The following is a 144179-nucleotide window of genomic DNA, read 5'->3' as shown; positions in this document are numbered from 1 at the left end:
AACTCTGCGTTTTTCTAAATGAGTTTGAAAAATAGTTCATCATATTCTATTTTTCATTTCACAATGAAATAAACCTATGAAAAAAGTGGCTAAATTACCCCTAAACTTGTATGCCCTATTTTTATTTTATATGGTGACAGGACAAATCTTAAAAATAAAGGACTGACCAGTTGTTTGCAATAACTGAAACAGCATTTAGCATACAACACATAACACCCTGAAAATTGTCACATTAGTGTACCATGTCTGCTATTTTCATTTCAACATTTCAAACTAGCATCACAGTCCCTTCACCTCACAAGCTTGTCAATATAATTCCCTCATCTTGTCCCGTTTCTTACATTTATCTTTGTGATTGCTTGACTGGTTGTCAGAAGGTAGGTGGTGTCATCAGATTTATTTTTATATATTTCCTATATCACAGAAATTAAAGCATCTTGTGATGCATTAGTGGCATTGTTTTGCATACTACAGCAATAAATTATATGTTAAATTGAAGGCAATGCACCATGACTTAAGGTAGTTTGTGACATAAGTAAATGCTAGACATTTCATTGAGATTTTGAAATTACAATCATCTGTCCAAGATTTTTAGCTTCTTAAGTTATCTATTTGCTTAAATTTTACTGAAAAAAGTCAGTGGGATTTTCTCTAAGAAGGATTAAGTTCTCGTGACAGAATCCCTGATGACATGCTTTCTAAACCAATGACAGCATTCAGGGAACCCATCAAAATCTACGTTTGAATTCCTCAAATGCATATGGATGATTATCAGCTGTGCTAGCTGAAATGCTTAGGGCTATAACATTAACCTTAAGGGCCAGTTTATAATTCACACTCAGACTACGTACGCATCATGGCTGCCACATGTTCCCAGCATTCGTTTGACACATCCTCTGAGCACATCCTCAGAAATTACAAGCAAAAAATCAGGGGGTGCAGTGTATTCAAGTAGGAACGTGATGGCAGAATCTTTGTTTATTATTAACGTGTGATAGCCAAGTCACTTTGGAGATCCTACAGGATCAATGTGTGTACTTCGATGTGGTGAAGCAAATAAAATTTAAATGCTGACATACAAATATATTCTTGGTGATTCTCTTCATCTATTTCTTGTATAAACAATACAAGCATTACATATTCCCCATAGTAATGATGCAATACATTTTAAAGGTCTTACATACCATGTTTTGTGCCATCTTTTTTTTGGCACCTTCATACCAGCATCAGAATGTATTTGAGGCATGGGGGGAAATAACGAAGTAGACCTTCTTTCTTCTTCACTTTGTCACTAAAGTGGAAATTTGGACTTCAAGCTCATAGTTCATTTTGTCATAAAAGTAGAATGTCATATATGACATTTTAAAACTGACCCCCTTGTTAATTGCTAAGTGCTACGTGCTTCTGGGATGCTTCTGCTGCACTGATAGCAGTGGCAGAAAGATTGCCACACAGAACACATTAAATTTATGATATTCCACCTCTCTGTACATTTACTGTAGAATCCTTAGATTTATACTTGATATCGTTTTAATGTTGAAATGCGATAAATGTATGTATGTTACATTTTACAGATAAATTAACTTAATTTAAATAATAAATGCTGTTAATAATTAACATGTGTGGGGGCAACACAGTGGCGGAGCAGTAGCACCGCTGCCCTGCAGTCGGGAGTCACATCCCTGGTGTTCACTGCCTGGAGATTGCATGTTTTCCTGTTGGGTTTCCACAGTGTTCTCCAGTTTCCTTCCAAGGATACGCAGGTTTGGGGATTTGGTGATGCTAAAATGATGCTAGTGTATGTGGGTGCTTGTATTCTCCTTGCAATGACCTGATGCCCCATCCAGAGATTATTTGTACTTCATGCCTGATGCTTGCTGTAATTGCACGTCCCTGGATTGATGGATGGATTAATCCATCCATTTCAGAGATATTGTGTCAAGGTGTCCTGGGAGTTTAATGGATGTTTCTGGCAATTCACAACACAGCAAAGCTGAACGTTGTTTTTTCACTGTGATGATATCTCACACTGAAATTCAGTGGAATCCTCCAGATTTACGTATAGTATGCGCACAAGTATAAATATTACACTGCTTGCATAGCAGTAGCATCCGCAGGTGTACATGCTCCGTCGCACGAGGTATAAACCTAGCCTAACATGACGATCTTCCATAATCATGTCCTCCACTTGTTACCACAATTCCTATGAAGGTGCCTCCAAAGGACATCCTGTGTGGGAATCATTTTCAATTGATTCCAAGCCTTATTAAAATTGCTTGGCTCAAAGCTGTGCATTATTACCATACACCCATACACTGCATTCAACCACTCATGAATTTCCTTTGGATTTTTCCTTTCTTTTTTAAAGAATTTAACGACAGAATGACACTCCCAATCTGTCATTTGATATGAAATGACCTTAAATTGCACATGTGGCAAGCCAAGACATGTCCTGATCTCCCGTGACAGGTTCAGATTTCTAACAAATATATGATACTTGGGCAGACATATTATTGAACATCACTCATAATCTTCTGCCTGAAAATGCACCTTTTTTGTCACCCACTTTAAAATCGACCAGACCAAGAAAGCATGATTACATTGGCTGTAACTCAATAAATTCAAAGCTCAAGAGGCATTTAATCCACATGATCAGATTGTTGCACATACATTTTTGGAGGAGTTGGAGAGAATACAAATACAAACAGAAAATTTCACAACAGCCCAACAGCCAGACACCACAAAAGATTTAAATCAAACTGGTGCAGCACAACCATATTAAACAAATATGCAACATTATGAAATTATATATGGAAAAACATTTATACAATATATGAGGGTTTACTATGAAATTAATGAGACTGATTGGAGACATCCAAAGAAAAGTTTCCAAAAACGTTTCTGGGGTGGATCAACCAATGCATAATGTAATATTTTTTAAATTCACTTTAATATCTCATTAACATGACAGACCTTGTATAACAGACAAAACATGTAACGATCACAGTAAAATTGATCAGTAGTGCAGATGCTTACATAATGGAGTCTTAGTGACTTGTCATTTAGATTACTGCATGGGATTTAACATTTTAAAGGCATAAGGGAAGGAACTGTTTGCCAGTCTGGTGGTACAGCAGAATACTAAATTATTGTTTGCTGGACACCACTAGAAATTTCAAACAGGGTGTGAGATGAAGAAATGTGCTTTCTTTGGGAACATCTTGTCATAAATAGGTATGAATGGCACTGTGGCAGCTATTGATAAACTATGATGCACCTCATGCAGGGCCTTGTGTTTTTCTACATACAGCGCAGTTACCATTCCAGACTATGAAACAGCTACTTAGTATGCTCTCCAACTTGCATCTACAGTGAGAATCTTGAAAAACAAATTGACTTTCTTCATGCATCTCAAAAAACTGAATCCAATATTGACCCTTAACACAAGAATTGGTGATTAGCCAAGAAAGATAAACACTCACGTGGTCCTGAAGAACTTAGTTACTAGAGAATGATGTGATGTAATATGTAAATACTAATGTTTAATACCAACAACTTTGAACATACACATGAGCTCCAGCCTCCAAGTTACACTTGAGTTACAACCAGTAAGACTAATCTGGCTATGAAATGTAATTACATTTGTTAATTTGGAAATTGACAAGTATATCTGATTTTTCATTCAAAAAGAGTATTTTGTTCCTCGTTTAAAACCAGTAATGGATGGATCTAGCAGTTAGATTGGGTGGGTGATGATTTTAATATTTGCAAGTACCACTACCCAGTAGTTTCACAATTGTAAATTACAATTGCACTGGAATGGCAGCTGTCTTAAAGAAGGTCCTTACTGTGAATGTGTGAATGTTACAGAAGATGATTGTCACATGAATATGACCATGTTCTGAATGTGCCATGTGGACTTGCAACTTTAAGAATTCAGCTGGCCGTTTATTTGACTGATTACAAGCAAGGACAGTTTATCTAAGTTTATTTAAGTTTATCTGGCAGGAGACATGTTAATTGCAAAGGTGAATTGATGGTCTGTTATTGCCTGAATACATGTACTGTGATGTAGTACTGATTTGTTACTGAACTAGTCTTCTACTTTCATTTTTTAACTTGTTGTTTGTAGCTCCAATGCATTGTTTGAGTTTGCTTATGCTCTAAGTGCCTATTGTTGCCAGATTTAAATGTTCTATTATGGGATTTGTGCAGGCAATTAACATTTTTAATTCCTAGTTTTGAGTTAGGCAGCAGGCTGACTTCACTGGAGGTTATAGCATTTTCAACACTGGTCTATCCAATTACACCCAAACAAACACAGAACTAAGTCCAATGACATACAGTTTTATAAATGGTCTACATTTTAGTCAGTATACCAAACAATAATATTCTTGTGTTGACTGTTCCTGGGTATCTGAAGACTTGTTTGAAAAGCAAGTGAACCTATAGGAATTGAATCCTGCTAATGCATAATATTCAAATCAGTTATCAAAAAGAAAGAAAAAAAAACATTCTAGTTACAGATTCACTGTACACAAAATGCTTGAAGGACAAGAAGCATTCACACTGCTGCCCCAGTATTGTTATATTATTTAATCTCTCACAATTAAATTCCTTTTATTTGGTCCAGTTCATATGTGTAATATAGATAGAAACACATACTAGACAATCATTGGATTTACATCTATAGAACAAGACAAACATTCATTAAGATAACTCCTTTTTTCCATAGAACAGAGAAGCTCTTGTTCATAACCAATGGCTCTCACAGAGAAGCTCTTGTTCGTAGCCAATGGCTCTCCTAAGAATACTAAATATTTATAATCTATACTAATAAAAGGCAAAGCCCTCACTGACTGACTGACTGACTCACTCACCCACTGACTGACTCATCATTAATTCTCCAACTTCCCGTGTAGGTAGAAGGCTGAAATTTGGCAGGCTCATTCCTTACAGCTTACTTACAAAGGTTAGGCAGGTTTCATTTCAAAATTCTACGTGTAATGGTCATAACTGGAACTTACTTATGTACATATATACGGCCATAGCCTGCAGCTCGGTCACCGTGTGAGGTAGAGTTGCGTCCCTCATCGTCACGCCTCCCACGTAATTGAGTGCCTGCCCATATAAGGTGGTCCGTCAGGAGCAATCCAATAGACATGCTACTGCTAAATATTCGCGGGTGAAGGACTGTGCTTGTGCAAACGAATATGAGATGGTCAGGTAAAGCCGTGGACATTGCAAGATCGCACAAGAGAGCGGCTCACGTGAACTGACTGTGAACGCAGTACGTAGAGAACAAGGAAGAGCTCCAAAGAGCGCTGAACAAAAAATGCATTACACAATTGAGAAGGCAGCAAAAGAATATGAAGCGAGATACGCATAAAAGCATATTCATAAGTGCAGCTACTGCGGAAACAAAGCACGGTGTAAACTGTAAGTTTAAATTAAGTTTATAGACATGCTGCCGCTGGCATTAGTCATGCCTACGACAAATACGATATTGACGAGATATAAGACGCGGGGTATAAACGAGACTTTGGATCACTTTGTAACGGAGTTAAAATTGCTGTAACAGAGTTAAACTTGAGGGGTGAAGGACTGTGCTTATGCAAATGAGTAGGAAAGCAAGGTGTAAAGCTTAACTTTAAATTAAGTTCATAGACACGCTGCCACTGGCGTTTGTCATGCCTAAGACAAATACAATATTCGCGAGATACAAGTGAAGGACTGTGCTTATTCAAACGAATAGAAAGCAAATGTTACATTATTTTTAAAATGTTTCCTTTTCTTTTTCATAATTTCTTTAACACACTTCTTCTCCGCTGCGAAGCGTGGGTTTTTTGCTAGTGTGCTATAAACTTGAAGGATGAATCAAGTAAGGAACAGCAAAGGCACAAAAAGCATAAAACATTGGGAAGCCTAATACATTCCTAGTAACTGATGTGTATCACTGAAACATAGTTTTGTTTGTTAATATGTATGAGCCACTGCAGCCCAGATATGAGTGTTCTTGCAGTTGACATGTTAAGCAATTGACAAGAAGTTGAGCCCAGCCTTGTAATAAAGGTAGATTTAATTAAGTGCAAATACTTCTTTCTGCTTGCATGAAATTCACATTATGCTTGAATCCTATTTAAGCCCATATTCAAACATTTTCATAATGACAGAATGGACTATACCATTAACATTGGAAACATGGCCACATGAGAAAACCATGCAGTATGTACTTCGATTATAGACATGCTGTTAATCATCTTAAGGTAAACGGTGACAATAATGTGAGGTTTATCCAAGGTCAAAGTTGGCAAATCTGCTTTTACCCTTAGTAAATATGAACCAGATTTTTGTATTATCAGTATCTTACTGTGAAAATGGGAGTTTATAACCTATCAAGTGTAAAATAATAAATTAATCTTCACTGTTTAAACATGGATCTGACTAAGTGTAGCCAGCGCTCTGGTATTAAATTACTAACTCTGTGGATTAAGCACTCAGTTATGAATAGAGTTAAATTAGTGAAAATGTAAACAGGTTCAGCTAAACCCTCTTGAAACTTCATAAAGGGTGTCAAAAATGCAACAGATTTTTTTTTTTTTATAAGACATTTAGGTAAAAATGCTCAAACACAAATATTATTATAAGTGTAATTGTCAAAGGGAATCTCTCTAAACCAGGGGTTCTCAATGTCAGTCCTGGGCACCCACTGTGGTTTCAGGTTATTGTTCCAACCAGATTCATAACCAGTGACAACACCTGATAACACTGATCTCAATTAATTAGCTGTTTTTTATTTTTCTCTTGTCTTATTCTACATTAAGAAAGCACTAAAGCATGTTTTACATTTATAAGATATTTAAAAATATTTCCATTTTTGCTAGATATTTAAATGCTTAACTACCCTGTTTTGATTTCATTATATTTTGCCCTTTCTTGGTGCAGTTTGCTCCCTTCATTGTATCTTAATGACAACCAGCAGAGCAGACAACCAGACAAACACTGAATCATGAAAGGCTTAAACTACTTCAGCATTAGAGCCACTAATTAGAAAATATTGAATTAATTAAATAATTAGAACACCCGGCAAAAAATAGAATGAAAATCAAGATGAAAATATTGTTAAAAAGAAAACAAATACATTTTTCCCATATAACTGCTTGGTACATTTTAATATATATATATACAGTAGACCCTTGACATACTGTACGACCAGCCTGACATGCGAACAAATTGACTTACAACAAAAATTTTTGTTTTGATTTACGACCAACAACTTGCGTTACGACCCGGATGCGGTCACGTGTATCCGCTCGCGTGATTGTAAACAAACAGCCGAGAGTGTTTGCAAGCGGCAGTCGGAGTCGAGATATGTGTATTTGTGGACGTATTTTTTCTCAGTGCAGTGAATTATAACATTTATTTGGATAATTACTATCAAAATGGCCCCAAAGAAGCTAAGTAAGAAAGAGAAGACAACGAAGGTAAAGAAAGCGATCACGATCAAAACAAAGAAGGAAATTGTGCGTAAATATGAGAGTGCCATTCGTGTGACCGATCTCGCTAGCATGTACAGCATGTTGAAATCCACCATCTCCACAATTGTACAACGAAAAGATTTCTATAAGGAAGCTAGTGTTGCTAAAGGTGTTACTCAAATTAGTAGGTCGCGATCAACAGTGTTAGACGAGGTAGAAAAGCTATTATTAGTGTGGATAAACGAAAGGCAGATGGCAGACGATAGCCTATCTGAGTCAATCATTTGTGAAAAAGCTAGGGCTATAAATGCAGATCTGTTAAAGGATCAGCCATCAACAAGTAATTGTGGTGAAACATTTCGTGCCAGTAAGGGGTGGTTTCACAATTTTAAAGCAAGAACTGGGATTCATAGCGTAGTTAGGCATGGTGAAGCAGCCAGTGCTGATAAAAGGGCTGCCGAAAATTACATGCGCCACTTTGAAATAATAACAAAGAGAAATGGCCTTTGCTCTCATCAAGTTTTTAACTGAGATGAAACTGGGCTTTTCTGGAAGAAAATGCCCAGGAGAACATACATTACCCAAGAAGAGCAGAAAATGCCCGGCCACAAGCCTATGAAGGATAGGCTAACCTTATTGTTATGTGCCAATGCAAGTGGTGACGTAAAGATAAAGCCTCTCTTGGTTTATCACTCTGAGACCCCTAGAGTGTTCAGAAAACATACAGTCATGAAGAATAGGCTAGGGGTCATGTGGAGATCTAACGCAAAAGCCTGGGTAACAAGAGTGCTGTTTCTTGAGTGGATCAGGGAGGTTTTCTGTCCTACTGTTAAGAAATATCTAGAGGACAAAGGCTTACCACTCATGGCTCTCCTAATCATGGACAATGCACCTGCTCACCCAAGAGACTTGGAAGAAGATTTGGCTGAAGAATTCCCATGGCTTACAGTAGATTTCCTCCCACCTAATACAACTCCTCTACTGCAAACTATGGACCAGCAGGTTATAGCTAACTTTAAGAGGCTATACACCAAGGAACTGTTCCAGAAGTGCTTCCAGATGGTCTCAGATACAGATTTGACTCTTACAGAGTTCTGGAAGAAACATTACAACATCCTTTTCTGTGTGGGGTTAATAGAGAAATCCTGGGCCAATGTCTCACTAAGGACACTAAGATCTGCCTGGAAGAAAGTGTGGCCTAAAATTATAGAGGAGAGAGACTTTGAAGGCTTTGTAGAGAAGCCTGAGCCTGCAACTGACCCTGTGGTTGATGACATTGTCATTATAGCTGAGTCCATAGGCTTGTAGGTTGACAGTGGTGATGTTGAGGAACTGGTGGAGGAACACTCAGAGGAATTGTCTACTGAGGAACTTCAGCACCTTCTGGCTGAGCAACAGTGAATGGCAGCTGAGGAGATTTCTGAAGAGGAGGGGGAGGATCAACAATCAGTGCAGCAAATGTCCTCTTCTGAAATAAAGTACTTTCGGAAAAAATGGACAGAGCTACAAACATTTGTAGAGAAGACCCACCCAGACAGAGAAAAAGCTAATCGTTGCATTAACTTGCTTAATGACAATGTCATGTCATACTACAGAACTGTGTTGAAGAAAAGACAGAAACAGACAACCTTAGACCAGTTTTTATTTCCGAAAAGGTTGAGACCTAGTGAGCCAGAAGCAGGTCCTAGTGGGTAACAGCCTCTCCCAAGGAGAGAAAGGACACCAGGGAGCCAGAGTCCTGATGTTCTTATGGAAGGGGACTCTCCTTCCAAACAATAACCACCTTCCATTTCATTCTCCTCCTCCTCCGTTCCTGCAAGCCAAAGATGTCAACTTAAATGGTGAGTGTAGAATGAAATTGTTGTTTCTGGTAGTCTAGGCAGTTTTTATAACTGTTTGATTAGTATGTTAGAAAAATTATTAGTGTTTTTGTTAAATTATGCACATTATACAACCCTTTTTTATGAAAAGTTTAAGTAAGTGTTGCTGTGGGAGGTTCAGAACGCATGGGTATTTACATTATTTCTTAAGGGAAAAATAGTCTTGACTTACAACCAACTTGAGTTACAACCAACCCTCGTGAACCAATTGTGTTTGTAAGTCAAGGGTCCACTGTATATATAATTTTCTAATTTTTACATTTTTCCCACAACATAGAATCTGGCAAATAACAGTTCACTTAATTAGCTCAGGAGTCCAATTAAAAATTGAAGCTGGTTGAACAAAAACCTGCAGCCACAGTGGACCCCAGGACCGATGTTGAGAACCCCTGCTCTAAAATAGTGGTTCCCAAACTGTGGTTGTAGAATTTTGTTCCAACCAACCTCTGCTTTAAATTGGATTCCTAGGCTAATTAAGTAAGGCAGTATTTCCCAGTTTGTGTTATGTGGTTAAAGTAGAAATGACAAAGACATGTTCGATCATTTTTTTTAATTAAAATATACTTAGCAGTTAAATTGGGATAATTCATATTTTTGATGCTGTTGTTTTTTTTACTTTTTATTAGTAATTTCATATTAATTCTGCTTTTCCAAGTGTTATGGTTATTTAATCCACTTTTTACTATTTAGTGGATCTGACACTGAAGTAGTTGCAGCCTTACATCATTCAATGTAGCTTGACCGGGTGTCTACTCTGCTTGTTTTTAATTGTTACTATGAGGATACAATGAATAGAGAAAACTACACAAAAAAAAAAAGTTTGAAAACTGAAAAACAACAAAATAGAGTTAAGAGTTTAAAGCTCAATCAATCAAATTTACTTATGAAGCACATTTAAAAACAACAGAAGTTGTACCAGAGTGCTGTACAAAGAAACATGTAATGCTACTATAAAACATCCAATTTTATAAAGCAGTTAAAACTATTTAATAGAGAAAAAAATTATTGACAATAAAAAATAATCTACACATTCAGAAAAGTACTATAAGTCCTTATATTCTTCTCAGTTTAAAAATGATAAGTCACAGTCTAATGAGTTTTGTGATTTACCACAGCTAGATACTCTTAGCGCTGTGGAACTGGACAAACGTGGCAAATGTTTATAATTATTAGATGCTATAAACTCACTTAAAAGTGGGAAAGCAACCGGCTCAGATGGTTCCCCAGTGAAGTTTTATAGAAAACTTCCAAATAAGTTAGCTCAACTATTATTACCAATGTTTATAGAGGCTAAAGTCAACAAAATTCTACCTCAAATCTTTCACCATGTATTAATTACCATCTTTCCTAGGAAAAATAAGGACTTATTGCAATGTGCATCATAGAGACCTGTCTCTTTTCTGAATAATGAAGTTAAGATACTCTCCAAAGTTATAGCCAGAAGGACTGAGAAAGTACTTCTTTCTATAATATCACAATACCAAACCGGATTTATTAAAGGCAGACAGTTAACTTTTAACCATCGATGCTTGTATTCACCTATTAAGTCTAATACTTCAGAGATCTTACTATCTTCAATTGCAGACATATCACTTGATATGGTTGAATGGGACTAGTTATTGACCACATTGCACAAATTTGGGTCGGCCCAAACATATGCACATGGATCAAACCCACTCTACACTAGTCCAGAAGCCTCAGTTTGTGTTAACATTATTTTAGACTACTTCAAAATAGAATGTGGTACTTGACAAGGGTGCCTTTTATAACTTGCTCTTTGCAATTGCCATTGAACAACTGGCTTACTACTTTGAAAATACTTCACACAAAGGAAATTCTCAGAGAGGGACTTGAGAAGGAAATATCACTATATGCAGATGATATGGTGCTGTATATATCTGACTCACAAAATTAAGTACCAGCAGTCCTAAAAGCATTAGCAAAATTTCAAAAGATATCTGAACTCAAAATCATTTTGAATAAAAGTGTGCTCTTTCCAGTGAATTCTCTAGCTCACAATGTCAGACTAGATACCTTCCCATTTATTTTAGCAGATCAGTAAATATCTAGGGGTAAATGTCACATTTTCTTATATTCTTATATTCTTTTCAACAATATTTTTCTGCCTGCAAGGAAAAAAGTAAGCAAGATGTGAAAAGATGATCTACCATCCATCTTACATTATCAGGGAGAATCAACATTGTTAAGATGACCAACCTTCCCAAACTGCTCTTCCTATTTCAAAGCATTCCCATATAGATTAACAAATCATTTTTTAAGACATTAGACTCAATCATAACTTTAGAAACATCCATGCATCCAAGGAGTGATTCTAGAATGACCTAAAGCAGAAGGGGACATAGAACTACCTAAATTTCAATTCTATTACTGGGCGGCAAATATACAAGCTATAAACATCTGGACACAAATCGATGAATATATACAAGCCTCTCTGCAATAGAAGAAAAATCTTTCAGTATTTCTTTGTACTCCCTCCTCTGTGCCCCAGTTAATACAAATTACCATTACTACACTAACCAATTGCCCTTCATTCTCTCAGAATATGAAACCAATGTAGAACGCCCTTTAAGACTGAGAAGCTTGTATCTGTTGCACCTCTACATGACAACCACCTATTTCCACATACTCAAACTTATACACTAATGTCTGGAAAATGCCCGGGATTAAAAGACTTAGAGACTTGTACATAGACAATGTCTTTGTATCCTCAGACAATTACGCTTCAGATTCAACCTCTCATCAACAGATTTCTTCCTCTACTTTTGAGATAGAAACTTTGCTAAATGGCACCCACCCAATGTTACTCACCTCTATTCCATGAGAAATGTTGTTCAGTCTTGAAAACCCAGACAGAATCTCTACAACTGAAAAAAATATATTTTAACGTACATTGTGGAAAGGATTTGTCCCTTAACACTAGAAATACCAAAGCCTATGAAAAAACTTGTATTTCCGGCCTACCTTAAATTCCTTCACATCTCTCCGTCAGCATCTTTTGTCTTATAAATGTGTCAATAAACACAAGCAGTCTGCTATAACACCACCAATCCCCCGCAACCATAACAAAAAGGGCAAGATCTCCCAGATCAACCCTTGATTATCTGGGAGGGAGCTACCTAGAGTTGTATAGAGTAAATAATTTCATGTGTGTTCTGTGTCTACAACAATCTACGTAAACACATCATTAAAACAGAAACGTTTTCATGTTTTAGTAATAAATACAACATGTAGATATGAACTGTATAATGTGTGAAGGCTGAAGTCCAAATATCAAATAAACACTTTCGAAAAAGGTAAAAGGGTAATACGATAGCTTCCGTGGTGCAGCGGTAAGAACTGCTGACTTATAATCAACAGGTCATGAGTTTGATACCAGCTCCCCCGCAAATTTACCGTTTTGATTGGTGAGCTGCTCTGATTGTTAACATTATATAATAAAAGCATGCATTTGATTTGTGTAGTACTTGTAAAGGTTAGCTTTTTTTTCAACTTTTATTCTTTCAGTCATGATCACGATAACACTGACGCTGTTAGATTTTATTTGAAACTGGGAATAACTGTAACTGTAGATGAGAGTGGTGTTTTGAGACAACAGAACTGGAAAATCTCTGATCTGTAGAGATAAAAAGCTAAACACTGGTGAATCTGCCTTATTTGAATCTCATTGTCACTTGATTTTTTTTTTATTCAGTTTTATTGAGTGTTCCTGCACATTCTGAATTAGTGTGCACCTTATGGTCCATGCTGTCAAATCTGCACTGACAAATAAAACAGACATAGGTATATGAGATATTTGGAATAATTCTTTTTATGACCTGTATAGTACATTTCAGAAAACATTGTGGCACTGATGCCCATCTTGCCTAGTCTCCACATTTTGGTGCATGATGGTGCTTCTTTTGTATGCCAGGACATGCAGGGGAAAGAATAGTATAGAGAGGTCAGTTCCGTGCTATATACAATTATTAGATTCAAATGTTAACAGTTCCCACACACCCATGGACCGTTCTTCCTACATTTACGACATGTGTACCTGTTGCAACGTACACACTTCTCTATATGCTGTGGTTCCTATTACATTAAAGGGTCACCTGACACTGACTGAGTTTGCCTTCCTGGGGGAAGCAGCAGTTTTAGAACAGAAGCTTGTTGATGTTGCATCCTATTTTTCCATCGCCTTTTATTGTAACAAGTGACAACGAAGTTCCCCTGCAAGCTGAGCGAAGAACACTATTCTTTTCTCAGTGGACCCATGCATGCCTTGTACAGTACATGTATGTTCATCGCCGCCAGGTCAAGCATGTTGTAGCACACAGCAACTGGCTACATGCGTGTTTCTGTTCGCACTTAATAAGCTCACGTCTTCTGCTTTATGATGTCAACGCATGCACCGGGGGGACAAAAAAAAAAAAAAGAGACAAATATATGTGACATTTTGAAGAAATCATTGTATGACCTAAATAGTACCAATCAGAAAACATCATCACACTAATGCAATATTACTTGAAAATGAACAGCATCAGATCGGGTGTAAATTTATGCTGATGATGTTAGTTAGGGTCAGATTAGAAGGAGAGGATGGACAGCGTGAACGTGCCAGAGAAAAAAACTGAAAAAAGCTAACTTTTACAAGTAACATAAAACATTCCCATTCTCAAGGTGCTTCACAGAGTCTTAGAAAAAAAAACAGCAAGCATTAAATAGAATAAAGGATAATAAACCACTTACATCTTAACACCAGCAAAACCAAGGAGCTGGTGGTGGATTTTAGGAGGCCCAGGCCCCTCATGGACCCTGTGATCATCAGAGGTGACTGTGTGCAGAGGGTGCAGACCTATAAATATCTGGGAGTGCAGCTGGATGACAAATTGGACTGGACTGCCAATACTGATGCTCTATGTAAGAAAGGTCAGAGCTGAGTATACTTTCTGAGAAGGTTGGCATCCTTCAACATTTGCAATAAGATGCTGCAGATGTTCTACCAGACGGTTGTGGCGAGTGCCCTCTTCTACGCGGTGGTGTGCTGGGGAGGCAGCATAAAGATGAAGGACGCCTCACGCCTGGACAAACTTGTTAAGAAGGCTCTATTGTAGGAGTAAAGTTGGACAGTTTAACATCTGTGGCAGAGCGACGGGCACTAAGCAAACTCCTGTCAATCATGAAGAATCCACTGCATCCACTGAACAGTGTCATTTCCAGGCAGAGGAGTAGCTTCAGTGACAGACTTTTGTCACTGTCCTGCTCCACTGACAGACTGAGGAGGTTGTTCCTCCCCCACACTATGCGACTCTTCAATTCCACCTGGGGGAGTAAATGCTGTAAATCTATCTATCTAAACCAGAGTTAAATACTAAATTCAATACTAAAGAAAAACCCAACAAATAACCTAAATTGTAATATAACAGACACACAAGTTATCTTGAGCACCTGGAGAGAGAGGTAAACTAAAAGAAAGGGCAGAATGTTAAGTTAAGTTAAAGTCTTCCTCAATAGATAAGTTTTAAGTTGTTTTTTTTTAAAGAACGAATGGAGTTAGCTGTTCTAATTAATTTGTCATTCCAAAGTCTGTAGTATGTTAAGTCAGCACTACTTGAAATTGGAAAAGATCAAACTCTCACTTACAGTTGTGCTTGAAAGTTTGTGAATTCTTTAGAATTAAAATATGACCTAAAAAATCATCAGATTTTCACTCAAGTCCTAAAAGTAAATAAAGAGAAACCGGTTAAACAAATGAGACAAAAATATTATACTTGGTCATTTATTTATTGAGGAAAATGATCAAATATTACATATTGGTGTGTGGCACAAGTATGTGAAACTCTAGAATTAGCAGTTAGTTTGAAGGTGAAATTAGAGTCAGGTGTTTTCAATCAAAGGGAATGACAATCAGGTGTGAGTGGGCACCCTATGTTATTTAAAGAGCAGGGATCTATCAAAGTCTGCTCTTCACAACACATATTTGTGGAAGTGTATCATGGCACAAACAAATGAGATTTCTGAGGACCACAGAAAAAGAGTTGTTGATGCTCATCAGGCTGAAAAAGGTTACAAAACCATCTCTAAAGAGTTTGGACTCCACCTAATCCACAGTCAGACATATTGTGTACAAATGGAGGAAATTCACACTAACACTGGTTAGCACGCTCTCTATGGTCCCTCTGTAGAAAGTGGTGAGGATCTTAGCAAGTCAGTCCTCACTACTTTCTACAGAGGGACCATAGAGAGCGTGCTAACCAGCAGCAGCTCTCTGTGGCAGGAGAGCTGCAGCGCTTCGGACTGGAAAGCACTGAGGAAAGTGGTAAGGGCTGCTAAGAGGATCATTGGAGCCCCACTGCCTAATGTACAAGACTTGGCAAAACAACGATGTCTGGCCAGAGCTGTGCAGATCTCCAGAGACCCCACTCATCCTGCCTCTGAACTCTTTTCCCTGATGCCCTCAGGCAGAAGGTACCACAGCCTGAAATGCAGAACCACCAGATTTAAAAACACTTTTTTTCCGACCGCCGTTCGTCTTTTAAATGAAGCACTTTAGCATTTTACTGAATGCACTTTAAATCAGGATTATGCACTTTTAATCAGAATTTTATGCACTTTTAATCAGAAATTTTTATGCACTTTTAATCAGAATTTTTCTGCACTTTTAATTAGAATGTAATTGATTTTAACCATGTGTTTTTATTTATGTCTTGTGCATCGTCTTTTCGTTCTGCAGCACATCCCAGATGTTCTGCTGAATGACAAATAAAATTGAATTGAATTGATTTCAAGACAATTGTTACCTTCCCCAGGAGTAATCGAGCAACAAAGATCACTCCAAGAGGAAGGCTTGCAGTAGTCGGTGAGGTCACAAAGGACCCCAGGGTAACTTCTAAGCAACTGAAGACCTTTCTCACATTGGCTAATGTTCATGTTCATGAGACCACCATCAGGAGAACACTGAACAACAATGGTGTGCATGGCAGGGTTGCAAGGAGAAAAAAAACATTGCTGCTCATCTGCAGTTTGCTAAAGATCACGTGAACAAACCAGAAGGCTATTGGAAGAATGTTTTGTGGATGGATGAGACCAAAATAGAACTTTTTGGTTTAAATGAAAATCGTTATGTTTGGAGAAAGGAAAACACTGCATTCCAGCATAAGAACCTTATCCCATCTGTGAAACATGGTGGTGGTAGTATCATGGTTTAGGCTTGTTTTACTGCATCTAGGCCGGGACGGCTTGCCTTCATTGATGGAACAATGTATTCTGAATTATATCAGAGAAATCTAAAGGAAAATGTCAGGACATCTGTCCATGAACTGAATCTCAGGAGAAGGTGGGTCATGCAGCAAGACAACGACCCTAAGCACACAAGTCGTTCTGCCAAAGAATGGTTAAAAAAGAATAAAGTTAATGTTTTTGAATGGCCAAGTCAAAGTTCTGACCTTAATCCAATCGAAATGTTGTGGAAGGACCTGAAGTGAGCAGTTAATGTGAGGAAACCCACCAACTGGAATGGGCTAAAATTCCTCTAAGCCGGTGTGCAGGAATGATCAAAAGTTACCAGAAACGTTTAGTTGCAGTTATTGCTGCAAAGGTGGGTCACACCAGATACTGAAAGCAAAGGTTCACATACTTTTGCCACTTACAAATATGTAATATTCAATCATTTTCCTTAATAAATAAATGACCAAGTATAATATTTTTGTCTCATTTGTTTAATTTGTTTCTCTTTATCTACTTTTAGGACTTGAGTGAAAATCTGATGATGTTTTAGGTCATATTTATGCAGAAATATAGAAAATTCTAAAGGGTTCACAAACTTTCAAGCACAACTGTAGAGGATCAGTTCTAATCAATAACATTTTACAATAAAGTTTCACTTCGCAGGGGAAAGGGTACTCTTTCTTTCTTGTTTCATTTTATACATTAACTTTGGATGCTGGCTGTCCTCTCTTTCTTTTGGGTGGGGGTTGAATTTTGCTTTGTTTGTTAGCATTTTTAAGTTTGACTTAATTGCATGATATGTTATCTGCTTTTAATTAAAACCAATCAATCAAATAAATAAATCAAACTATTTAATATCTATCCTCCCCCTCCCGACAACCTCACACCCCGTAGAAAGTGGAGGAGAAAAAGTGGGTTTTTAAACTGAGTCTTAAAAAACCTCAATCTAAGGAGAAGATCTGATATGGAGCAGTAAATTGTTCCAGAGTCCTGTCACCCTTAAACTTCAGCTGTGATCTAGAAACTGCTAGGAACTATGCTTTTCTGAAGGTTGAACCAAAGAACAAAAAAAAAGGACCAGCTGATTAAATGAGATCACTTATTACCAATCATTATCCCTGATTGTGAATCTGAATGGAACAAAAACCTGCAGCCACAGTGAGTCTCCAGGACTGAGTTTGGAAATCACTGATCTAAACTACTTAAAAAAAGGTACATCGGGCCTGAAAATCTTTTAATTTTGACAGACAAGTAATGGCATATCTAAATACAATTAGTATAAATCTCAACCTTCCTCTCTTCATTCAGAATTGCACAATAGGTACATAATATTAGAAATGTATAAATTATTTTAACATACAGTATATCCTCTCAGCATTTGAAGTCAAAATTATATACTGCCTGTTAATACTTTCAATTGTTTTTTATTCGTGTTCATTCCTGGATTGACATGTTGAAATTTTAAAATGTAATCACTAATTACTGCCAAGGCATATATAATGTATTAGTGACTGGGAGCCCGATTGAATCTGCAAATTCTATGTTTGTGAAATCCATACTTTCTCTGCAAAGAATTATTTGTTTTTTTAAGTCCTTGAAATGATTTTGTTATCATGGAACTGATTTGTGCTTAAAATAGACCTTTTCGGCTGATGTAATGAAGAGCTTCCTGTTTAAACGAGGCTGCGAGACGTGAACTCAGCTCTTCGGCGCACCTCATTTGATTTTTTTCCAGCAAACAAATTTTCAAAACAAACCATATTTTACAACTCTAATCAGAGTCGGAGTAATAATTATGTTGGCGTCATCATTTTAGATTTGAGATCGGCTAAAATTTAAACAATGACCGTTGTTAATACCCAGCCGTCATTACTCAGTTTGCCAATAGATGTCAGAAGGACGGATGCCAAAACAGAACTGCCCAAAGACAGTTTTCAACGTACCAAGCAAATAGCAATACGTTCTAAATTACTTACGGTTCCGGAGCTGTTGAAGGGTTTAAGTCAGTCAATTATGTTAGTCCTGGAAAGTACACCCCACCAAACCAATGTTCCAGAAGCAAACCAAATTTACTGTTATCTGCTCGAACCAACACTGACTTACTACACTCGGTCGTCCAGCGGCATCACTGAAGCATTCGAACATTCTTAGCCAATCATAAAATACTGTGTCTGCGTTTGCTATGTTGTAGCGGGGCTACATAGTAGTAATAGTGTTGTCCATGTTTGTACCACGTGCGTCTTGTTTCCATCGTCCTGTTTACTGTTTGTGTGTGTCAGTGAATGCTGTCCCCCTGATGGAAGAAGACCACGGCCCCAAACCAGGAAAACACCGGTTTTCAATCAATCACATTTGTTACAGGACTATAAAAACAATCAAGAGGGAATGAAGGAGAGAAGAGGAGAGAGAGAAGTAGACTTTCATTTCACGACCACGAACCACCTGTACCTGCTTTATTCCACATCGCACTTTTCCATCCAGTTTGTTTTTCATTCCGCCGGACTTACTCCAATACCCTCATCAAGAGAGACCCCGGGGTCGGATTTCATCCACCACGCACCGAGGATACACGGTGAGGCTGTTCCATTTTGTTCCGGGAAATACAAACACTCCATATATCAGTTAACCATTCATCTGCATTCAGGACAATTGTTACTCGGACTCAAGTTCACGACCGTTCATTTCCGTATCTCATTCATTGTTTTTTTACTTGTGTTGTTTGTTATATGTTATATGGGCAAGGGAGGGTTTGTTATATTCATATAGGTTGTTGTCACGGTGTTGCTTTGGTGGAGGGATATACATATATAATTTGCTTTGCTATTCTGTTTCATTTAATACAATTTATCAGTTTAAGTTTACATATCTGTTTTTCTTTTGTGCTTATTTACACCGTCGATTGTGGGGAAAAGTTTGATTTGTTAAAGGTACGGCTTGATTAGATGCAACCTCAGTAATTAATCCAGGCCACAGGTCTTGGAGGTGTAGCTGCCGGCTGGGTAAGGGGACAGCCGTTACATAAGTGGTGCCCTCTCTGAGGAATCTTTTAAAAAAAAACATCGCTGTCTGCCTTTTAACAAAAAGAAAGAAAGAAAAAATTTTTTTCCTCCGAATAACATCATGTCTGTAGTGCGTGCGAGCTGGACGACACCATTGCTTCGCTGCGGTGTGAGGAAGGAGTAGCTGGGGCTCGCCACGTCACGGTCAGAGCATGTTCATCGGTGCAAGAGGTGGTAGATTCTTTACAGTTGCTGTACCTTGAAAATCACCATGGACCTGAAGAGGATCGCCAGGAAGATGTTTCGCCTCCATGGGAAGATCTGGCGCAGCAACTTGCTCGTGTAAATGAGAGGGTCTGTGAGGTAGCCGAAAGCGCATTAGAACGCGAAGATGCCTTACGGACTCGCATCAGCAGCTCCCAGGAGGAGATGAAAGAATATGTTAATGAACAACTTAAACTCCTGGGATAAGAGATCATGCTGTGCCTCCAGAGGAGGGATCGACGCTGGCGAGAATCTCTTCAGGGGGAAGTCAGGAGGAGTCTCCAGACGTACCGTCAGTCACCTATCCACTTGACATCTCGGGGGTCGCAAGGCGCTATATACGTTAACCGTCCTCCCACCCCTGGGGTACACCTGGCCTTCCCCAAGCTGGGGGCTCAATATACTACAGATGATGTCCTCAACTTTGTAGAAGAAGGGGAGGCGTATTTGGCTGTCACTCCTTTGACAGTTGAAGATATTTTGGGAGTGATAGGGGCCTCCCTTTCTGGGCCAGTGCGCAGCTGGTGGCTGACCACGAACAAAAACATCATGGACTGGGGATCCTTTCGACAAGCTTTCCTCGCAGCTTTACTTCCTGAAGATTATGAGACCGAACTTGAAGACAAGCTGTGATCCATGGTGCAACTTCCAACACATTCCATCCGGGACTTTGCCTATGAATATAGGGCTTTGTGTTTAAAGTGGCGGCCAGCCATGTCCAAAGAAGAGGTGGTCCGCCACATCCTTAATGCCTGTAACCCGCGGCTAGCTGGGTGTCTCAGTGGGGTTGTGGGGTCGGTTGAAGATCTGGTTAGGGTTGGCTCGCAGGTGGAACGGGACTGGGGTAATTCCAAGTCGTACTGGAGTAAAATACAGTCCAGTGCGAAAGAAACCCAGTCCTTAAGACCCCAGTGAGTCAAACCTTGCCGGTCAGAGGCCGATCTCACGATTATGCAGGCCAGTGCATCCCTCCTGGTCGTCTCAGTGTCGCTGCGGGGGTGGCTGGTGGATGCAGTGGTGGACACCGGAAGCCATCATACACTCATCAGACATAGTATTTGGAGGAAGATTTGACGACCGTCAGATAAAATGACACGTGCTCCATCTATCCGATTCTTGTTGGTGGATGGGAGTGAACACAAGGCTTTGGGCAGAGTCCCCCTGAGGTACAGCGTACTGTCCACCACCTGGGAAATGGAGACCTACGTCCTGGATGACCGGCACCTGTCCGTCCCGTTACTCCTTGGGCTGGATTCTTTAACAGCAATGAAGATGACTATTCATCTCTGTCCCAGGGGGTATGCGGTGCCAGGGGAAGGGGTATGTGATTTTGTACATAAACCTAGGGAAGACTTAAGTCTGAAGCCAATTAACTTTTATGCAGCAGTGAGGAGGGAAAATCAAACCTCGGCAGCTGCCCCAGTGGAGGAACAACCCGAAGAGGTCAGGCTGGTACTGAAGAAGTGGTCGGGGGTATGGACAGAGAAATTAGGAGTTGCACGGGGGTTACCCACGTGATTCATACCTCCGATGAAGTCCCTGTGAGACACCGGGCATATCGGGTTTCTAGACAAAATGCTCGCAGAGGGAATAATTGAACCATCATTCTCCTCCTGGGCGTTCCCTGTAGTCCTAGTAAAGAAAATAGATGACACCTTTCGTTTCTGCGTGGACTACAGGGGTGTGAACGCAAAGACAAACCTGGACGCATATCCCATGCCCCTGGTTTCACGAAATACTCGAGTCACTGCATGGAGCAGCTGTTTTTAGTACATTGGACCTCCGCAGTGGCTATTGGCAGGTGCCGATGGATGCGGGGAGTAAAAAGAAGACGCCCGTAATCACCCCTTGTGGGTGTTCCAATTTAAAACCATGCGATTTGGCCTAAAGAACACTGGTGCCACTTTCCAACAGCTCATGGAACAAGTGCTGAGGGGGTTAATCGGGAAAATCTGCTTTGTGTACATTGATGATGTTATTATTTACTCCCCTTCAATTGAACAGCATCTCCAGGACTTGGATACCATCTTTCATTGTCTCCAGCAAGCACACCTCACCCTGAACACAAAAAAGTACACCTTCATTCAGCCCCAAATCCATTTCCTCTGGCATATCGTGTCTGCAGAGGGGGTCGCTGTAGACCCAGAAAAGATTTCGGCCATCCGAGACTACCCCACGCCCACAGACTTAAAATCTTTACAGCGTTTCTTGGGATTGGTGGTGTGGTACCATAAATACATCCCAATTAAGAAAAAAGGATGTCCCGTGGGAATGGAATAAAGAATGCCAGGACGCCATCGAGCAACTGAAAGAACATCTACAAAAGCCACCTGTCCTGGCCCAGCCTGATCCACGGCTCCCTTTTCAAGTACATATGGACACCAGCAACCTGGGGCTCAGGGCCGTGCTCATCCAAAAAAAGAACAAGGAAGAGCGTATCATTGCATATGCTTCGCACGGCGCCGAGCTCAATTACTCAACAGCAGAAAAGGAGTGCCTGGCGGTAGTGTGGGCCGTGGAAAAATGGAAACATTTTCTAGAAGGGGTTGATTTTGAAGTGTACACAGACCATCATGCTCTGACCTGGGTGTTTAATGACCCGAAGACATCTTCCTGACTGACCAGGTGGGTGCTGCGCCTCCAGAATTTCACCTTCAAGGTGACATACTGGAAGGGCTGTAGCAACATGGTGCCTGACGCTCTGTCTAGGGCATCAGAGTCCTCGGGGATGGTGCGCTTGGCAGAAGCAAAGAAGGTATTTCCATCACTACCTAGTACTCTCTATGATCTGGCCCAAGCACAAGCATCCAGCCCTTTTTGCCAAAATATTCGGAAGGAGCTGGATAACCAGCGCACTGACTGGGTACACTTTGTGGACCTCCAGGGAGTTCTTTATAGATCTGTTCCATCATCCTTGCGGGGCCTGCAACAACAACTTGTGGTCCCGGAGGCGCTCATCCCCAAGTTTTTGAACTTTTTTCACGACAGCCATTTAGCTGGTCATCTTGGCCGGACGAAAACCCTCCTGAAGATTCTGGGGGTGGCGTGGTGGCCATCGGTCTAGACAGATGTTTGCCGCCACGTGAAGAACTGCCACACGTGTCAACAGCTGAAGAACCCACCTGGTAAACCATCAGGGATGTTGCAATCGACTATCGCAGTTGGACCAGGAGAGACTTTGGGGGTCGATCTGATGGGGCCATTCCCGATGACCAGATCACGAAATACTGTTCTGATGGTGGTAGTGGATTTTTTCTCTAAGTGGGTGGAGCTATTTGCACTGACAGATGCCGTGCCAGCAAGGTGAGCTCCACCCTGAAGAATGAGATATTCACCCTCTGGTGTTCCCGAAGAACATCATCTCAGATGGGGGTCCCCAGTTCACGAGTTCAGTCCTTGATGATCTCTATACAGCCTGGGGAGTGAAGAAAAATCTTACTACAGCATACCATCCCCATGCCAAACTGACTGAACGAATGAAACGGACCCTGAAGCACATGATTGCCTCCTATGTCGGTGAACGCCATCAGGACTGGGACAAATGGCTCCCCGAGCTCCGGTTTGCCCTGAACACTGCGGTGCATAAGGCCACAGGTGAAACGCCTGCTTTGGTAGCACTAGGCAGGCAGCTGAAGGGCCCGTTCGACCAATTCGAACCATTACAACATTATGTTCTAACTACAGAGGCAGAGTCCCATTGCATGGTTCTAACTTGTAGTGAGTCGAACATCAGGACACGAACACCATACATATGGGGTATTGACGTGAACACCACACATACTTATAGTATCAAATTATATATAAAGATATTCTTTACTAAAAGTATAATGGGGATCACTTCTGGTTTTACCCACTATCAGCAGAAAACTACCCAACCCTACTTAGACATGCTTTTAGTGGATCTAAAAATATAATAAAAAAAAAATTACCATAGCCTACGAAAAAACTCGTAAATCCGTCCCACCTTTAAATCGCTTCTTAAAATCGTTCACAGCTCTCCACCAGCGTCTTTTGTCATCTAAATGTGCTGATAAAAATCAGGCTGCAAGCAGCCGGCTATTCCATCCCCCCACCGACTTAGAACGTGCACAAACTTCTCTCAGCTCATGACTTGATTGATTTTCTGGGAGTGAAGTGGAGTTTTAGAGTGGAAATAATAGATTGTTGTTTGGAACACACGCATTTCATGTCTGTTCCGTTTCTACAGTAATCTGTGTAAACACATTGTTAAAACAGAAACTTTTTTATATTCTAGTTGTAGATGACAAAATGTAGGCATAAACTATATAATGTATGAAGCCTGAAGTATCAAAGAAATACTTTCATAAAAGCTACAAATCTAACACAACAATTGTGCTTTTATTCAAAAATATAACTGCAGAAACAAAAAGCCGCCTTAACATGCGACATTGACAGCCATTTATTATGACTGCCTCTGTGGTGCAATAGAATCAGCTGCCGACTGGGAATTAAAAGGTTGTGAGTTCGATCCTGCACCACTCTGTTTTGAGAAGTAAACTGCTCTTAGTCTTACTATTTTAGAATAAAAAAATATATTTGATTTCAGTCTGTAACAGCCGGTGTAATTTATGATACTTGTAAAGGTAATCTTTGTTTTTTTTATTTTTTAGTCAGTTTTATTATATCAGCCGCGTTCACGAGCCCAAACACACCACACCCCCGCATCTGACACTGCTGTTTTCACATAGACGCGCTGTAACAGAGGTAAACTCAGCTCCCTTCTACATCGGAGCAAGAATGCACATACCATTGCTTGCATACTAAAGTGTCAGCAGGCACTTCACACACAGTTTTGAGCATGCCCTCTGCACACTACTTGTGACTTTAGGCTTTAGGAAGTAAGTAAATAAATAAAGGTAAATCGTGTCATTAAATGATTTCTTCAAAATGTCGAATGTTATTTATTTGGCACGGACATGCTCAAAAAATACATGTGTAATGCCACAAAAAGTGTATGCAGACATGTCCGTGCCAAATAAATAACATTCAACGTTTTAAAGAAATCATTTTATGACACAAAACGTCAAATGTTATTTATTTGGCAATGACAAATCTGCATACACTTTTTGTGGCATTACACATGTATTTTTTGAGCATGTCCGTGCCAAATAAATAACATTCGACATTTTGAAGAAATCATTTTATGACACGATTTACCTTTATTTATTTACTTCTTCCTAAAGCCTAAAGTCACAAGTAGTGTGTGTTCAAAAATACATGGGCCACGAAAAGTGCCTGCTGACACTTTAGTATGCAAGCAATGGTATGTGCTTCTGAGATGAGTTTATACAGCGCATCTATGTGAAAAGATGCGGGGGTGTGGTGTGTTTGGGCTTGTGAACGTGGCTGATATAATAAAACTGACTGAAAAATAACAAAAAAAAAACAAAGCTAACCTTTACATGTATCATAAATTACACCGGCTGTTACAGACTGAAAGCAAATGTATGTTTTTATTCTAAAATAGTAAGACTAATAGCAGTTTACTTCTCAAAACGGAGTGGTGCAGGATCAAACTCGCGACCTTTTGATTCCCAGTCAGCAGCTTATTCTATTGTGCTACGGAGGCAGTCGTAATAAATGGGTGTCAATGTCGCATGTTAAAGCAGCTTTTTGTTTCTGCAGTTATATTTTTGAATAAAAGCGCAATTGTTGTGTTAGATTTGTAGCTTTTGTGAAAGTATTTGTTTGATACTTAAGGCTTCATACATTATCTAGTTTATGCCTACATCTTGTCATCTACTAGTAGAATATAAAAACGTTTCTGTTTTAACAATGTGTTTACACAGATTACTGTAGAAACGGAACAGACATGAAATACGTGTGTTCCAAACAATGATCTATTATTTCCACTCTACAACTCCACTTCACTCCCAGAAAATTAATCAAGTCATGAGCTGAGAGAAGTTTGTGCACGTTCTAAGTCGGTGGGGGGATGGAATAGCCGGCTGCTTGCAGCCTGATTTTTATCAGCAAATTTAGATGACAAAAGACGCTGGTGAAGAGCTGTGAACGATTTTAAGAAGTGATTTAAGGTGGGACGGATTTACAAGTTTTTTCATAGGCTCTGGTAATTTTAGTGTTAATGCATGAATAAAGTGCTATATGTGTGATGAAAAAGAAAAAATACCTTTCATTTCCTATGTTATGCAGGATGGCAGAAAAAGCTCTTAGATTTGTGGTTACTTTTATATGAGTAATTGATGTTTACGGTTAACATAATAAGCAGATTAAGAGTACTGCAGTTAATGAGGCCACCACATTGCATGAGAGTCCAAGGCTTGAACGCCAGCCTGGGTACTGCCTGTAAAGAATCAGTACATTCTTCCTTTTTATGAAAAGATCTTTCTCCAAGTATTCTGTTTTTTCTTCACCATCCCATACAGTCAGATTAAGTGGCAACATATAATGAAGTGTGCACTGTTATGGATTATTGCCCTGTTCAGGGTTGGTTTCTGCCTTTTGACTGGGTCTGTTCCTATAACCGTTTTGGGTTGGTTTCTACCCTTAGCCTAGGTCTGTTCCTATATAACACTGACTTCCATGGACTAAGGATTGTTTCCATGCCAACAATCATGGCGCATGACTGAAATGTGTGTAGTTACCACAATCAATCATCTTGTAAATGCTTATAAAAAATTCCATTTTTTTTTTAAACTAGGAGAAACACTACACTTAGTACGAACTGGGGGGATGGAATAGTAGGCTGTTTGCTGCTTGTCTTGATCAGTATATTTACAAGACAAAAGATAGGTGCGAAGGGATTTAAGGTGGGCTGGATTTACGAGTTTTTCTGTAGGCTTTGGTAATTCTAGTGTTAACATTATGTTGCTACTTCTTCTATAGTGGAGATCGAGTCAGAAATTATGTTACAAACGATCAAGAGAGCACAAATACTCAGACATAACATATGACTGATTTTGAAATTATCTTTTATTATTGAAATTTTCTTTTATTTATTTCTATTGTTAAATAACAAGACATTAACCTTCATGAACTACAGTCAAAGTTAGGTCTGTGGTGTGACACGGAAACAGATAGTGAAGTACACTGTAACTGAAACTGCAATTCCAAAATGTCACTTTCAGACACTAAACTGCAGTTTAGCTAGCGACAGTGCAAATGCCACAATGTGCCCTCTAAGCCTTTGTAACAAATCATACTACTACCCAACACAATTTCTTTATTTATTTATTTTTTATCCTAGAGCTAATCTCAGTTTTAAAAGAAATGCCACATGCTTGCCAGCCTTCATTATTTAAACTTTACCATGAATATTAAGCATTAAACAGGATTTCAATCCTTACAATGCATTAACTGCTTTACAATAATTCTTTCTGATGTTTCATATTATAAACAAGCACATGGAATGAAAAAGTAGGACACTGTTTATCTAAAAATTGCAAATTACATCATTAATAATTTTTGCACAGTGATAATATCAGATAAATAAACATGAATAAATCATTAATATTGGTAAATAATTAATGCTTGATTACACAAGAGTAGTAATACATTTTGTGATTCATGAAAAGCACACAGATGTTTCCTATGTATTATTTAAAATATAATCCTCTATTAGGAATTCATGCAACTGAATATATTTTTCAATTCTCATATGAAAATGTATTGAAGAGATTTTGACCTGGTAGATTTCATTCAAATACTAGTTGTTAAATGCTATTAGCAGAACAAAAATATGGTGGGTGGCAGGGAGGTGTTTGCTCTTTGGAAAATATTGAGCATTAACAAGTGATCCTCACTGGGAATTCATGTCGAAACTAGCCCCCAGCTCAGAAATGTTGAAATACATGCCATAAGAGACATTTATGAATATAAGTTAAGGATGCAGGAAATCACTTAAACAGTTGCCCAAGAGTCCTAATCCAAGATTTGCAAATATTTCAAAATTACAGCCTCAATAAGAAAGCATCTGCAAACATTCATTCAATTGTTATCTCTAATTATTCTTTTTCAAAGAAAGGGATAAGTTTAAATATACTGGATGGTTCTTATGGAATTAAGAATCTCTTCACTGCTGAAAGCATTACTGCCGTTGGTTCTGGGATGAGGTACTGTCGTATTTTTGGAATTTGAATGAAGATATGTTTAAAATGTTTTACTATTCACATCATTACCTTTCCAGTAATATATTAATCTTAAATTTCTGTCTTAGTTGTTCAAATATTTTGCAATGTTTTAAATGTGCTGTTTAAAGACAGCACTTTGGTAGGTCTTATATTCTCTACGGATAAACTAAGCTTAACACTCGGTAAAAGACTTGCAGCATGCAGTAAGACTCTTTTTCTTAAATTACTATTTATAGCACATTAGTTAATTAAAACCTGGGAAATACAAAGAAATGATATAACTGCTGAATGAGAATATGTGTCAGCATGGCTCTCATGCTACTTGATATGAATGCCTGAAAATGTCTGTGTATTTTCTATTAGACTTTATGACAGTATACGTGCAATAGGTTTATCTCTGTGATCTAAGAATGCATTTAAATACAAGACATGCTTCAGCTCCCATGCTGCACACCTCACAATAGAGAAGCAAATTATATTTTTATGTTTGTAGTACTAGGGTGTTGTACCGTGTTAGCCATTATGAATGTTGTGAAAAGTCAAGCAAGATGACACCTTTTATTGGCTAACTAAAAAGACTACAATATGCAAGCTTTTGAGGCAACTCAGGCCCTTTCTTCAGGCTTACATCTTGCCAATAAAAGGTGTCATTTTGCTTGAGTTTTCACGGTTTTTATGTTGAACATGTAACTTTCAATAGTATTTTTAGCCCCAGCCTAGCCTAAATATATGTAAAAATTCAATACAAAATAATGTAACCTCTTTTTCTCCTGCTCCCATCTAGGGGTTGCCACATAATGTATCCACAATTTTAATAGAAAATGGTAACTTCACAGATACTCAACATAATTGAAATATTTTGTTATTTCATGCAGTGTGGATGGTCGTTGCCAAATAAGTGGTGTTTTGTTCAGTAGCAGTTTTGTTTGCAAATAAAATATCCTGCATCTCTAAATGTAAAAAATATTTAAAGTAAATGTAGTTTTTTAACTTTGTCTATGGTTAGCTCCCCCTCCTTGAACCGTCACCTTATCGTGGTGGAGGGGTTTGCGTGTCCCAATGATCCTAGGAGCTATGTTGTCCGGGGCTTTATGCCCCTGGTAGGGCCACCCAAGGCAAACTGGTCCTGGGTGAGGGATGAGACAAAGAGCGGTTCAATAAACCTCCAATGAAAATAAAACTGGACAACGCTTTCCCTTGCCCGACGCTGGTCACCGGGCCCCCTCTGGAGCCAGGCCTGGAGGTGGGGCTCGATGGCGCGCCTGGTGGCCGGGCCTGCACCCATGGGGCTCGGCCGGGCACAGCCCGAAGAGGTAACGTGGGTCCTCCTCCCCATGGGCTCACCACCTATGGGAGGGGCCAAGGAGGTTGGGTGCAATGTGAGTTGGGTGGTGGCGGGCGGGACCTTGGCGGTCTGATCCTCGGCTACAGAAACTGGCTCTTGGGACGTGGAATGTCACCTCTCTGAAGGGGAAGGAGCCTGAGCTAGTGCGCGAGGTCGAGAGGTTCCGGCTAGATATAGTTGGACTCACCTCGACGCACAGCTTGGACTCTGGAACCAATCTCTTTGAGAGGGGCTGGACTCTCTACCACTCTGGAGTTGCCCCCGGTGAGAGGCGCCGAGCAGGTGTGGGCATACTTATTGCCCCCACTGGAGCCTGTGCATTGGGGTTTACCCCGTGGACGAGAGGGTGGCCTCCCTCCGCCGGGTGGGGAAGGGTCCTGACTGTTGTTTGTGCGTATGCCAACAGCAGTTTGGAGTATCCACCCTTTTGGAGTCTCTGGAGGGGTTGCTAGAGGGCATACCTTCTGGGATTCCCTCGTTTTGCTGGGAGACTTCAATGCTCACGTGGGCAATGACAGTGAGACCTGGAAGGGCGTGATTGGGAGGAATGGCCCCCCCGATCTGAACCCGAGCGGTGTTTTGTTATTGGACTTCTGTGCTCTCCACGGATTGTCCATAACGAACACCATGTTCAAGCATAAGGGTGTTCATATGTGCACTTGGCACCAGGACACCCTAGGCCTCAGGTCGATGATCGACTTTGTGGTCGTCGTGGACTTGCGCCATATGTCTTGGACACTCGGGTGAAGAGAGGGGCGAGCTGTCAACTGATCACCACCTGGTGGTGAGTTGGCTTCGATGGTGGGGAAGATGCCGGTCAGACCTGGTAGGCCCAAACGTGTTGTGAGGGTCTGCTGGGAACGGCTGGCAGAGTCCCCTGTCAGAAGTAGCTTCAACTCCCACCTCCGCAGAACTTCAACCACGCCCCGAGGGAGGTGGGGACATTGAGTCCGAATGGGCCATGTTCCGTGCCTCTATTGTTGAGGCGGCTGACCGGAGCTGTGGCCGCAAGGTGGTCGGTGCCTGTCGTGGCGGCAATCCCGAACCCGTTGGTGGACACCGCGTGAGGGATGCCGTCAAGCTGAAGAAGGAGTCCTATAGGACTTTTTGTCCTGTGGGTCTCTGGAGGCAGCTGATAGGTACCGCAGGCCAAGCGAACGCGGCTTCGTTGTTGCTGAGGCAAAACTCGGGCATGGGAGGAGTTTGGAGAGGCCATGGAGAACGACTTTGGCTTCGAGGAGATTCTGGTCCACCGTCCGGCGTCTCAGGAGGGGAAGCAGTGCAGTGTCAACACCGTATATGGTGGGGATGGTGCGCTGCTGACCTCACTTCGACGTTGGGGTCGGTGGGAGGAGTACTTCAAGACCTCCTCAATCCCACTAACATGCCTTCCAATGAGGAAGCAGAGCCTGGGGACTCTGAGGTGGGCTCTCCCATCTCTGGGACTGAAGTCACCGATGTGGTCAAAAACTCCTTGGTGGCAGGGCCCGGGGTGGATGAGATACGCCGAGTTCCTTAAGGCTCTGGATGTTGTAGGACTGTCTTGGTTGACACGCCTCTGCAACATCGCATGGACATCGGGACAGTGCCTCTGGATTGGCAGACGGGGTGGTGGTCCCCTCTTTAAAAGGGGACCGGAGGGTGTGTTCCAACTATAGAGGGATCACACTCCTCAGCCTCCCTGGAAAAGTCTATTCGGGGTTCTGGAGAGGAGGGTCCGTCGGATAGTCGAACCTCGGATTCAGGAGGAACAGTGTGGTTTTCGTCCCTGGTCGCGAACAGTGGACCAGCTCTTCACCCTTAGCAGAGTCCTGGAGGGTGCATGGGAGTTTGCCCGACCGGTCTACATGTGTTTTGTGGACTTGGAAAAGGCATTCGACCGTGTCCCTCGGGAATCCTGTGGGGGTGCTCGGGAGTATGGGGTACCGGACCCCTGATAAGAGCTGTTCGGTCTCTGTACAACCGTGTCAGAGCTTGGTCCGCATTGCCGCAGTAAGTCGAGCCCGCTTCCAGTGAGAGTTGGACTCCGCCAGGGCTGCCCTTTGTCACCGATTCTGTTCATAACTTTTATGGACAGAATTTCTAGGCGCAGCCAGGGTGTTGAAGGGGTCCGGTTTGGTGGACTCAGGATTGGGTCACTGCTTTTTGCAGATGATGTTGTCCTGTTTGCTTCATCAGGCCGTGATCTTCAGCTCTCTCTGGATCGGTTCGCAGCTGAGTGTGAAGCGGCTGGGATGAGAATCAGCACCTCCAAATCCGAGCATGGTCCTCAGCTGGAAAAGGGTGGAGTGCCCTCTCAGGGTTGGGGGAGAGATCCTACCCCAAGTGGAGGAGTTCAAATATCTCGGGGTCTTGTTCACGAGTGAGGGAAGAATGGAGCGTGAGATCGACAGGCGGATCGGTGCGGCATCCGCAGTGATGCGGGCTCTGCATCGGTCTGTCGTGGTGAAAAGGAGCTGAGCCGTAAGGCAAAGCTCTCAATTTACCAGTCGATCTACCTTCCTACTCTCACCTATGGTCATGAGCTATGGGTAGTGACCGAAAGAACGAGATCGCGAATACAAGCGGCTGAAATGAGTTTCCTCCGCAGGGTGTCTGGGCTTTCCCTTAAAGATAGGGTGAGAAGCTCAGTCATCCGGGAGGGGCTCAGAGTAGAGCCGCTGCTCCTCCGCATCGAGAGGAGTCAGATGAGGTGGCTCGGGCATCTGATCAGGATGCCTCCTGGACGCCTCCCTGGTGAGGTGTTCCGGGCACGTCCAACCGGGAGGAGGCCCCGGGGAAGACCCAGGACACGCTGGAGGGACTATGTCTCCCGGCTGGCCTGGGAACGCATTGGGATTCTCCGGAAGAGCTGGAAGAAGTGGCCAGGGAGAGGGAAGTCTGGGCCTCTCTGCTTAAGCTGCTGCCCCCGCGACCCGACCTCGGATAAGCGGAAGAGAATGGATGGATGGATGGATGGATGGATATGGTTAGCTCCTGGCTAAAATCCAATTGTATCTGAATAAGATCAGGACTTGAACTACCCTACAATTCTATTAAGTGGGTTTTCAAAAAATGGTAGATGAGTGAACGTGCATATTTATTTTTATATAATGCACATGGCCATTACCAAGCTTGAAGTACTTTAGGTATTTATAAAAGTAATGCAAAATAATAAATACACACAGTGTACACATATCTGCAAATATTTGTCTGAATTTTAGTTTTGTTATTCAAATATAAATTAGGTTTCCTATTTTTACAGATAATAGATACCCATTACTACAATATTCCCACTGAAATTTGCATTATTTGTGGTGGGTTGGCACCCTGCCCAGGATTGGTTCCTGCCTTGTGCCCTGTGTTGGCTGGGATTGGCTCCAGCAGACTCCCGTGACCCTGTGTTCGGATTCAGCGGGTTGGAAAATGGATGGATGGATGGATTTGCATTATTGCTTTTGCTTTCTCTATTGTGTGTGTAATGTGCAGGAAATATAATCACTATTTTCTATGTCACTGTGATTTATGATTTAAATGTGCATAGCAGGATCAATATGTGATTTTTTGCTATATTCACATATTGTACTTACACTTTTGCCTAGCCTGCATTTATCAACATATATAAAAATATTTTAAATTGTATTAATTGTATGCGTTGAAAGACAAGGCACCTTTCAATTGTAAACATCCAAAGACAACTAAAAAATAAAACACAACACAAGGTTTTCCACAAAGTTTCAGACTGTTGGACATCTATTCTCTCAACCAAGCAACCTATTAGTAGCTCATGAGCCAGTTATGTAGCAGCACACTCAAAATGTGCCCATGTTCCTGTCGTACCTGAGATTTCTGTATGTTCTGTACTTTCTTGCAGCTATGTGTATGTGCAAAGTTACACCCATATGAAGGTTAGCTTAGGGCCTGCCGCTTGTTCTTATATCAGCATTTAACATCCATAGCTGCAGTGAAATTTGTCTTTTTTGTAGAGAAATTTAGCTTAATTTTTAAAGCTTTATTTAACTTATTCAGTCCATTATTAATCCTATGAGTTGTCTTTACTGTATTTAATTGATTCTGTTCAAAATCCCTAAAACATTTACATGTGCAGTGTCTTTCTTAAACTGCCAGACAAGAGTTGTAGAGAGTGCAGTTTGGCAAAATGCCATCTGAGCTATAGTCATTTTGGTTGTGATACTGCATTTTTGAAGATTTGATTACTTTTTTTTCCCATTACTTCATCTTCATTTCGTTGTTTATGCTCTTATTGCCCCTGCACTACCTCTTCGTGGTGACCAAAACTAAGAAGCAATACAATTATGAAACAAAAACAGTAACATCCATTTCCAAACACACATATGCTATTCAGTAATTTTAACAGGTCAGCAAATTAAATCCCCTCCTCCTCCTCCTTGCCTTTCTAAATACTTTTGTTTAAAATAGATATACTTGAGAAATATTCTAATGCAACCGATTATTTAAATGGCTACCCTCATAATCAAGTAACAAAAAAACTTGCTGCACATAGCTGTGAAGTACTTCACTTAAAATAAGAGTATTTGAGTAAAAAGAATATAAAGCAAATGTGTGAATTGCTGTATCAATTATGTTCAAGTGGTAACTCAGAAACTTGGTAACGTTATATAATCACATAAGGCAATTCATGTGCTGCATATAGAATACAGTATTTTCATGTAAAAATGTATAGGAGCATATCCAAATTTATCCTAAATCTTTATCTTTAAATTTATCTTTTATAATTTATTAGATTAAAAACTTAAATCTTTTGTTTTTTTAAAAATGCAATTAAAACCTGCATCACATTATTTGTAATAAAGTTTAACATTGAATTGATGTTTCTTAGGGACCAGACCTGTAAAAATAAAAAAAAATGATTTAATTTTACAGTTCTTAGTATTTTCTCATACAAACATGGAACAATGTTTTTACTTTCCATAAACATCAGTCTTTCTAATCCCTTAGTCTATTCTTTCCCTTAACTCACTTGAATAAAATGTGGTTTTGACAGACTTTCAAATCTTTTTGAAAAGAAGAAATTGAATCAACAGTTTGAACTGTAATGGAAAGCCATTTGAGATTGGGTAAAAGATGATATGAAAATCAACAATGACCTCACGGGGCTGACCAGTGGAGTCTGGCTGTATTCTGATGTAGAATTGGTAAAAAAAAGCCAATTTCAGTGGAAGAAAATCAAAAGTAGCTTAATCATAAAATAGTGTTTATTCTGTGTGAAGGCAAAACAACACTTCTGCCTAAAACCTTGCAGTCTGCAGAACATTGTATCCTCTGCAGAAGAGGATAAATGATAAGGAGGCACATCTGGCTGATTTGATGTCCTCATTGAAAGGCAATCGGTGAGCTTTCCTGGATATTCAGGAAAAATATTTAGCGGTTGCCTGATTTTTTTTTTTTTAATATATAAACAAAGGGTTGCTTCTGTGGTGGCAATTTACTCTTGCCATTTAATAAAATAACATTCCTAGTCCATTATTAAAGGCAATGGTGAAAATACTGACATCTGTCTTATACTAGCTTAGTTATTATAGAATGACCTGCTTAACACTAAGTGTTGTAAGAAGTTGGATTGGAGATTCCAATGTGACAGAAATCCAATATGGAAAGGAGAAGACTTACAACATCTATTTTTAGCCTATCTTAGAAAATCAAACTTCATCAGCCACTGATATAAATATCAATTCTATTTTAAATTAGTCAACAAAGTAACATGCTCTTTGATTTTTTACCAAATTAATCTTATTCTGGGTTAAACCTCAGATGTCAATGGATTTAATAATCACAAGTGTGGGGCCAAGCAAATAAGGCACTGGTAAGTTAGAAGCTTTTTAATTTGCTGGACGAGTTTTGATCCATGGCTGAGGTTAAACTCCAAACGCAAGCCAAACATGCATACTAGCCTCATGTTTTTTCACTTCAAACCTGCTGACTCAGGTGTACACTTTTGACTGTTAATTTGGCTAGTTAAATCAAGTTTATTTCCAAACATTATGGCAGAACTGAATGTTTTGTAGATTAGCATAATCATATCAATGTCAATTTAAATTTGCATTTAGAAGTTCTTAATTGCTACCTTTGACCACCTGCTTTATAATGCTAGTAATATCTAACTTTAAAAAATAAAAATGTTTGTTTACAATATTTAGTTTAACACTGTCCTTTTAATTATTTGATTAATTGATATTTAATTTTGACATTTTGATTTTCAACACATGTTACATTTACTCAGCATCAGCATCAAAGGGTGTGCCTGCACTTCCCAGCTGTCATGGAACTAATTTTAATTACAATTTGCCCCACTGCTGACTCTAACTGGTCTTTGCTACCCAATTAGTGACCATCTGGATGAGAACACTACAGTTTAATCAATACAAAATGGCAATCTATTTACACAGAGAGACTTTTCACTAGAAAGTGCAATACAACTAGCTAATGATGTACAAGGACCCAAGTCTGTTTCCAGCTAGTTGCAAATGAACAGGAGATCAGTTTGATCTTTATAATCTAATAATGTGTTGACTCAAAGGTCAAGTGTACTGCATGGCTTGCAGCACTATAATGAACTGAATACTGTATCATTCTTAATATACTACTAAACAGAATATGACACATGTATGAACGTATATTTGAAAGGAAAAAGGAAGAAGCTTTTGATTCAAAGAAAGTGCACACAGGGGTCTATATCAGCAATGAAATAAAATCAAGAATTGTTTCAGGTCAGGTTGAGCTTGCAGCTAATGTACATTTCATGCTTTAGACTATGACATATCTTCTTTAAAATACAGCCATTTTTGTTTTTCAATCTTACTAAATGAATGGCATGCAGATCAAATTCAATGGCGGAATAAACAACTTGTGAAACAATATCCATATGTCAATTATCTAGCCTGCTTAATCCAGTTCAGGGTTACAACAGCTAGAATCTTACCCAGAAACACTTAAAGGAAGGCAGGAAACATGGCAGGGAAACTAATCTATAACATTGTAAAAAGAGCAGAGCCATAATGTAAATGTAATTTAAAATTTGTCTTTACTCGGCTGATCCTTTTGTTAAAAAAAAGACAGTCTTTGTAGGTTTTGATGCATACAAGAGACAAAATGGATATTCTGACTTAAAAGATAACAGCAGCTGAAATCAGGTGACAATTGCCAAATTTCAAAAGATGATGCACAGCCCATGAAATTTATGCAAGAATTTATGTCAACAGGCAACAAAGGACTGATAGTTACATGCAACAGAAGTAACATGATGGAACATACATGTAAATATAAGGCATCATTTTTTTGATATACTGTGAATTATGGCCATGTTACACTCATCCTCAACAAAGATTTATGCATATGCACTTAATATAGTTCTCCTTTATTACTAGTTTTCAAAAAATCTGAGATTAATGCAGATTGAGCTAGCTCCTTATTTTAAATTTGTATGTAAAACTAATACACAAAAGGAAAATAAAAAGTGTTGACTTCATAAACATTGAAAAGCCCACTCATCTTGGATGATCAAAGCTGCAACTAATTTCTTAAAATAATTTGTAGTTTATGATCAACATTATTTTATATTGAATTGTAAGGGAACATTTTTGTTCTTTATAAAATATAAGCCTTTAGGCAAAACTTCTATATTTTTAATAAGCTAACTGCACTTAAAATATGCTACGTTAAAATTACTTCAGAATTACTTTATATTTTTAAAAAATATGTATGTTTAGATTTTTGAAAAATAGTGATAGTGTCTTTTTTATTTAAAGACATGAACCTCACTGTTATTTTCAGAAGAAGCATGCTAGCTTTTGTTTTTTCTTTCTACTTTTGTAGTGTGAATACCTTTTAATGTCTTTCAAAATATTATTTAAGGGCTAACACTACAACAGAAAGTCATTTTAGAAACAAAATAATGTCCGAAGTACACCAACAGCTTTAATGCTTTTCTTAGTATCAGTAATCGAATACATTGTTACAATTTGCATTACCCACATCTGGCATCTTTCCCTTGAACCTAGGACATTGATAGTTTTAAACTAAGAAGGGTAGGTGAAAAGTGCACAGTACTTTTTATTTTCAAAAACAAAGTGTCTAAATTAAATGTGCAGTTTCTTTCTAAACCATCAATTAAGTTAAAATAATTGCCAGGATCTGTCTCTTAAAACCAATACAATGTTAAATACTTCATTCCACAGTCTGACATCAACTCTGCTCACCATGTCAGGTCTACTCAGTAGAAGGAAATGTCTTCCGGCAAGCATAGACATCCCTCAATTCTGGCTGTTGTTCCAGCCACCATCCAATGGTTCCCTGCAATCCCTGCTCTTTTTAGCTGACATCATCCCTTAGCGGGAGCCCATTTAGACTAGTTGGTCACTCCAGCTCCTTGGGCACTCAGTAAGAGCTTCCCTACCCCATGGGTACTGTCGTTTTGTCATCTAGGGTCTGCTAACTGACCATTTGCCTCTACATTAACCGACCACATCAGCAATGATCCTGTATCTCATTCATTCTTCCTCTCAATTTACCTCCTGTCTTGCTTTCTTTCATTTAACTCAGATTTCTCTCTCGATCTATTGTGCACAGGATTCATTTATCCCCAAGCTCACAAATGCCATAATTACATACCCCAAAGCATTAATGATGACTGCACACATCTGCAAGAAAATGAGAACTCTGCTGTAAAGGTGCGGGTCGACTTCATGCTCACACTCTTGTCTGGGAGACTCTTGAACCCAACACCGTCGATAGTCATGACCAGGATGTGCTAAGTAGACGAAGACAAATACACCAAGCAAGGGGATGGTGATAAGTGCTAGAGTGCTTTTATTAAAGCAAATCAAAACAAAAGTCTAAAAAGAGCAGTGTTCCAAACGTTGTCGATAAATAATTAATCCCATAAAACATGAATTGGTGGAGGTTAAAATGATTAAAGAATCCATAAAAAAGAGGTTAAACCAACTGTTAGGAAACTGTCTTTAAAAACCATGAGCCCAGATGCAGTCCTTAAAAACATACATTTCTGTGACAAAACCCAACACAGGCTCTTGCAGCCAAAGAGGTGCCTAATCTGCACATCAGCTCACCTTCAGTGCTGCTCCTTGGCTCTCTGACTCCAGGCGGGGCACCCCATAGAGCCTCTTTACCACATGATTAGGAAACTGGGAATTTAGAAACTTGTAATCTGTGATGGCCAGAATGAACTCTGTCATGCTTGAACTGCTTGACTGATCAGAATTTGCAGCAAGAATTAATGGGCAAGAGCAGAAATTTACTCTGTCTAGAAAGAATTTTGTAAAAATATAGTACATATTGAAAACATGCATATATAACCATGTTACAAGAACATATTCATCAGTCAACAATGTTGATTTTAAGATATGTGGTTAGATAGATAGATGAATAGAACATTATTTGTCTCCAGTGAAAATTTTAGCTTCTTACAAAAGCTCTTTAAATAAATAGTTGTACATACACACTATAGTTTGATCTCACGTCAGAATTACTAAAGAGGAAGAAAAAGAAAGAAACCTTCTGACTTGTGAGTTACAATCCCAGTGGGGCGTTATGCAGGTGTACTGCTGTTGTTATAAGGGAGCCCCAGCAGCTTTTTCGACACACTTCTGCTAAGAAATTAGTTGGATGAAAGGGATCAGTTTTAGTCTTTCAGGGCATTGATGTCCAGAATTGGTTGTAATGGTACTTTGCTACTACCTCCAGAAGGTCCAAATTGCATCAAATAACTGAGCTTGCCCTTTTGATTAACTTGTTGATTAGACGGGCTTCTCTTGAAATTATGTTACCAGGACACCACAGTGTAGAAAATCATATTGGCCATAACAGAGTTAAATAAGTTTAAATTTGCCTCCTCAATGTTAAGAACATTTTCAAAGATCATGCTCAAACTTTAAGCACTTTTTTTTTTAAATTCATGAATCGTAATATTTTTGCGGGTATCTCAGTCTTCAACATTTTACTCGCATTCAAATTTGATTTACATAATAACTCACTGTGGTAATCCGCCTACCAGGCATTACCACTATAATGGAAAAAGTATTTTGAGTAGGGTAAAAACTTTTTAAAATAAACGTTAAAGCACCTACCAGTTTAAGTCATTAAGTGCAGGTTGCGCTTTTGAGGTCATTTTAACTTTGTCTTCTGCAGGCCTGTTGGAGGACGCTCCTCAGTTTAAAATTACAAATCACACAATTCAGACTTGACTAAAGTGCACATTGCTACCATTAATTTAAGGGTGTTTGCATACATTTCGGCTACACCATACAGAAATGACAACACTTTTTATACATGATCCCCACATGTCAGGGCACCATAATGCTTAGAACAATTGGGTTCACAGGTGTGTGATTACTCAGGTGTGTTTTATTGCTTCATTAATGCAGGCATAAGATACATACCTTTAAATGTATGTTATATGTTAGGTGTAATTATTTATCAATACACCATATTATGATAATGAATAAACAATTGCACTCACAGACCAGAATGGCACATTTATTATTGATTTAACTGTTGCTGTTGTTTGGCTTCCACTATAAAGATTTTGGGTGGTTCCCAAAGTCTCCAAAATTCACTTAATGCATTTCCATCTTGGTGTCTGTGATTTTTGTTCTGAAGCAGAGAAGTACATTTTTAAGGATTAGTTAATAATACAGAAATAAATTTCTTATTTTATGTACACCTGCTGCTTTCTAAGGCTTGGTAAGTCATGGCAATTAAAATATACTCATTGAAGGTAATGATGACAACAAATGGTGATAATTTACAACTATAGGTGAAGGATGGGAATTCCAGATTAGCAGTTTCAGTCTTGATCTTTTTAATTGTTAAATACATACTGTATATACTTTATGGTTTCCTTTAATATCGTGAAGTTACATCTGCTGAGTAATTTAACAGCTGTGATTTTGCCCAGTATGAGTAAAAAAGAGTGTTTGAATGTTTCCTGTGAAAGACTGGAGTTCATTTTAAACTGGGCCACTGTGCACCTCAGTTAAGAAATGGAATCACATTATCAGTATTTTTTTACAGGAATTGAAGGACGTAGATGCAATTAAAGCAGTTGCCTAAGAAGCAGTACAATTTGGGGATGATAGAAGTCTGAGAGCTCCAGGGTTGTTGCACTCTACTAAGTCAAGTAGCAGTTTTCTGAAATCCCTCACTTTAGTTAAAACATCTAAAATTATTTATTATCAAGTTTTGTTTTGTTTTGTTTTTTTAAATGAAGCTTGTTTACCTGAATGCAACTTCACAGCAAGCAGCATTGTGTGTCTCGGTGGTGTTGTATGGTGTTTGAAGTACAATGTTAGCCTTGAAATTTTGAAGATGAGAGATAATTCTTTATCTTTGCCTGAATTTTAAAGAAGTGACCTATTTTTTGCGTTACCCAATACTGAACAGTCTGGTAGCAGGTTTTTAATTTTTAAAAATACTTTTAGAATAATATTTTTTTTCTATTAACCTTCATTGCTGTTTTGTGATCTCTAAGCTTGTTTTCTTAAGTTTTCTGCAGAAAATGTAAATATTTAGACACCTTAATTTTAGTATCTTTCCAGAACACCAGTGTACTGTATGTCTTGTCATTTTGCTCTTTGAGTAAGAGGCCCTGACTAGAACTGAAAAACACTTTGGTTGTTCCAACAGCCAGTAATGGAATAATGTTGGGAATGAAATGTACAGATATCCTGAATAAAAAATGCAAAAATATATTACAGCTTTGTTTGACTGCAATTGGACAATGAACAATAGAATTTCTGTTCACCTTAATTTTTTAAAGCATGTTTCTTCCTTCAGATGTTAGATAAATACAACATGTTAAATAATAAATGAAGGCATTATGCATTGTTTTACATATGACCTAGACGGTTCACATTGACAAAAGGCAAGCAGAGAAGAGTGGCAGGCAGTAGTGCTGTATCAGTTATTAGCTTTCCAAGCAGCTGCACCTCATTTTCCTTAGGCTACATATTAATAAGTACAGTATGTACTGTCCCTGAGATTGATTGTATATTATGTTATACTGTAACTTCTCTAATGTAGATAAAGGATAGGCTATTGCAGAAAGAAGAAATCAAATATAATAACTGATATGAAATAAATCCAAGAAATATTCTACTTCCTTGAATATGCAGTTTACTTTTCAGAGCTGACATCATTCAGGAAATGTTTAAAATACTTTGTGAATTCACACTTTCTCTTAATTGCTGAGCTACTTTCATTTACTGCATGTAAACCAAAATCTCATTATCATTCTCACTTAATTTTCTTGTGTGACTTATGGAACATTCCTTTTCAAAGCTTATCAAGATCAGTTTTTTTTACATTTGGTGCCAAACTGAAGAGTTTCTACAGATACAACACAAAAGATAGATAGACTGATAATATGAACAAGAAAGTTTGCAGTGCATGAAATTGACAAATAAAGTGCAATCAACTGTAGTCCTTTTTTGGCAGCAAAACAGTCACACACATTCCTCCAAAAACATGACAAAAATATATTTCTTTCTTCTTTATATAAATGAGATATACTGACAGTAATTGCCTACGATAATTTTCTAAAGTAAAACACCTATGCATCAATCACATTACAATATTTTATTCAACTGGAACATGTACAAACATTTTAATTTTAATAAATGCCATGGAATGTAATACAAATATTAAAATGTACTATAATAATTTTACAATGCTTGAAAATGTTTTCCCCACTGGAAACCTGGTCTCTAACAGCAAAATTTTACAGTGCTTATTTTCAATGAAAATGAATAAAGGCCATAGAATCTTTTATCACCATTCAGGTAGCATTTCTTGCCTTACTTAATAAATACTGTGTATTAGTGCAGAACAAAACACAAAAAGTTATAGAAAAGTTAGTCATCAATAAAGGGAAGACTTAAAGCAATGTTATACTGTGCAGTGGATTTTTTTAAATGTTTTCCTGTTCAGCAGCCATACCACCTGCACCTCAGAACAGGTTCTCCATACGAACTATGCATAGTCGGCCCAGTACAGTACTTAGATGGGAAACCAGCTAGGAGAGGCTTGCGCTGCTGCTGGAAGAAGTGTTGGTGAGGCCTGGAGGGGGCGCTTAGCCTGTGGTCTGTGTGTGGATCCCAATGCATTGACAGGGACACTATGCAATATATATGGAGCTAAAACCTTGATCCTGACTATCTGTGGTCATTATAGACCCCTGGGGATCTTACAGAAAGACTATGAATTTATCCTGAAGTCCTAGATAAATTGCCCATCACGGCCTAGTCCATTCTAGCTCCCAAATCATCCCCTGACACTAATTGTCTCTCTCTCTCACCCCTTCACCACCTAATAGCGAATAAGTGATGAGTGTACTGGCACAATAATAGATGCCATCACACCATCCAAGTGGATGCTACACATTGGTGGTTGCTGAAATGGTATAGGAGTAGTGAGAAGTGCTATATAAATGCAAATAATAGCAATACTTATTATTACTATTGCTATTATTATCAGGGCAGAGTGGTGGCTCTGAGGCTAGGGATCTGTGCCTGCAATCAGAAGGTTGCCGGTTCTAATCCCGTAAATGCCAGAAGCAATTCCACTCCGTTAAGCCCTTGAGCAAGGCCCTTAATCCACAATTGCTACATCCTGGATGTGACATTACCCTTCATCCTGCCCTTCAATCAGGTCCTCCAACTTGCAGGGTAAATTCATGGGGTTGGTGGCTGGATTGGGACAGCAGCAACTGTAGAAAACCTTGCACTGTTCCACTCTATTTGAATTATTGTGGTGCTACCGGTGTCACCTGTTGCATAGGTGCGCTTTGGTCCTAATCTGGGATCCTGAGGTGGTTTCGCATGTGGTAGGTCTGTATGCTGTATGCTCCCAACCTGTCTCTCTCTCTGTTATTTCTATATACACAAGGCTTTAGATCTAGGACTGAAGATGTGTGTTTGCAGGAGAGTGATGTGTTTCTTACAGGGTTGGAGTTTCTTCATTGAATAAAAATTATTTTATGTATGAAATACTAGGAAAATTGGCTTTACTAATCAATCATATTAGAGCACAAGGCTAAACAATAAATGTGTTTACATAACAATGGATCCGGATTTAATGCTACCAGATCAATACGCTGTTTAAAATTAAACATCATAATAGTGAAAGAGTGGCTCACCTGAAAAAAGGTTGTGGAGGCAAGGGAAGCACAAAGGAAGCACAAGGTACAAGAGACCTCTGCGTAAGGGTGAAACTCATTTTGACAGTAGTAGTGGAACAGTTGCTACGGAGTATTAAACCCATATGGGCAATAGGATGGAGCCAAAGCAAGCTAGGTAGATAAAATGCTGCACATCTCCAAGCAAATGTAGAGCTTCACCTGACCAATAGCAAGGGAAACTGGATCCCTGGTTGTCCATTTTTAGGCGAGTCTAGAGAGTCCCATTTGTCAAGTGCATTGGATGGGGCATTAGGGGGCCATGCTATCCCTCCATGGAAATAAAGAAGCCAAGGTTAACTGCAAAATTAGAGGTTCAGTGACACAAAGAGCTGGTATGTGGGATTATAGCCTGGTGTCTCACTGACAAAAGTAGTGTAATTTCATGGACATAGCTCATTAAATTCTTTTGGGAAGCTGAGAAGATAATTTAGAATGAAGGCTCATTTAATGGGAGTACAAGACAACAACCAATGAAGGGATTATTTAGTTGTATGTTTTCAGATGTGCAAATGGGTGAGTTGACTGGAAAAAATGTTTAGGACCTGTATATTCATTCCTAGATAGAGACTGAGTTACATTTTTTTGCTCTAACAACACATGCTTCTTGCATATTTTACGTCCTCTTCCAATATACAGTATATAACAACATCTTTATGTACTTACTTACCCCCTTTAATTATTTTATTCTAGGTATGAGGGGTTGTGACATTAGTCTTCTTTTATCACTGTAATGTACAAATAAAATACAGTATATAACAGGGATGTGTCACAGTGAATCTCCAGGTAAAGGCTATTTGAAAGTAAAAGAAGGTGAGAGACATAAAGGCACAACACTTTGGCTTTAAACCTTCATCAAGTGTGTCAAAGAGGTAAGTTCTGAAGAGTCCTGGAAAAAATTTTCAAAGAATGTGTGGTGGGTCACAGCAATTTAAGTCCCATGGGGTATATATCATGGATAACAAGTTCGAAGAATTGATGTATAAACCACAACACAGTATGTCAAATGGGATGTCACCACATAAAGGTGACGAGTTAAGCATGCCAAAAGAAGAACATCTGCTATTTTACCAAAAAGTGGCGAAGAAGGTGTGCTTATAAACTGAAATCTAATGGAAGATATCATCTTCACAGACAGTTCCATAAAAAGAACAGCTCAAACCACTATATAATTAAATAAAAGATACACTATGCAAACTGTCCAAGTCTTTTACATTAAAGAATCTGAAAGACAACCATATCAGTATTCAGCCCATGCCTAGTGTTAATGTGCTTGATGTAGCCTATGAAACAGGACCACTCAGTAAAAATACCAAGATATGTGAGCAACCCAAAACCTAATGGAAAAATTCTTTGAAATTAAACAATCAAATAATGTAAAGGATAAAATAGACTATGCTGAACTATACAAAATAATAAGGAAGCAAATTAGAACCAATATTTAACATAATGATGCAAAATTAGTCTAAGGAAATCATTGAAAATAATTGCATCATTAAGAAACATATAAAACAAATTAGTAAAGTCAAAAAAGCACTCTGTCACTTAAGAAAGAAAGAAATCTCTGGGTTCAAAATCAATCTGGCAGAGAGTGCACTTTTCTAATCAACATGCCATATTATATTAAAGCACTTTCCATTATTTTATTTCAGAACAGTTTGAATATCTGGAAATTATATTCATGGGGATATTCAAAGATTTATTTAAATTTAACTGTTGCAAAGACAGGCTGTCAACTCTTCATGTCAGTTTAGCTGAGAGGATCAATATTGTGAAAATAAATATCCTTCCAAAGCTCTTATTTCTTTCCCATATGTACTGTATTAAAACATCCTCCTAGAAAAGCTACATTCAATTGTAATTTTGTTTACTTTCCAGAGAGACTCATTGTTCACAATATTATACTATAACCATAAATGCAGTTTCAATGTCTGATGGAGCTTCTCAATTTAAAGGATGCAGTGAACCATTTTTGGAAATTTTTGGGTGTGCAGTTTGTCTGAACATTTATTAAAATCCTGGCAGGATGCTTAGGCTATAGTCTCCATCATGTAAAGTGAGAAGTATATTTCAGTTCTTTAGGTTACACAGTTCAGCTGCATTGCATCTAAGTTTTGTTCTTTGTATGTTCTGTATACCTGGTTTTCTTTTCACAAGTAAACCCTGCCATCCCATCTATTCAGTACATATTTAGCAACCTTACTTAAAAGAATGTTATAAACAGTTGATATCACTTCTTAGAATTACCCATAATTTGATCTTGATCCAGTTAATTTTCAAGCCCAGTCTACTCAATTCCCTTTGTAGTTCTTATATTAATCTTTGTTTTTTTATGTTCTCTTATTTGTCCCTTCTAAGCACAACTTCCTGTGCAAATAAAATATTACTGATATTAATTCCTCTCTATTGCAAATACTCTTTTTGTATTTTTAATGACCACCATATCAAATTTTAGCAAAATTATATCACCCTTTCTTACATTTGTATTCTGGGTAGTGGGATTTGTGTTAATGAAGAGTTGGTCTCTTTTTTATACAGTAAATGATTTCATCTAGATCACTAGAAAGTCATGCCTCTCTGAAATCCATCAAAGCAAAACAAAATATACTTGTGCTGTACATTTTTTTTTATTATTACTCACATCGATAATAGGTAGATTTATATTATAATTCTTAAGGAACCCTACACATTCTTACAACAATCAGTTGCTTTGTTAGTCTGTTATAGCCTGCATCATAATTTGCCTATTTGTGTTCATAAACTTTTAGCATGGAAGTTATATTCTAAATTGATTTTTCCATTTTTGGGCACTAAGTATAATAAAATAATTTCAGCACTATATTGGGATTTTTTAAATTAATGTGCCCATTCAGTTTTAAGTTTCCATCTTCTTTTTTACAGTTTCACCTTATTTCTGGATTTCATGCCTGCTGTCTTCTGAAATGTAAAATGCTACATTTCTATTATATACTGAGAAAAGGAATGGCATTACAACATGAAAATGAACAATATATATTCAAATAGTGAACACTGATTTACCATTTTCATATTTTGCAATGACCAAACATAGCCTAGGTTCTTTTCCCTTCCCCCTCAAAAAATTTCAATACATAGAATTTCATATTAACATTAATTTAAAGTTGCATTATAATCATCATAATTATTATTATACAATATTACACTGTCAAAATATTACATAAACAATTTCCATAAAATAAAAGCTAACTGATGATCTACAGAGAGCGTGCCTAACCTGAAGTATAAACTGATGTGCTTTATATATACATTCAAGAGCATACATATATACTGTTTTGTGCATTCCTCATATTTACATATCCAAGTGATGTACTGTAAGTTGGTCAGCACTATGTCAAGAATGCCGTGAAGTCATGTTTTCTTACCAGACATTTAATTATTGGGTTTTAACTGCTGATGCCTTTCTGATCTGCTGTTTATTAGCTGTGTGAACTACCTTTTATTTTGGTGGACTATATTCTCCCCCAGGTCACTATCTGGTATACATATAACTCCACACATTTGGGATATGTATTCATTTTGCTAGCAATCTGCAGTATATAATACCATCAAGAAAAATACTTCATGTAACAGGAGTCAATGAGAGTCTATATACTGCAAGTAAATTTTTACTAACATAATACTGCTGAAATGTGGTTTACCTCATTATTTTACTATTTTTAGATTTGTAGAAACTGTTGTTTGACATTGAAAAATACATTTACTTATCAGTGTTATGAGATAGGTAATAGGTCTCTCATGTGACACTACCTGCATGTTCTGTGTTACTTAGTGCACAAGAGCCCCAGGAGTAAAGTGACAGGAAGGACTGCACAGCTGATGTATTAATGAATCTCCTTAAAATGAAACTTAACACATCACTAAACATTTGGTTAATGATACACTTATGAGTAAATATGAAGATTCTCTGACAATCATATTTCCTTTTTGCAACAGTGGGATTTAGCTGGGCTCATAATTAAATGTGAAGCTACGTATATGACGGTGTTAATTGAAGTATCAGGGGCATGAAATGTTATACCAAAAGATTTAAAGGTATTCTTTTCTGTGCTTACTTAATTTTAGTCAACAAACTCGATTTTTTTTCTTTTGAAATTCACAGATGCTCCTTGTGGTATAGCGGGTCCACAGCTCACCGAGCAAAGGCCATTCATTTTTAAATAAATAATCCCCGCTCTTGCGGCGACTTAGCGAGGGGGCATTGGGCCATGGCAAGCCACTGGGCGCTCGGGGGTGTTGGCGTTTCTCACCGAGTGCACAGGTGAGGAACTGCCCACATTCGTGATTGCTCCCGTGGCTAATGCTGCAGCTGTCATGGTCCCTCGTCATTTAAAAGAAGCGCGAGTCAGTCAGGAAGGGGGTTCGTTCGAACGAAAGGAGAGAGGACGGAGGCTATCGGGAGCAGGAGAGAGAGAGAGAGAGAGAGAGAGAGAGAGAGAGAGAGAGAGAGAGAGAGCGCACTGCGAACCGCGAACGAGCGCTCACGGGCAACTGTGAGGGCCTGGGGTGTTGGGCCTGCACCCAGGCGGTTGAGTTGGATGTCGCTCCCGCTGAGCGATCAGGTAGTGGGAGTGACCAAGGGAAGACGACTGGCCGCGGAGAGGCCATGGAAAGGCAGCGGAAGTCGGGAGACTTGGTGCTGGAATCCCCAACGTGGGCGACCTGGCCGTTGTGGGAAACCAAGTTCTCCGAGACTGGGCTGAGTGCCAGACCGAAGCCAGGGATCGGGAGGTCTCCAGTCTTGTGTGTGTGTGTAGAAGAGGGCAGCTGCAGAGAATGTCTTGCCTGCTGCTAAGCCCAAACGGGATAAGCAGGTGAGACGCTAGCAGAAACGCACCGGACTTGTTGTTTTAAGAACTGCTTCCTAAAGAAGATTTTAACCTCTGGTTTTTAAGGATTGTGTTTTTCTATTGGTTTTAACCTCCACCTTTTATTGGATTATTTATTGAAGAAAGAACTGCACTTTATATGGAACACTGTTTTGTTTTTGATTGTTTCTTTTAAATAAAAGCACTATGCACTTTTTTTTTAACCATCCCCTTGCTCGATTGTTTATTGCCTTCACTGACTAGCTCAATCGGTTTCATTATCGACGGTGTTGGGTTCAAGTGCTCCTGTATAGCAATGGGAGTGTGGAGCCAGAACCCACATCGTCACACTCCTCTTTTTAAATATCACAAATAAAATGTAATGGCTACATAAACTTAAAATGCATAATAAAACTGAGAACAGATATAATATTTTAGGTATGTCCAAATATAATGTTAAAGCATCTACTGTTGTTGTCAAGTCAGTCTGATGGTCTGTAAGTTTCTCTGTCTGTCTGATAAATTGATGTAACTTGGCTCCCAGTGGAAAGATTTTTTTGAAATTGGACATTTACTTTTCAAGGTAATATGTATTAAGTGACATGACTTTTATGAACAATGTTTATGAACGTAAAAGTAAAAAATGTAAGCTGTGTAGCTGTGTTAAAATGAACGAAAAAGGAAACACGCTTCCTAGCCATGGCTCGCATACAATGAACAAACCTGTACTCCGGATTTCTGTTATCCCCTATAAACAACGTCACAGCTGCACATTATGACAATTTAATATTTCTTTTAAACCATAATTTATTGGCAAAGCGCAAAATGATACTGTATGCTAACTATCAAAGTCAGATGCAACCAACAATTTTAGCTTGAGACTTAAACAAAGATTTTTAATGACCATTGGGAGCTTATTTGATAAATTAAATAATAAAATAATTTAATAAATTAAATTAGTCACACATCCTCCACAGCTAACAACAAACAGAACATAAATCAGTCTAATTTTTTCATTACTTTTGTTGATTTCTTCTGAGATGACTAGGAAGAATGCATCCAAATGCCCATTTACCCAGTACACAAGTTGCCAGAGATTTTTGGTCATTGTTTGAGGCAAATCCCAAAGAAATGCTACAGGAAATTTGGGCAATAAAGGCATGCAAACCCCTTTTTCTGGGGTTAGTTTGGCCAATCAAGGGACTATAAATGACAGAATAACAATAGCTCTGGTGTCTCATTTATAAAACTGTGTGGATTTGAGCTTGAAAATGTGCGTACACCAAAAAAAGGAAAATGTATATGCCAATAAATAAATCCAGTTAATATAACCTGGTATATACACATTTGTACACAATTTACCCTTGATCATCTTGTACAGTAGATGTGCGGACATGAACATGCTTCAAACTCCACTCGGTTGCCACCCTGAAACAACCACATACAAACAGACCATGCTAATCAACCTCATATATAATGAACAGATTTACCTGTAAGGTGAGTCAATGGCTACAACAGAGCAGAGAATAATAATAATAATAATTCTTCACATTTATATAGAGCTTTTCTCACTACTCAAAGCACTCTCCACACAGGAAGGACCTGGGAAGCAAACCCACAATCTCCTTACTGTAAAATAGCAGTACTACCACTGCTCCAAGTGAGGTGGCAAGGCAAAAAATAAAACTTTTAAGACTGCAAGGTAGAAGTTCTATCCCCTAAAGTAGAGGCATGCAAAGAACCGTTATTTAGTGGCCTAAGTGTGGTGCAAAAATGTTGAATGAAAACATGTTATCACTTCTGTGAATGCTATGATCACTACCCATCACACCATGCCTAAAATAAAAAAAGGAAAGGTCCGATCTCAGGTGAAAAAGCGGGTCGCTAATTTCCAGCAGAGTATAAGTGCAACAGGAGGAGGAAAAGGCATATCTGCACTCTTTGACTTTTATCTACGAATGGCATCTGTAATTAATAATCAGTCTCATTTTCATATCACAGATGACTAGTGCATTAATGTAACTGTTAATGGTTAACAAAAGCAGCATCATTCTCATTAGGTGACCTTATATGAGTGCAGTCCATGACGCCGATTACTATATCAAATTGTGTTTTTTTGTTGACCTGTACATCCACACCATACGTAAATTGAATGTAGCACCTTGTCAGTAGGTTTATGGCTTCCAGAACAGTGTGTATGATAGAGCTGAAGCTTGGCAACCAGTTCCCTCTGGTAGATGCCTGTTGCCAGAAAGCCAACCATTGTTGAACCTGTATAGTATGGTCATGCTGCATGTCATCTACTGGCGCATCTTCTGCCTTGGTAAAAACACAGTTTTATACAGCATTCAAATGAAAAAGAAACACAGTTTTGGAATGTCAAATGCGTGATCACCAGCTGCTGTACCCTGTAAAGCACTCATTGCCCTTTGATAAAAGTCTTTAAAGACAATTTACTCAACTATTGTTCTGTTCTCTCTCTGTCCTGTGCAAACTGCATCTGACCTTGTCCCAGGCTCTGCTATGCACCTCTGTCTGCAGCTGAATTCCCTCAGGGTCACCTACAAGTTTTTTTAAACTCAACAAAAGGAGCTAGAGAAATGGCGAACTCTGGTTTTGAATAAAGCTTTAGTGCTTTAGTACCAAAATAAAAAAATTCTTTGCGCAGACCTGTCCACTCTGTCTTTTGTGCCACCCTGTAACCCGGACAATATAAACAGGTGTAGCCTAATTTTGGGTCTGTATCATATGTCAATCATTATTATGCACAAAAAGAAATATTCCTGATGGTCCCAAAAATCTTGTTTTCTTCATATGTTACTATTTGCACGCTCTTCAAGTAGCACCAACCACACCATGTTGTGTCAAACAATTAGTATATGAATAAGTTTTGGGCATGATAATTAGAGCTTTCTGTATGCAGAATCACACTGGTGTTTTACTTAATGCAATTATTGACATCGAGTGATTCTTTTAGTTTAAAACCCTGAGAGATGACAACAAGCAGCCTATATAAACTGAGGAAATAACAAAAAAGTTTTTCAGTGCAAATACACAACACTGACCATCTTAAAAGGCAACTGCAAATCTACACATCATATTCATTACTTTTGAGGTTTAATATTTGTCAGGTCAAAGCATATTATAATAATGACTTGGTGATATGTATTGTTATGAATCATTTAGCTGGTTTGGCTGCATTTACCTACTTTATCAAGGGTGTTGCAATTTTCCACTTTCTCTGAAATGTTATTCATAAATGGACCAGAGTTGCCTTAAATATATGCAAGTTCTCCCATCAAGTTTCTTTTATAAATCCTGACTTTTTGTTTGGAAATTGCCTAAGTACTTTCAGGCCTCTTTATCTTCATAGTGTCACATGTAGATTTTACATCTTGTTGCTCCTTCGGCTGCTCCTGTTTGGGGTTGCCACAACGGATCATCTCTTTCCATCTCTTCCTGGCTTCTACATCTTGTTCTGTTACACCCATCACCTGCATACCATCGCTTAACACATCCATAAACCTTCTTTTAGGCCTTCCTCTTTTCCTCTTGCCTGGCAGCTTTATCCTTAACATCCTTTTCCCAATATAGCTAGCATCTCCAAACAAACGCAATCTCGCCTCTCTGACTTTGTCTTCCAACTGTCCAACCTGTGTTGACCGTCTAATGTACTCATTTCTAATCCTGTCCATCCTTGTCACACCCAATGCAAATCTTAGCATCTTTAACTCTGCTACCTCCATCTCTGTCTCCTGTTTTTTGGTCAGTGCCACTGTCTCCAACCCATATAATATAGCTGGTCTCACTACTGTCCTGTAGACCCTCCCTTTCACTCTTGCTGATACCCGTCTGTGACAAATTACTTCTGAAAACTCTTCTCCACCCATTCCACCCTGCCTGCACTCTCTTTTTCACCTCTCTTCCACAATCCTTGTTACTCTGTACTCTTGATCCCAAGTATTTAAACTCATCCACCTTCACCAACTCTACTCCCTGCATCCTCACTATACCACTAACCTCCCTCTCATTCACACACATGTATTCTGTCTTGATACTACTGACTTTCATTCCTCTACTCTCTAGAGCATATCTCCACCTCTCTTGGGTCTCCTCAACCTGCTCACTACTCTCGCTACAGATCACAATGTCATCAGCAAACATCAAAGTCCACCGGGACTCCTGTCTAATCTTGTTGGTCAACCTGTCTATCTCCATTCTAAATAAGAAAGGGCTCAGAGCTGATCTCTGGTGTAATCCCACCTCCATGTTGAATGCATCCATCACTCCTACTGCAGACCTCACCACTGTCACACTACCCTTGTACATATCCTATACAACTCTTACGCATTTCTTTGCCACTCCAGATTTCCTCATACAATATCACAACTCCTCTCAAGGCACCCTGTCATATGTTTCCTTCAGGTCCACAAAGGTCCAATGCAACTCCTTCTGGCCTTCTCTATACATCTCCATCAACACCCTCAGAGCAAACATCGTCTCTATTGTGCTCTTTCCTGGCATGAAATCATACTGCTACTCACTAATCATCACCTCCCTTTCCCATAACGTCATGCTGTAGCTCATCAATTTTACCCCCTGTAGTTACTACATCTCTTGCACATCCCCCTTATTCTTAAAAATTGGTACCAATACACTTCTTCTCCACTCTTCAGGTGTCCTCTCACTTTCCAAGATTCTATTAAACAATATGGTTATAAACTCCACTGCCATCTTGCTTAAACACCTTCTTGCTTCCACAGGTATGCAATCAGGACCAACGGCTTTTCCATTTTTCATCCTCTTCATTGCTGTCCTTACTTCCTCCTTGCTAATCCATTGCACTTCCTGATTCATTATCACCACCACATCATCAAACCTTCTCATTCTCTTCATTCATCAAAGTATTCTTTCCATCTGCTCATCACACCCTCCTCGCTTGTGAGTATGTTTCCATCTTTATCCTTTATCACCCTAACCTGCTGCACATCTTTCTCAGCTAGGTCCCTCTGTCTAGCCAATTAGTACAGATCCTTTTCTCCCTCCTTAGTGTTCAGCCTCTCATACAACTCATCATATGCTTTTTCTTTAGCCTTTGCCACCTCTCTCTTCACCTTACGCCTTATCTCCTTGTACTTTTGTCTACTTTTTGCGACTCTCTGACGATCCCACCTCTTCTTCTTCATCCTCTTCCTCTGTATACTCTTCTGTACTCCCCCATTCCACCACCAAGTTTCCTTTTCCTCCTTCTTCTTTCCAGATATCACGCCAAGCACCCTTCTTGCTGTCACCCATACTACTTCTGCTGTAGTTGCCCAGCTGTCTGGTAACTCTTCACTGCCACACAGTGCCTGTCTTACCTCCTTCCTCAACCTTTCAGTCTTCCTTTTTCAACTTCCACCATTTAATCCTTGGCTCTGCCTTTACTCTCCTACTCTTCTTGATCTTCAACTTCATCCTACAGACCACCATCCTATGCTGCCTAACCACATTTTCCCCTGCCTCCACTTTGCAGACTTCAAACTCCTTTAGATTGACTCTTCTGCATAGGATATAATTTACCTGTGTGCATTTTCTCCACTCTTGTATCTCACCCTATGTTCCTCCCTCTTCTTAAAATATGTTTTCACACATGTGCGAGTAGGGGGACGTTGTGTGGACCAAGTAAAGGTAATTCCCTGCCAGGCCCATAGAGTGCACTAAACTTTCTCCTGTTATCTCTTCAGACCAGCTGCGGGAAAACCTATCTGAACTAAGAACGTCACTTCCGGCTCCGGCACCCAGAAGAATGTCACTTCCGGTTCCGGTGCCAAGAAGAACGTCACTTCCGGTTCAGGCGCCCAGAAGAACGTCACTCCCGGTTCCGGCTCCAAGACTAATGCCAGGAGAACATCACTTCCGGTCACCCACATCACTTCCTGTATGACCACTTAAAACCACAATCTTTTACAACCTTGATCAGTTCTTTTTTGGACTCCGTACTATCATCATCTCAATTTGAACTTAAAGAATCCTTTGCAGCTAGGAATATTATACGGGTGGCTGCCCCAAACCTTTTTCTACATGTGTTGAGTCTCTTCATTTTACAGTGGCGTAGACGTTCTAATAGATGGCCAGCGCACCTCACATCTGATGCCACAGGGTCCTCACTTTGTGCTCAATAATGATCTATTATACCGCGTGGCAGAGCATGAGGGGCAGATGAGGTCGCTGTTGTTAGTACCACAGACTTACCGGAGACAGGTCTGTGAACTAGCACATACCCATCTGCTGGTAGCCCATTTGGGCTCTGAAAAAACACTTGAGAGAATTAAACTCCGATTTTTTTGGCCCGGGATTAACGAGGAGGTTCACTGCTTTTGCACTTCTTGTCCAGAATGTCAATTGAAACAAATTCCTAGGAGGGACCGTGCTCCTCTAGTTCCATTACCCTTAATAGATATCCCTTTTGAATGTATCGGGGTCGACCTGGTGGGACCCCTAGAGCCCTCAGCCAGAGGTCATAAATATATAATGGTCCTGGTAGATTATGCTACCCGGTTTCCAGAGGCTGTTCCGCTGCGCTCAGCTACCTCAAAAGCTATCACACGAGAATTAGTTGGGGTATTTGTGCATGTCGGAATACCTAAAGAAATCCTGATGGATCAAGGGACTCCTTTCACCTCGCAGATGTTCAGGGAGACTGCCAAACTACTTCAAATAAAGCATTTAAAGACCTTGGTATATCATCCTCAAACCGATGGCCTTGTAGAGAGGTTTAGTCAAACTCTCAAACAGATGTTGTGAAAAGTAGTCAATGAGGACTGAAGGAACTGGGATCAGTTCCTCCCCCTCGTCCTTTTTGCATATTGGGAAGTCCCACAAGCCTCAACGGGGTTCTCACCTTTTGAATTGCTATATGGACGACAACCTCGATGCATATTAGATGTTTTAAAAGAGGCCCTTCCATCAACATATATATTTTAATATATATATTTAATATATATTTTATGTACTTTAGTACATCGCGCAGTTATGCGAGAGATTTGAGAAAATTAGACCCATATTGAAAACGCACATGGAAAAGGTGCAAGCAGCTCAGGCCCGATGCTATAACCATGGTACATCTTTGCGGGAGTTCCACCCGGGAGACCGTGTCATGGTTTTAATTCCTACCTCTCATTCCAAATTATTGGCTCATTGGCAAGGCCCTTATGAAATTAAGGAGAGGAAGGGGTTGGTGAAACAACCGAATCATCGACCCACCGAACGGATTTATCACATCAATCTGCTGAAACCGTGGAAGGACAGGGATTCTGAACCCTCCTCCGGACAGCTCCGCTCTCTCTTCAACCATCAATTACACCTTAATTTCGGAGACAATTTGACTCTCCAACAACGTCAGGAGCTCGAGGCAGTTATCCTGTCTGTCCCTGAGGTAGTTAGTGAAACTCCAGTTCGGAACTCCCTGATTGCGCATGACATTGTGACAAAACCTGGGGTTATAGTCCGAGAACGCCCGTACAGAATTCCTGAAGCAAAAAAGGCTGAAGTGGAGTTGGAGATCAGATGAATGCTGGAACTAGGTGTGATTGAGGAAAGTTATAGTCCCTGGTCCAGTCCTATCATTATGGTCAGTAAGCCCGAAGGAAGTTGGAGATTTTGCAATGACTTCCGTTGGCTTAACCAAGTCTCCCAATTTGACGCCTATCCGATGCCGCGAGTGGACGACCTCCTCGAGCGGCTAGGACATGCCAAATTCCTGACTACTTTAGATATGACTAAGGGGTACTGGCAGGTTCCCTTAACGGACTCCGCAAAGGAAAACACAGCATTCAGCACCCCTAGCAGTCACTGGCAGTATCGTGTCTTCCAATTTGGATTACATGGGGCACCTGCGACCTTCCAACATCTGATGGATAAAGTGCTCTGTCCTCATAATTCATATAGTGCTGCCTACTTGGATGACGTTATCATCTATTCCAACACCTGGGAGGAACACATACAGCAGGTTGGAACTGTATTGCGGATACTGGCACAAGCTGGGCTTCATATCAACCTGAAAAAGTGTTTCTTTGGGTTGGTTGAGGCCAAATATTTAGGCTATCTAGCGGGCCGGGGTATGGTTAGACCACAGTGTTCTAAAATAGATGCCACTGTGAATTGGCCCCATACAATAAACAAGAGGCAAATTCAGGCCTTTCTCAGCTTAGCGGGTTACTATCCCCAGTTTGTACCCCGGTTTTCTGAGAGAGTGGCGCCCTTGACAAACCTCACAAAGAAGGGTCGACCTAATCAAGTGGTATGAGATGATATATCAGAGGCTGCATTCCGTGACTTGAAAATGGCCCTTACATCAGCTCCTATATTAAAGGCACCAGATTTTTCCTTACCTTTTATTCTCCAGATGGACGCTTCAGACACAGGTCTTGGAGCCGTGCTGAGCCAAAGCGTCGATGGTTGAACACCCCATTATGTACCTGAGCTGGAAACTGTTGGACTGGGAAACTAGGTATGTGGCAGTGGAGCGGGAGGCATTGGTTAATAAATGAGCAATTACTCAGCTGAGATATTACCTCTTGGGGCGTGAATTCACTCTTGTGACAGACCATGCACCCTTACAGTGGATGACCTTGCATAAGGAGTCCAATACACGTGTCATGAGGTTGTTTTTGGATCTACAACCATATAAGTATTCGGTCGTTTATCACTGGGGTGTTCTGTAAGCCAATGCTGATGCCCTTTCTAGATACCACGACTTCTCGGACCGGTACGCCCGACCTGAGGGGTCTGGGCTGAGGGGGGGGTGGGGGCATGTCACACACATGTGAGTAGGGGGATGTTGTGTGGACCAAGTAAAGGTAATTCCACACCAGGCCTTGGAAGGACAGAGTGCACTAAACCTTCTCCTGTTATCTCTTCAGACCAGCTGCGGGAAAAACTATCTGTACCAAGAACGTCACTTCCGGTTCCGGTGCCCAGAAGAACATCACTTCCAGTTCCGGCACCCAGAAGAACGTCACTCCCGGTTCCGGCGCCAAGACTAATGCCAGGAGAACATCACTTCTGGTCACCCTACATCACTTCCTGTATGACCATTTAAAACCACCATCTTTTACAACCTTGATCAGTTCTGTTTTGGACTCCGTACTATCATCATCTCAATTCGAACTTAAAGAATCCTTTGCAGCTAGGAATATTATACGGGTGGCTGCCCCAAACCAGACAGGTGTTTAGCTGCTAATACACAAATGATTCAAGTATGTCAGCAAAACAAAACTGCATAGAAGAGAGATGCCCAAAGTAGTTCCTTTCAATTACCTGACATCTCTACATTTAATTTTTTTTTTCTGACAATTTCAATAGACTCTAGCTAGTAAATTATATTTTCTCTGCCATGCTTCAGTTTCTAAAGACAGGCAAACTATTTTTCCTTTTTTTTGTAATTTTGTGCATGGAGAACTCATTACTGTTGACTTGCTTTTTGTCTGTACTTATCTGTTGATGGGGGATGTGACCTTACATCTTTTTCTTTGGAGTTTAAAATTTACAGGTGACCTGTTTAGATACTGCCTTGAATGATGGATCTGCTGCCTGGAGTCAGGTGCTACAGAGCTGAAATATGCAGCGGGTGTGATCTGTGCCTGCTCCGGTTTATCATTAACTTGTTTCATTTTCTTTGGGTAACTACTATACATGCATGCAGGCTTGATTAAATGGGTGCAGAGTGTTCTTTTCTGGGGATTGATGGCTAGTGGATTAGTTTGGGGAGTAGTTTGTAATGGGAGCCATATAATTGGTTTAGGATGCTTGTTTTTCCAGTGGGGAGGGGTCAGAGGAAACAGGGATGCTCTGGAATTGTTTGTGTTATTAACACTAGAATCACTGAAGCCTACAAAAATATTTATAATCCCAGGCCACCATAAATTCCCTTGCACCTCCTTATCAGCATCTTTGTTTTGCAAATGAGTCAATCAGCACAAACAGCAGGCAGCCTACTCACTCATCCCTCAACGAGGCAGCTGAAGTCACTTTATGTGGGAGTTAGGTGTCTGGAATTGTATAGGATAAATATATTGTTATTTGGAACACCTACATTTCATGTGTGTTTTGTGTCTACAACAATCTGTGTAAATTTGGAATGACAGAAAATGCGAGACAAGAAATGTTGAACACATAACTAAAACAGAAACCTTTTTCTTGTTATAGTCATAATGACAAAAACTGATGTGAAGTGTATAATGTGTGATGTCTGAAGTCCAAATATCAAATAAACACTTTCACAAAAGATATAACAAAACAGGTGTGCTTTAATTCAAGAAGATTACTGAAGAAATAGAAAATGTTTAATTTGCATATTACTGGCAATGTCTGAAAACTGAAGCCCACCTATCAATCAATAGGTGGTAGACACATTGCTTCATTGGTGCAGAGGTGCATAATCAAGGGGTTGCTTTTTCAATCCCAGCTCTTCCTTGCATTTACCATTTTGAATAGTGACCTGCTATTATTGTTACATTTGATCTGGGTCTGTAACTGCCATGGTTATGATACTTGTAAAAAGTATTTTTGAAGGGATAAAAGCAGACACACAAATGCAGCTCAATCCTTTCTCTTGGTGAGCAAACAGATACAGCAGTGTCTGTGGTGGATGTTACTTTTCCTCGCACACGGACATTCACATAACATGTCTTTTGAACAATTTTTTATTGAAGAATCCAAGAATAAAACTGAATAAAAAGAATCGTTCAAATGACATGTTGATATGAATGTGCATGTGCAAGGAAAAGTAGCGTCTTTTACAAGTACCATAAATCTACACAGGATGTTACAGTCTTACATCAAATATATGTTTTTATTATATAATAATAATAATAATAGCAGCTCACTAATCAAAAAGCTAAATGCAGAGAGGACACGGAATTCAAACCTATCACTTTAACATTGCTAAATAGTTGGTTATTCACTGTGCCATCTACACAGATGCATAACAGAGCAGCATTTACCATTGTGACAACTGGTTGACAATGAAACATGTAAACACACATATGCAAACATCTTTAATTTTGTATCGACTGATAGTTGGGTGTCCTGCAGTGGGTTGGCACCCTGCCCAGGATTGGTTCCTGCCTTGTGCCCTGTGTTGGCTGGGATTGGCTCCAGCAGACCCCCGTGACCCTATTCGGATTCAGCGGGTTAGAAAATGGATGGATGGATGGATGATAGTTGGGTTTCAGCAACATTCAATTGAGCAATTTGTTTTTCTTCAGTTTCATTCTTGAATAAAAGAATACTTGTTTTGTTACACCTTTTGTGAAAGTGCTTCTTGGATATTAGGGCTTCAGTCTTTATACATCCTATACTCTTCATGTCAAAATTATCTTGTTATTACTATAACATATGAAAATATTTTCCATTCTAGCTGTGTGTTCAGCATTTCTTGCCTCGCATTTCCTCTGTCATTCTATATTTACGCAGATCGTTGTAGACATGGAACACACATGAAATGCATGTATTTCGAATCACGGTATTTCATTACCTGTATAATTCCTTATCGGCAGATAAATATTTCAACAGAGATTTGAACTGTGAGGATTGCAGCAGGGTGATGCCTTCATCTGACTGAATGGGTTTTGGTAGCAGGTTGTGTTCTGCTAAACTACACATTTGCAAGACAAAAGTGGGCTATTAGCACTGGAATAGCGAGCTACAAGCTTCTTTAACGTATGTTAGGAAAATTTAAGGAGGTGAAGGACAATGAAAAAAATTGTAAACTTCTGGGATTTTAGTGTTAATATGCTTCTTCTGCATCTCATAACCTTTCTTCATTACAGTTCTCATGGCTAATTTTTTGGTGGCCTCTTGTAATGTTCAAGGACTTGGTTTGTGTGCTAAGCATGTTGGTGTTCTTGATTCCTTATAAATAGAGCGGATGTGGTGTTCATTCAGGAAATCAAGCTATTGGCCAAAGATTTACCCACATTTTCTAAAAAACAATACTTTTTAGCAGCTTCTGCATTAGCCAGCACTAACAAGCATGGAGTGGTTATTCTGTCCCAGTAGAATTTGCAGCCAAAAAAACTTAACACAGCTTCAGATGATGCCAAGAGATTCAGTTACATGCTAGTTGAATTGAGTCGTAGAAAAATAGTCTTGTGTTGCATTTATTCTCAGACACTGTACAAGTTTGCATCCTTTATGTACATAACTGGCAAGATTCTGAATATGAAAGGTTTTGATGTAATTGTTGGCATGGATGCAAACACCTTTATGAATCCTCAGCTAGACAAAATGACAGTGTCTTTCTCTCAATACATTCCTCAGTCAAATTGCTTGCTGTCCAACTTTGATCTAAACTAGGCTGATTTTGGGTGTTATATCCTTCTGCAAATTTTGTTTTATTTTTTGCCTGGGTACGATTCTTACTTGAGATTAGATAATATTTTTATTTCTAAGTCACTTGCTTCCCTTCCTCTTAACATGTTTTTTGAAATGTACAGTCTCTGAGATCATCACTGTGTGATGGTTGAAATTGATCTCCTAATTCCATCAACCAGTGCTGCTTGCTGAAGGTTCAACACATCTTTGCTAAGCAATAATAAATTTTGTGATACATTTACCTCAAAGTTTGAGTATTTCATTAATAATAACTCCAGCTCAGTTGATGACCCTGTGTTATGTGTGAACAGCTTTAAAAGGGATTATTAGTGATCTCATGAACTGGATATGCTAGTAATCTAGCTCGAGCATGCCAGAAAAAAACTAATTGAACTTGAATCTCACCTCTTATCTTTGGAGGAACCACTCCCTTGTGCAGCTTGTCTAGAGAATGAGTTTTTTGATTTCAAGCACACACTCTGAATTAAATTGAATTTGAGATTCACCACAATAGGGCTCAACATTATGTATTTGGAGCTAAACCAAGCAAGTTATTGCGTTGAGATTATGGAAATCTGTGGCTTGCACAACTATTTAATCTATTAAAAATAAATCCAAAACGTTAAGTAACATTCCTTTTGATATAAATAATAACTCTGAATTTACTGAACGATTTACATCTTCTCCTTCAGAAATTCTTGCCTTTTTAGATAAATTGTTTCTTCCCATGGTTTCAACCAACTGTGCTGCTGTACTGGATTCCCAATTACATTATCAGAACTTAAGGGGGATCTAAATTCCTTGAATTCTGGAAAATTGCCAGAGCCGACAGGTTGCCTCCATGGGTCCATTCTCAAAGATCCCTACCTGTTCTTTCTGGAATCACCCTATTAAATGTAAATGTTCAACTCTGCTATTACTTCTTTCGATCTGATTCCCTCAAATAATTCAGCATTAATTACATCTATTTCCAAAAAGGGCAAAACAATCCTGGCTGCTTTAACTATTGCCAAACTTTTTTGATGCAAAGATGTTTGCAAATCTCCTCACACTAAATTTGTTGAGGTTTATTCATAAATTAATTCACTGTGATCAAACTGTTTCTTTTTCCACTCCTGTCAGGCACATTATATAGTCCCAAAGTTCTCTCAACCAGCAGCTTTGCTGGCTCTCAATTCAGAGAAGGCTTTTGACTGAATTAATTGAGATTTTCTAGATAAAGTATTATACAAAATGGGTTTTGGTGCAAACCAGAATATCATACCCCAATGGCTTCAGTTCTCACCAACTCCACAATCTCTTACCCTTTTGGATTCAAAATGATGTCCATTATCTCCTTTGCTTTTTAATATCTAACTTGACTCGTACAATAAAATGTCTTTATATGCCAATGATATTTTGCTCTTTTTTGGTAATGTCCCTTCTTTTATGCCTCACATCCTTGGTTTAACACATCAAATCAACAAAAAATATTTATTTTTGGCAAATGTTACTGTCTTGCATGTTGTATGAGCCTGCATACTATATGAATTAACATACATACCACATACATACGTGAGATCGACAGGCGGATCGGTGCGGCATCCGCAGTGATGCGGGCTCTGCTTCGTTCTGTCGTGGTGAAAAAGGAGCTGAGCCGTAAGGCAAAGCTCTCAATTTACCAGTCGATCTACGCTCCTACCCTCACCTATGGTCATGAGCTATGGGTAGTGACCGAAAGAATGAGATCGCGAATACAAGCAGCTGAAATGAGTTTCCTCCGCAGGGTGTCTGGGCTTTCCCTTAAAGATAGGGTGAGAAGCTCAGTCATCCGGGAGGGGCTCAGAGTAGAGCCGCTGCTCCTCCGCATCGAGAGGAGTCAGATGAGGTGGCTTGGGCATCTGATCAAGATGCCTCCTGGACGCCTCCCTGGTGAGGTGTTCCGGGCACGTCCAACCGGGAGGAGGCCCCGGGGAAGACCCAGGACACGCTGGAGGGACTATGTCTCCGGCTGGCCTGGGAAGCATTGGATTCTCCCGGAAGAGCTGGAAGAAGTGGCTGGGGAGAGGGAAGTCTGGGCCTCTCTGCTTAAGCTGCTACCCCCGCGACCCGACCTCGGATAAGCGGAAGAGGATGGATGGATGGATGGACCACATACATGTTACACAGCAAAGTATGATCGCTTGAAGCAGTCAATTGCATGAATTGCCATGTTGCCCTGCTTACAATATGAGTTGCACTGATGCCTCCTTTTTAATTGTCTGTTGCTGCACACAACACAGTCAGGTTTGTATTTTTTGTCCTCATATGTTGCAGGAAAATGGCGCTTAGTCAGCCTGTCTGGCACTGCTCTTTGTGAAGGCCTTCCTAGCTTTGCCAAAGGCACTGCAACATACTCTGCCAGCAAGCCATCAGCCACCGTCTTGCGGAAATCTGCTTCAGTCATACTGCTGTCACTGTTTGCCTGCTTGAATATTATATAATCATTTGTGAGTACAATCTCATGCATGTGATGGTACACAGTGTGGTACCACTTGGTGAACTTATGGTCGTAAGCATATGACCCTGGCATCTGATCCAGTCGATCAACTCTAGCTATTTTACAGTTATACTCCCCAAGTGCAACATCCTACATTCTGGGTTTCCCTTTTGACAAATAACTTTCTCACATACAGGTAAAATTCTGTTACAACAAATATCTTTACAACAAAATTTTCATTACAATGAAGTATTTTTATGGTCCCGACAGCTTCCCCATATGACATGAGTCTATAGAAATCTTGTTACTACAAAGTACATTCAGAAGATCATTTCATTACAACAAAGTACCCAAAAGACTTTGAAATGCCTGAATGAATCATCCACAGAACAGTTAGTTCTGTAGTCACCACTCAGTTGTGCACAATGATCCCCCAAACAGAAACATTGTCATTTTTTTTCTTTCTTTGAACTTTTCTCGTACTGTTTTTTTGTTTGTTTTTTTTGCATTTTTTAATTTTTGTGTTTTTCAGTGATACCTTTTACTTATTGATTGTCAACATTTGAAAAACATCCATTGGAATTTAGGTCATTGTCACCCTCCTGTAGAAACGGCAGACACAAAAAAACAATAACAGTTCATATTAAAAAAAAAAAAGTAAAATTTTTGCAGCTCTCGATTGCGGCAAAAAGAAAAAAGACATTGTCAGTGAATTTGGAACTTCGCCATTGACACTTTCAACTTTCTTGAAAGACCGAGCAAAAATAGAAGAAAAATCTCAGGTTGCAAACGTCTGTGAACTGCTGTATTTGAAGATGTCGAAAAAAGCAGTTTTTATGTGGTTCAGTGATGCTCGTTCAAGAAAATTAATGTGGCACTCATTCAAGAAAATGTGAGGTTTGTAAACTCTCTTGGGACCTCCCCCAACTAGACAGCACACTGAAGAGCGTCCCGAAGTGCGATCTCCGCATCTGTATTGGGCAACAGCAGGCTCACAGATATGCTGCGTCTCTCCACCTAAATAAACAGAAAAGATCTCGATGGGTGATGCAAGGTTAGCAGCACGTACTTTGTAAATGCAGATAACAGGATTATTTGGTCACTGACCTGGCCATGACCCTACCTGACTGCTGTGTCTGTGTATAGCAGAGTGGCAGATCATGCTACAATAAATAACTGTGCCGTTCCTGTTTCCAGCTGAAAACAGCTGGTTTTGCTAAAGTACTGAGACTAAGCCTTGTGTTTTGGGGTGCAAGACAGGGACTTATGTCGTGACCCCGATCTTTTATGATTGGCTAGTGTGGTGCTTCACTGAAGCGCTGTGAGCCTGCTGTTGCCCTGCCCCAGCAACAGACAAACAATCTTCCACAGACGCTGAAATCGCGCTTCAGGACGCACCAGCATGTCGTTCCTGTTGGGTGGGGAGTGGGGGGGATCCCAAAAGTGTTCAGAAACCTCACTTTATGAAGAAGAAGAAAAGGGTGATTCAGCTTCTGATTGATAACTGTGCTGCACACAACATGCTTCCAAATTTAGATAATGTTCGTGTTAAATTCCTCCCACCCAATTGCACAGCAGTACTTCAGCCATTGGATTTGGGCATCATTCGAACCCTGAAAGTGTATTATGGCAAGGAAATGCTGAGAAAAATTCTTGTTAGCATAACTTGTAGGCAGGAGGAGATTAAAATGAACGTAAAAGAAGCTATTGAAATGGTTGCAAACGCCCTGACGCAAGTTAAAGAAAGCACTATAGCAACAAATACAGAATCTCATTATAATGAAATTTTCATTACAACAAAATATTTTTTAGGTCCATGGGAGTTCGTTATAACGAAATTTCACCTGTATATTGTTAGTGTGTACCATACAGAGACAAGTAACCCATTTGACATGACATGCCAGTGTGACCAAGTTTTCCACCCGCATGAAAACCGGATTGTCACCTCTTTTCATCTTCAGCCTATCCGGCTTCAACTGTGAAGGCCTGTGTCTCCTGTTCACCCTCACTGTGCCACAAGCTCCAATTGCCCTGCTCTGTAGCTCCATGAACAATTCTAGTGATGTATAAAAATTGTCGATGTACACAAGCAGCTGAAGCAGGTCCAGCACAACCTGACTTGTCAAGCTACAGGTCTCTCTTTAAAAGGAATACTTTCCTGTAGATATGATTACTTTCAGGCAGAAACCAGTGTTTGCTTCTGCCAGTACAAAATCCTTTATGCCATACTTTGTGGGCTTGTCTGGCATATACTGGTGGAAAAAAGGCATCCCTTACATTTTGTCATTGATTCATCCACAGACAAATCATGGCCAGGCTGATAAAATTGTTTATATGTTGGTTCCACAATGTCAAGCAGGGGCTGATCTTTATACATGGGGTTATAGCCTGGCTCACCCTTTTGGATTTGCTTTTGGTTATCATAGAAATGAATAAAAGCAGCAGCACGTACCTATCATCACACGGCATAACCTGTCCAAAGCCACAAGGGGACAAAGCATGTTTGGACCAATGCTCCCTGAAGTTATATCGCCAGTCTAGTTCCATCTCTATTTGTAATGCCACAAAGCCCTTCATCTTGTCTTTTGTTGTGGGTTTCCACTTTGAGAAACAAGAATGTGGTGCAAGCGCAGCCCGCGATTCAAAAAATTGCTATGCATACCTGTTTGTCTCGTCTGACAGTAGCTGAAAAGCAGCCTCAGGAAAAATCACCCCGAAATAGTCCAGCGGCTGGTAATCTGTCTTGTCCAACAGCAAGCCATGCTGTGTTGTGAAGGCCGGTAGCCAGTTTGGCTCCCACGGATCAATGTCTGGGTTATCCTGCCTCACAAACCTTGCCATAGGTGCATCGGCTGTGTGAATGTGCTCAGCTGAGGCAGCGTCAGCTGGTGTGCCATCAGCTGATGCCAGTTCCTCACTCTCTTGCTCGACCTCCTGATCACTCTCAATGAAATTAGATTCTGAAAAATCAGATTAATGTGCAAAACATAGTCGGCTGAGTATTTTGTTTTCTGCACTTGCTTCGCTTCCTTGGGAGATGTCAATGCCATCTTGCCTTTGTTTACATTTCGTAACTCACGCACACACAAGGATTAGATGCCAAGTCGATGAGTCTAACATTCCCCCAAGCAGAGAGGGAATACCTATAATGTAATGGTGAGTTTTGTAGCCATTAACAGCTGATTGTCGTCCTCTACCCCTGGATGTCGACTTTTGTCGATGTGCGCCCTCCACCCCTCATGTCGACAAAAGTCGACATCCACCCTAAAAGAGTTACGCACTCCATTTTGATCAGTGATAAGACTTAGGGCTGGCTGTCTCTTCCAGACCTAAATTTATATATATTGGGGAGTTTAACCTTCAACTAATATGGAACTGGTTAAATCCTCCCACATATTTATCATCCTGGTTCCCTATCAAATACAACATGCTGTCCCCTGATCCCTCTCTATTCTTCCCTTTACTCTCCTCAAATAAAATTACACATCCCTACTTTAACTCTGTTAGTTTTATATGCTCTGCAGGTTTGGCAGCCATACCCACATCTTCTAGAATCATATCCTTTGTACTGGTGGCAGGCATATTTGCATTAGGGTACTTGCTGACATTTATAATGACTATGGAATACTTTAACTAATGGGATCTAAACTTTCTGTTGTTTCTTCTTTTTCTAGCTTCAAATCAGATCAGTCGTCAAGGTAACAGGAGTCCCGATATCATCTGCACTCCAGTCCTCTTAATAAATGCTCCTGCTTATTATCATTAAACTTTAAGCCAGTATTCACCATATATGCAAGTCTGAATAAGGAATCTGCTAGACCTCTACCCTTATTTTCAGTCTAGCAGCATGACCTTCTTTCTTCTCCCCACATTGTTTGGAAAGTTATACTTAACCATATTTTTGCATCTTCCAAAAACCCCAAATTGCTAGCATACTCAGTTTAAATCTATAAATAAATTGTGTGTACTTCACTCCTTGTAAACATTATGATGTCCTTTTGGTTTCTAATCTCATTAGTCACTTCTGTCATTTAAATGTACCTGGCACTTTTTTTCATATACTGTATTTTGGGACTGTCCTTGAGTTTCTGTTTTAGACAAATGCTTCCATTTGCCTGTTCAACATTTTCTCTGTTACTATTGCCTTTTTGCACATTTTTTCTTTCGTGGACATATGTCTTCTTACCTTTAGTTCTTCCAGTGGAAGATATTCTGTCTGGGTGACAGCTGCTAAACCAACCTAACTGGAAATCTCTTGACTTAACTTTCTGTCAACCTCTGGAAATCTTGTTTCTTTAACTTTACATGATTTTTCAGTGGCATGAATTAATGGATGTTCCGTACAAACAAGTGAGTCTTATTGTGGTATGTATTTTTTAATATATGACTTGAATATAATTAAATACTATATTATGAAAAATGAACTAAATAAAAACTGCTGTTTGGGGGAAAAGTGTAAAATATGAGTTTTATCTGAGCAGCTTCTTGTGTGAGGGACCTAAAAAGCATAGAGAATAAGCAATCATATTAAAGGTATCACCTCTCATTTTCTGTCAGGTATTCACAATTCATGTTTACCAGGCAAAATGTAGCCAAAATCTTCCTCTCAGCAGAGCTGTTTGGTTGCTTTTTCCATTTCAACAGTCAGCGTGAAAAAATGACAGAGATTTAAATTAGTGGATAATTACCAAAATGACGAAAAGATACATCTGCAACTCAAAACGTTAACTTTATGTTTTATGCCTGGTAATGACATTTGCACTCTTTGAACAACTTCCTCTCCAAAAGCAACAGTTAATTTTGAGAAATAGACCGGTGCAAACTTTAGACTTTTTCCTGAGGATCACACGTAATGTGGCACCTAAATTTGCATGGTTTTATGTTTTCTCTGCATTTGTATATATTGCTTCTTCTCTAGATTGTGTTTTTTGTCACTTTTGTTTTGTCTTTCTAGTGAATCATCTAGTGATAAAAATCACAGTTAAAGAGAAGCTTAATTACAATAATTTTAATTATATGCATACAATAAATAATAGAGAAAATACTACGAGGGGAGTTTAACACTAGAATCACTGAAGCTTATCAAAATAGTTGTAATGCCAGGCCACCTTAAATTCCCTCGCACCGCGTCAGCAGTGTCTTTGTTTTGCAAAAGTGTCAATCAGCACAGGCAGCAAGCTATCTCATCCTCATCTTTCAAATGTTTATTTCTTTTAATTTTGATGATAATAACTGACAACTAATGAAAGTCTCAAATTCAGTATCTCGGAAAATTAGAATATCAATTAAGACCAATGCAAAAAAAGGATTTTTAGAAATGTTGGCCAACTAAAAGATATGAACATGAAAAGTATGAGCATGTACAGCACTCAATATTTAGTTGGGGCTCCTTTGGCCTAGATTACTGCAGCAATGAGGCGTGGCATGGAGTCGATCAGTCTGTGGCACTGCTCAGGTGTTATGAGAGCCCATGTTGCTCTAATAGTGGCCTTCAGCTCTTCTGAATTATTGGGTCTGGCGTGTTGCATCTTCCTATTCACAATACGTTCAGGCGAGTTTGCTGGCCAATCAAGAACAGGGATACCATGGTCCTTAAACCAGGTACTGGTAGCTTTGACACTGTGTGCAGGTACCAGGTCCTGTTGGAAAATGAAATCTGCATCTCCATAAAGTTCCTCAGCAGCAGGAAGCATGAAGTGCTCTAAAACTTCCTGGTAGACGGCTGTGTTGACCTTGGACCTCAGAAAACACAATGGACCAACACCAGCAGATGACATGGCACCCCAAACCATCACTGACTGTGGAGACTTTACACTGGACCTCAAGGAACATGGATTCTGTGCATCTCCTCTCTTCCTTTCAGACTCTGGGACCTTGATTTCCAAAGGAAATGCAAAATTTACTTTCAACAGAGAACATAACTTTGGACCACTCAGCAGCAGTCCAGTCGAGACGCTTCTGACGCTGTCTCTTGTTCAAGAGTGGCTTGACACAAGGAATGTGACAGCTGAAACCCATATCTTGCATACGTCTGTGCGTGGTGGTTCTTGATGCACTGACTCCAGCTGCAGTCCACTCTTTGTGAATCTCCCCCACAGTTTTGAATGGGTTTTGTTTCACAATCCTCTCCAGGGTGCGGTTATTCCTATTGCTTGTACACTTTTTTCTACCACATCCTGTCCTTCCCTTCGCCTCTCTATTAATGTGCTTGGACACAGAGCTCTGTGAACAGCCAGTCTCTTTAGCAATGACCTTTTGTGTCTTGCCCTCCTTGTGCAAGGTGTCAATGGTCGTCTTTTGGACAACTGTCAAGTCAGCAGTCTTCCCCATGATTATGTAGCCTACAGAACTAGACTGAGAGACCATTTAAAGGCTTTTGCAGGTGTTTTGAGTTAATTAGCTGATTAGAGTGTGGCACCAGGTGTCTTCAATATTGAACCTTTTCACAATATTCTAATTTTCCGAGACACTAAATTTGGGACTTTCATTAGTTGTCAGTTATAATCATCAAAATTAAAAGAAATAAACATTTGAAATACATCAGTCTATGTGTAATGAATGAATCTAATATACAAGTTTCACTTTTTGAATGGAATTACTGAAATAAATCAACTTTGTCATGATATTCTAATTTTATGACCGGCACCTGTATAGGATGACAGGAAATGCAAGGCATGAAATGTTGAACACATAACTAAAATCTGCACAGATCCATGATGGAGCAGCGTTACGAACATCTTTTATTTTGTACCGACTGACAGCTGGGCTTCAGCAACAGGTCAATTGAGGAATTTCTTTTTCTTCACGTCAAAATTATGTCATTATTATGACATATGAAAACATTTTTGTTTTAGCCATGTGTTCAGCATTTCTTGCCTTGTATTTCCTCTGTTATTCTGTATTTACACAGATTGTTGTAGACACGGAACACACATGAAATTACAATATTTCATGACCTATATAGTTCCTTACAAACACATCACCAGATAAACACTTCAACACAAACTTGAAGTGTGAGAATTGCAACAGGTTGATGCCTTTATCTGACTAAATGGTCTATCTATAGAGTCTTCCACGCTGGTGTTTAGATTTGGAAAGTGCATGTGCCCCAAAAAAAAGTTTATCTGCATTCTCGTACCATTTAACTGCATTCTCACACTTTTGACATCGCTGTACTTTGTATATAAGAGCCAGATTGAATGTTATTTATTTATTTACCTTGGTGTATTTATTTACTTCATACAGTGTAAAGTCACAAGTAGAGTGCAGAGCTATAGCACGTCTCTATGTGAAAACAGCAGTGTCAGATGGGGGGGGGGAGGATTGTGAACGCGACTGAGAGAATAAAACTAAATAAAAAACAAAAAGCTAACCTTTACGAGTATCATACATTTACACCGACTGTTACAGACTGAAATCAAATGTATGTTTTTATTCTAAAATAATAAGAATAAGAGCAGTTCACTTCTCAAAACGGACTCGTCCGGGATCGAATCCGTGAAGTTTTGATTACCAGTCAACAGTTGATACTGTTGTGCCACCGAAGTGGCCGTAGTAAATGCATGTCAATGTCACACCCTAACGTGGGTTCTTTTTCTGCAGTTATATTCTTCAATAGAAGCGCACTTGTTCTGTTATATTTGTACCTGCTTGAAAGTGTTTATTTGCTATTTGGAAATCAGGCTTAACTCATTATTATTAACTCATATACTTCATGTCTACATTTTGCAAGTTATTACTAAAACATGAAAAACGTTTCTGTTTTAACGATGTGTTTACTGTACATAGATTGTTGTAGACACAGAACACACATGAAATGCATGTGTTCCAAATAACGATATAGTATTTATAAGAGGTGTGATTTTGCTTGACTTCTCACTTTATACAACTCCAAGCAACTGATACGCAGGTAAACAGACATGAGCTGAGAAAACTGTGCGCTGGTCGGAGATGTGATAGCAGGCTGCTTGCTGCTAGCTGCTTATCAACACATTTAAACGACAAAAGACGCTGATGGAGAGGTGCGAAGCGATTTAAGGTGGGTTGGATCTATAAGTTTTTTTGTGGGCTCTGGTAATTCTAGTGTTAAAGCCTGGATACATATTTCGCCGGGAAGAAATGATACCAGTCTGTATTCTGTCCTTCAGGTCATTGATTTGACGAACTTTCCTGCTATATGTGCACTCCCCCACCATACCCCATAACCAGAAATCATAGGCTGTCAAATCAGGGGAGTGTGGAGGCCATGGTAATTCAATCAACCTGGAAAGGTGTGGTCGACATAAAAATAATCCACTAGTGTTAACATAATTTTGACTGACCCTGTATATGTAGAATCAGATGTTATTCTTACTAATATATACAGAATGGTGTGATGCACCAGCTACTCATTCACCTTGCATAGTGAACTTTCACTTTATTTTAACTACTTCTCTATATGCATGCTTAGATAGAACTTTATTTATTAAGTAAATAAAAACATATATACTACACACATACTTTGGTCTGAACGCACACCAAAGTGACTATAAAGCAAGAAAATTCAAAAAAAGAATAGCTCTGACTTGGCTGTAACAGTCACAGCGAGGCATTATGCAGATGTATTGCTGTTGGTATAAAGGAGCCCCAGTAGCATTTCTTGACGCTCTTCTGTTGAATAATTCATTGGCTGAAACTCCTCAGTGTCAGTGTGTCAGAGAAAGGATGTGCCACATTGTTTATAATCTCACTCAGTTTTGTTTTAATTCTGTCCTTCTCTACTAACTCCATGGGGGGTCCAGACAACATCCTATAAAAGAGCCTGGCTTTTTAATTAGTTTGTTGACTCAGCGAATCTCTCATGAAGTGATGTTACTAGCCCAGCACACCACAACACAGAAAAATCACACTGGCCATCACAGTGTTACAGAAAATGTAAAGGATGTCACTTCCCACAAAGGAACACAGTCTCCTACAGAAAAGAGACAGTTTTTTGGTTTTGCTGATGTTAAGTTGCAGACAAATCTCTATTAGATAGATAAGTAGATAGATAGATACTTTATTAATCCCAAAGGGGAATTCACATACTCCAGCAGCAGCATACTGGTAAAGAATTGTAGAGTTATAAATTATAGAGTGATAACAATGAAGGTATAACAGGCAGACAATAACTTTGTATAATGTTAACATTTACTCCCCCGGGTGGAATTGAAGAGTCGCATAGTGTGGGGGAGGAACGATCTCCACAGTCTGACAGTGGAGCTGGACAGTGACAGCAGTCTGTCACTGAAGCTGCTCCTCTGTCTGGAGATGATACTGTTTCAGTGGATGCAGTGGATTCTCCATTATTGACAGGACCCTGGTCAGTGCCCGTCACTCTGCCACGGATGTCAAACTGTCCAGCTCTGTGCCTACAATAGAGCCTGCCTTCCTCACCAGTTTGTCCAGGCGTGAGGCATCCCTCTTCTTTATGCTGCCTCCCAAGCAAAATACCACATAGAAGAGGGCGCTCGCCACAACCGTCTGATAGAATATCTGCAGCATCTTATTGCAGAAGTTAGTAGTATAGTCGAATCTGTCCTTTCTTACACAGAGCATCAGTATTGCCAGACCAGTCCAATTTATCATCCAGCTGCACTCCCAGGAATTTATAGGTCTGTACCCTCTGCACACAGTCACCTCTGATGATCATGGAGTCCATGAGGAGCCTGGTCCTCCTAAAATCCACCACCAGCTCCTTGGTTCAGCTGGTGTTCAGTTGTAGGCAGTTTGAGTCGCACCATTTAACAAAGTCCTTGATTAGGTTCCTATACTCCTCCTCCTACCCACTCCTGATGCAGCCCACAATAGCAGTGTCATCAGCAAACTTTTGCACGTGGCAGGACTCAGAGTTGTACTGGAAGTCCGATGTATATAGGCTGAAATGTACAGTCCCCTGCGGCACTCCTGTGTTTCTGACCACAATGTCAGACCTGCAGTTCCCGAGACGCACATACTGAGGTCTCTCCTATGCTGGTATCAGCGGAAGGATGGGTGGAGGGTGCAGTACTCTGAGGTGAGAGTGGGTTAGGGTGGTCAAACCTGTTGAAGAAGTTGTTAATCTGGTTTGCTCTCTCCACTTCTCTCTCGATGGTGGCACCCCGATTCGAGATGCAGCCAGTGATGATCTTCATCCCATCCCACACTTCCTTCATGCTGTTATTCTGCAACTTCTGCTCCAGCTTTCTCCTGTACTGCTCCTTCGCCTCCATGAGCTGGACTCGGAGTTCCTTCTGCACGCACTTGAGCTCATGCTGATCATCGCTTTTAAAAGCCCTTTTCTTCTGGTTCAAAAGGCCCTTGATGTCACTTGTAATCCATGGCTTATTGTTAGCATAGCAGCGTACTGTTCTTACTGGAACTACAATGTCCATACAGAAGTTGATGTAGTCAGTAGTGCAGTCAACAACCTCCTCAATGTTCTCACTATATGATCCCTGCAGGATATCCCAGTCTGTAGTTCCAAAGCAGTCTCTCAGAGCTTGCTCTGCCACTTCCTGAATGAGCGTGTAGTTGTAAGTAGCTCCGTCACTCTTGGTTTGTAGTAAGGCTGAAGAAGAAACAGGTTATGATCTGCTTTCCTAAATGCTGACAGTGGGGTGGCGCTGTATGCATCTTTAATGTTTGCATACAGTAGGTCAATAGTCCTATTTCTCCGGGTGTTACAATCCACATCATGAGAGAAGGCAGGTAATGTTTTGTCCAGCGTCACATGGTTAAAGTCTCCAGCGAATAGCACAAGTGCCTCGGGGTGCTGCATTTGTACTTTAGCAGCAGCGGAATGGATGATGTCACCTGCTAGCTCCACGTCCGCCCGAGGAGGGATATAAAAAATAACAACAATGACGTGTCCAAACTCTCTGGGCAAGTAAAAGGGGTCAAACCTAAAGCCAAAAGTTGTCCCTTCAGCAAGTGGAGATTTTAACGTTTACATGTCCAGAGTTGCACCACCTTGGAGCAACTCACGCATCTTTGTCCGCTCTAAATGTGCTAAACCCGGGTAGCTCCACGTTAGCATCTGGGATGTTAGTTGTTAGCTACATTTCACTAAAACACAACAAACTGCATTATCTGTAGGTCCTGACATTTTTCACTATTGTAGCCAGTTCGTCGATCTTATTTGGTAGTAAGTTCACATTTCCCAGGATCACAGAAGGCATCCAAGGGTTTGTAGTGCCACTTTCTCGCTAAATGCTTGGCTTTTATCTTAGCGCCGGCTCTGCTGCCATGATGCTGCGTGTAAAGATCCATGTCCAAGTAGTAAAAAGTGTCCAAGGAACAAGTCCACATAAAAGACAGTGGTAGGAGTTAACAGCGAAATAGAGAAAAATAGAGAAAAAAGGTAGAAAGATAAAGTCTAACACGGAGTTGCTCGCGGTGGCGCCTGAGTCATTACTTAATAGGTAGATACATAAATATACACACACCAGAATAACTTTAAAACAAGACAATTAAAGAGAAGAAAAGTCACAGTGAGGCATTATGCAGATGCATTGCTATTAGAATAAATGAGCCCTCAGTGCTAATGTGTCAGAGGGACGATGTGTAGCATTGTTCATAATGGCACTCAGTTTTGTTTTAATTCTCTCCTTTGCTACAACCTCCAGGGGGACCAGAGTGCATCCAATAACTGAGCCTCCCTTTCAATGAACTTATTGAATCGGTGAGCCTCCCTTGAAGTGATGTTTCCAGTCCAGCATACCACATTATACAAAACTACACTAGCCATCACAGAGTTATGGAAGTTATGAAGGATATCACTTCCCACATTAAAGGAACGCAGTCTCCTAAGGAAAAGGATTTTTGCTGATGATAAGACGAGGACAATTCTCTTTGCAACAAGAAACAAACTTTTCCACCCAAATCCTATACTCTGTCTCATCTCCTTTATCAATACACACCATAAGTGCAGAATCATCTGTGAATTTCTGCAAGTGACATGATCTGGTATTATATTTATAGTCTGAGGTGTGCAGAGTGAAGAGAAAAGGAGACAGTGTTGTTCACATCCATATCAGAGACACAGTCCTTGAGTCTCTCATGTGTTTGCCCAAGAGATAGGTGCACTCTCAAGTTGCTTTTAGACATCCAAATGACCATTGAGTGGTCCTGATGCCACTGTGACTTTGCCTTGGCACCATGTTATCCCTCAGCTGAAGGCCAAAACAACAGCTGTTGATTATTATCTAGATATGATAGAAGTATCATAATAGTTGTAGAACTTTTTTTCCAGTTGGAAGTGTCAGAGAGTACCACCACAGAATAGTAGTGATTATTATCTGGGACAATTGAATATGAATAATTAGAACTATTTGTTGTACTCTTTGAAAACAGAATTGTTTCTGTTTATTAATAAACTAGCAAAATACCCGCGCTTTGCAGAGGAGAAGTAGTGTGTTAAAGAAGTAATGAAAAATTAAAGAAAACATTTTGAAAATAACGTAACATGATTGTTAATGTAATTGTTTTGTCACTGTTATGAGTGTTGCTGTCATATATATATATATATGTATATATATATATATATATATATATATACACTGTATATATATATATATATATATATATACACTGTATATATATACACTGTGGACGCTGGCCCGGACACACACAGACGGACATCGTTGTTTCACCCAACACACTGTTTATTTACAAATATTTACAATTTTAATGTCAGTGCATGTCCCAGTGCCTCTTGCACCGTTCCCCCAAAGTCCAGGCCTCACAGTTTCTAGTGCCTTTCTCCTGGCCACCTCCAGACCTCTCTCTAGCTCTGTCCTCTTCCACCCGACTTCCGCCGATGACTGGAGGGAGGCGGCCCCTTAAATAGGAACCCGGATGGGCTCCAGCTGCTTCCCGGCATTCCTCCATAGCCACACCCCAGTGTGGCGGAAGTGCTGGCTGCGCACCCGGAAGCAGTCCGGGTGACCCCTGTCGTCTTCCCCCCAGCACTTCCTAGTGTGGCAGAAGTGCTGGGCTCCCGGGATATTCAGGCACTGGGGCGCCACCTTCCAAGCCCTTCGCCCAAGGCCCCCAACATAACCAGGGCGGACGCCTCGCGGTCTGGAGGAGGCACAACACATACATAATTACACACACATTATATATACAGTATATATATCTATATCTATCTATCTATCTATCTATCTATCTATATATATATATATATATATATATATATATATATATATATATATATATATATATATATATACATACACTCACCTACAGGATTATTAGGAACACCATACTAATACGGTGTTTGACCCCCTTTCGCCTTCAGAACTGCCTTAATTCTATGTGGCATTGATTCAACAAGGTGCTGAAAGCATTCTTTAGAAATGTTGGCCCATATTGATAGGATAGCATCTTGCAGTTGATGGAGATTTGTGGGATGCATATCCAGGGCACGAAGCTCCCGTACCACCACATCCCAAAGATGCTCTATTGGGTTGAGATCTGGTGACTGTGGGGGCCATTTTAGTACAGTGAACTCATTGTCATGTTCAAGAAACCAATTTGAAATGATTCGAGCTTTGTGACATGGTGCATTATCCTGCTGGAAGTAGCCATCAGAGGATGGGTACATGGTGGTCATGAAGGGATGGACATGGTCAGAAACAATGCTCAGGTAGCCCGTGGCATTTAAACGATGCCCAATTGGCACTAAGGGACCTAAAGTGTGCCAATAAAACATCCCCCACATCATTACACCACCACCACCAGCCTGCACAGTGGTAACAAGGCATGATGGATCCATGTTCTCATTCTGTTTACGCCAAATTCTGACTCTACCATTTGAATGTCTCAACAGAAATCGAGACTCATCAGACCAGGCAACATTTTTCCACTGTCCAATTTTGGTGAGCTAATGCAAATTGTACCCTCTTTTTCCTATTTGTAGTGGAAATGAGTGGTACCCGGTGGGATCTTCTGCTGTTGTAGCCCATCCGCCTCAAGGTTGTGCGTGTTGTGGCTTCACAAATACTTTGCTGCATACCTCGGTTGTAACGAGTAGTTATTTCAGTCAAAGTTGCTCTTCTATCAGCTTGAATCAGTCGGCCCATTCTCCTCTGACCTCTAGCATCAACAAGACATTTTCACCCACAGGACTGCCACATACTGGATGTTTTTCCCTTTTCACACCATTCTTTGTAAACCCTAGAAATGGTTGTGCGTGAAAATCCCAGTAACTGAGCAGATTGTGAAATACTCAGACCGGCCCGTCTGGCACCAACAACCATGCCACGCTCAAAATTGCTTAAATCACCTTTCTTTCCCATTCTGACATTCAGTTTGGTGTTCAGGAGATTGTCTTGACCAGGACCACACTCCTAAATGCATTGAAGCAACTGCCATGTGATTGGTTGTTTAGATAATTGCATTAATGAGAAATTGAACAGGTGTTCCTAATAATCCTTTAGGTGAGTGTATATCTAATATCTATATATATATATATATTTATATATATATATCTATATCTCTCTCTCTATATATATATACACATACATACTGTACATACATACACACACACATTATATATATATATATATCTATATCTATCTATCTATCTATCTATCTGTATATATATATATATATATATATATATACACATACACACACACACATTATATCTATATCTATATATATATATATAGCAAAATACCCGTGCTTCGCAGCGGCGAAGTACTGCCTTAAAAGTTTTATTAAGAAGAAAATTAAACCTTTTTAAACTGAGGGAAAATATACCAATAATTATTTGTTAAGGATCTCTTTGTATACCACATTGTGAGTTTGGCCCTCCGGTTGTAATATGACAAAGCTGGGTGCTGAGCTTACTCTTAAACATGCAACATACAGTTGGCCATGTGAACAGTAATCTAGTTTCATATCTCACAGCTTGGATTGCTGCTGTCAAAATCTGTTTGAGTTTCATGGTTTGTTTCAATTACGACAGTATTTGTAGGACTTACGTTGAAGTGACATTCGGCATCTGTCAAGCGTTGTAAGTATACAACCAGTTTCATCGATAACTTCATATCCATCTTTTGAGAGTTTAAACATTCATAAACATCAAAGTGTCCACTACTGAAATCGTCACCTGTGAATCTAAGATATTTAAGAGGCATTGGCGGTTGTCCAAAGGTGTAAAATATTTGGTCATTTCAGTACACTTGAAAGCGACAACCGAACAATTCAGCGGCAGCCATCAACTCACATGCAGAACCATAGGTGAAGGGGTTAAGCATTTCACTCTTATAGTGCTCCTGTGTAGTATAATTATGTCCTGTACCGTCATCAGTCCACACCTTGAACCTGTCCCAGTCATTCAATACATAAGACACAATGTTTCTCCAGATATCAAGAGTGAGCCTGATATGGCCGTGCAATATGTAACACAGAGAATGGAAAAGATAGGTGCCATCTCCGGGCATGGAAACCACTCAGTAAGTGACAGTTCTTTGATCGATGGTGATCACCTCAATAGACATGTTAATGCGGGTACGGTTGGAATGATAAAGGAAATGGGTACATGAACAATGTAAAAGTAAGTCTAAAATACCTACACAATAACTATAATCGTAATAAATGAACAATAAAACAACGGAGAAGCCGTGGATTAAATAAAAAGGCTGTAGTTATCAGCAGGGAGACGTGAATCCAGTGGTGAAGCAAGGAAGGGAATGAAGAGACTGGAGTGATGGACAGCCTTATATAGGCAGGCAGCCAACAACATGGGAGGTGTTGGGATGGGGGACCCAACGCCGCCTCACACAGTGACTGAGCTGCAGGCTATGGACATATATATGTACGTAGGTAGGATTCAGTTAGCGTTGGGAACCCGTGTACCAAATTTCTTGAAGATGGGCCCATAAGTAACAAAGACTGTTGAAAAGTTCAATATGGTGGCCGACAGTGGCATCATACCACCGAAATAAGTGCCAAATTTCAGCCTTCTACCTACACGGGAATTGGGAGAATTAGTGACGCTGGAAAGTTCAATATGGCGGCTGACAGTGGCGTCATACCACCGAAATAAGTATGTACATTGGTTTCAGTTAAAGCAGGGAAGACGCCTACCAAATTTCGTGAAGATGGGGTCATAAATAAGAAAGTTCAACATGGCGGACGTTGTTGACCGTTATGCGAAGAATTTCGAAATTAAACCTGTTTAACTTTTGTAAGTAAGCCGTAAGAAATGAGCCTTCCAAATTTCAGCCTTCTACCTACACGGGAAGTTGGAGAATTAGTGACGTTGGAAAGTTCAATATGGCGGCTGACAGTGGCGTCATACCACGAAATAAGTATGTACATTGGTTTCGGTTAGCGCAGGGAAGCCGCCTACCAAATTTCGTGAAGATGGGGCCATGAATAAAAAGGTTCAACATGGCGGAGGTTGTTGACCGTTATGCATAGAATTTCGAAATGAAACCTGCTTAACTTTTGTAAGTAAACCGTAAGGAATGAGTCTTCCAAATTTCAGCCTTCTACCTACATGGGAAGTTGGAGAATTAGTGACGTTGGAAAGTTCAATATAGCGGCGGACAGTGGCATCATACCACCGAAATAAGTATGTACATTGGTTTCGGTTAGCGCAGGGAAGCCGCCTACCAAATTTCGTGAAGATGGGGTCAGCCTTCTACCTACATGGGAAGTTGGAAAATTAGTGACGTTGGAAAGTTCAATATGGTGGCCGACAATGGCGTCATACCATCAAAATAAGTACGTACATTGGTTTTGGTTAGCGCAGGGAAGCCGCCTACCAAATTTCGTGAAGATGGGGCCATAAATAAGAAAGTTCAACATGACGGACGTTGTCGACCTTTATGACTGTTACGCGTAGAATTTCGAAATAAAACGTGCTTAACTTTTGTAAGTAAGCTGTAAGGAATAAACCTGCAAAATTTCAGCCTTCTACCTACACGGGAAGTTGGAGAATTAGTAATGAGTGAGTGAGTGAGTGAGTTAGTGAGTGAGTGAGTGAGTGAGTCAGTCAGTCAGTCAGTGAGGGCTTTGCCTTTTATTAGTATAGATGGATAGTTGTTATATAAGATGCTCTGGCTCATATTTTTACAGGCAGTCTCTCGAGTTGCTGTTTTTCCTAATTTATTTGCTGCACGCTTATTCTGATACTAAATCAGGAGTTTGACAGCTTTGGGGTCATTTAATGGTATTAACATGTATAACTGTGTGTCATCAACATACCATACCATACCATATTTATTTGTTGAGCGCTTAAAAACACAGCATTACAACTGACCAAAGCGCTGTACAGTTACAACAAGCAGGACTAAAAGCAAAATATTAAAAATAAACATTAAGAGAGAATTAAAACAGAGATACTAAAAACAGGTCAAGGGACCAAATAAAATAGAGAAAATAGCAAAAGACAAGTGGAAAATGAAACAGGTTAAGAATTAAAAGCCAATGTGAAGAAGTGCGTTTTTAGGCGAGATTTGAATGTGGCGACTGAAGCGGCTTGCCTAACCACTAAGGGCAGGGAGTTCCAGAGCCTGGGTGCACAGACGGAGAAAGCCCTTTCACCACGAGCTTTAAAACGTGCCTTGGGAACGGTTAGGAGCAGCTGATCTGTGGATCTAAGAACACGAGGGGGATTGTGACAATGGAGCAAGACACTCAAATAGGCGGGGGCTAGACCGTTTAATGCCTTATAGGTTAGGAGGAGAATCTTAAAATCGATTCTGAATCTAACCGGCAGCCAGTGAAGGGTTTTCAAAATTGGTGAAATGTGTTGGATTCTGCTACTTCCAGTTAGAAGCCTTGCAGCCGCATTTTGAGCCAGTTGGAGTCTAGAAAGTGTGGCTTTACTGATACCAAAAGGCAGGAATTAGAGTAGTCAAGCCGGGACGTAATGAATGCATGAATTACTGATTCCAGGAGGTGGTTAGAAAGAATAGGCTTGAGTTTGGCGATTCGCCTTAGATGGAAAAAGCAGGATTTTACTGTGCTGTTGACTTGAGCATCCATTTTCAGGAACGTATCCATTTTGATTCCAAGATTGGAGACAGACGAAGTTACTGGAATGGGAAGAGAAACGAGGCCAAGGGGTGGAGCCTGTTTGCAGTCGGGACTAAAAACAATGACCTCGGTTTTGAATCGTTCAGGTGAAGGAAGTTTACAGCCAGCCAGTCCTTAATGTCAGATAGGCAGTCGAGGAGAGGTTTGGTGGAGTCAGTTGGCTTGAGGGAGAAATAAATTTGGCAGTCGTCAGCATATAGGTGATATGAAATTGCATGCTTTCTAAAAATTGCACCTAAAGGCAGGATGTAGATTGAAAAAGTAGTGGCCCTAAAATGGAACCCTGGGGAACCCACATGGGAGTGGGACTGATTCAGATGAAAATCGTCTAGCATGACTCTGAGAGTCCTGTTGCAGAAATATGACCTGAACCAGTCGAGGGCTAAGCCAGATACACCAGCCCAGGATTGAGTCGGAGATCATGATGTCGTGGTCGATTGTGTCGAAAGCAGCAGATAAGTCGAGAAGAACCATAACCACGTGGAATCCTGAGTCCAATGCCAAAAGGACGTCATTTAGGACACGTAAATGCGCGGTTTCTGTGCTGTGTTGGGGCCTAAAGCCTGACTGAAAAGATCCATTACCTGATGGTCCTGTAGGTGATGAGTTAATTGCTCATAAACTACTTTTCTAGTATTTTTGACAAGAAAGGTAGCTTGGAGATTGGACGAAGATTGGAAAGAATGGCAGGGTCAAGATCAGGTTTTTTCACAATTGGATGTACAACTGCGTGTTTGAAAGCATGAGGAACTATAGCCGAGGATAGACTACTAGTTATGATCTTTAGGACATCATATCGAATCACAGGAAACACATCTTTCAGCAGTCTGGACGGCACCACATCGTCCGGAGAGCCCGAAGGCTTCATTGAGGCAACGATTTTTTCCAGATGGGGGAGCGAAATAGGTTCAAAGCTGGTGAGGGAACCGTGCGCAGGAGCGGCTAAATCAACAGAGCCAGAAGAAGAAATGGAGATCTGGGATCTAATGTTCGTGACCTTATCCAGAAAAAACGTGAGGATCTGATTACAAAGAGCAGTGGAGGCAGCAGAGAAAACAGTTACGGCTGGAGAGAGGACAGCATTTAGTGTTTTGTATAAGACACGTTGATCGCCAGAGTTTTTTGAGATGATGTCAGCGAAAAAACGGTTCCTTGCACCTCTGACCACTCTCTGGTATTGGGACCACGCGTCTCTCATGCAGTCGAAGGTAACAGTGAGACCATCTTTCCTCCATTTACGTTCTAGCCGCCTACAGTTTTGCCTGATGGAGCGAGTTTGTTCATTTAGCCATGGGTCATGCTTGACTTTGGATTGTCTCCGTTTGAGTGGGGCTACGACATCCATCACAGAACAGCAGGAAGTGTGGAAAGTTTGCAATAAAACATCAGCATCCGTGGATTCACATGATGTGAAGATTGGTGAAAAAGCAGCTGTAAAATCTTCAGCAGCAGAGGGGGGAATGACACGGGAGGGACGAGTGGTGGTGGATTTACCATGCTCAACAGAGACCAAATCCAGATTAAACAGAACAGGCGAGTGATCAGAAAAGCTGGGAGGTAGAATGTCCAAGTCACTGATTCTGAGACCGAGAAAGAACCAGGTCCAGTGTGTGAACCTGTCCATGTGTTGGTCTGTTCACTAGTTGAGAGAGACCAAAGGAGTCAATAATGTCCAGAAAGTCTTTTGCTAGAGGATTAAGGGGACAGCAGACATGGACATTAAAATCACCCAAACAAAGGAAGCGATCATATCTGCAGGTAATATCAGCCAGGAAAGCTGCAAATTCATCTAAAAAGTTCTTATTGTATTTTGGAGGCGATAAATGAGTGTGCACAGCAGCGGTGGTGAGCAGACTAGTTCAAACATACTGAGCTCAAAAGTTGAAGGGGAAAATGAAAGGGGAAAGGAAGGGCGGTTGCAAATAAAATCAGATTTAAATAAGGTCAATAAGCCACCCGCGCGCTCTCGGCGTGTTGATAAAGGAACATCCCGGAGGCAAAACTTCAGTGAGTGGGAGCGTCTCGCCCGGTAAAAACCAGGTTTCAGCGGTACATAAAAAATCCAGGCCATTAGAAAGAAAAAAGTCTTTCAGGATGAAAGTTTTGTTCACGACGATCTGGCATTTATCAGCGCGAAACGAACCGGCTGGGAGGACGTCAACAGAGACGTACCAGCCGTGGCGGTTGATATTGTCATGATACGGCGTAGGTTGTTAAAGTTCACCCCCCGGCGGCGGTGACGGAGCGAGGCAGGGAGGTACATCGGAGCGTCCGAGGGCAAATGGCATTCCGGCAACATTACCTCATGTTGGGAGCCTGGAGAGTTGTTCCTAGAGAGGATCCGGGAAGCTCGGAGCCGAGCCTTGATGCCACCGCGCTTACCCCGGCGGCGGCGTTTCCATCGGCGACCGGCCAAGCCGTAGGCAGTGATGAGGAAAGCTGGGTTTCCTCAAACAGTCGGCCAAAGGCTTGACTGAACTCAGGGGTCAGATGTTGAGAAATCCCCACACTCGTTCGAAGAGCCAGAAGGGTGAGGCGATCATAAGAAATGATCGAGTCAAGAAGAGCATCACAGGAACAGGTAAGCCGAGGAAAAAGCAGGACTAATAAGAAACAAAAAAGCCAGAGCGGCTGACGGCGTGCCTCAACAGTCGGCGCCATCTTGTAAAACATAGCTCTGGTATGATCTGAAATTACAGGATCAAATAAAGTGTATATAATAAAGGTTCCCGAATTATTTTCATGAGCATGCAGCTGGCCTTTCGGACCCCACAGACCACCACACATCTGCATGAACACCTAGGCACGCACTGCTGCCTGCAGCATGGTTTCAGCACAACTCAGTGCAGCCCCTCTGCCATTTCCTTCAGACACCTTTAATCTCCTCCACCATCACATGAGCAAGAGAGTTTACAAAAACTGTCTGCAAACAAATCACGTCCTGTAAACCATCTTACCACAATGAGACGAAGGACACAAAGAATGGTTGAAATGAAGTAATTATTTTGCAAAATTTAAGTATGTCTATTTTACTAAAGGAATTTGTAACACAAATGTAAAGTTTAATGTCACTGTGCTCTGTACAAAAAAATGTTTATAAATTCATTCACATGTGCAGACCAAAGTTAGCACACAGGGGCTAGTCAGCATTTAGAAACTGTTAGTCAGCATTTAGAAACTGCTAGCATTTGGAGAAGGAAGGGGACAACTGCGAAAATAGACATTGTACTATTCCTGTATTTTAGAGATAAATCTGAATCCTTTCCTTTCCTTGTTTTGAAACCAAAGAAGGGCCTACACGTGTAGAAGACAGTATAAATACGTGGACAAGCAGTCATACACTTCGAAGCCGACTATCATCATCCGTCCGGAAAATCCTTTCAGCGCACTGACGAAAGATGGCAGACTATATTTATCAAGATCCCACCTTGATAAAGTTTGTCATGGCTTCCCGTCTGTAATGCCACATAAATCGTCATTAAAGAAAACTAAAATATTTTTTTCTTATGTGATTTTAACCGCCATATCACTATGGGAGGGATATTGAATTTTACATTATATCTATATAGTATCTGGTTACTTAAAACGCCACAATTTCAAAGAACTTATTCCAATTAGGGAACTATTGCCCCTAAAGGAAACAGAATTCAGATTTGTATGTTGAATATGGGAAGGTTCAACTAAGTGTGTATTAAATTAAAGCTTATACTATTAATTTTACCTATAAGAAACATGCTACAAAAGATTCATAATAGACCAGCAACACTGTTTTTTCATTCCATAGTGTGTGAGCATTAACTCTCCATAATTCTAAAATGTGACTAGGGATTAGTAAACAAAGAGGTTTATACCTTCATCAAATTTGACATGGTTTTGTTTTTGAAATCAGTAAAACCACGCTATTTTGTTTCTGTTTAGAATGAAACCTTGTCATGTTTTTTACATTCCCTCAATTACCAATTTAACTAGATTTTACTCCCTATCTACCATAATCTGATTGTTCACCAGGTATAAAATCATTCTAAAAGTGATCTTTTAAGCTCAGAAATGTGACTCTTTTGCTAAACTGTCCCAACTTTACAAAACAACAAACATTTTTCCCAATGTCACATTTTTGTATAGCTGCAACACATTTTGAACCATAGCATTTCCTTTGGGTCAATTTTGACCAACCATATACTTTATTGGGTTTTACTCTTTCTTTAAGAAGGTTTGGTTTTTCATAACCCATTTGAACATCCTAAATGTCATCCTTTCAGATCAGAAATGTGAAGTAACCTAAAGTGTTCCAAATGTTATACTTTTGGACAGTAGCTACACATTTTGAAACTATGTCCTCTGACACTTTTGATCCACCTTTAATTGTAATGGATTTTCAGCTGCACTTAAGGTGCTTTGTTTGTTTAAAATCTATAAAAAAAACCCATCTTCAATATAATCTGTTTTAAAAATTAAGCATGGTAAACCAGTTAGCAGAGAGATGTTTCCACTCAACACAAAGGGACCACATTCACATCTCAGTCTGGTCAGTATTTTTGTGAAGTCTGCACATTCTTAGTATGCCTCAATGTTTGTTTTTCATTATATACTGGTCTTCTCCCTGACATCACAAAGACATTTATGACTTTTAATTAGACTGGTATTAATGAGCAGGTGGATGTGAATGTGTGAATATGCTCTGTGACTAAATGTTGCTCAGTCCAGGGCTGACTCCAGATTTGATACTACCACAACACACTCACCCTATCCACACAACTAAAATTGGATTAATTAAGCTCAGTAAATGGTGCATTTCATTGGAATAGGATGGCTCAATTTTATTTATAGTAAGAAAACAGATTTCATAGTTTCCAAACATTTACATTTAAAATCTGACTAATGCTTCTAATGACAACTAATATATGTAAACCAGTTAAGCATAATGTGTCATTCCATCCATTGATCTGGCCATTCTAAAATAAGAAATATGCAAAGGCAACCACATTTAGTTAAAAGCAAAAATGTTCTTACACTCAAATTTTGCCACTGGTGTAAAAACTCTTTGACACCACTGAGCGAAAAGAGATTTGAATGTATCCTCCTGGTATAAAATGTACTACTTATACCTGACAAAATTGTTTTTATCATTTGGAATGAAAGAGAACATCTTGCTTTTAGGCATTTTACTGTTGTGAAATATCTATGGCAGACAAGCTTAAAATTAGTAGATTTTTATAACAGATAAAAGCTGTCACCTGAACATTAAGTGCACAATTTTTTCCCCTCTGAGTTGTAACCTTGTTTTTTTGTATGAAATCCCTTTTGTAAAATTACTTTCTTTTATATACATATACATGTGGATATTTTAAAAGGTTTTGCAATCTGAATTGCAAGTATTTACCATTTGAAATGTATGGGCTTTAAGGGAACTATTTTTTCTTATGAAGAAATTCTTCTTGGATTAGTTTTGCATGTAGTTCACCTCAAACAGTGCCCACTGCATACTACTGTTTTGTAGGTTCTATTCAGTCGTCCAGTTTACTTTTGTTAATAAGGTCAAAACACTGCACCAAGTGTACCAGTTTTCCAAATTAACTGACATTATGAAACACAGATGTTTTTACATAACTTATCTGTCAATAATAAGTTGTGGTATTTGTATAGCCAGTACTATATTATTGCAGCAGTCTTTGCAACAACTACTTGGATCAGGAACCAAGAAATGTGTATTCAGTCTATTGTGTTAAAATAAGAGCATATGGAAGATTTAAACAAAATGCACAGGATTCAACAATCAAACTAGGTTAAATGTTATTTGCAATAAACGGCATAGTAAGTGATTTAAAAATTTAAAGTAATAAAGCAAATTATTTTACAGAAAATGATTTCCCAAATCTTTCAAGTTAGATGTTCTCAGCTCCAACCTTTGATTGCGCTGATCAAAAAATATTAAAGAACACACTAAACTAAGCATTTCTAAAAGCACAAAAATGAGAAGTGTAAATACTACAGGGTGAGCCAAAATGAAGTACCACATTTGTTAAGGTCATTGTGTGAGGTAGAGGCAGCTGAGAGTCCTTTAACAGGCAATCCCTGGTAGTTTTCAGTCTGCAACATGCCTTTGTCCAGTGTGTACCATGCTTTTGCAGTTGAAGTGTTCTTCAAAAACATAGAATTCATCATCACTACACAATGCACTTTCCGAACGCACTTCAGCATTCCTCTTAATGGTGACATCCCAAATCAGAAAATATTTCTTCAGTGGGTGGATAAATTTAGACAGACAAGTACAACATTGAATAAAAAATCTCCAGACCATCCTTGGACTGTACAGATGCTTGAAAACATCCAAGCTGTAATGGCATCAATTTTGCAGTCTCCTAGATGTTCTTCTGCCTTAGGCATTTCTAACACGTCTTTGAGGAGGATTTTGAATGAGGACCTAAATTTCCATCCTCACAAAATGAAGGTAGTGCAGGAACTCACAGAGAGACTGGGAGAGTCGTAGAGTTGTGCACGAATATTCAGCAAACCGTTCATCAAGATGCCATCGTCATGTGCAGTGACGATGCAAATTTTCATTTGAATGGTTGTGTAAATAAGCAAAACTTTGCCTAGTGGGCTGAAACCAACCCTTGTGAACTTCATCAAAGACCCCTGCACAGTGAGAATGTTACAGTTTGGGGCACTGTTACAGAATTTGGCATTGAAGGACCTTACTTTTTTGAGGAGGGGGAGCAATGGTCACCGTCAATTCTGAACTTTACATCAAAATGCTAGAGAACTTTTTGCAGTTTCAGCTTGAAGAAATGGATGTGGTGGATACCTGGTTTCAACAGGATGGAGCATAAGCTCATACGACGCGGAGATCCATGTAAGTTAGGATTAAGAATGATATCAGGGAGCCTAAAAGACAGTTGGAGAGGAATATAGCAGATAAAGTGAAAGAAAACCATAAGAGATGCTTTCAGTATTTCAGTAGTAAAAGAAAAGTTAAGTAGGAGGTGAAGTACATCAGAAATAGTAAAGGGAAATTAAAAGATATAGACAATGAAATAGCGTATGCCCTAAACTTACATTTTACTGAGGTATTTACAAGAGAGCAAGTGGATAACTTCCCAGAGGTAAACGTGACTACTAAGGTGGTACTGAGGAATTTGGAAATTGTAGAGGGAGAAGTGCTGCTCAGATTAAATACGCTGAAATCAAACAAATCACCAGGACCAGATAATATTTACCTTCGAGTTCTTAAGGAGGCTAGTGAGTACATATATAAACCTATATATATATCCTCCCATTATATAAAAAGGGTGACAGGGCATATCCAAGCAACTATAGGCCAGTAAGCTTAATATGCATCACAGGAAAATTAATGAAAGGAATTATTAAGTATAAGATTGAGCAACACCTGGCAAGGACAGGAGTTATTCTGAACAGTCAGCATGGGTTGAGAAGAGGGAGGTTGTGTTTTACTAACATGCTGGAATTCTATGAGGAGGCATCAAAAGGATATGATCAAATTGGAGCATATGATTTAGTTATCTTCTTCCAGAAAGCATTTGATAAGGTGCCACATGAGAGGTTGGGAATCAAATTAAAAGAAGTGGGAGTTCAGGGTGATATTTTTAGATGGGTGCAGAATTGGCTCAGACACAGGAAGCAGAGGGAGAAGGTGCGAGGAAGGTCATCAGAATGGGCTGATGTTAAGAGTGGTGTTTCACAGGGGTCAGTGCTAGGGCCGCTGCTATTTTTAATAAATATAAATGATTTAGATAAAAATATAAGTAACAAGCTGGTTAAATTTGCAGATGATACCAAGATAGGTGGATTAGCAGATAATTTGGAATCCGTTATATCATTACAGAAGGACTTGGATAGCATACAGGCTTGGGCAGATTGGTGGCAGATGAAATTTAATGTCAGTAAATGTAAAGTATTAAACAAAGGTAAAAATGTTAGGTTTGAATACACAGTGGGCGGTCAGAAAATGGAGAGTACACCTTATGAGAAGGATTTAGTACTCTAAGCTATCAATTTTCCGACAGTGTTAAGAAGCCATTAAGAAGGCTAATAATGTTAGGTTATATAGCACGGTGTGTGGAGTACAAGTCCAAGGAGGTTATGTCCAACCTTTATAATGCACTGGTGAGGCCTCATCTTGAGTACTGTGCGCAGTTTTGGTCTCCATGATACAAAAAGGTCATTGCATCGCTAGAAATGTTCCAGAGAAGAGCGACTAGTTTGATTCCAGGGATACAGGGGTTGAATTATGAGGAAAGATTAAAAGAGCTGAGCCTATACAGTTTAAGCAAAAGAAGATTAAGAGGTGACATGATTGAAGTGTTTAAAATTATGAAGGGAATTAGTACAGTGGATCGAGACTGTTATTTTAAAATGAGTTCATCAAAAACACAGGAACAGAGTTGGAAACTTGTTAAGGGTAAATTTCGCACAAACATTAGGAAGTTTTTCTTTACACAAAGAAAGATAGACACTTGGAATAAACTACCAAGTAGTGGGGTAGACAGTAAGTCTTTAGGGACTTTCAAAACTCGACTTGATGTTTTTTTGGAAGAAATAAGTGAATAGGTCTGGCAAGCTTTATTGGGCTGAATGGCCTGTTCTCATCTAGAGTGTTCTAATGTTCTAATGTTTTACGGGAGATGTGTCTGGAGAAGCTGATCTCCCTGTGCGGTGATGTCGGGTGGCCTTCACGTTCGCCTGATCTTGCTCCGTACGATTTCTTCTTGTGGATCTATCTTAAGTCGAAGGTATACACACACCAACCTCAAAACCATAAAGCTCTCAAGGAGGCTATTTGCCACGAAATTGTCGCTATTCCACTTGAAATGGCCGAATGAGTCATGCGAGTCACTCAGAAATCGTCTTGAAGAGTTTATTACTAATGGCCACCACCTTGAAGACATCATTTTTAAAACACAGTGAAAAAAATCTATTTTGTATACCTTTTGTTGTGTCACAATTAAATTTATTTTATCTTGCAGCATTTTTGTAGCATAAACATTTAAAAGGTGGTACGTCTTTTTGGCTCACCCTGTATAAGCCAGGATTAAATCCTAGTTTTATGAGTGTATTTGACATTTCCCCATTTTGAAAAATCACATACAGTAGAATCAGACAGGAATGGAAGCTTTTATTGGGAGTGTCAGTTTTCAAATTTGTGTGAAAATTACAATAACACAATAAGATAACTTTTCAATTGTTATGCCATGGTGAGGCACTGTTAGTTACACTAACACCTGTTGAACATACCCTGGGTTTAAATCCTATACCCAGTTATTACAAGTCTATGGCTTTTTTTCCCCAGTTTTCCTCCCAAATGCCAAACATGTGCATTCCAGGTTATGTACTACTTCTAAGTGGGCCTATTTTTGTGTATAAGTAGATGCTGAAATGGACTGACACTTTATTTAGGGCAAATTCCAAGGTTGTGGCTAATGTAGTTAATATAAGTCAGCCCCTTATAACCCTGAAGTACGAGTTAAGAGAGTTATAGTTCATAGTTAACTTACAGTGGGATGCAAAAGTTTGGGCAACCTTGTTAATAGTCATTATTTTCCTGTATAAATCGTTGGTTGTTACGATAAAAAATGTCAGTTAAATATATCATATAGGAGACACACACAGTGATATTTGAGAAGTGAAATGAAGTTTATTGGATTTACAGAAAGTGTGCAATAATTGTTCAAACAAAATCAGGCAGTTGCATAAATTTGGGCACTGTTGTCATTTTATTGATTCCAAAACTTTTAGAACTAATTATTGGAACTCAAATTGGCTTGATAAGCTCAGTGACCCCTGACCTACATACACTGGTGAATCCTATAATGAGAGAGTATTTAAGGAGGTCAATTGTAAGTTTCCCTCCTCCTTCAATTTTCTCTCAAGAGTAGCAACATGGGGGTCACAAAACATCTCTCAAATGACCTGAAGACAAAGATTGTTCGCCATCATGGTTTAGGGAAGGATACAGAAAGCTGTCCCAGAGATTTAAGCTGTCTGTTTCCACAGTTAGGAACATATTGAGGAAATGGAAGACCACAGGCTCAGTTCAAGTTAAGGCTCAAGTGGCAGACCAAGAAAGATTTGGATAGACAGAAGCGGCGAATGGTGAGAACAGTCAGAGTCAACCCACAGACCAGCACCAAAGACCTACAACATCATCTTGCAGCAGATGGAGTCACTGTGCATCTTTCAACCATTCGGCGCACTTTACACAAGGAGATGCTGTATGCGAGAGTGATGCAGAGGAAGCCTTTTCTCCGCCCACAGCACAAACAGAGCGCTTGAGGTATGCTCAAGCACATTTGGACAAGCCAGCTTCATTTTGGAATAAGGTGCTGTGGACTGATGAAACTAAAATTGAGTTATTTGGGCATAACAAGGGCGTTATGCATGGAGGAAAAAGAACACAGCATTCCAAGAAAAACACCTGCTACCTACAGTAAAATATGGTGGTGGTTCCATCATGCTGTGGGGCTGTGTGGCCAGTGCAGGGACTGGGAATCTTGTCAAAGTTGAGGGATGCATGGATTCCACTCAGTATCAGCAGATTCTGGAGACCAATGTCCAGGAATCAGTGACAAAGCTGAAGCTGCGCGGGCTGGATCTTTCAACAAGACAACGACCGAAACACTGCTCAAAATCCACTAAGGCATTCATGCAGAGGAACAAGTACAACGTTCTGGAATGGCCATCTCAGTCCCCAGACCTGAATATAATTGAAAATCTGTGGTGTGAGTTAAAGAGAGCTGTCCATGCTCGGAAGCCATCAAACCTGAATGAACTACAGATGTTTTGTAAAGAGGAATGGTCCAAAATACCTTCAACCACAATTCAGACTCTCATTGGAACCTACAGGAAGTGTTTAGAGGCTGTAATTTCTGCAAAAGGCGGATCTACTAAATATTGATTTCATTTCTTTTTTGTGGTGCCCAAATTTATGCACCTGCCTGATTTTGTTTGAACAATTATTGCACACTTTTCTGTAAATCCAATAAACTTCATTTCACTTCTCAAATATCACTGTGTGTGTCTCCTATATGATATATTTAACTGACATTTTTTATCGTAACAACCAACAATTTATACAGGAAAATAATGACTATTAACAAGGTTGCTCAAACTTTTGCATCCCACTGTATATACCATGTTACTTGAATGTAAAACAGTAAGGACCTGGAGGTCTGTTAATTGATAAACTTAGCTCTGCATGAATTAGTTTTACTGTTTATCAGGCCCTCAAGATATGCCATTTGGGGACTTGTTTTGTTCTGGATGTGCTCTGTCTCTAGGCATGTCAGAGGACTTTGACTTTGTGAAGTGTGATCTAGCCTTACTTGTGGGGACAAAATGGGGGTAGGGGGTTTGAGGGAGGAGAAAAAGAGAGCAAGCTATTTCAGATCTATCCTTTTCATCACCACAATTGTAAGTGCCAACACAGCAATAGGCTTCATGGCTATAATTCAATGCATAATTGGAAATTAAGGCTAAATCTAACGTATGTAATAATGCACAACCTTAATTTAAGATTATAATATGACAACAAAAGATCAGAAGCAATGCCTCTATGTCCAAACAATAATCTTTGTGAGGTGGAATGTCAAAGGTCTCAATCATGAACTAAAGAGGAAGAAAGTATTCTCTCACCCAACAGGTCTAATTGCCAAGATAGTACTTTTACAGGAGACTCGCTTAATCAACAAGGATCAGTTTCGACTGAAAAGAGACTGGACAAATATTCCACTCCACCTATACAAAGAAAACTAGAGGTGTGGAAATCTTAATTCACAGAACAATTTCATTTGTGGTATCAGATGTAGTATCAGATCCTGAACAGTGATATGTAATAGTTATGGGGAATTTATTTAATTGTAAAGTGAGTTTGATAACTATCTACGCACCAAATGTGGATGATAGAGACTATTCGAAACATATTTTCTTCTGTTTCTAACTTGAAGACTCACAAAATTATAATGATAGGTCTTTAGCTATGGGGGTGACAGCATCTAACAAAACAAAAATAATTACACAGTTTTTAATTGATCACAACTTATCAGACCCATAAAGATTACTAAATCCATACTCAAGAGCATATTCATTCTTCTCGCCAGTACATCATTGTTACTCAATAACTGATTGTTTCTTTATAAATTATTTTTTGCCCACGATTAAATCTTGCAAATACAACACAATTGTTATGGCTAACCATGACCCTCTAATCATGGAGGTCACATCACTATGTCCCACATACCCATTTTGCAGTTGAAGTCTTAACCCCCTGTCATTAGCTGACGAGAACTGTACAGAATGTATATTCAAGTAAATTATTTTTTTTATTATTTTAGACAAATGCATCCTCTGAGATTTCTGCAGGAATACTCTGGGAAACTCTGAACGTAGTTTAAAAGGATAGATTATCTCATTTCTTTCATACAAAAATAAATTGTAAACCAAGAAGGCCTCAGAGTTAATGAATGAAATTACCAGAATAGATCAAGAACATGCTAGGTCTCCAAATTAAGCACTTTTTTGGAAAAGACAGGCTTTGCAATCAGAATTCAAACTCTTGACAACAAAAGAAACAGAAGAATTCATTTTTAAATTGCAATATCAATACTATGAACACAGAGTGAATGCTAACAAGATCTTAGCGCAACAAATCCATAAACAGGAAGTTGGCAATGCAATATCAGTAATCACCAACACAAATGTAGATAGAATCATTGGCCATGAAAATATCATGCACACATTTAGAGACTACTATAAGTCCTTATATTCTCAGACACAATCTAATGTTTTTTTGACACTTTACGGATACCACAGCTAGATACTCTAAGTGCAGAGGAATTGGATAAACCTGTGACACTTTCAGAATTACTAGATGCTATAAACTCACTTTATAGTGGAAACACACTAGGTCTTGATGGCAATCCTGCTGAATTTTATACAAAATTTCAGTTAAGTTAGGTCCACTTTTATTAGCAACATTTATAGAAGCCAGAGACCAAAAAAATTCTACCTTAAACTTTTCACCAAGCATTAATTACCATTTTTCCTAAGACAAATATGGACTCATTACAATGTGCATCATACAGACCAATCTCACTTCTAAAGCCCTAGCTAGAAGGATTGAGAAAGTGCTCCCTTCAGTAATATCACAAGACCAAACCAGATTTATTAAAGGTAGGTATTTGGCTTCTAATTTTCAATGTCTATTTATATTCACCCATAACATCTAACACTTCTGGAAATCATGTTATCATTGGATGCAGAAAAAGCGTTTGATGTGGTTGAATGGGATTACCTGTTCACCACTTTGCATAAATTTGGGTTTGGCTTGAACATATGTGCATGTATTAAACTACTGTATACCAGTCCAGAACCTTCAATTTGTATTAAGAACATTATTTCAGAATACTTCAAACTAGAATGTGGTACTAGACAAGGATGCCCCTTGTAACCACTGCTATTTGCAATCGCCAATGAGCCATTGGCTGTTTACTTTTGAAAAGGGGAATTTCAGAGAAGGGCTTGAACAAAAAATATCATTATATGCAGATGATATGGTACTGTATATATCAGACCCACAAAATTCTGTGCCTACAGCCCTAAATGTATCAGAATTTCAAAAGATATCTGGACTCAAAATTCATTTGAACAAAAGTGTGCTTTTTCCAGTGAATTCTCTAGCAAACAATACTAGATTGGACACCTTCCCTTTTATCTTTGTAGATCAGTTTAAATATCTAGGGGTCAACATCACAAGTAAATATAAAACTCTTTTTCAACAAAATGTTGCTGTTTGCATGGACAAAATTATACATGCATAGATGGTCTACCCTCTTACTTAGCAGGGAGAATTAACATTGTCAAGACAAATATCCTCCCTAAGCTTCTTTTCCTATATCAAAACATCTCCATATACTTTTTTTTAGGAAATTAGATTCAATCATAAATTAATTTGAAAAATCCACATATTCAATTTTATTACCGGGGGGCAAATATACAAACTATAAAAACCTGGAGACTTATGATTAGCTGTGCGTAGAATTCACACTAAAACATGGCATAAGGACAAAAGTGGAAATATGAGTATGAACAAAAAAATTCCAGATGCATAAATATGTGCGTACACCAACTTCCACGTTCTTCGGTTACATAAATCTCGATCAACGTGAAATGTAACCCACGTGCACGCACCTGCTGCACCACAGCAACTCCACCAAAATAAAAAAAGAAGTGGTCAGACATCAAAGTTGTTGTGAAAAGGAGAGTTGCAGCCCACTTTCTGAATGTCAGCACCACTGGAAGAGGTAGTGAACTCCCGTGGCTCACGCCGTATGAGCAGCAAGTTGCTGCAATTTTTGATGACACAATTGTTGCTGGCATTTTATCGATACTCGTGTAAATAATTTGCATGTGTAATAAGACAAACAATCAGGCAGCAGATGCTGTATTAATTACTGTTTATTCAGTTCCAGACAGTAGTACAAAAGCTGACCCTAATGCTGTGGCTCCAGGCAATGATGGTGCTGTTTCTGTGCCGACCACATCTTTGGGCGCTGGCTGCTCACACACCCCTGCCTCGGAAACCATTGTAGTGGAATAGTTTGGCCATTCTGTGCACCATTATATTGTTACAGGTTGATTACAATTAGGTGCCTTAAATTTATAAACGAAATGTGGTTAATTTCATTGTATTTAATAAAGCCGGCATCTTGGATGTGGATCTAAAAAAGAAAGGGAAACCACATGGGAACAGTAGTACTGCTTTGATGCTGGGTGCCGCCAGCTTGAATTTGCGTACGCCAGGGATTGACCTGGCGTGAAAATGTGTATTGCTTTACACCAAGTTTAGGTTTTATACATTGTGATGTGAAAGTGGAAATGGGTGTACACAACATTTGTGTGCTTATGCACCGTTTATACATGAGGCCCCAGGACATTGACAAAAATAAATGAACACACACTAGCTTGGTTGGCAACTGAAATGAAATCCTGCAGTACTTCTTTATATTCCTTGCTTCGTACACCAGTAAATACAAGGTACAGTCAATATACTAACTACCCAATTGCCCTTCATTCACTCAGAATATGAAACCAATGTAGGAAGCTCTTTAAGTTAGGGAATATTTTATCTGTGGCCCCTCTACATGATGACTACCTTTTTCCACCATCTCAAACTTACAGTTTTTAATGTTTGGAAAATGTACAGGATTAAATTGTTTAGAGATTTGTATATAAATAATATCTTTGCATCCTATGAACAATTATTCTTCCATCAACACAATTTTTCCACGATCTCCAAATTAAAAACTTTGCTAAATTAAATCTGCCCAGCTTTTCTCACCTTCCAACTATTTCTATTCCAGAAGAGACATTATAGCATTTCTATCATATATAAAAACATTTTAAATTCCTTTCCTTTTAAAGAACCCAAAGTATAGTGGTAAAAGGATCTCTTACTCAACATTTCAGAAATGGAGTGGAAGGCAGCCACACACAGAATTCATTCTAGCTCCATATGTGCAAAGCATTTGATTTTTCAACTCAAAATCTTTTATCGCACACATCTATCTCGCTTAAAATTGTCCTTAATGTTTGCACGGCAAGATCCAACCTGTGAATGTTACAGTCGAGCTCCAGCTTCACTAGGCCATATGTTTTGGGTGTGTACCAAAAAACATCTTTCTGGACAAAATTTTTTAAATGCTTATGAGACAGCCTAGATGTCACAATCACTCCTAACCCATTAACAACTGTGTTTGGTGTATTCCCAGAAGGGTTTAAAGTGGGGAAGGACAAATAAACTTTAACTGCCTTTGCTTCACTATTGGCACGTCGACTTATCTTGCTCAACTGGAAGAATCCTAACCCTCCTCTTTTAAGTTAGTGGGTAACTGATGTTATATACTATTTGAAATTGGAAAAAGCAAATTCTCACAGTATTTGTTCAAAACTTTTTTAAAACCTGGTAGGACCTAATCAATAATATTTTAGAATAAGCATTTATACTGGAAGAAAAGACTCCTTTCTCGCTTTACTACTCTCAATTGTTTTACTCTGGCTGTTGGCCTCCCTCTCTTTCTCTTGGGAAGGGGGTTGATTTGAATTTAGCGTTGTTAAGTTTTGACTTGATTAAATGGAATGTTATATGTTTTTAATAAATTCAATAAAAGATTTTAAATATAAAAAAAGATATTCCATTTGACATTGGCATATTGGAGATACTGTTTTTCCCTTAATCTCCTAGAAGATTTATTACATGTACCCCATCCAGCTGAGATGTGTTATAGGTATGAGTATGGAAAATATATCATCTACTATAATATGTTAATTGTTGTTTTAACAATGTGCAAACTGAAATTATCATGCTTGTCTCTCAGTTTGCAAAAAAAAAAAAAAAATCAAAAACACACCTTGAGAGTCTTCACATTCACTGTCTCATGTAACATAACAGGACAGACTACTGCATGTGCGTGCATGGTCAGTACACCACAGGTGAAGCTAGCGTATCTTCCTACAATTAAGCAAGCAAACAGCACCAGGGAATAAAACAGCCTCTCAATCTGCATCATTAGACGTGGATCACCCTCACTCTCATGGAAATGGTTTGGCTTTGAAAAAACTGATGTTGCTTAAAAGACAGCAATCTACAAAATATGATGGAAATCGTTTTCCATTAAAGACAGCTCAAAAACTAACTTGTTTCACCATCTGCAAACTGAAATTTATCTAGTATGGAGCTTTTAGGCACATTTTATTTCGCAAGCCATCTTGGTTGGGGTCCTCAATTCCAAAGCACATTTTTCTTTTCATTATTTCAGACACTCGCACAGAACCTGCCCCCTCACCCCACTCTCTCCACCCCTATGGCTGCAGAAGCTGGAGCAGGTGGTGTTTGTCATACAAGTTTCATCAATAGCATTTTACAATTGTTTTTTTTCTGAAATCTTTTGCAATATTCGACAAAATGTGAAGTTAGTTAGTTGTTTAAAAATGTTATAGTTTGGGTTTTTTGTATTTTTGTGCAATATATAACAGAACTTGTTTACAAATGCTATAGTTTTTTTTCCTGTGCAATATATGAAAGAAGTTTGGATTTTTGCACTATGGTATAGTAGGTTAAGCTTTTGCTCTTGCTTGTATGCTGCATAACTCACCTTACAGCAGAGCAGTTTTTGTTTATCCAGTCTGCAATGTCCATGCCACATAGTTCAATTATGATTAGTATTTTATTCCCTTTGTATACATATCTTGTTTACATTAAGGGTAAATCTATTTAAAATGCTTCTTTGTAATAGTTTTATTGGCCTTAGTGCAATTTTTTGTGTAAATACTACTTTGAAATGATTTACTCATACTTGCACTGTTTGATCTCAGTAATTATTTGGTGATTTTAATGTTTTTTTGTTATCTTACTTTAGTCCTAGGTAAATAAATAATACCTGTTTTCCTTAAAACTAGAGTCCCTTAAGTCTACAAAAAAGCTTATAATCCCAGCCCTCCTTAAATCCCTTCGCACCTATCCATCAGCGAATTTTGTTTTGTAAATGTGTTGATCATCACAAGCAGCAAACAGCCTGCTGTCCCATCCCCGCTTGACAGAGTACAACTCAGGCAAAAAGTTATCCCAGCTGAACGATCCTTATGTGTGTGTGAGGTGCATGAAGTTGTATAGGGTAAATAATACAGTATATCGTTATTTAGAATATATGCATTTCATCTGTGTTCTGTGTCTAAAAAAATCTGGGTAAGTGTAGGATGAAAGGAAATGCTGAACACATACCTAAAGCAGATTTTTTTTTCCATGCAATAATAATAATGACATGAAATGTATGATGTGTGAAGACTTTAGTCCAAATATCAAATAAACACATACGTTTTTATTCAAGAATATAACCAAAGAAAAAAAAAAGCATTCGATTTACATGTTGCTGTCAATGAATTAAAATCCCAAGCTCAAATATCAATTGACAGGAAGTTGATATGTATTCTTAAATGGTGCAGAGGTAGGAACTGCTGCCTTGTTACTCAAAGGTATGGGATTTGAGACCAGGCGCTCCGCGTTTTGAGTAGTGAGCTGCTATTATTATTATTACTATGATATCATAAAAACATACATTTGATTTGAGTCTGTAACACCCGGTGTAAATTTTTTATTACAGTTTTATTCTCTCAGTGACATTCACGTAGAACAACAAACTTGCCTCTCCCTCTCTGAGTTGATGGCGTTTATCTGCATTCTTTTCACAAAAGCAGTGATGACCACAAGTTGGTGCTGTGATTGATGCCTGTTCAGAACTATTTGATGTACCGGTAATCAAAGGTATGATGTCCTATGACCGCTATCAAACTGGACAAAGACAGAACCGTAACAACAGACAGCTTTTTCGCAGCACTTTTGCTGGCTAATAGACTGCTGCATCGCAACACAACTCTGTTTGGCACCACAAGTAAAAATGAGACTTCCACCTGCAGCTAAAGTCACTTTAGTACACGAGCAATTCGCCACGCTAGTGTTTAGATCTGGTAGTGTCATGCAGACAGTGCATGTGCCCAAAAAAGAAGAAGCCTTTGATTTCAGTTTGTAACAGCTGGTGTAAAGTTTTGCCACCTGTTAAAAATATTCCCTGAGAAAAAGTAAAGACATGCAAACTGATCTATAGCAAAAGAAGTTCAGAGGAGCATAAAAGGGGTTGCCTTTAAAATATTAACCATAACTAATTACTAAAGATAACCTGTAATACCTGTTGTTTTTATAACCATTTAATATCTAACTTTACTTAATAAATAGCTCCTTAACAAAGTCAAAAAATTCTTCAAAAACAAGAAAGTCCATAATTAGAAATTCTTTTAACCTAAAAAAAATTCTTCATGCTACTATATTTTCCAGTATATACCTCTTATCCCCATTTTCAACCTTTGTATTATACCTGTGAATCTGTGGGAGAAAATCAGATAGCATTTACACCTGAAAGAAATGTTGGATAATGATATTGATTGATTGTTTTTTTTTTCCTGTAAATGACAGAATTCTGGGAAGGCCTTATTATAAGGTTTCGAGGTGTTAAGAGTACAGATAAGAAGTATGGGAAAACATTTAAGAAACTGGTGTGATTTTACTAAGATATTTAAACTGTTTCGTTATTGTAAAATATTAAACAATATTGGGAAAAACTTTTCTTTAACAAAGGATCACTGTTATACATGGACATTATAGATCGCTTACACTTTTCAGCCATGTATGGATCAGATAGTGTACATTTCTCCAACATAGCAAGGGTGAACAGATGTGAGAGATGAATGAGCACTATTTAAAATTGTAGTCTTATTTTGCCAGAGGTGAAAAAAATAAGAAATGTTTCAGAACAGAAAAACATCTTTTAAATATTTTTATATCATCATTTTCATTTTTGTAATTTTGCACTATAATATCCTGTAACAGTCAACAGCACAATTGAATGCACAAATAGAAACTCTTCTACTTAAGTTATATATTCATAGGAACCAATTTTCTTCATAGTTCTCCCTTTTGAGAAGCAGACAATATGTTTGCTGCCAACATTTTCCAATTTAATCATGTTCACTGTCTATAAATAGATAAAGGTACAGCCTGCTCTCAGCACTCATTGTGTCAGAGGCAGGAGTACTGTAAAAGTCAATAGCAGGCAATAATAGTCAGTCCCAGAGATGAGGGCTTGTGTTAATGATTCCACAGCCATGCACCATCAATTGGTGGTGGAGTGGTCTGTAATTGGCTTGGCTGTGAGAGAAATTTGAAATTGAAGAACTATGTCTAACATGCTGATAATAAAGAAGACAGAATAAAAAATAAATGAGTTATTGTTTGATCTCCTGCTTAAAATATAGGTTTTCATTGCAAATACGATTCATGTGCTTACTGTACTCTCTTAAATCCAATAAAAATATTCAGTTTGCTAATTGGATGTACAGATCATATTGTGCCTTCCTACAACTAATTCAAATATTTCAGTTTATTCTATTTAATACATCAAAATATCAAGATATGGAAAACAACATACAATTTTATTCTTAACTGAGTAAAGAGAATTGCTATAATGTGGTGTTACTTGATTAGTATTTTTTTTCTTATAAACAGTATTCTAATTTAACACATTTTAACATATCACATTTATCATGTAACATACTACCTTATCTATAAGTAAAGAACTCAATTGTCTTTCTGCAACCTTTCACTCTGTTCATGGTCCCAGTGTTAAAAGACTCGTCAGGAACTCATTCTGAATGACATCTAATTGCTAATAAAAATCATGGGACAATCAGTTTTATGCCGTGAAAGTAGAGCTTTTTTAGTATTTTGTAAAAATGCATCCAAATTTAAACTAAAATGTCTAATTACAAAGGAAAATAACATTAAACATATACATTCTTTATAAAAACAGTAATAATAATTACATTAACTTCAAGTCAATGTTTATATGTAGCGATCCTTTACAAATACAGACTGTGAAAACTTATACTACATCTGTTTAAAGCTATACTTCATTAACAGTACCATATCATAGTTAAATATATAAACATATACATTTTATTAAAAACAAAGTAACACTGTATAAATCTCATTAATTAGCATAAACAAATCATGACAACATAACCTCACATTAATTTTACAATTCAGATTTGTCCAGTGGCAATGGAAGAGACAAAATTAAAAGCTCCATTTAACATCATCTGTAAGGAAAATAAACCACTTGGAAGTTCACAGATACCTGTAATAAACAGTTATGGTTTTGTTGACTTAGGCTCCCTTATGGACATTCTATAACTTTGTAATTACATGCTGAAAAGTAAAATAAAAAAGTAGATTGAATTATTTTATCTTTGAATCTCCTGTGTCACTTTCCATGAAATAAAAGGTTGGTACAAAGTTCCACAGCAGTATACCATGAAGGGAAACAGAACAGAGAATGACAATGTAAAGTTATATGATTACAAACCGTTATATCTAAGCAAATGAGTAACAGGCAGACTTGCAATTTGAACATCCTAATCAGCAGGTCTAACCAGGAAATTCTACACTAAATGTACGACTATTCAGTCTTGTTTTAAAAGCTGAGAATGATGGAGTAGCTCTTGCAAAAAGAGGCAGATAATTTCACAGCTTTGGCGTTTTCTAGTTCAAGGCCTTTCCTTCCATATTAATTTTTATTCATTTTTAATTTTGGAACCTCAAGGCCAAATTAAGACCTCCCCCACAGCCCCCTAGGTGACTTAGTTCCATAACAGAGACTTGATCATAGTTTTAAAAATGTTGCACACACACAAATGTTGTAAGTTCTTTGAACATGGATTCAAAAAATGTTTTAAAACAATTTTCACAGCATCACACAGACAAACTACCCCCCACACAGACACAAACAATGCCTCATTTGAAAGCCACGGGTGTCTGTTACATACTCATAATGATCACATTGCCACTGTACAGTATGTGTAGTTGATTTTTACTCTGGCATGCAATTATGTATGTGCCGCATCATATAATGTAATCAAAAATATATAAACAAATAAATGAATAAAACCTGCCTAGTAATTTTTCTGTACAAGGAATATCAAGTGTTATACATCAATCGAAACATCTCGAGCAGTAGATTCCAACTGATGCCTTCAACCCCCGCTACAACAAGGCAAATGGCGTACCAAAAAAGGGAAAAAGAGCACAGCTCGTACTTCATTTTCACGTTTCATATCTCATATCTTTCTGGATGCCATTTAATAAAGAAATGAATCAATTCAGAGGACTGAATCCTTAAAAACAGGGATTTTAAAATTAGGGGAAAAGGAGATAATTAGCAGCAAAAACTGCTCACTGATTAGGAAAAGGGTTAGACTGAAAACCTGCATCAACTGCGGCCTACCAGGACTACTGTATTGTTGGACAGCCCTGACTTACAGTAAGTTGTCCTGAGGAAAACAAGCCATTGCATGTGTATTTACGGTGAAGCAGTCTCGAGGAACACATCATATTCCAAAACACATCTGCCATTACAGGACTGAACAACCTGGCAATTCTGTGTGTTGGGGGAGAGGTTGGCTCTTGCTGAGTGGGTCACACCATCGCAAAACTCACACCATTGGATAACTGAGGTTGTGACGTTTCTAATTACACCAAATATGGCCATGTGTGAACAATAGGCTTTCCCTGACTTTGCACAATGACTCACTGAGCTTGAAGTTTGAGAGTGATGTTCATGTGTTGTTCCATATAAACATCAAAAAGCCACAGTGAACATACACATGTTAGATATCAAAATTTACAGTAGCCTCTGCTAAATAAATCTCACCCAAGCTTGTCACAATGGGATAAAGCATTAACGAGATATTAGCTGTTAAAGAGCAGGGGTTATTCCTTTTTTCATTAGCGATCTACCGATTCCGGTCGGGTTGTGCATTACAAGCTTTATAGTGTTTTATAGCTGACACTGTGACGTTTACAACTACAGCCCATGTTTGAAAAAAGTATACTGCCAAAGATGAGAGAAATAAACAAAAATTCCTCTTTTTTTGGTGTGGGTGTGTTTGTGTGTGTGTGTGCGCATAGAGGATAAATATATGTGTATGTGAGAAATCATTTATATTTTATATAAATGCTTTATATTATTTTATATAAACGTTATTTAATTTATATTTATATTTTGGGTATCCCTACCTGTAAAGAAATTGGAGATGGGAGGGGAGCCCATGGTGCCAAATGCTGTAGCTATGTATGTATTTTGAGTAAAGGAATATTCAAATTTGACACAAATACAATTTATATCACAATTGAGAAGTTATATGCCAAGTTTTAATGAAAAAAAGACTGTCCTTTGATTATTGTAATATTTTTTATGGTGTTCTCCACTTGGATGGAAATTGCTGAAAAATGCCCTCAGCTGGGAAGAGGTTAATGCAGTGCAGTATTTCTTGATTTTGGTGCAAGGTGGTGGCATTTATCCTTGATCATTTTGGCATACAGATACTAGATTATTTCATCAAGCAGGGTAGGGCAGTTCCCCTTTTACTGGGGGTGGGTTGGTATTGGTGAAAAGGCCCCATTGCTGTCAATGACGCCTGTGTACACACTCAGAAAGCCTTAATGATATACAGAAGAATAACAACAGAAGACAGTCATCTAAACTCAGGTATGTAAGCATTAACATGTTATGGTAAATAATTACAATCCTTGTCATTTAAAGATTTAATATGTAAGAAGAGGTATAAAGAAATAATCTCTGAACATAATTGGACGCCGGTGTAAAAATTTAAGAACAGGAGTTACTGTATGTGGTTGTGTTTCTAAATTAAGATCTATGCAGCAGCATTTTGAATTAAATTAAAGCAGTAACCAGAGATTTGAGAAGCCTGTGAATAATACATTGCTGTCTTCAAATTGTACTGAAAGTAAATGCATAAATTATCTTCTTTGTTTTCTGCATACTAAGAAAACATTGATTTTATAAATTTTACCGGGATAATTTAGACTTTCAGTGTGTGTAATAAAAGATAAACGATAAAATCTATACTGAATGCTGATCCAATAAAGGTAATGTTTAGGCTTAAAACTTAAAAAGTGGCAGTACTTTGCTATTCCCACCAAATAAAACATTTCCGTTTTTCGGTATTTAGGTACAAGTATTTAATGCCCATTGAGTCTTTTAACTAACTAATAAAGTGCAATGATTTTGTGCAACAGTTTTATGTAAATTTTTATGTCACGCTTTTGGTTATGCTTTAAATCGGGTTTATTTTAAAACCTACATATATATGTTTGGCATCATTTTTTTCAGAATTTATCAAACTTTAATGTATTGTTAGATTTTCAGATTCTTATTATGTTTTTAAATTATTAGCTAAAAAATATCAAGAACTCACATCCCACGAGACAAGACTTTGTGCCAAGAGATTTAACTATGCCCGGAGCTGGAAATAAAAGACAAAAAGTTCGACAACTGCTGTACAGGCTTTTAAATGTTGGAAGCACCATGTGAGATGCAGATCACACGGCATGGCAGCAGCAGCAATCCAGCAGCTGATCGAGAAAAAAGGAGGTAAAAAAAACTGGATTTGTTTCCCATTGTATCACAGTTTAAGAGGGTGTTTTGGAGGAGTGACCACTTCTCTTTGGTGTGCGTTCAGCCCCCTCTTCACAATGCGAGTGGCAGAGATGCGAAGTGGCTGGCGAGTAGCACAGGCCGGTTGGGTTGGAAAGCGAATCGAGCAGGGGGCGAACCCCTTAGTTAAGAAAATAAAAAAATTTATTAACTTCTCATGGAAAGACATTATCAACTTTATACAGTTGAAACGAAATATGTTTTCTTACCAACTCCCATGTAACATGAAACCACTAACATTCCACGTGCTAAACCGTGCGTTAACATTTCAGTTCATAGCAGCAGATTTGCAAAATAGATGAAGAAAATGCTCAATATGAAAGGTGAACAAGCCAAAGGCTGAAACTAGAATGTGAAAGCCAAAAGAAAACCAGGAATTTGAGTGAAAGCAACCATGCTCAATATGTTCAATTCTCTCAATATTTCTTAGTTTGTTGATTTAATCATTAAAGTCTTTGGTTGATTCAATAAATAAAGCATGTCAGCATTTTTTATGGGATAGTGTGATGATATCACCAGTCATGAATCATGGGAGTAGAAACTGGAACCTTGCTTTAAACAATATGATAGTGCCAGTTCAAACCAACACTCATTGAAAACTTACAAACAAAATGGCACCATAATGATACCACATGAAAATACATCAAATATAAAAATATAATGTTTGTATAAAAAATTAAGCTAAATGAAATTCTAAAGGCCTGATAAACACCATATCTTACTTCAGAATATAATGATGCCATCATCAAACTTATGTAAATACTGATATTAATATGGTAATCGTGATTTTCTGTTATTTGTGCAAAAGTAAGGCTGAAATTTTTTGCATACAATATAATGAATGAGTTAAGACTAATGCTGTATGGGCAGTACTTTTTCTATTACAAAAACAGGAAATTATTAAGCATATTTGTAATCTTGTTTCAATTTTTTATTTCAATAATGGATTGACAGAACATGCTTTTTTTGCTTTAGGAAATATGCTCATGAATAGAGATCTGGGGCCTCATATATAAATGGTGTTTACGCACAAAAATGTTGCATACGCCCATTTCCACGCTCACAATGCGATGTATAAAAACTAAACTTGGAGTAAAACCACGCACATTCTCACGCCATGTCAATACACTGTATACACAAGTTTTCAGCTTGCAAACTGGCGGCACCCAGCGTCAAAACAGTGCTACTTCTCCTGTATGGTTTCCTTTTATTTTTTAGATTCTCATCCCTGATGTGGCTTTATCAAATATATTGAAATTAACCGCATATTGTTTATTAGTTTAAGGCATCTGATTATAATCAGCCTGTAACAATATAATGGTCAATGGAATGGACAAACTATTTCAAATACCATAGCCGCTTTAACGGTGTTACTCTCAGTGTACCACTCACAGTATTTTAACCCACTGTATCTGAGTGTGGAATCACAGCCTAACAGCAGCTGATTGGTAAAAGGATTATCAGAATACAGATTCTAGCAGACGCTGCCTCAGCCATGAGCACAGTCTATTTGAAATACTCCCATATGGCAAACACTTCAGAGCCTTTCCTGTATGGACCTTGCAGTTTAGAAACAGTTTCAGCCCAAGATCTCTAAACATACTCAATCTTTCCATCAAGTGCTCTTGGTAGAACTGTTAGTATTTATAAGTACAATATCCTCACTGTAAACTGCACTACAGTTGTAATATTGCACAACCTGAGCCACTTTATGAACCATTTGCACTATCTGCACTAAATGTACATGTATATTGTACTTATGCTTTCATATTATATATGTTTAATTGTTTTTAAAAACTACAGGGCGGGCCATTTATATGGATACACCTTAATAAAATGGGAATGGTTGGTGATATTAACTTCCTGTTTGTGGCACATTAGTATATGTGAGGGGGAAACTTTTCAAGATGGGTGGTGACCATGGTGGCCATTTGAAGTCGGCCATTTTGGATCCAACTTTTGTTTTTCAATAGGAAGAGGGTCATGTGAAACATCAAACTTATTGGGAATTTCACAAGAAAAACAATGGTGTGCTTGGTTTTAATGTAACTTTATTCTTTCATGAGTTATTTACAAGTTTCTGACCACTTATAAAATGTGTTCAATGTGCTGCCCATTGTGTTGGATTGTCAATGCAACCCTCTTCTCCCACTCTTCACACACTGATAGCAACACCGCAGGAGAAATACTAGCACAGGCTACCAGATTTTGTTCAGTGATGAGGCAAACTTTTATGTGAATGGTGAAGTTAACAAACAAAACCACCGCTATTGATCTGACACTAACCCACATTGGATAGATCCCTCCAAGACTGTTGGAACAAAAAAATTGAAGGTATGGTGTGGTATATGGGGTACAAAGATAGTGGGGCCATTCTTCATCAATGGAAACCTCAAGGCCACTGGATATGCGAAATTGCTACATGATGATGTGTTTCCCTCTTTATGCACTGAAGCTGGCACGTTCCCTGAGTTTTTCCAGCAAGATGGTGCACCACCACATTATAGGTGTCAGGTCCGAGCATTCCTAGATGAACAGTTTCCTGGAAAGTGGATTGGTCGTCGTGGGCCAGTTGAATGGCCCCCAAGGTCTCCCGATCTGACCCCCTTAGACTTTTATCTTTGGGGTCATCTGAAGGTAACTGTCTATGCTGTGAAGATACGAGATGTGCAGCACCTGAAACTACGGATACTGGAAGCCTGTGCTAGCATTTCTCCTGCGGTGTTGCTATCAGTGTGTGATGAGTGGGAGAAGATGGTTGCATTGACAATCCAACACAATGGGCAGCACATTGAACACATTTTAGAAGTGGTCAGAAACTTGTAAATAACTCATGAAAGAATAAAATTACATTAAAACCAAGCACACCATTGTTTTTCTTGTGAAATTCCCAATAAGTCTGATGTGTCACATGACCCTCTTCCTATTGAAAAAACAAAAGTTGGATCCAAAATGGCCGACTTCCAAATGGCCACCATGGTCACCACCCATCTTGAAAAGTTTCTCCCCTCACATATACTAATGTGCCACAAACAGGAAGTTAATATCACCAACCATTCCCATTTTATTAAGGTGTATCCATATAAATGGCCCACCCTGTATTATTATTATTTTTAATTTATCATTGTACCATACAATAACAGTAAAGGAATTCAATTCAGTTCAATAGAGGAAAGCATGTATTTACATATGATGACGACTGGCTTCTAAGTTGATATAGCTTTCCAAGCGCTATCTTCTTGGAGCTCTTGATTTCATTTTTAAGATGAAATGCAGTAAAGTATGTATATTACATTATACAGATAAAGTTCTAACTTCATTTAAATAATGTTTACTGTTAATAATTAAATGTGTGGGCATGGTGGTGCAGTGGTAGCGATGAGCTGGCGTCGCGTTCAGGTGATTGTTCCTGCCTCTCGCTTTATGCTTGTTGGGACTGGCGTGACCCTGGATGGATAGATGGATGAAATAATGAAACATGTACTACAAAGATGTTTCAGTGTTAACTTAAAAGTTTTGAAGAATCAGTGTTCTAAGCTTACAGATAGCTTGACATTTATTACAGAACTGATTGTATGGTGATTGATTACTTGGAGCAAAAAAAAAATCAGGAATTAGGGGTTAGTATGTTTGAAAGAGACTGTACGGCTTCAATAAATTATTTCATTGAGGGTCGCGTATGGCGGAACAAGCATCTTGCGTGAGGTAGGAACAATCTATGGACGTGGCTCGAGCTCGTCATTACCACTGCACCACTGTGCCCCCTTGTTTAAAACATACTTTAATTGCTATCATCATGAAAATTAAATCAAGTATACATCTTAGTATTTAAATGGTTCAGAGAGCTGTAATATGTTGAAAGTAATGTATTCTGTGTCCTTTCGATGTAAGAGAAAGCCCATTTAAGAAGCATGTCGTGATGCACACACATAGAATACAAAGAATTTAATGTGCTATTTTAATTACGGTGGGATTTGAGAAACTAGTAAATGAAACTATTTTAAGATGAAGTTTATGAAAGTGCCTTTAACTATAACTGCCTGTTTAACTAAGACATAAGACATCATTTGTAGTACCACATCACTATTGAGATGAGATCATTTTTACATTTTATTTGGTACTCTATAAGAATTTTTGTAAGTCCTATTTCAGAAACCAGATATTTGCCAAAGACTTTTTTAGGGGTAATTATTTTTTCCCTTTTTTCTCAGGGCTAAATATTTTTCCAAAAAAACTGTTTTCTAAAAAGTATGCATTGCAATTGTTTCACACATAGATCAACATAAAACACTTATTTATGACAAATGTCATTCTGTTTTATATTCCATGAGCATCTCCAGTATGTAAATTCACATACTTATTACTGTACATACTTACTTGTCTCTTCATTTATAAGCTGAAAGGCACTTTCCTGGGAAAAACAAACAGCTTGAAGTAGTCAAGTAGCTCGTAATCAGTAGTGTCCACTAGCACGCTGTGTCTTTTCAAGTCCATTTGCCTGCTTGCCTCCCGCAAATCTATGTCTGTGTAGTACTACCAGGGTGAATGATGCAATAATGTGCATCAGCTACACAAACATGTTCAGCACTACGATTAGCTGAGGATTGAGCAGCTGATGCAGGTACTTATCTTTGTTTTTAATTACCAGATCAAAATCAGAATTTGATAAGTGTCTGTGTAGTCCTTCCATGCAAACACTGCCATAGATGTGTCAGCTGCACGATCAGCTGATGCAGGTACCTGACTTTGGTTTTTGATCTCCAGATCACTTTCATCAAAATACAAGCTCAATAAATCAGAGTCCAATTCTGCAGTATTATGCAAAAAATAAATATGCACTGAGTATTTTGCTTTTCGCATTCGCTTCATTCTTTTGTCCGATGTTGATGCCATTCTAGACACTTTTTACTCTGTGCTACTTAAACCCTGTTTGCTAGGAGGACTGTTAGACTTGGTGAATTGACGTGGAATCCCTGTATGTACGTACCTATAATTTAACGGTAAGTTTTATCAATGTCCATGGCTGTTTCCACCCTCCTTCCCCTGGATGTCATTTTTAGTTGACATCCGCCCTCAATCCTAAATGTTGACAAAAGTTCACATCCGCCCTAAAAGAGTTAACATGTTTAATTAATAAATACTAAGAAATACTGTGTTAAGAGAGAGAGAGAGAGAGAGAGGTTGGGTTAAGATTGTGCTATTTATCTGTATGCTGATTGGTGTAAATGGAAATGCTTCTTGACTGTGTTATGCAAATGAATGTAACATATTTAAGATATTCCTTTGTTAGATAAGGCAGTCTTATCACAGAACACTAAGCAGTGCACTTGGCAGGCCCCACCACGTTTAATGTAATAAAGGACATCCATCTAGAATTCAATGTTAACATTAACTCATGACTACTTTTTACATAGTGTTTCCCAAAGAGTTTGATAATGCAATCCAGTTTCTAAGACAACTTTGAAATGTGGAATCTTTTGTTAGTGTTTAGTCCCATGACCAATTCTCTTCTCCACTGAAATGTTGTTTTTGGGCATGTGTTATTTTTTTTCCTTTTTCCAAAGTTGAATTTGGTGGGCTGAGTAGGCTTTGAAAATTGTTATTTCCTATCCAATATACTGTGTGGCCTAATAGGCTAAGGCCATTCAATTTTTAAATTTAAATTTTACATTTGAGACTTTCAAAAAAGTTGACTACCTGTTAGTAAACCCATAGTAAAACATTATATGCAAACAATTGTACAAATGTCTTTACTTGTAGCTTCAGATAATGTTCACTACAGTAAAAACTAAACATTTTTAAATATTTGGACTGAATATTAAATTTATGAAGAAGAAATAATCTGTTTGTATATAGAAAATTACAATATATCCAGAAGTGTTAACAGGTTTGGAAAAACATGACATTAAGATAACACGTTTATTTCCATTCAGAATTGGCAAAGGAAAATGTGTAATAACATCTGAACATACTGTAACCTCAAAATAAAACTGGTGTTAATTTAGAGATGGTTGAACACTTTCATAGTATACTCTATCAACTCTTCACAGCAGGAGTATGTATTTTGTGTTCGCCTATTATATGTCGTGGTTTACCTAACAAAATAATACAACTTAATCATCAAAGACAGCATAGTGTTGTGGTGGCTAACACAGCTGCATCACAGATCAAGTGACGAACCCTGAAACCAGTCTCTGATTGGAATTTACACATTCTCCTCTGGATTTTTATCTGGATATTCCCATATACCAGAAATGTTCAAGTTAGCTTAATTAGTAATTCTAAATTATATTTATTGGTGGAGTGATCTTTCTCCAAACTTAATATTATTATCAGTCAGGAACATGCTACCCAACCTGACCTGACCTGTTAATCATACATGCCCTTCAAGACACCTGGCCCATGAGAGCGTATCAGTACAATCTGCTCTAAATACTACTGCACAAAAGAGAAAAAGTGAAAATGGATAGTTGTTCAAAAAGAGAGCCCAATGGTGTAATGAAATAAAAATTAAAGAAGCAACTTTTAAAGCAAAAACGTTTGATTTAAGCAAACCGTAAATACTGCAGTTGAGACTAATGAGATTGACCTTACAGATAGTCAGGAAATGGCAAATAGCACAGCTTCTAGTAACTTTAGCACCAATGTGTAGTCTGATAACACCTACACAGAAGTTAGCAATACCGTTGAAGACAACAAGGAACAAAAATAAGATAAAAATATCAACAAAGAAGTCCTTAAACAAGCTTTTATTTCATTTGTGTCAAATGCACAAACTCAAAACATTCTGTTCTGTTACAAAGTGCCATAAGCCTTTTAAAAATGACAAAGAACGTTAATTTCCCATAAATATGATGTTGCACTATTGAATTTGTTTATTACTTTCATTGTAATGCACTAATCAACCATGTTTGGCACCACATGGGGCCTGCAGAGTCTGGGGAGGGTGTGTGTGTGTATTTTTTTCCACTTATTGCTAGTTTGTGGACATTGGCTATACAGTATTTTTTTTGTGGTTATTGTTCTATCTGCATCTTTTGTTGCTTGATGCATTTTTACACACTGGTTAGCAGAATGTCCAGTTCACAGAATTCATTAAGCACATTTCATCTGCTCCATAGTATTTACAGCAAGAGAGAGAACAAATTTCCAGGGCATCTTCCCAGATGTAGAATAAGTGGTGTGTGATCTTTCACCAAACTCAGGCTGCTGAAGAATTAGGCTCAGATCCACAAAATGACAGGAAAGACTGAATAATTTAACTCAGGCATCACCAAATGGCGGACCTCGGTCCAGATCCGGACCGAATGGTGGTTCTGTCTGGACCCGTGACCAGTCTGGTAAATTCACGACATTAAATAATTTTCATGGAGCATTATTTTGGACAGTCGTGGCTATTGATAGCAGGCGCTGCTACTCCAGTTAATACGACAATAGCTTCACTCAGTTGAGCCAATAAAATCGTTAGTTTACAACAGCAGAGAGGAAGAGGGTTAAGTTAAGAGACAACATGGCTTGCTCCAAAAGGCGGAAAGTAGATGATGAAAATCGTTGTTTTAAAGATGAATGGACGGAGAAATATATGTTCATTCTTCTGGCGAGCAGTTCAAAACCGGTGTGCCTCATATGCTCCGAAAACGTGGCATTAATTAAAAGCGGCAACGTGAAGCGCCACTACGAAACAAAGCACAGCTCTTTTGAGCAAAGTTATCCCCTGAAGTCCGAGCTGAGGGCAGGCAAAATAACCGAACTGCAAGCCCAGTATGACAGATCTACCCGACTCATCACACATACATTTACAACCCAGCAACGTGCAAACGAATGTTCCTTAAAAGTAGCGTGGATTTTGGGGCAACATAAAAAAACTTTTAGTGATGGGACAGTAGTGAAGGAGTGCTTAAACGCCGTTGCTGAGACATTATTTGAGGGAAAACAAAAAGACGAGATGTGCGAAAAAATCAAACAAATCCCGATGTCAGCTACAACAGCAACCAGAAAGTCAGAAATTTTAGCAGATGATGTACTGGCACAGCTTGATGCAGCTATTCAGAGTGCACCGTGCCTTTCTTTGGCCATTGACAAGTCTACATATGTTACTGACAATGCCCAGCTTTTGGTGTACATGAGATTTTTTTCACAAAGATAAGAAGGAGCTCTGTGAGGACCTGCTGGGTGTAACAACACTTGAAACACACACAAGAGGAGAGAACATATATGCAGCAATAAAAGAGATGCTGAGAAAGAGGGGCATAGATATGAAGCGGGTTGTCTCTGTCAACACAGATGGTGCCCCTGCCATGGTGGGAAAAGAGAGGGGGGCTGTGCCCCGGATGAAAGAGGACAACCCAGATCTTATTGCTTACCACTGTCTCATCCATCAGAGTGTTCTGTGTGCCACTCTATCAGAACAATTTGCTGAAATAATGAACACAGTGATGAAACTCATCAACTTCCTTAGGGCATCCTCATCCCTTCAGCATCGCCTCCTGAGGGAATTCCTGGCAGATGTTGAGGCAGAGGCTAATGACCTGCTACTGCACAACAATGTGAGGTGGCTGAGTAAAGGCAATGCACTGGGACGTTTCTGGTCTGTTTGAAAAGAAATAGCAGCTTTCTTAAAGCAGATCAAGAGTCAGAGAGCAACACAGTTTTTGATGTTTCTGCAAAATAAGCACAAGATGGAGATGGTTGCCTTTTTGGCTGACATTACATCACATCTTAATGAGCTCAATTTAAAGCTGCAGGGCCAAAACAATTCAGTTGTTGACTTGATGACAGCTGTTCGCTCTTTCCAGAGGAAGCTGGACATTTTCAAAGAAGATCTTGAAGGGGAGTGTGAACACTTCCCAAAACTGCAGGAACAGATTCAGGGTGAGAGAATTTTTCTCCCTATGTGGACTTCATTAACAAGCTGATTGGAAATTTCAGTAACAGGTTCAACAGCTTCTGCCTTGGGGAACAGCTCCTCCTGCTAATCCAGAATCCTTTCCTCATCAGAGAAGTCAGAGGATTTTCGAAGGAGGCGACTCAGACATTCAAGTGGGCACATGCAGGATCTTTATAGCTTGAGCTCATTGATCTGCAAGGAAATGCTGCATTAAGAGAGCATTTTGAGACAACTGACCCTGCTACTTTCTGGTTACAGACTGTTTCTGAGAGTGTGTTCCCTGGTCTAACCAAAGTAGCACTGCACACCTTGACTATGTTTGGATCAACTTACAGCTGTGAGTCAGCTTTTTCCACTATGAACATTATCAAAAACAAGTACCGTTCTAGGCTTAACAATGAACACCTACATATCTGTATGAGAATGGCACTAACTCCATTCCAACCAAGATTTAAATTACTGGCAGGGCAGCCACATGCCCATTTCTCTCATTAAGAAAAGTAAAAAAAAGAAGAATTAAAAGAGAAAAGTTCAAAGCTGTGTTTGCATTTCGCCCCCTAAAAAGCCACTTGTTGAAGATGTGGATTTTTTTTTCTTGAAAAGTAAGCCCTCAATTGTTTTTAGGCTGGGATCTCCTTATTTTAAGAACAAAGAAGAGAAAATGTTAAGTCAATGCTATGTTTGCACTTTTTAGTTATTGTTTTCTGAGTTGACTTTTTTACTTGAAGTGTAGGCCTTCAATTCTTCAGGTTGGGACCTCTTTAATTTAAGAGAAAAGGAGTTATTCCACTCTGTTTGCACTTTTTAAAATTTATTTTATTATGTTTCTGTTCTTTAATCTAAAATAAAGGCCTTGAATTTATTTGCTATAAGGGGAAGGCTACAAGACACAAGATGGAGTTTGGTTCGGACCTTCTACTTGGACGAAATTTAATAACTGGACCTCAGTGACTTTTAATTGAATACCCCTAATTTAACTCTTATGTCATTTAAAAGTGATCTGGGTTGGAATCTGGATTTTAGTGATCTGATCAAGAACTATACGGCAAGAAACACAGGGAAGTATAGTTCTGAAAATGAAGCATTTGTCCAGGTTAATGTATAAAATGGCCTTATGCCTGTGAGCAGAAGATGATCTGTAAAGGAGTTGGATGTGGGTGCTGCATCGAGTCCAGCCTTTATAAAGGACAACAAGGTGCATAAGTAAGAATGACCTTAAAAAAACAATGTGTTTGTCTTGGTTGAAGAATGAAGTAGACTGATATCTGACAGCCCAGCCAACCATTTTTATACTAGGGAAAGTAGACTACTGTGTGTGAAATCTCTAAGACTGTAAACTGCATTATAATCAGTGCCACATGATGGAAAATTTCAAGAGAGAGGAAAGCATCAGGACAGAGAAAGTCAAAGAGCACTGAACACCCTTCCAAGTGTGCCCAAGAAACTGATATGATCATGCAGGATTATGTAGGAATAAGAACAAAGCATTGCCTCCAAAAGGTGACACGAAGTTATGCTTTGATTCTAAAACAGTTTTTTTTTTACTTTTTAGTTAAGGTAAGGCCAGCTAATGTTTAACCATATATATTTCTGATTATTGGTGTTACCTTAGCTGAAAGTATTAACCCGTGCTAAGGATGTCTTTAGCTGTTCAAAGTTTCTCCTTCTAAATATAGTAGCAAAACTAAAGTAACCTTCCATTGCCTTAGAGCAGCACCAGTCATGCAGCATGATCAAACAGGTTGTGGCAAACACACACATCTTGACAGAGAAATTAGAACTGGGGGTCTGAAGCACAAATAAGAAAGTGAAAGATGATTTAAAGCAAGTTTATTTGTTTATATAGCACATTCTGTACTATTAGGCAATCAAAGTGATTTACATAATAAAATTAAAATACAATAAAAAAAAAGATACAATCAAATGATAATTTAGTTAGTAAAATGACAGAAAGTTAAAACAATGCATAAAATTAAGAATATAAAATAATGAGAGCAGCATTGCAATTCAGTAACGTAATCAATCAAATGTACAGGAAAATAAAAATGTTTTTAATTTTGATTTGAACATTTCTACTGTTGGACCATCTCTTTTTGTAGATGTTTGTCAATTTGATCAGATATCTTTATAGTTTTGGTTAGTTGTTGTTTTACAAAAAGAATTATTAATGAATGAAGGTTAACTAAGGGAACATATAATAAAAGAACTCGATGGAGAGTGAAGACAAGTATTTATATAATATAATATAAAGAAGATGATGACCTAGTATTGATTGGATTATTTAGGTATTAAATTGTTATAGAAAAAGTGAAGAAACGTTTAATATGCTGCAGTGGAAGAATTGGTAACACAGTTAAGTGCAGGCTAAAGAAACTTGTTAACTAAAGAGAACAAAATCCTTGAGTTTCCTAGTTCTATTAATTCTCTTAGTTGTTTAATTCTTAATATTATATATTTTAGTCACAATTTGAGAATTTCCTTAAGGCTTTGGTTGTCAGAGAAAGTCAGTCTTTCCCTGCTTGTTTCATAAATCATAGTACAACATGTTACCATACAGCTGAATGATCAACAGAAACCTTTGTTTTTTAAGAACTATTTTTTCAAACCTGAACAAAGTGCTGAGTTAAAGTAGTAAACAACATTTTCTCATATAGATGGCAAGGAAGAGGTGAGAGAAAAAGATCAGAAATTGAGACAGAGAGGCTAGAGGCACAGGTATGTTTAATGTTTCTGAAGGAAAGTTGATGTTTACAGTTAAGGATTGTAAGACTAGAGACTGTAAATTTCACTGCTTTATGTTCTAAGAGGCCCAAATCAGTTCTGTGCATATTGCATATAAATATGTAGACCTGGTCCAGTATTTGATCATAACAGTGGGCAGGAAGATTAACATGCCTCACAAAATTAGAAAAGTCAAGAATGGATAGAAATTCAGTTGTGAGCTTACATTTAAAAATATTAACCTAGTGTAGTGCTAGACTGCACTAGTGCTTGGTGATATACCAAGTATTGAGGGATTCTTATTTTTTCCATCCCTCTTTTAGGTAGCACATTCTCTTTAAAAGAGCAGCTCACTTTTGATGCACTAGTTGAAATTCCTATTTGACTTTGGCAGGTTGCTGTTCTTGTAGACTCTACTGCATCTGGCAAAGATAGCAACTTGAGTGCGGATACAAATCACAAATTTGATGTCATCAGACTCGAGCTGAAGAATTAAAGACTATCAATTAGACTTGGGCTTAAATAGCAAAGACTTCAACTTTGAATTGTGACTTGTGAAGACTTGATGTCTAACCCACATTTTACAAGTGGTGAGGATAGAATATAACGCAAAGGGAATTACAGGAGTAAAGTGGAAATAATAAATTATAACACACATAGCATTTTCAGATTTAAGATTAATAATTAAATGAAAGAAAACTAATACAATAAAAGAAGCATTGATAATAGAAAAGGCAAAACATATAGTATAAAGCAGGGGTTGGCAATATACGGCACTGGCAGGCAGAACGATTTTCAATGGCACTCTGATTTAATTGAAATATACCAAAAAAAAAAATTTAATTGCAGCACACACATTCGTGCCGTCACCTATGTTTTGCGAATGTGACTCTCATGTAAATGGAAACCATGCGTTCTGTGCAGGCCGTGGTACATTAAAACAAACGTTATTATATTTTAATCACACGTTCATGCTCTGCGTCAACACCTACGTTTTGCACATGCAACTTAAATATAAAGAGAAACCATGTGTTCAGAGCAGTATGTGGTACATTAAAACAAACCTCTTGTTATTATTAAGTAATATACTACCCTAAAATGACTCATAAAAGGCAAAAACTTGATGTTCGCTCTTTTCAAGACTCTTGGACAAATGGAGATCGTGCTGTGTGTGCGTTATGCTGTGAAAGTGTCGTGTGTCGTACGTCAAGTGTACAAAGACATTATCAAACTAAACATAAGCCCACGTTTAAAAACTCTGATGAGAAAAGTGAAGCTATAACAATGGGTGTTTGTGGCTTTAAGAAACAGACTTCTTATTTTAGTCAAATAATTGAAACCAAAAATAAAGCCAACTAAATGTAGTTATACAATTGCTTCGCATTAATTAATTAATAGCTTTGATTAAAAATAACAAATGATTAATCATATTAGAATTCTTAATAATTTTTTCTTATTCAAACAATGTATTTTGTATTGAAAAAATTGTAATTGATATTTAGTAATGCAATTTTTAATAAAGGTGTTGAAAATTAAAATTTGACAAAACATTCTTTTCACATATGATCCTATGTATTTTAAAATATTGAATGACCAGTAATGTAAGATCTGATTATAATGGGCTTCAAAAGTATGCCTATTATAACCGGACCAGTTTTGATACTATATATATAACAAAATTGGTAGAATTATGTCTGCACGTGGAATAACATTGTAACATTAGATCGGCACAACACTGCTAAAAGGTTGCAAACCCCTTGTATAAAATAAACAATTTAACACGATGAAGAAAACTAAAAATAGGTAACAATTGCACAGCTATATAAAGCTACTGTATATAGCTTTATAGAAAGTGATTGATAAATACAATAGAAAACAAATGTAATGGAAAAAATTACTAGGACCCATGTGCCCCTCACATCCTCCCTGTACTTGTCTGAACCTGATCACTTTTAACTTTCTCACACCACCCCTATCAAATATATTATACTGTATATTTTTAATAATATTTTCATTTTGGAAATATTTTTTACTTCTGGGTATTTGCAAATTTCATATATATTTATACAGTATATACAGTTGTAGTTGAAAGTTTGTGAACTCTTTAGAATTTTTTATATTTCTGCATAAATATGACCTAAAACATCATCAGAATTTCACTCAAGTTCTAAAAGTAAATAAAGAGAAACCAGTTAAACAAATAAGACAAAAATATTATACTTGGTAATTTATTTATTAAGGAAAATGATCGAATATTACATATTTGTGAGTGGCAAAAATATGTGAACCTTTGCTTTCAGTATCTGGTGAGACCCCCTTTGCAGCAAAAACTGCAACTAACCGTTTCCAGTAACTTTTGATCATTCCTACACACCGGCTTGGAGGAATTTTAGCCCATTCCTCCATACAGAACAGCTTCAACTGTGGGATATTGGTGGGTTTCTTCACATTAACTGCTTGCTTCAGGTCCTTCCACAGCATTTCGATTGGATTAAGGTCAGGACTTAGAGTTGGCCATTCCAAAACATTAACTTTATTCTTTTTTAACCATTCTTTGGTAGAACGACTTGTGTACTTAGGGTCGTTGTCTTGCTGCTGATACTACCAGCACCATGTTTCACATATGGGATAAGGTTCTTATGCTGGAATGCAGTGTTTTCCTTTCTCCAAACATAATGATTTTCATCTAAACCAAACAGTTCTATTTTGGTCTCATCCGTCCTCAAAACATTCTTCCAATAGCCTTCTGGTTTGTCTGTGTGATCTTTAGCAAACTGCAGACGAGCAACAATGGTTTTTTTTTGGAAAAGCAGTGGCTTTCTCCTTGCAACCCTGCCATGCACACCATTGCTGTTCAGTGTTCTCCTGATGGTGGACTCATGAACATTAGAGAATGTGAGAGAGGCCTTCAGTTGCTTAGAAGTTACCCTGGGGTCCTTTGTGACCTCACCAACTATTACACGCCTTGCTCTTGAAGTGATCTTTGTTGGTCGACCAATGGTCTTGAATTTCCTCCATTTGTACACAATCTGTCTGACTATGGATTGGTGGAGTCCAAACTCTTTAGAGATGGTTTTGTAACCTTTTCCAGTCTGATGAGCATCAACAACTCTTTTTCTGAGGTCCTCAGAAATCTCCTTTGTTCATGCCATGATACACTTCCACAAATATGTGTTGTGAAGAGCAGACTTTGATAGATCCCTGTTCTTTAAATAACTCACTCACACCTGGTTGTCATCCCATTGATTGAAAACGCCTGACTCTAATTTCACCTTCAAACTAACTGCTAATCCTAGAGGTTCACATACTTGTGCCACACACAAATATGTAATATTCGATCATTTTCCTCAATAAATAAATGACCAAGTATAATATTTTTGTCTCATTTGTTTAACTGGTTTCTCTTTATCTACTTTTAGGACTTAAGTGAAAATCTGATGATGTTTTAGGTCATATTTATGCAAAAATATAGAAAATTCTAAAGGATTCACAAACTTTCAAGCACAACTGTGTGTGTATATATAAATATATATACTGTATATATATATATATATATATATATATATATATACAGTGGAACCTCGGTTTGCAAGTAACTTGGTTTACGAGTGTTTTGCAAGACGAGCTTAATTTTTTAATAAATTTTGACTTGATAAACGAGCGATGTCTTGCAGTACGAGTAGTATGGATACACTTTGTCTGGGTCATGTGATCACAACTAAGCAGATTTTTCTTCTCTCTCACTTGCGCGTCTTTCTCTCTCTCCTTATCTCTCTCACTCACCGCCCGTCTCTCTCTCCTTATTTCTCTCGCTCTCTGCGAGCGTCTCTCTCTCTCTATCCTTATTTCTTTCGCTCGCTTGTGGCTCTCTCTCTCTCCTTATCTCTCGCTCATGTGTGCATCTCTCTCTCCTTATCTTGCTCGCGTGCGTCTCTCTCTCTTCTCTTGTGGGCAATTGCCTCCTATTCTCCATTTGAGTCTGTGTGCCTCAATCATATAGTCAACAGCCGTATGAGCGTATACTGTGACTGTGTGTGTGTGTGCGCGTGCACGTGTGTGCTGTGAAGTGCGAGTCCCCGTCTTGCGCCTCAAAACACGAAGCTGAGTCTCAGTACTTTAACAACATCAGCTTTATTCAGCTTGAAACAGCAACAGCGCGGTTATTTATTGTAGCGGGATCTTTATAATGTTCCTTATATCACCCATCGACGGCAGGCGCTTACAGCATGACTGCGATCTTATTGGATACGCTTATACAGCGAACTGCTACAGCGCTGGGAGACTGCGATTGCTTTGGGACACTCTTCCGCGTGTTGTCTCGTGGGGTGGAATCCCACAAGAGTTTAGAAACTCACTCACACCAGCCATGATTCTTTTTAAAGGTAAAGTGCAGGTAATTTCTTTTATGTGTTTTTATTTTATATTTTGTATTAATCATTTTTATATGAAAAGTTTTGGGTTGTGGAACGAATTAGCTGAGTTTCCATTATTTCTTATGGGGAAATTCACTTTGATATACGAGTGCTTTGGACTGCGAGCATGTTAAATTATGCTCGCAAACCAAGGTTCCACTGTATATATATATATATATATATATATATATATATATATATATATGTGATAAGATCTTCGGTGAAAAAATTATTTCCACAAAACAGAAAAAGGTTTAGGGATCATCCCCATATATTGTCTTCCAGACAAATGAAATAAAGAGATTGATTCATATGACTTTGCAGTACATTGAACAATTTACTGTATTCATAATGGCATTTAAATAACAGAATGAATGATGGCCGAGGAAATGGTTGGCCGGGAGTGACGATTGGAGGCAGGAACATGGGAACAACATCATCAGGAGTTGACAGGAGCAATGGATTGTGGAACCAGAAGTGACGTCGTCACGGCCATTTTGAACCCAGAAACAGAGATGTTTATTTTTCTTCGGGTTTTCTGTAAGTGAAAAGAGATTCAGGTAAGCACAACGTGACAGCCTTTTGTCTCGTGATATTTCACTCCCCTTTAGGCTCTTTGACTGCCTCCAAGTCGCAGGTGTGTGACATGACCTAAGCCCAGTCCCCTCAGGTCGGGCGACCTGCACTGACATGTCATGGACATGGGAGAGAGCATCTGCGTTGGCCTGCAAGGAACCTCTACGATAAGTAACACTAAAATGATAAGGCTGAAGATCCAAAAAGCACCTAGTGACGCGATGATTAGACTCCCGATGAAGAGACATCCACTGTAAAGCAGCATGGTCCTTCACCAGAGTAAATTCACACCCCAATAGGTAGTACCTCAATGACATGATAGTCCACTTAATCGCCAAAGCCTCCCGCTCCACCGCAGCATACTTAATCTGCCTGTCCAGCAGTTTCCGGCTTATATACATCAGCACTGTCGACACATTCACTCAGCACAGCACCCAATCCTGTGGCCAATGCATCAGTCTGGAGAATAAAAGCAATAGAAAAGTCAGGAGATTTCAATAAAGGTACTGATGTAATGGCCAATTTTAAGTCATTGAATGCTTTATCGACTGATTCATCCCATACCACATTCAAAGGTGCTCGTTTGTTTGTTAAATTAGTTAAGGGCATAGCAATTTCAGAGAAATGTGGTACAAAACGTTGATAGTAACCTGCCAATCCCAAAAATGCTTGTACTTGCCGCTTATTTATCGGACAGGGCCAATTCATGATGGCTTCAATTTTAAGACGTTATGGCTTAACAACACCCCCCAAAACTAGGTAGTCTAAATATTTGGCTTGTCTTAATCCAAATAAACATTTCTTCGGATTAATACGGAGCCCTGCTGACGCTAGCGTGGAGAGTACCGTTTGAACCTACCATACATGATCATTCCATGTGCAAAATAGATGACGACGTCATCTAGGTAGGTGGCACAATATGAATTGTGGGACCGTAGCAGTGTGTCTACCAGACGCTGGAAAGTAGCTGGTGCCCCGTGCAAACCAAAAGGAAGGACTCTGTATTGCCAATGTCCACTGGGTGTACTAAACGTTTTTTTCTTTATCAGAATCCGTTAAAGGAATTTGCCAATTCCCTTTTGTCATGTCAAGAGTAGTTAGGAATTGAGCGTTCACCAGCCGATCAAGTAAATCATCTATTCATGGCATTGGATACGCATCAAATTTAGAGACCTGATTGAGTCGACAAAAGTCATTAAAGAACCTCCATGACCCATCGGGTTTAGAAACTTAAGACTATTAGACTAGACCAAGAGCTATAGCTTTCTTCAATAACCCCTAATTCCAGCATTCGTCTAATTTCCAACTCTACTTCCACTTTCTTTGCCTCCGGGAGCCTATAGGGTTTCTCTCTGACAATCACTCTACGGTCAGTAATAATATTGTGCACAATCAATGCAGTTTGTCCAGGTATTTCATCCACAACCTTAGGTACAGACAAGCTAGCTGTTTCAAGATCTTGTCGTTGTTTGGGTGACAAATCCTGACCAAAATTGAGATGGGCACAGGACATAAAAAGTGAACTAGGCTGTCCAGAGGATGGATCATGTTTCCTTTCCTTCCACGGTTTCAGCAAGTTAATATGATACACTCACTCACTCGGTTGACGATTAGGTTGTTTAAATAGTCAACAAGTCTTTTCCTTTCTTTAATTTCATAAGGGCCTTGCCAATGTGCTAGTAATTTTGAATGGGAGGTTGAGACTAATACCATAACATGATTACCCAGGACAAATTCCCGAGTGGTGGTGTTCCTGTTATAGTAACGTGACTGCGCTGCTTGTGCTTTCTCCAAATTCTCTTTTAGGATAGGTCTAATCTTCTCTAGTCTATCACGTAATTGCTCAATATATTCAAGAATATTTGAAGTAGGGAGTACCTCCTCCTCCCATCCTTCTTTTAGCATGTCCAAAAACCCTCTGGGTTGTCTTCCATATAATAATTCAAAAGTAGTAAACCCCATTGAGGTTTGAGGAACTTCCTGATAGGCAAACAAAACGAGAGGAAGCAACTGATCCCAGTGTCTTCCATCCATGTTAATTACCTTGCGTAACATCTGTTTTAATGTTTGATTAAAACGTTCTACCAGCCCATGAGTTTGGGGATGGTAGACCGACGTTTTCAGATGTTTTATCCTGAGTAATGTAGCAACTTCCCTGAACGTTTCCAAAGTGAAAGTAGTCCCTAGGTCTGTTAAAACCTCCTTGGGGATCCCGACACAAGCGAATATCCCTACTAACTCCCGTGCGATATTTTTAGATTTAACCGAGCGCAAAGGAACGGCTTCAGGAAAACGAGTGGCATAATCTACTAGGACTAAAATGTATTTGAAGCCCTTTACCGAGGGTTCTAGGGATCAAACGACATCAATTCCAACTTGTTCAAACGGGATGTCAATAAGGGGAAGGGGAATGAGAGGAGCTTTAGTCCTTCTTGGAATCTGGCGAAGTTGACACTCGGGGCAAAATCACCGGACCTCCTCATTAACTCCCGGCCAGTAAAATCGGAGTTTTATTCTCTCCAAAGTCTTATCAGAGCCTAAATGGGCTCCTAGAAGGTGAGCATGTGCTAACTCACATACCTTTCACCTAAAAGTACGCGGAATTAACAACAAAGCTCGCACTTCACCCCTGTGTTCTGCCACTCTATATAATAATTTGTTTTTAATTACAAAGAATGACATCACTGGCATGGGATTTAGGGTTGTATAACCCTTGGTGGATACTACTGCATTCCTAGCATTTTTTAAAGAATCATGATTCAATTGTTCTCGTTTAAAGGATGACAGTGTTAACAGGAATTGGGCACATAAATCTTGTATGGGATCTCTTTCGAGTTCAATAGGAGGGGCTACTGTCTCCACGTCCTCTACGTCAACTGTATCAGCTCCCGCAGAGGATGATGGGACATCAAAATTTTTGCACTGGGTACCCGTGTGGGTTCGTGCTACTGTGGAACACGGTGTGGAGGCAGTTGGAGCAGTATTCTCCATTACTAAAACCAAATTCTTATTGGGTACAGTTACGTTATTACCGCTGGTAATTTTATTCCAATCCCTTCATAATATGACTAGAAAAGGGTGATCTGTTAATACAGCCATGGCCATACTAGTTATTTTCTGATTTACCGATACCACACATCTGGCTGTTTTATAATATCTGATGTCCCCATGAATACATTTCAGACTTGTTTTTATTCTAGTCCACTGTTGTGGTAAAACGTAACGGGTAGCAACAATAGAAATGTTACTCCCGGAATAAAACATTGCCCTTACCCTCCTGCCATTTATAACAACTGCACCTGTATATGGAAGAGACAAAGGGTTAGTCACTGTGGCACAATACCTTTCTCCCTTTACTAGTGAACAATCCATAGGCTCGTAAGTGCAGTTTGGGGACAGATGTCCGATCTCCCCACACTTTAAACAGCAAGGAAGACCAGCTAGTCTGTCCCTTCTACGAACGGCAGATTCGGGAGGTTGTCAGGTGGGCTCAGAGGCTGCCCCATGTATCTGTTGGGATCGACGAGAGGTCCGTTCTGACCACCCTGATTTACAGGCTGTCCAATAACACTCCGCTATTTTTATTAAGGTGTCTATATCCTCTAAATTATGCTTTCGGACTTGCTGCGCAATATGGTCAGGGAGGGCATGTACGAATGTCTCGCATGCTAGGAGTTCGGCCATCTTATGAGAGGTGTTAATGTCGGGCCGTAGCCAGCGACACACCTTTCCCCAGGCTTCAAAGCCCTGAGTTCTTAACGGCCTTTCGGGGTCAAACTGCCACTCCCTCCATTCTCTTGCCTGCTGTTCCGGTGAGACACCGTAGCGTTTAAACACCTCTACTTTTAGAGTATCGTAATCGGCAGCCTGCTCCTCAGTTAAGTCGTAATACGCTCTCTGCGCCGTCCCCTTCAGTTAAGGAGCCAGTTGGTATGCCCATTGCGACCTCGGCCAAGCGCTCTGCTTAGCGGTACGCTCAAAAATCACAAAGTAAGTCTCAATATCATCCAATTCAGTTAGTGTAGTCAACTGAATCGGTTGTGACCGAGCCACCACCATCCATATACCAGCAAGGGAATGAGCCTCAGCCTCTGCCAATTGGGTCCGTGTTTCTCCCATCTGGATTTTTAGGGTCTGGAGATCGCCCATGATTGTATTCAGAATGGTGTTAAGGTCATGTTCTTCTGACATCGTGAACAATAATCCTGCCGACTACACCAATTGTGATCTTTGATGAAAAAATTATTTCCAAAAAACAGAAAAAGGTTTGGGGATCGTCCCCATATATTGTCACCCAGACAAATGAAATAAAGAGACCGATTCATATGACTTTACAGTACATTGAACAATTTACTATATTCAAAATGGCGTTTAAATAACAGAATGAATGATGTGAGAGGAAATGGTTGGCTGGAAGTGACGACTGGAGGCAGGAACATGGGACCAATATCATCAGGAGTTGACAGGAGCAATGGATTGTGGAACTGGAAATGACATCATCGTGACGAACCGGAAGTGGCGTCATCGCAGCCATTTTGAACCTGGAAATAGAGATGTTTATTTTTCTTCAGGTTTTCTGTAAGTGAAAAGAGATTCAGGTAAGCACCACGTGACAGCCCTTTGTCTCGCAATATTTCACTCACCTTTGACTGCTCTGTGACTGCCTCCAACTCGCACACGTGTGACAATATATTGTGATGTGCATGCAGCCTCGCTGCAATACACATCCTGCTTCAACATCGCCTTTGCAGGCCCGTCACACAGTAGGGTGTCTGCCGGCCATAGAAAACTCATCACTGCCTACAGCTCTCGGCACAGAACATCTGTCTGCCAAGGACCACTCGCCGATATGGGGGATTATTTTTAATTTGGCCAATGACCTGGCCCACTTTCGCTTTGTCCCCTGTCCTCCAGGACAATCTGATCCCAATCACGGATCCGCAGCTGCAGGACCAACCTGATCTGAAGGAGGGAGCTGAGGCGGAATGACTAATGAAGTCACTGCTTGCTTGCTGTGTTTGTATGTTATAGAGTGGTAGCTCCGGCTTCAATAAATATGCTTGCTGTTCCTGTTTGAAGTTGTTAATAAAGCTGATCTTTCTGAAGACTGAGGCTCAGCCTCATGTTTTTGGGGTGTAAGACACTGATTCATGCATCACGCCTATGTCATGGAAGGACTGGGGGAGAGGACATGTTTATAAGAATACCTCTCCTGGAACACGAGAGGGCAACCAACCTGGATTGCATCAGAGCCACAGGCTGAGCACTTGGAAGATCAACCCTACTTAACGGGCTCCAGCAGGCTTTAGCTTCCAAGCTCTCAGGATGCCTCACTCTGTTCGAGGACCCAGTGTCAGAAGGTGGAGGGCAAAGGACGATAATGTGCAGTGTATACACTTGACTTGAGCATTCATAGTTTTCATGCTATTTTGTTTGCTCAGAGGTTGATGCAGTTGCTGCTTCCTAAAAAGCAATTCTTTTCTCCACCCTAGAGGCCCACTTCTTCTCTTCTTACATTGGCATATTTTCGCATAAAAACTGATTAAGTCACATTTCTTTCACTATCTTCAAATTAGGAACTTTGTTAAACAGAACCTTCCCGATTTTCCTCATCTTGCACCCTCATCCATGCTGGAAAAAATATTGCTCAATTTAAATGACTCAGACACCATCTCTGCAATATATAAATCATTTTATAGTCCCTCCCTTTCAAAGATCCAAGAGGGCACTGCGAAAAAGATCTCTCAATTAATATATCAGAAAAGGAGTGGAAAGTAGCAGTGCAGAGAATTTAATCAAGCTCCATATGCGCAAAGCATACAATTATTCAACTCAAAATTATATATCGAGCACATTTGTCTCGTCTTAAACTATCCAAAATGTTTCCATGGCATGATCCAACCTGGGAACGCTGCAATCAAGTCCCAGCCTCACTGGGGTCACATGTTCTGGGCCTGCACCAAATTAACATTAAATTTTTAATTACCTTTCATTAACAGCTGTGTTTGGGGTTCCTCCGGATGGGTTTAAAGTGGAGAAGGACAAACAAACTGTGATTGCATTCACTACACTTTTGGCATGTAGACTTATTCTGCTAAACTGGAAGAATCCAAACTCTCCTTTTTTAAGTCAGTGGGAAACTGATGTTTTATACTATTTGAAATTGGAAAAAATCAAATACTCAGTTAGAGGATCTGTACAGATTTTTTTCAAAACATGGCAGGATCTATTCAGTAATATTTTGAAATGAGCTTTTAAAGCACAGAGGAAGCAATTATTTCTGTATTTCTTTTTCTTCTCCATTCATCTCTATTGGCTTATCAAACTTTCAATTTAGGTATGTTTACAAACCTTAATTTTTTCTCCGTTGGCATTGCTCTCTCTCTCAGGGGTGGGGGTTGACTTGTTTTTAATTCTTTTTGAAAAAATTGATTGATTTGTATGGAATGATTGCAATAAAATTAATAAAATCTCAAAAAAAAAACCCAAAACTGATTAAGTCAGTGTTTGTGTTGCAATTACTTAGTACGTTTTCTTTAATTTTTCACTTAAGCTGGTACTTAAGCCTTAAATCTGCTTCCAGAATGATTTAAGATATGTGTGCATGTGTTGCATGGCCGTCCTGCTGGCCGCTGCCAAGAGTTGATTCTACAATAAAATAAAATATAAATAAAATGTTCCTCATTAGATGTGCACATTCACCATATTTTTTCTTTTTGTTCATCCATGTTCAAAAATATAATGATAAATGTAATAAATGTTTAAAACCATTTATGATTCCTGTAAATTTAAGAAATGTTAAATTTGGTAAAAAAAAAACACATTATGACTTGTTTGAGACTTGAGGCACTACTTGAGATTTGCCCCTCTTGACTTGGGACTTGACTCAAATGTCATTGTACTAGATTATAAAATTGAGAAATATGCCTCACTGCATTTTAGTGATGGGAAGAATGGAGTCAGAATTTTTTTACTGGTTTCCAGCCATATACTCAAAAGGCAATGGGCATTCTTTTGATGTTCAATTCAGATCTAATAATTATGGCTAAACCATCACACTGAAATGATCTGTGGGCCACTGCAAAGTAAATTAAAAAACCTCATTTAGTTTTATCAACCATTTGTTGTTTAGGTTAAGCACAACTGTGTGGCTGTTTTTATAAGTGGGCCTGTCTTGGAGTCCTTTCAGGGCGAGCTTCTACCTTACCACCATGACTAAACTAAATTTCTGAATATTTTTTTTATTTATTACCAGAAATGCTTGATGTTTTACTGACTTGATGACTTATCCTAACTATCCCAACAATTTCAATTTTGTTTTGTATTTTTGTTTTTAAGAATTTGTGTTAAAACTAAGAATATGCTGAATTATATACTGAAACACTATTTATAAATGATAGGGGTCACAAAATAACAAATAAAACTTATTATTTGAGCTGCCTTTTTTTCTGACCAGACGATCCAATGATGTTGCTTCATTTAGAAACCAATATTGTAGGGATTAAATGTAATAATATGTACCAGCTTCAAACCAACATGTTAATATAAGTGTCTAGATGTGTTCCTTCCAGTTTTGAATGATGTTGTTTTTATTTCTCTTTATAAGCATGTCTTATCTCTCCTCACACAATTTCATTTATATAATTTTAATAATGTAGCAGTCAAACATTCACAGCATAAACAGCAATATTTATTCTGAACAGGTAGAATAAGGGCCAAAAAGCTTAAAACAAGAGCAAACCGCTTGTGAGAGACTTATTTTGATTAAGGTTGTGTTTTAAAAGTGAGCAAAAACCTCTTCTGGGGTTTATGCCACAATTTGTTTTCATTTTCTTGACTCACACATTATATTATGGTTTACCTCAGGGAGAGATACTGTAGAAGGCCGGAAAGCTTCAAACTTTTTATTAGTTTTCAGAAAGCCTTAATATATTGAGCAAGTCATCATAGTATAATTAAAGATGGTGTTAACGCTGGTTGATGCTTGACTTCAGTTATAATTAGGCATGAAAGCAAAGGTCATTTACAAAGTAGAAAATATATAACTTTAATAAAGAGAGAAGATATAAAATGTCTGTTTTGCTGCAGGGTCTTGATAAGAAAAAAGGGATAGTAAATGATATTTTGATTTCATGATCTTGATAGGTAAGGCTGTTATTTTCTGCTTTGAACAATAGTTCAGCAGTGTATCAGATACTGGAGAAGTTGTGTTTAAACGGGAGAATTTACTGAATTCTTTATCTGGAGAAAAAATAAGTCCTAATTTATATTGGGTATCTTTTTGCATGGCATGTTAGAAAAGGAATGAATGGTGATATAAAAAAAAAAAATATATCCTCCAGATAAAGGTAAGCTTAGCTGGGGATTAATTCTAGGCAGCTTGCAAATGTGAGCAGTGTCAATCAAGTTCCATTAGAACGTAATTTTCAGAACCAATATTTGTTCAGTTTAAAAGCCCAGAATATTGAACAATCAACAATTTTCATTAGTGTATTGACCACTATGATCAAAATAAAAGCTAAAGTTTATTACAATATCACTGTTTAATAATGGAAATTTCTAAAAATTTTGGAGTATGTGATATGTTCCTCAAAATTAATCAAATCATACTCACCTCAAAGATATTTGAGAGAAAAAAATTACAATTTCAAATAGCTGTACCAAAATTTAAAAATGATTATCTGATAAACTAATGGCCAATTTAAGGTATAAACCTAAAGTTGTGCAACAATTTACATCATAAATACAAAATAACAAAATATGATTTCTGGAGACACAAGAGAGAGTCACATTCTGGTCAACTCTGTAATAACAACCAAAGCATTCGAACCACTTGGCTAATATTTGTTTGGAATAGCGCATGTTCTAAAGGAATTACTTTAATAATAGAAACAGAGTAATGCATCAAGAGAAAGGGTCAATACAAAAGAATGGCCAGAAGACAGACTAAGGCCATTTTTACAGAAATCATTAAGTCACAAAAACTAAATTGCTAATCAAATTTGTTGTTTTTATTTTTCCTTTAAATCAGTACCAAACATAACTCTACCATGTAATTGTTTTCTTGAAATGTTCTTGTACAGAACAATTTTGAGTCTTGAGTGTTTTGATGCATTTTGCACACCCGCAGCAGTGTGAGGCTCTCACACATTGCATCAAAGTTAATAGTAAGTTTGGAAAAATGAAAATTTACCTATCATTGTCATTACTGTATATATTGAGGAAACTTAAAAAGAGTTCATCAAGTAACAAGCTAGAGTGTATTAAATGTTTATGCTTAGTAATGAATATGCAGTTGTGCACATACAATTTACATTCTTTTAGATTTATTAACTGCAATTGTGTTTAAAAAAGGTCATTGGTACAATAGCAATATTTGATTAGGCGATCTGGTATGTCCAAAGAAGAGTCTGCGCGAATGTTACTCTTTTACATCTGAGGCTTTAATATACAGTGGTGTGAAAAACTATTTGCCCCCTTCCTGATTTCTTATTCTTTTGCATGTTTGTCACACAAAATGTTTCTGATCATCAAACACATTTAACCATTAGTCAAATATAACACAAGTAAACACAAAATGCAGTTTTTAAATGATGGTTTTTATTATTTAGGGAGAAAAAAAATCCAAACCTACATGGCCCTGTGTGAAAAAGTAATTGTCCCCTTGTTAAAAAATAGCCTAACTGTGGTGTATCACACCTGAGCTCAATTTCCGTAGCCACCCCCAGGCCTGATTACTGCCACACCTGTTTCAATCAAGAAATCACTTAAATAGGAGCTGCCTGACACAGAGCAGTAGACCAAAACCACCTCAAAAGCTAGACATCATGCCAAGATCCAAAGAAATTCAGGAACAAATGAGAACAGAAGTAATTGAGATCTATCAGTCTGGTAAATGTTATAAAGCCATTTCTAAAGCTTTGGGACTCCATCGAACCACAGTGAGAGCCATTATCCACAAATGGCAAAAACATGGAACAGTGGTGAACCTTCCCAGGAGTGGCCGGCCGACCAAAATTACCCCAAGAGCGCAGAGACAACTCATCCGAGAGGTCACAAAAGACCCCAGGACAACGTCTAAAGAACTGCAGGCCTCACTTGCCTCAATTAAGGTCAGTGTTCACGACTCCACTATAAGAAAGAGACTGGGCAAAAATGGCCTACATGGCAGATTTCCAAGACACAAACCACTTTTAAGCAAAAAGAACATTAAGGCTCATCTCAATTTTGCTAAGAAACATCTCAATGATTGCCAAGACTTTTGGGAAAATACCTTGTGGACTGATGAGACAAAAGTTGAACTTTTTGGAAGGCAAATGTCCCGTTACATCTGCCGTAAAAGGAACACAGCATTTCAGAAAAAGAACATCATACCAACAGTAAAATATGGTGGTGGTAGTGTAATGGTCTGGGGTTGTTTTGCTGCTTCAGGACCTGGAAGGCTTGCTGTGATAGATGGAACCATGAATTCTACTGTCTACCAAAAATCCTGAAGGAGAATGTCCGGCCATCTGTTCGTCAACTCAAGCTGAAGCGATCTTGGGTGCTGCAACAGGACAATGACCCAAAACACACCAGCAAATGCACCTCTGAATGGCTGAAGAAAAACAAAATGAAGACTTTGGAGTGGCCTAGTCAAAGTCCTGACCTGAATCCAATTGAGATGCTATGGCATGACCTTAAAAAGGCGGTTCATGCTAGAAAACCCTCAAATAAAGCTGAATTACAACAATTCTGCAAAGATGAGTGGGCCAAAATTAAATTATTAGGTTCAGGGGGCAATTACTTTTTCACACAGGGCCATGTAGGTTTGGATTTTTTTTTTCTCCCTAAATAATAAAACCATCATTTAAAAACTGCATTTTGTGTTTACTTGTGTTATATTTGACTAATGGTTAAATGTGTTTGATGATCAGAAACATTTTGTGTGACAAACATGCAAAAGAATAAGAAATCAGGAGGGGGCAAATAGTTTTTCACACCACTGTAAATGACCAACCTTTCAAAACATGACATGTTTAGTGTAACACATTAAGGCTTTCAGTGAATATCAATGCAAATTATGAATATTTTCATAATAATAATAATATTTTCCATCATTTTCCATCAAAGTGATCACAAAAGTATGCCTAACTTCAAAGCAGTGTCTGCACACACATACATGCTGTCTTCCCGAGTATGAAATAAATAATTACATTATAAAGCTTTCTTTATAAAATTGCACATTAAAGTAATTAATGTTTAGTCTCTTTTGGCATGTAATTACAAGGACAATACAGAGTTCCACGTAGGCAGGAGAATATTTGCCATCTGCCACATTAGCAACTTAGAACCATTTAATGAGCACTTAATAATAATGCTAGCGGGTCTTACAATTTTATAATATCCTTAATACTGCAAAAAGAGAATATAATGCTTATTTGTGCGCATTGTCATCAGAACAATCCAAAGACATCAAAAAGGTTTGGGGCAGCCACCCATATACTATGCCCTGGCTGCAAATGGGTAACTTTTTGAGAGTTGTTCACAGGTCAGAGTCCAAAACAGAACTGACTTTTGGTTGTTAAAGATGGCAGCCTGAGACAGGAAGTGACATCATCGGGACTGGAACCAATGTCATCTTGACCGGAAAGTGACATCATCAGTGGCGCCAGAAGAGAAAGGGGTTTCCCGTGGATGCTCTGCACAGGATTGAGAGAGAAAGTCAATGCACCTTACCACCCACTGGTCTGGCATGGAACTATCCTTATTCAGGCCCTTTATCTGCCTCCCAATCGCAAGTGCGTGACAGCATATAACATTTCAAGTAAATAATATTGTTATGGGTACATTTTACACAATATAATAATTTACTACACACATTTTATGCAGATTTCACTAATTAACCATTTTTTAGATTCATTTAGTCAATGATATTCCTCCATGTCATTGCACTTTCCTTAGTTGCTGCTGTTGTCCTGCGCCATTTTTGGAAAATATGCCAATAACCTTTATACACTGCCATTTTGCTCTGCTGGCATGAAAGCATTTTCCCTGTTTGTTTCAGACTTGTTAGGCATGGTTAATTGGCTTTTCAATTTTAAGGGCTTGTAAATATTGCTTTGAATGCGAATTAGTATGGATCAACCTATCTGAATTTGCATGAGCCAACTGAAATCTGATATTCTGGCACCAGCTAATCACGTTGTAGTAAACCAGAATTTGCACTTAGATTTGGGATTATCTAATTTCTATTTCTGAAACACACCCCTTGTGGCTGGCTATACTGCCTCAAAGCTTCAGGGGCTCAGGTTTACTTTCTAGCATTTCTTTAGTCTGACTGTTGCATGGGTTGATTTCAATAAACATGTTTTAGAGCAAATGTGTCCAGTGAATTATAGGGGCAGTTTAATGTCAATGTCAATATAAATTTATTCATAGAGCACATTTGAAACAATGTCAGTAATGCTTGGAACCAAAGTGCTGTACATTTAAACATACAATAAACATAAATACAATAAAAAACAATGAAACACAATCCAACTAGCAGTAAATAGAAAACAAGTAAATGACTAAGAGGAGGGAACCATCAGTATCACTGAAGGTCACAGAAAGCTAGAGAATAGAAATGGGTCTTCACTCGTTTTAAACAGTTCAATTGAAGGTGACTGCTTAATGCAATAAGAAAAAGAAATCCACAGACAAAGTGCACTTAATACGAGGGACTACAAGAAACAACTGACCAGTAGATCTAAGCTGTCTGGATGGATGGTGTATAACACACAATTCAGATAAATAGATGCAAGCATACTCATGTAATAGTTTAAAAACTAGCAGAAAAAATTTTAAATCGATTCTAAAACTAACAGGCAACCAGTGTAAAGAGGCTAAAATCAGAGCTAAAAAGGAAAACGTTTTTACACAAATCAAAAAACGAGCAGCAGCATTCTGAACCAGCTGCAACCTGCATATCTGGGATTTACTTATCCATGAATACAGTGAGTTACTCTAATCAAGCCAAGAAAAGATAAAAGCATGAGTAAGTTTCTCAAGATCCGTAGTAGATAAAAAGGCTTAATCTTAACAGGGCTCTGAGGCCTAAGCTACAAAGGATTTGTATTTTTCCCAACAGAATTTTAGAGAGCAAACCGTTTTGCATGCATCACATGTGTAGTATGTGCACTTCTGCTCTGTAGAAATGTATACACAGAAATAGTTACAGTGCATAGTATGTGTAGCAGCACGACAAGGGTAATCCACAAACAGAACATAATCTTGATCACATATTTCTAGAGCAGTGGAGATGTATAGTATATGATTCAAATATGCTTGTAGTAAAGCATAGTATGTATGGTAAGAATTTCTTTTCTATTCCTTTTAATTTATTAACAAAGTTTAAACAGTGACTTTAAAGAAAGAAATTTGAAAGAAATCTCTAATAAAATACACCTTAACATTTTGGTAAATGGATGTGTTGATGTCATTACCAGCATCAGCAAACAACAATAATAAATATAATCAATAAGATTTCATGTTATAGGAATGTTAATTATGCATTTGTTACATCAACAGTGTTAAATTAAATTTCACAGGATTATGTGAAATTATGTAAAAATAGCTAACTGAACAAAAATAGCATTAACTGATTAATGAAAACTGCCATTGCAGCACCTTTAACTGGAAACTACCATCTGAGGACTTGTGCTCAGGAACTTGTCAACGAAAGAAATACAATTGAACTAATGAAGTACTGTGCTCTTCACTTCTATTTTTGCATGATCGAAAATGAAAGCCAAGATGCTGTATCCAAATTTTAAAAAGACAGTGATATAATAAAAAGGGATTGTGAATGATTGTTTCTGTTGTTAGCCTGGGATAAAGAATTTTGACTTACCTTTGTCAAGTGAACATCTCAAATGTGATGTTGCTACTGTATACAAGTTGTTGCCTGGAACAGCTGTTCAGTTACTTGCGCAGTTTTAAAGATGTTGGAACAGAGCCCTAGTGAAGTCATAGGGAGTGATATGAGTACAGAATCACAAATTATCAATTAAATATACTTAATGAACACATAAAAAAGGCACAATCAGCTTTCTAATCTTATGACTGAAATTGATAGCCTTAAAGGCGATTCTGCAAATTTTCCCACAATATCAAAACTGTAGCTGAATAGAAATAATTACCCTTATTGACTTAAGATTACGTAAAGATAAAACGTCCATCCATCCATTATCCAACCCATTATATCCTAACTACAGGGTCACGGGGGTCTTCTGGAGACAATCCTAGCCAACACAGGAAACAACCACGGACAGAGCATCAGCCCACCGCAGGGCGAACACACACACACCCATACACCAAGCACACTCCAGGGACAATTTAGAATCACCAGTGCACCAAACCTGCATGTCTTTGGACTTTGGAAGGTAACCGGAGTGCCCAGAAGAAACCCATGTAGCTACGAGGAGAACATGTAAACTTCACGCAGGGAGGACCTGGGAAGCGAACCTGGGTCTCCTTAATGCGAGGCAGCAGCGCTACCACTGTGCCACCAAAGATAAAACAGATTAGTTCAAAATTTAAGAATTTCAATGAATTTGGTGTAAGACCAATGACATGGCTTTAGGAAACTAGTAAAGTTTGGAGTCCAGTTAATAAACAGTTAGCAAATCAACTTTGTGAGTTACAGCTGCTTGATCAAGTTCACATAGAAACCGGTATCCTTCAAGCTTCACACTTATTGAAAAGTGAAGAACACCTTTTGTCATCACATCCAACTGCTACGACAGCAACACCTTCACCAACAGCCACACTCAAACGATCAAAACTAAAGTCTCTTTATTTTTAGGTGGCCCATTAGCCTGTGCAGACTTTATCAGGGCATCTGATCATGCTGTTGGAAATGTGTTAGAGAACCCTCAAGATAAGCTAGATTACTTAATACAGTACACTAGAGGCTCTCCTCGGAGTATGGTTAAAGGTTGCACACAGATGCCACCAAAACAAGGCTATGCAATAGCCAGAAAGCTATTATGGTAACTAAATATGCATATCTTGATGCATATCTGGCAAGAGCATTGAAGTGGCCGCAAATAAAGACGAATGATGGAATGGCTCTGAGAGATTATGCAACCTTTCTTTCTAGTCATATGAGTGCTATGTCCAATGTAGAGGATGGTGAAGAATTCAATAGCAACTCAAATATTTGTAATATACTCTAGAAGCTCCCTTATCTTTTACAAGATAAATAGAGAGGTTCTGCTTACAGTTTTCAAGAAGGTGAAGGCAGAAAGGCAGACATAGCTGAGTTAATTATCTTTCTACATCAGCAGGGTAAAATATTGTTGCATCCTGTGTTTGGATGTACATGTCAAAGGCATATATACAAGAAGAACAAGAGTTCACAAAGGTAAATACTTTTCACCCAGAAAGTGGCTAGAGAGGAAGTACTTTTGCTACAAGTATTACCGAATCCACCAATAAAACAGTAAAAACTATTTATGTATTTAAAAAACCTTGTGTATTCTTCAGTGACAAGCACATTCTTATGGAATGTAGTAAAATCAAAGAATTGCCACACAAAGACAGAATTGACTTTTTTAAATCTAAAGGTTTATGCTTTTGTTGTCTCAAACAAGGGTACCTTGGTAAGAACTGTAAAAAAAATGAAATGTCAGATATGTTCTTTGCAGCATCCAGTCATCCTGCATATCAACAAAGAGGATGGATCTACATCTAGGAAAGCTAAATCCACTAAAGAGGAAAATGAGAAGGGAATCTGTGCTATTACTGGGGCTTAAGAAGAATATTCGCTATATGTGGTCCATTTTAACAGCGAAATGTATGTAAAAGCATGCACCTTTATAGACCCTGGTAGTCAGTAACAATTTGTACTGAAAATTTTCAGAGACAGTTAAACCTTCATGGAAGAAGAACTGAAGTATGTCTCAGAACTATGAGTAATTATGATACTGATTCAAGCATGCTAATTAAGTGTACTTTTTATCAGATTTGCAAGTATGTGGACTCAATGATAATGTATATATTGATTTGCCAAAAGTCTATATGCAGGTCACTATTCCAGTAGACAGGGAAAATATTCCACAACAGGAAGACGCCAGCTTATCCAGGACACCATAGGGCAACTGGTGGTCCATTCCATCTATCACTTTGACAAGAACGAAGACTCCGGCAAATGGAATATTTGCGTGTATATAAACAATGACTGGTGTACAAACAGAAAGATTTTATGCACACACTGCTTTCCTGATTTGGAACTAATAGCAGTTTTATGCAGACCTTTCTATTTGTCAAGGCAGCTAACAGTAGTGATCATTACTGCTGTTTATATCCCTCCTAATGCTAACATTAGCTCAGCTCTCGCCTGCCTACATGACATGATCAACAAACATCAACAGGCTTATCTTGACGGAGTACACGTTGTAGCTGGTGATTTTAATCAAGCATGCCTAAAGACTGTGCTCCCCAAATCTCTGCAATATGTACAATGTTCCACCAAGGGGAAGAACATATTGGGCTGTGCTTATTGCAACCTAAAGCATGCTTACAGAAACCTTCCTCTCCCACATCTGAGCTTGTCTGACCATGTTTCAGTGCCGTTCATCCCACCATACACTCCCATCTGGAGGAAAATCAAGCCAACCATAAACACCTCTCAAAACCTGGCCTGAACCCTCTCACTGCTGCAGGACTGCTTTGGTCCAATTGTCCATATTTGAACAATTAGACTTCAGTACTGATATTGTTACAGTGGATAAATATATACAGGCCTACACCAACCAAAACCCATTGATGGCCAGTGAGGTTCAGTCTCTTTTGCAAACCAAGACTTAGTCTTCAGGTCAAGGGATCGGGCCCAGTACAGAGCAGCAAGACCAAATCTATGGAGAGGCATTAAAACTGCCACGATGGCTCATTAAGCAAGTTTAGAGGCCTATCTGTCATATAATAACTCATGGCAGGTATGGCATGGATTACAACAAATCACCAACCACAAAATCAGGACACATGTGCTGATCTGTGCTGATGCTTCATTTTCAAAGGAGCTTTCTGCCCTCCCTGGAAGATATCTCCAGTCCCCACTGTCTCCACAGACCCAGGAAAATCACATCCTGGCCACTCATTGTTTACACTACTTCTCCAGCAGGCAGTACAAGAGCATTAAATTTAGAACAAAAAGATATGCATATAGTTTTTATCCTTGTGCCATCAGAATTTTAAATTTTAAAAACTGATAGAACTTTAAGAATTTTTATTTTTTTACTTCCAGTATGTATGATGATTACTTTAGTGGATAATAAATCTGCCCACTATTTATTTATGTACAGTATTTATTATAGAATGAGTGCTTTTTATATTATTTGTTTGCCATTGTTTGTTGTACATGCACCGTTTACAGGTGTAGCTTTTACAATTTTATTGTACTGGTACAATGACAATAAAGGCTTTCTAATTCTTCCTATGGCGTACAAGCATTTTCCCTGGCAGCTCACAAGGCATAAAAAGCAAATGAAGAAAAGCACTTTTTAAAAGTCAAACTTTACTATAGATAAGTTAGTTATGAATTTCTCTTAAGAAAAAAAAGTTATATTTATTTTCTTCACCAGAGTAGGAGCATTCTCTGAAGCAATTCACACAAATACTAATTTTCTTCCAAAGAGTTGGCATTTATACCATACATGTACTGTATGTATTATCAGACTTCTCTGGTGAACTGGTTAATGTAGGGTGTAATTCTGCTGATCACCTGGCATAAGCATCCAACTATTTAGAGCTTCAGTTAGCATGCTGGCACATGTATTAAAAGACTTTACACAACTGCTGGTTATCCTGAAATATACATCACATTATCATATATCATTATGAAAAAAGATACATTAAGCAATCAAGCTTTTACATTCACAATTATTTTCTTAGTGTTTTATTAGTTCTGAAATGAATTTCATTCGTGATAACCACATAACACGTTTAAATTTATGCATTAAAGTGTCCTTATACCGATTCTGCCAAAACAGTAAGGTAATTTAACAGTATGCTTGAAAATAAATGAGCATGTCATCTTGAATTAGGTTTGAAAAGGAACTCAGATACATATATACAAATATATTAAATTTCTTTGTATCTATTCACCTGCAAGTTTTATCATGAAAATGCCACTTGCTTATTTTTATTCATTAATTTCCATTTTTTGTATACATAACTGTAGTTTCTTTTGCCATCCAGCTGTAGGTAAGAACAGGGAGTTCATAAAGGAAATGGCTTAGAGTGCAGGCCTTGTCTTGATCACAGGGCCTATAAAAAGTGTGACAAGATGACCTTTCTTAGGTAAAGTTGTGATGTTTTATTTTTTAGGTGGTGCATCCTATGGCCCAAACACCAGGATAAGTAAGAAGAAACTGCAGCATTGAAATTAGAATAAAAGTGAACACTGGCTTACCTGGTAAATTCAGTGTGCTAAATCTATCCCTCTGATGCTTAATCTCTCTGGAGAGACACTGAAGACTAAGGTGAAGATGGAGTATTACTATGGAAATACAAAGAGATAGCAGAAAAGACCTAGACAGGAAAGTAAATGGTGGGTCAGGATGAATGAAGCACAAGCTGTCAGCGATCAGTTAAAAATGTCTGTGATGGCCTGGTTGATTTTTTGGTCATGTTAGAGTGGAGTCAGCTACAAAAGGGCTAGTGTAATTGGTGTACTGTGTGGGGCTGCAGCAGTTCAGAAGGGTGACAGCTGCCTTTGCTAAAGCATGTTGTTTTTTGATAATTTTGTTTTGTCTTATATATCTTTTTGTTCAGACTTCTTCCTACACTGTTAGGTGTTACTAATGTCATAGTGTTATAATATTTACTTTTTATCCTTATGAATCCTTTATGCTGTCATTTGTTTTCTTTTTTCTTGATTATATATATATTATATCTCTGCTGCTATGATGAAATGCTCCATGGGATGCTACATCAGGACAGGTATAATGTCACTGATGCAACGTTATGAGCATGTCTTCAGATGTAAAGAATGTGGATAAAACATTCAAAAACTCGTACTGCAAAAATAATATATCTTTCTGGTTAAGGGTCCTGACTTTGGTTTTCATTTTAGACCTTAATTATTAAGTAATGTTCTTGTTTACAAACATTAAATTGACTTCTGTCCTGGTATTGTCTTTGTGTCTTAAAATACTTCAATTTAATTTGCTAATATAAGCTTATTTTTTGATCAGATGGTCGACCGTTTTCAATTCTTTCTTTCTTTTTTTCATTCAGAATTGCAAGTAGCCATTTTGAAAACAAGCAGCAGGGAGCAGATGTGATGGTGTTCTAAGTGACAATCTTCTGGAAGATAAACAGAAGAAAACTGCAGTGACAGAAAGTTGTTTTGAGGGAGCATCCAGGCAGAAGGTAAGGCCTTTTGCAAGAGCTCGATTTGTATGAGGGAGTGTTAATCAGTGGGCGATTCTGAAATGGAGAATTGGGTGGTCTTAGAAGATGTCTCCAAGAAGAAGAATTAAAAGAGGTTATTCATAAATATATGACAGCAGCAGTTTATGCAGAGTAAGTCAGCCTTGATACTACAGCTGCAGTTAAAGATTTGATTGTGGTTTAGACTCTCTGTGTGCTTCATGTGGTATGTCAATTACCACAGAAAGTGTTAGGCTAGAAAGTGAACCCACCAGTAGACAGGCACCAAGCAAATTATATTCCATGTGCAGTATAGACCTCGGGGTGCAGCACTTGAAGACAGCGAAAATACAAACCTCAGTTCTAGTGGGTTGACATAGCATTCAGATGAAATATAGGTCTGTTTCTTAAAAATATTTGTCTTACCCACTTTTTTTTTTTTTTACCATATACATGTGCATTTTTATTAAAGGAAACTCATAGCATTTCAGTTTGTAAGCTGCGGGGTACCCAATGATATCATTGTTAGTTTAAAACATACAGTACATGAAAATGTAGAAGCTGTATTTCCCTTGCATCCTATAGTTCAATAACAGTGGTATACTGATTAGACCATATTTTATTATACAGTAGTTAGTTGAAAAACTGATGATATGGGCATGATATTAATAGCTGATACCTTTTATTTGAACACATCAAAGCATACTTTTTTCTTGCAGGCTTAATGTTAAAATACCTGAACAGCTTGAATCACAAGATTCCAAATCATCAAACTAACTTTCTCCTCTCTTGTATTATGTCTACCTCATTTGTGAATGCCTAGTATATTTGTAATAGATGGTCCGTGGCTTTGGGCGGATTTTAAATAAATAATTGTGGCTGCAAGGGATGGGTGTACTTGATTGCACTCCAGTCAGGGGATGATGGACGCATCTGGCTGATTGAGGTTGCACAGGTAAATGTGAGTGTCAGTCAGGTACCTCATTATTGCCACAGAGGGAGTGCCATGTCACAGATGTGTCCCATTAGGAGAGTCAGCATTAAGAGGAGCCTCCATGGGACAGAGGGGTAAAAACAACTGAGAAAGAACGGAGAGAGCAAAAGCAGAGAGCCATGAGAATAGCGTCAGCTGGGGAGGCAAAGATGAGCCAGCCAGCCAGAGTGGAAGAGGCACTGTTATTGTTGTCCATGGAAAGGAGCAAAGTATAGGTGCTGTAGGGACAATTGAGGTATTACAAGGGAGCATGAAGGATGATTGGGTACTGACCCCTGGTGGTCTGCCTAGAGCCGATTGAGGCAGTTAAGATGAGGGTCAGGTGGTGAGGACCACAGATGCTGGTGTCTCCGCCTGCTGCATGAGCAATGGATGAGCGAAGGAGAACAAGATGCAGTTGGGCTGGGTTCTTTTGATGGAACATTAAGGACCTGATGACTGTGTTGGTTTTACTCTCATTTTAATCCTGGACTTTAAACTCTCAGACTGTCACTGTTTTAATGGGATTATTTAGTTATTTGTTTATCTGTTTTTTTGTACCGAGTACTGCAATATTTGAGCACTGTTTGACTATTTCTAAAATAAAAGCACTCTCCTTGTTACAGCTACCTCTTGCTATGCGAGTGTCCTAATTTGCCTGGCTCATCCTTGGTTATGTCATCAATGGTGGCGGGTTCAGGAGGCTCCCAAACAGGAGTGGAAGCATGATCATTAGACAATAAGCTATAAAGCTTTCATTTTTAAAAAGTGATGTAACATACTCATTCACACCATAACAGTTCAAATCTACAAGCAATGCAGCGTATTCAGATATTGTTCCTGTTCCTTGTATACTTGCTGGGACTGGAGCAATCCTGGATGGATAGATGGATGGAATAATTAAACATGTACTATGAAGATATTTCAATATTCCTTAAAAGTTTTGAAGAATCAGTATTCTAAGCTTACAGATGGCTTGACATTTATTAAAGAGCTGATTTTGTGGTGATTGGTTACTTGGAGAAAGAAAAGGAAGGACAGAAATTGGGCATTAGTACGTTTGAAAGAGACAGTACTGCTTCAATAAATTCTTTCATCGCTTTATTTTCTCTCCCCACTACAGAGAACAGTACAATAAAGTGCAAGAAACTAAACACAGTCCTTTCTTCTCTCTCGTTCTCTCTCCTTCTGCTGCTTCCACTGCTCTCCCTGCAAGCTTCGTACACCTTTTCCTGACTCTGGCTCCTCGAAGGGAGTGAGGCAGCCTCTTTTATAGTGCACCAAGTGTTCTAAGATCCTCTTCTGGCAGCACCTCCAGGTGTGGTGGAAGTACTGCATGGGCACCAGGTGCTCCCGGATCCTCTTCAGGTAGCACTTCCAGTTGTGGCAGAAGTGCTTGAGTCCAGGGCTCCAGAACTGTCCAGGCGCCCCGTGGTGGTGGCCCCAGCAGGGTTGAGCTTCTAAGGTCCAAACCCATGGCCCGGATTTCCATCTCGTATTCCGGAATAGGTATTGCCCTGGATATGTCCTCTCCCCCAGTCCAAACATCACATGGCCGTCCCGGCCACCCTCCACAATGTATATAAACTGGACACCAAACACAGACAAAAATGGAAATGTAGTCCTACAAATAAAGATTTACACTGATGTAAAAGTACCTACTACTTGTGTTAATGTATAAATTGAGGTAGGAAAAAATACATGCAAGATTTTTCTCTAAAATGGGCTAAAGTCTTATTTTTTTCATTAAGGATCACTTACAGGAGAAACATATAAAAACGAGACCATTATAGGTGGGAAAGTGTCAAGCACATATATCTTTTCCATATCAGTGGCATTTTAGCACTTG

The sequence above is a fragment of the Polypterus senegalus genome, chromosome 10 (genome assembly GCF_016835505.1).
Source record: "Polypterus senegalus isolate Bchr_013 chromosome 10, ASM1683550v1, whole genome shotgun sequence".
Classification (NCBI taxonomy): domain Eukaryota; kingdom Metazoa; phylum Chordata; class Cladistia; order Polypteriformes; family Polypteridae; genus Polypterus; species Polypterus senegalus.
Note: the sequence above shows the minus strand (reverse complement) of the source record.